Source organism: Dipteris shenzhenensis, chromosome 27 (genome assembly GCF_047967505.1).
Source record: "Dipteris shenzhenensis isolate YYH24624 ecotype China chromosome 27, Dip_SZ_1.0, whole genome shotgun sequence".
Taxonomy (NCBI): Eukaryota; Viridiplantae; Streptophyta; class Polypodiopsida; order Gleicheniales; family Dipteridaceae; genus Dipteris; species Dipteris shenzhenensis.
Window position 1 is genome coordinate 917,358 of NC_141622.1, and position 144,179 is coordinate 1,061,536.

At 41.8% G+C, this 144,179-nt stretch overlaps 3 protein-coding genes across 3 annotated transcripts in view; all 3 read right to left on the reverse strand.

Annotated features, from left to right (window-relative positions):
• Positions 1-7,256: 7,256 nt before the first annotated feature.
• Positions 7,257-61,398, reverse strand: LOC147883708 (phosphoglycerate mutase-like protein 4). Its single transcript, XM_087398452.1, has 6 exons — positions 61,255-61,398; positions 61,129-61,179; positions 60,928-61,041; positions 37,404-37,535; positions 25,606-25,681; positions 7,257-8,297 (listed from the first exon to the last, which is right to left on the reverse strand). Exons 1-6 carry the CDS (start codon positions 61,384-61,386, stop codon positions 8,083-8,085), a joined length of 720 nt encoding a protein of 239 aa, XP_087254578.1. The 5' UTR covers positions 61,387-61,398; the 3' UTR covers positions 7,257-8,082.
• Positions 61,399-86,203: 24,805 nt separating this feature from the next.
• Positions 86,204-87,467, reverse strand: LOC147883709 (cytochrome b561 domain-containing protein At2g30890-like). The gene is made up of 4 exons (XM_087398830.1): positions 87,351-87,467; positions 86,971-87,156; positions 86,695-86,843; positions 86,204-86,525 (listed from the first exon to the last, which is right to left on the reverse strand). Exons 1-4 carry the CDS (start codon positions 87,465-87,467, stop codon positions 86,204-86,206), a joined length of 774 nt encoding a protein of 257 aa, XP_087254956.1.
• A 42,464-nt stretch (positions 87,468-129,931) lies between these two features.
• Positions 129,932-144,179, reverse strand: part of LOC147883710 (endoglucanase 24-like) — a 19,105-nt gene continuing 4,857 nt past the window's right edge. Inside the window, exons 5-7 of the mRNA XM_087398455.1 lie at positions 141,319-141,466; positions 138,807-138,973; positions 129,932-130,753 (exon numbers count right to left, since the gene is read on the reverse strand). Of these exons, the coding sequence (XP_087254581.1) occupies positions 130,415-130,753; positions 138,807-138,973; positions 141,319-141,466 (654 nt within the window). The 3' untranslated portion in view covers positions 129,932-130,414. The remainder of the gene's footprint in view (positions 130,754-138,806; positions 138,974-141,318; positions 141,467-144,179) is intronic.

Here is a 144,179-nt window from a genome sequence, read left to right on the forward strand (position 1 = left end):
AGAACTACCTTCTTGCACCACTTTGTATATCTCCTTCTCCTTTAGTTTCTAGATAGCGACACCTTTTGCCATTTGCAATAGCATACTTCTAAAACTACTATAAACTATAGGGGTCAATGAACCTTCCTCATGACCTATAGATTCACGTTTGAGATGTGCTTGACATATTTCTCAAGCCCCAAACTTGTTCTAATCTCCTCAAGACTTTCTAGGGGGCCACTTTGGCATCCTAAACATTCTTCCTGCTACATTAAACATGCAGTGCATGCATCCTTCTTAGACTTATCCTTGATAATGCACTCCATTTGTTTCGTCTACTAAAAATGTCATTCTAGTCTTGTCCTTGTTTGAAAGGTAAGTAGATCTCCAGTGAAGGTGCAAATTAAAAACATGAGATCACAACCGGCGAGCATTACATTAATGATTACGATTCAATCTATCCCCAATTCCTTATTGGATTTGTCCACCTCAACAAAAATCACGTCTGCTTGCCTGCTACTTCCTTTCTACCATAAGGAGTCAAAAACTTATAAGCATGCACAAGCTTCCTTATCAAATCATTTTATAAAAAACCAAAAGAAGGTTCCCCTTCTAATCCTTATTCTTTTATTTTGCAAAAGTTGCAAAGGCCCAAGGAAACTCATAGACAAAATCGTGCCACAGGCACCTAGGCCATACTACTCCAATAACTGCAATGGAGGTCAATGATGGATTCTATATCTCTTGTAGACAAAGGAAGAAGACTAAAAGAAACCTTCCCTTGTCACTAAAATGGGTACTAGGAAAGATCACAACTCCAAAATCGATTGCTACTATGCCAGTGCACAACTATATTTTATGCTTTCATGATGTGTATCTTGTATGGTCTTCTTCAATTATATGAAATTTATCATGATATTCCTCAATTATATTAAATGTCTAAATGCATAAGTAGCATGTTCTCATGATGTTTACTCCACATTGTATTGTTTTCAAATTATATGCTTTTAAATGTATAAGTGTGACATGTTATTAACTTTTACTATCTCTCATGTTTCTTTAATGTCTCATGATCTTTCTACTTAATCTGTCTCAAATATTTTTAATTATATTAAATGTCTACTTGTCGACATATATAATTTTTAAACATTACATTAAGTATCTCATGATGCTCTTTTAAAAATCTTAGATAGAGAGATTTAAGTAAGAGAACATTTAATTGCCTTATAGGTACTTCATGTTTATAATATGCTTAGATGTAGAGAATATGAAGGCTCTATAAAATGTAATGTCAAATTTCATAATTCAAAATTTATTTTCTTTTAAAAACTTATAAAATTATCTTAATTTTTTGTTTTATTTATCATTGGCTACTTTCAGTTATTGGCGAGAGGTTTGGTGTGGTAGCAAAGATTCCCCCTCTTCCTAGCGAACCCTCTTTGACGGCTGAGGCGGTCAGGATGGATGGGGTACCTAGGGTCAGGGTCATTGTCCAGGACCCCAATATTTCAAATGACCACATCATGCTACAGCGATCCGATGGGTCCTTCTTCCACTAGAGATTTGAGGTTGCAAGTCGGCAAGACCAGTGCAGGATTTGCAGATCCTTGGGGCACTTCGCCAGAGATTGCCCAAAGAAGAAAAAGAGGCCTAGAAAGCAACCAGCTCGTACTAGCTTATGACAAAGAGTTGGAGCAGGACCTACCGCTCCACAGGCACCGCCTCAGACACGGGCTCCACCCCCTCCTAGGGCTAGCCGAGTCCCTCCTGCACCTCGCACCATCTCTGGCCCACGGTGGGTTCTGGCCGCGGTTAGGCCCTCTACTTCAGATCACACATCCACCGCTTCGGAGGCTACCCCCTTGGAGCCTCGGGAGGAGACTAGTGTTTAGGAGCCTTATTCGACCCCATCCATGGATCAGGCTGTACCTTCCTCAGTAGCCCAGGTTGTTGGCACCTCGTCCGCAACACTTCTTGATCAGGATCCACTACACGTGCCTCCTTCTTTGGATAGAGGGAAGGGGGTCTTACATTTTATCCCTGCTTCGGTAGGAATCCTTCGTACACCCTCCCCAGGACTGGCACAGCGGAACTCCTTTTTCGCTTTGGAGGACCTCTCTAAACTCCCAAATGATGATTTTGTACCTTCTACTTTTGGAGAGCCAGTTATCGGCATCCCTTGTGAGAGATCCTTCTCTCTTTCACCTGTGGACTTTCCTCCCCTTGGACCTTGTGTGTATGGCAGGAGGTTAGCTCCGGCGGAGGGTTCTTTTTCCACCACCAGGTCGGGTAAGGTATTCCAACCCGCTTCCTCTCACTGATGAGGACAGCCAGTCGGAATATATAGGGATTAGGTGGCATCCCTCATCGCCGTCACAGACAGCTGATCAGGAATCAGCTCCATTCAGGTGTTTTAGGTGGTTCCCTAGACATTCTTTTTCTTCAAGAACACAAATTGGATGTCAGAGATTGCTCCAAGTCAGGTAAGCTGCTTTCAGGCCGGATTTTTTGGCTTCCTGCCTTGGGAACTAGAGGAGGTACATGCATATCAGTTTCAGATTCTATTCTCCCTTTGATCATTGCACACGGCACCATAACCCCCTCCAAGGCCCAGTGGGTTTTACTTTTGATTGACGGACGTAAGGTTGGTTTCCTCAACCTCTAAGCTCCGAACAACAGAGGGGACCGTGTTCTGTTCTGGAAAGAGTTGCTCTCGTGGGCTGACATTGCAGATTCATGGATTATTGGAGGTGACTTCAACATGGTTGAGGCACCCTCTGATAAGCAAGGGGGCAGAGAAGGTGGTATTCATTCCCTCGAGAGAGCAGCTTGGGATGCCTTCTTATTCAGGTTCAGTGGCAGAGATGTTTGGTCAGATGATGCATTTCATATTCAGTCTCAGTCACTTTTGTTTTCATGGTCAAACCATAGGGTGCATATGCCTATCCATGCTCGGATTGACAGATTCTGTGGATGGCTGGGCTCTTGATAGAGGGGGGACAGTTTGCATTGCACCTGGTGTTTCCACTTCCGAACATTTTCCAGTAGTTCTGTCCATCTCAGAGGCCCATCTGAGAGGACGGTCTCACAGTATCAAGATCCCCGATGCCTTATACATGGATGAGACTCTCACAGAGGCAGTCTTGGAGATCTGGGTCTCTCACATGCAGGGGGGGTGGGCTGGTCCTTCACATGTGGCCACAGCACTTGCCACTATCAGCGACTTTTATCACTCCGTTGCTAGTGCTCGGCGAGGTGAGGTACTCAGGCAGGAGGTTGGTATCCGTCGACAGTTGGCAACCTTGCAGAGGGAGGAGCAGAGACAACCATCAAATGCTTGGATACAGGAGTGCCTTGCTGCGGCAAGGGCTCACTTGCAGACATTGCTTGATCAGAGAGCAGAGTATGCCTTCCATGCACGGGAGTCATTTTGGATACAGATGGGAGGGAGAGTCAATAAACACTTTTTCTCTACACTTGGTCCCAGACATAGTAGAGAGAGTGTCAGGCAGCTTATTGACTGTGACGGCGTTTTGCAGTCTCATCCGAATATCGTCTAGCGACAGCTTTCTATGCCTCCCTCCTTTCCGCTAATCCTAACACACAAGCTAGAGATGTGGCTAGAGAGGAAGTTTGGCAGAGTTTACCTGTGTTGGTCTCACCAGAGATGATATGCTTACTTGATGCACGCTTTACCAACATAGAATTCAAGTCTGCCCTCTCTGCCCTTCAAAAGGGGAAATGCTCTGGTTCCTATGGTATTACTCCTTCTTTCTTTATAGCCTTTTGGGATATGATAGGTGATCCTATTACTTCAGCCTTGCAGGGCATTTGGGACTCGGGTGAGATGCCTGACTCACTAACCGAGGGACGTATACACCTTGTCCCAAAAGGTGGCAACAAGAATTTTGTATCCCATTGGAGACCCATCACTCTGTTGGGCACTTTATACAAAATCCTTGCCAAGGCGATTAGCATCCGATTGCAACCCCTTCTTCCAGACCTCATCCATGATACTCAGACAGGCTTTGTGCATGGCAGGAGCATATTTGACAATATATTTTCCTTTTGGGAAGCCATTGAGTGGACTATGCAGTGAGCGGGCAGAGGCTGACAGTTCTACTCCTGGACTTTGAGAGAGCCTATGACAGAGTAGATTGGGGCTTTCTTGAGGGCACTCTTCTACGTTTTGGTTTTTCAGATGTATGGATTAGAGGGGTGGCCTCCCTTTATAGATCAGCTCACAGCCAGGTTTGGAGGGGTAAGGGGTGACAGATTTCAGATTTCCAGATCAGTTCGTCACGGATGCCCTTTACCCCCTTCCTCTTTCTTTTTGTGGCAGAAGCTATGAGTATCTTCCTTAGATCTCAGGCTGAGCTTTTTGGGTTGAGATTGCCCTTGAGACAGGAGCAGGAGCTTCTTGACTGTGAGTTGGCTGATGACACTGCTATATTTATTGAGGCCTCTTCGCAGTCACTTGATTCTTTCCGGACAGCCTTGAATATTTTTTGCTCAGCTGCAGGGGCACACATTAACTGGCATAAATCCTTCGGCTTTTAGATCAGTGATGAGGAAACTCCAAACTGGGGAGTTAACCTTGGCTTTTCCTGGATTCAGAGGGGTATTCCTGTCAGATATCTGGAATGCCAAGTAGGGTTGGGCATCTCTCCAGCACAACAATTTGCCCAAGTACTAGAAAGTATTTAGCCACCACCTGGTTTGTGTGTTCTTGCTGGTGCCGGTCTAGGGATTGCATCACTCAGCTCATTAGACCAGTCAGGAATTTATTATGGAGTGGACTTGATGGCACAGCAGATGTTGTAGCGAGGGTGGCCTGGGAGACCATTATTCCCCCTACATCTGAAGGGGGCCTTAACATCATTGACCTGGATCTGCAGTGCAAGGCATTGCTTTGTAAGGTGGTAGTGAGGGGATTCATGCCTGGGCAAGAACCTTGGAAGTATTTCTTTTTTGGACGCATTCAGGCTTGCACACCAACCTTGGGAGATGATTGGGCGGATAGCCCAAGATGGACTTTGACTTCAACCCCTCTCAGATCTCCTGCCTCTCCTCTCATGTCTGCCATCCTGAAAGCTTCGGGGAGCTTTAGGAACACTCTTCGAAGGATTCCGCCCTCTACCCTAGAAGAGATTGATAGGCAGCCAATCATTTGGAATGATAGTATACTTGATGAGCATGGCAGACCATTGGGCACTTCCCATTACATGCAGTGGTCTAGATGGGAGAGAGGCCCCGCCTACACAGTAGGTACTTGAAAGGCATTTATCAGGCTACCTGAGGATCAGAGACTGCAATCCGTGAATCACCTCAGAGGGGTAGCATGTAGGGTTCAGCAGATAGATGCAGCCATCCCGATGGAATGGGCAGTTGAGTTGCCTATTACTTCCACCACTTGGATGGGAGCTTTTTCGAGGACAACAGTTTCTCTACAGGTGATCGCTCTTCGAGGTCTCAGAGAAGATGCACTGGTCTTTGATGTTAGGGATGAAGATATACTCTCTAGATCCACGGATGATATTCTTCTAGAGGTTGCCTTTCAGCCTGTCAAGATTGCTGGTTTTGTGGACCATGGAGCGGGCTTAGAGTGGTACTTAGACCCTGACCCTCTGCTTTTAGCCTTGGGATCTTGGAGGTTGTGGTTGTATGGAGGTGCACCTATCAGGTGCTTGCAGTGGGACCCAAGAGAGTGGGAGTGGATAGATCATGGGCACCGAGAGGGGAATTCCCTTTTTTCGTTTCACGGTTGGTAATGCCAGGAGATTTCAATTGAACAGTAGGGATTGGGTTCCCTCTAGAGCCCCCCATTGGAACAGCTTCTTCATCACTGCAGATTTGCATAGAAATTTTTGGAGGAGGCTCTAGAAATCCCTCAGAAATGGAAAGATCACTCTTTTCTTTTGGCTTTCTATTCATGAAAGGATTGCAGTGAACCTGTGGAGATCACGTTTTGGGACTAATCCCACTTGCCCTCGCTGTCATTCTGTAGAGGAGTCAGTGAGACATTGCCTTTAGGATTGCAGTCAGGCGAGGACTATTTGGAAAGGGGTTGCGAGGATACTCAGCATTTTTCATACTTTCCCTTTCTTCATGACTTGGGGCTCGGTCGCATGGTTATCCCTTACTGGGCCCCAGGTGTTTTATGAGGGTGAGCCTTCTTCTTGGACACTCTCAGTCCACCGACAAGTGATAGAGCCCTGCTCTCTTCAGGATGTACCACTTACTTCCTTCAGGGCTTCTCATGCTTCAGTGGACACCTCTTGGGAGATCTTGGCTATCCTCTTGACACATTTGGAGAGCCAGATGTATAGAGGCCTTGGATGGCACCCAGATACACCCTTCACAACAGGTGTTCACAAGTATTTGGATTGACACGGTTCACACTTTGATAGCCATTTGGGCTAGCATGCAGGGCTCTTCACAGGCAGCCTCTTCTAGAAGGACTGTTTTTCTTCAAGTTTGGAAGGGTTCTCCCTTTTTCTCAGAGGTTTCTACTGGATTGAGATGGCACTATCAGCCCCAATTCTTTCTTTTGGCTCTTGATCTTTTCATGCATTGCATGGTGTATCCCGTATGGAGCTTGCTCTAACGGTTTTCTTTAATACTTAATAGAAGTCTCTTTTTGGGAAAAAAAAAAATTTTATGAATATAATGTTCCAGAGATTTGATGAAAACTTATGATAGAGCATTCTTGAGAATGTACTACTTGATCTACAAAAGATGCATTTTTGAAAAAGAAAGCACATTTCTCTTGATATAAGAGAGAAACAATGCATCAAAAGCTATTGATTAAATAATTCATTCATTGAGACATCACGCATTCTTGTTGTCCGTCACCAAAATCTCCATTATCGAGTTTGAGCCATATCACAAAGGCAAAAGACGAAAGTCCGAAAGTAATTGAAAAAATGTGACAGCAGGTTCATTGGAAAGAGGTATAGTCTATAGAGAAAGAAGTTTTGAGATAGTGCCAATTCTGTTGGGCAAGTACAGAAATCTACAACAATGACTATAACTTCAAGGAAAAAGCAAGATTGAAATTAGTACCAATGCTACATTGTATGTGTACAAAAACAGAGTTGCCCATACATCAAAGATCAGTAAAATTTTCCACCAAACACCAAAAGCCAACTAAAGGCTTGCTAAAACAAGGTGAATTGATGTAAAACCATGCCAATGTATGTACATAACAAGAGTAGGAGACTTAGCATGCCAGAAGCAGTGGCTTGAAAGTATTTTTATAATTGTATTTGTCACATAGTTTGAGAAGCCCTTATACAAAGGATGAACTATCAGGAAACTAAACAATCTCTAAGAAAAACAGAACAGTAATACAAATATCCTCCTCTTTGATCAGCAAATGTAAAGGTTTTTTAGAAAACGCATATTAAAAATAATCGTAAAACCGTATCAAACTGTCATCCCTTACACCACCACAATATCGCAATCATAATCGCATCATCATTTGAGCTTATTTTGCTGATGCACAAACACATCCCAAGTAATGTTACAGCCACTACACTGTTCGCTTAACATGAAATTTCCATCAGGGTCACAAGTAATACAGACCAAGAACAAGCTAATAACCTTGGAGTCCATGAAACTATGTAAAATCCCTTTCCTGATATGACCAGCTAATGCTCTGAGAGGTAAGTTCTCAACCATTCTACCATTCGATTTTTCCCTTCTAGGAGATCCAGACCTTCTATGACCTACCATATTAAACAGATTTTCTTGATGTAAGAACATATGGGAACACAAGTAGCCCCTTCTTGCAAATAGTAGACGAAACCTGTGTTGTAGTCAAGATAACGTAAATGCCTTCAGGCATTTTCTTCCATGCCAATTTTATCATATTCCAACTTGAAACTGGGGTGAAAGATAAACCAATTCATTTGACCTTGCCTGGATCTAAAATTTGCAATGATATTCCTCTTCTTTCAAATCCAAAGACAAAATCAAGAAAAAATTCTTTGGTTTTCTGAATACAGGTTGAAAGATAATAATGTTGATCAATGACACAAGGGTCTAGATTATTAATTTAATAATTTCGGGTGACCAGTCTTATGAAATCAGAAATATATCTCAAGCTGAATCCTGATCAGCACCTGATCTGGCTGATATATCCCCAGATAGATGCTTAACATCTCCCCAAGTGCATAAGACCCAATCATTTCCATCTGTTATTCTGAAAACATTTATGGATGTATTCAAAATCCTACCAGCCGGGAAAAATCCCTTTACATGTCGATATAGTGCCCTCAAAACACCTCCATGAGTAACCACTACCACACGCTCTCCTGTTATAAAGAGAGCAGAAGCACTTGTCTGTAATTCTTCGAGATAGAAGAGAAACAATACTTAACATAACTCTCTACAATGAAAAAAGCGTCCCTCCGTTTGCCATGTAGGATGACATAAGATCACACCATCGTTTTGAAACCCAAAGAAAAAAAGTCAGTTAACCATTTTTTTAAAAAGCATGGTTACCACAGGTAAAGACCCATCCATATAAGGCATGCATATGATGAATGTGGAGGATACAAACTGATACCCACACCCAGAGACTCTAAGGAGAATGTCTCTTAGAAATGCAGTCCTTTGATGGTGCATGAGGTCAATAAAACACCATTTGCATTCTGTTTTATATAACAAGAAGTTTCATAATAGATTTCAATTTTGAGTAAGAAAACAGTAGTCTGATCTCGTTAAAAAAATTGGAGCCGAGTTAAAGTGTCGAGATTTTGTAAGGTTTAAAAGCCTACTCGGGGAGACCTCATCATGATAGATATAATGGCTCTTGATATCTTATTCTTTCCTCAAATATAGCAAAGCATGGACCTGTATCTCCAAGTAAAAAGAACACGTCTACACATTTAAGGCTTTAATCATGGACATTAAGATAAGACCTACCCAAACCAACCCTTTTAATAAGCATTTGAACGAGTAGTTCATCTTTAAAAAAAGTAAAAATCATGAGCAAACCCAAGAGTAGAGTCGAATTCTCGCTGTTAAGGAAACCTATGACCATGCATCACATGTGGATAAGGCTTCAGCTCTCCCCTTCACATGACCCATGCATTTTGACAAGCTACTACGAGGCAATGTCTTCTAAATGGGCAATAAAGGTACTCATGATAGCCTCTTTGACAGGATCATGCAATAAGGGGATCGACATGCAGCGAGCCTTCAGCTCTCCCCTTCACATGACCCATGCATTTTGACAAGCTACTACGAGGCAATGTCTTCTAAATGGGCAATAAAGGTACTCATGATAGCCTCTTTGACAGGATCATGCAATAAGGGGATCGACATGCAGCGAACCTATAGGTACAAGTGATTGTTTGGGTTTGCCGTAACATATACCTTGGATGAATCTGAGCACATATGTAAAATAGATACATTCATAGAGGTGAGGATACATCACAAGGCAACAATGCTAGAATAGAATGGGATACTTTGATTCTACTAGCTCAAGAAGGAATCCATACCATCTTCTTCTAGTATATTTGTCATGTTCATTGAGAGGAAACCAGAACTAACCTGATTCTACAGCCTTGGCTGATGGGCAGTGAGACCAGTGGCGCATAGCGTTTTCACTAGAAGAAAGTTGAGTTCCTAGGATGCAGAACTTTAGCACAGTTTGTCCAATTGGATGGTTCCCAACCAGACTTACCATCCAAAGAATGATTACACAAGACTACAGCTAAGTTCGAAACAAGAAATGTCTCTTTGGAAGCCACCTTGTATCCTAAGAGATGTGCCTTGGTAAAGATTAGATTCAAGGTTGGGCATACCCTGATCTTCTTATGCCCTTTAATCATAAACTCTCCTCGGCTTTTGATGCAAGCTAGGAGGACTCAGGAGTGGAAAAAAAAGAACTTACCCTCACAGTTGTGGCTGCTAGATTGACCAAGTTATAACATTGCTGCAAGAAGAAGACTGGCTCCTTTGGCTCCTGTCGCATAGATGCATCATTATACGTGATAATAGATGTAGGAAAAACCTCCTCACAATCGCCAATGTTGCTAGCTTGTGGTTGAGCATGGAAAGCATTACCTACAAGCTTGCACCTGCTCAAGAAATATCTTAAAATAGGGTTGTAGATACCTTGCAACATCACTTGAGAAGATACCCGCACACAAGATATTGTAGGCCCAAACGCTGTTTAAGATGGTTGGGAAAACACTCTTAAATGCCACTTCAAACATGACAACAAACCTATTAAGCACATGTGCACCTACTTCAGAGATATCCATCCATTTCCTTTGTGGAGGGCCTACCTAGAAAGTTTCAAGGATTTGGTGTGCACGTCATACATATTAAAATTGTGGCATGTGCGTGACATTCTGTAATTTGGCCTGAGAGGGCACAATCACCACCACGGGTGGCTAGAAGTCCTAATTTATATGGAAGTAGTTCATATTTCGACATTCCTTATGATTAATTCTTTGTGACACTCCATAGATTCAAGATTTATAGAGTCGAGCAGCTATAACTATGCAACCAGCAACTATGAAGACATATGGCGGTTTTACAACTGAATGAAGCCTCGAGGAGGTGAAGATTTCAACAACTACCTTGACTTAGATCTAAGCAATACTAGACTCACCCAAAGTTGATACAAATTGATACGTCAAGTGGACATACTGTGAAGGTAAGTGGTTCATTCTCATTGAGCATTATGATAGCAATCACTTAGTTCTTCTCGTGCTCTTTTACATAAGCGGCCACTAGATGATACAGACTTCTAGTGCTTACGCTGAAAATAAATCAACCATAAACTCCACACTAGATCAGCTTTTTGTAGCCAACTTGGCATGAGGTAGACATGGAAGGATTTTTCCATCAATAAACAATTACAGGAGAGACATACGGCAAGCAATAGCATAGTTCAGGTTTGCAGGGGAAAGCAGCACCAGCACTAAAGAGATAAGACACTGGATTGTTTTGCCAGCTAGATACACTTGGTATCAGCTGTCCCCCTTTCCTTCCGTACAAAAATGACACTACAAAAAGGCATGTGGAAGGCATGCAATACAGATAATCCTCTTCTTAAAGTGGAGCTTAGGCCCGTTTACGTGGCCATACCAAGCATACTGGTATAATATGTGATCTTAAAAGTTCTGGCTTTATGAAAAAGAAACTATGCTGTTTTTTAAAACACAATTGTAGATCTTTCATGGGAAAATGATGTCAAACCAATCAAAACTCTATGGAATTAAGCTTGGCTTTATAAATTTGCTCATCCCATAGCCTCTTCTTTTCTATGCGGTACATATTAGCACAATTTGCTACCTATGAACCATTCAATACAACATTATCACAAAGGTTTGTAACAAGGCAAACAAATTCATCCATATTTCACTACTACTCACTTATAACAACAATGGGTTCTCACTCAAATTCCCATTCTAGGCCTTAAAGAAGTCAAGTCTATATATTGTTGCTTGTTTGGTGTAACCTGAAACCACGTCTTGGCAAAACACCCCCCTATATAGAGATAAGAGGTACGTGGGAGAGGGGGGGGAGGGGAGGAAAGAGGGAGAGAGAGTTTTTATGTCACGGTAGAAACCGGGACCCAAAATGACTCATCATATGTCATTCAATACCATGTCGATTAGGTATTGAACACAAACACACAACAACATGAACCAGAGCCTCAACCACCAAGACCCACACAGATTTTACAAAACTTGATGGGGCAGGATGGCTTATACATGGAGAAATAGAGAAATTCTATGTCAAGGTACAAACAGGGAGCCAAAACGACTCATTAGATGTCCACTAGGGATCGAACACACACACAACATCATGAACCAGAGCCTCAACCAGCAAGACCCACGCGGGTTTCACAAAACTTGATGGGGAAGTATGGCTTATACATGGAGAGACAGAGCGTTTTTACGTCGGGGTACATACCAGGAGCTGAAACGACTCATCAGACGTGGATCACGGATCAAACACACACATAACAACATGAACCAAAGCCTCACCCACCAAGACCCGTGGGTTTTACATAGAGAGAGAGAGAGAGAGAGAGAGAGAGAGAGAGAGAGAGAGTATATTAATGGCCACGGAGACCAACAAATCTATTGATTAGCAAAAAGCTAATACAGCCGTTCAAGGAGGGCACAAGGCAGCTCTTAAGGAGTGCGTAAAGCAAGTCCGAGTTATTATAAGGTACCTACATTGTGGTAGGAAAAATATGACAATAAATGGCCATACATCAGGTTAAGGATGAGGGTTGCCATATATCAGGTTAAGGATGAGGGTCTTTTGGTTTTAATTTAGACTCCTTGATGAAGGCCGCGCCCTGACGACATAATCCCCATTTCCATCTTTCCTAGTGGCCTTGACCTTGGCTAATTCCTAACTTTTTCGTTCAGCTGTGCTTGTGCGAATTCTTTGGCTATCCATATCTTGCACTCCTTCAGCTTGTAGGATTGGCGAAAGAAGATTGATTCGTATATTCCATGTGCTAAATGTAGCTACAACATGCCCTCCATAGTGGTGAATATTGGTCGTGGAATTTGTTCCGTCTTTGTCTTCTTTTGGCCATTCAATGCTATGGGTGGCTGCCTTGATGTGTGCTATAGTCTCATTGTACTTATCCTCCTTGTTGAAGCAGAGCCTTCAAAAGGCCTCCTATCCTGACCTTCAGTGCAATGTTATGCCTGGCTTCATGCTCCTCCATCTCAGCCTAAATGTTTGTTTTATTTGCCTTTATATCCACCTCTACAATCACTTCCTTCTTTTTCTTTGCACTTCCATGTGAACAAGATCCTTGACTGTAGAGACCAACCATCTTTGTTGGCTACTTGGTAAAATAAACTCTGGGATCCAGTTCGCAAGAAAATGGTTCTTAGACGTTGTCTTCTTTGAAGATACATTTCCAGGTACTAGTAATGCCTCTTCTTTGGATTTCCTTGATGAAGATCCTCCCTGTCGAGCCCTTCCTTACATTGATGAGTTCACTGCCATCCATCTTGTAGGTCTCACGTTTTATCCTTTAGTCTCCTTCTCAAATGATGTAAATCTACCTTCCTCTACCAGCTCACCCTCTATAAATAATTTTGACCCCATTGAGATACACCTCATCTCATGCATCCGCCATTAGATGCCCTTTCCCCTTTTGATCTTTTGTCTTCCCCTTCTTATCACCCCACTGAGAGCTCTAATCGGCCTACTGCTTTGTCCTCACCCCTTACTCGTCCACTTGATCCATCATCCAACTGTGGGGTAGGAGGAGAGGCCTTGCAAGGCTACATTACCTCACGGGTTATAACTTGCTTCCTAGGCCCTTCAAGGTCTTGGATTCAAGGTAACAAAGGTGCTACCCTCAGTAACCGTAGTTCTCACACTTTTTCCTATAGATAGAAAATATATTATTGGGGGCCAACGATGGGCCAGTTGAGCCCCCCCTGCTATATGCCTTTCTGTATAGGGAGAGGCAGCAACTGTAGAGTATAGGATTTTGCGGGCTGGAGTCGAGGTTGCATGAGACTTTGAGGAGCCTATCTACTCCATATTGGCCATGGTATCTAATTCCATACCCTAGCTTAGACTAACCCCCGGGTTGGTGTTACGTCAGCCATAATCTCGGAGTCGACTGTTGCGATTATGGCAAGGCAAGAAACCAAGAGGGCTTGACACTGCAACAGTGGATGTAATTAAGTGTGGCTAGGAACAAGTGGGGCCTAGCATTAGAGAGGGATGCCAAGAAGAGGTAAAGACTAAGGTCCCCTAGAAGGACACTTAGCATCTAGAAGTCCACATAGCATGCAGTGGGCTAGAAGGGAGGATTCTAGAGGGAGCCAAAAAAAGAAAAGGAGGTTTTGGGAAACAGAGGACCTCAGGACGCAGAGAGAGCTCAAGAGGGAATCCGTAGCTGGGTGGACTAGCAAAGAAGAAGCACTCCAGGTTTGGGGACTCGTATCATTGGTATCAGAGCCAGATTCGCAGAATTATAGTCGTGCGGCCCATAGCAGGTTTCAATGGATTACCAGTTCAATGGTACAGTTCAATGGCGCAGCAGCAGTTCAGTGGTGTAGTAGTAGCCTGGGACGATGGATTTTTGAGAACCATGCGAACTGTCATCTAATACTAGTAGGTCACTAGTACTAGCCTACTATTAAACACAGTTGCGCAGCGGGGCTACAAGAGCACTGCTCTTGAAGATTTCCAAGGCTACATCGCCACCGCTAAAGGGGAGCGTTGCTATGAGTCTGTCAAGGAGCCGTGGCTAACGTGCAGCCGTCATCTTGATTGTGAGACACTGCGGGACCAGTGCCGATGTTAGTTGCTTAGCATTTGATTACTCAGTCAGAGGTCCAGACTCCAAGGGCGGCTTAGGGACAGCTTACGGATTTTGGAATTGGCGCGACAGTAGGCTACGCCAAGCTAAGAGCTTATTAATCAAGACTTAGCCTCTTGAATGGTCATCTGACTCATCTGCGAGCCCAGCTTCATAATGCGAGCTTATACTCATAGTCCCACACCCTTCCAAGAGACAAGCTACAGCCTACAGCTACTGTGCACGATACGTAGCTTAGCTATTCCCTTCTACAGGCTTGAGTGATGGCATAGAAGTTCTGTAGAGTTTTGAAGTCAACATGGTCTTCAAGAGGAGACATGTAGGAAACAAAGACGTTCCACATCATCTAAGGTCTTTTGACCTTTAGAAAAGGCCACATCAACACCCTCTTTTTACCCCTCTCATCTCTAAGGTTCTTATTTTCACCACCGAATTTAAAAAAAAAAAAAAGCCATCTCAGCTTTCCTAAAGGCCCCTAACTCTTCCCACCTCCTTAGCCTCACCAAACTCAAAGAAGACGAATAAAGATCACGTCGAGGAGTTCGAGATCGAAGGAAGTGAAAGAGCTGGATTGAAAAGCGAGATGATTTCGAAGATAAATCCATCGCCTCGAACAAATACCAGGAAAGTGGGCATCACATTTTTCTCTCTGATATAAAGCGCTTTGCTTTACAGTTCTGAAAAATATACGTCTTTAAAATGACAACTCCAGAAAGGGATGGTATGATTAGGGAGGCCGAGGAAAGGGCTAGAAAGGGAAAAGCAATAGTTGGAGAGGAAACACATGAGGAGGTACAAACTGAAATGCAAGAGGATAATGTGAAAATGGAGGATATTGATTAAGGTGATTATGGAATTCCGTATGCGGAATTCACTAAACTTGAAACTCGAACACAAAATATAGAAACACAGTTAGGGGTTATCAGTGAAATATTAAAAACCCTAGCTGAAGCTATAACTAAGATAGTTGATTCTCAATCGGTATCTATTACTGAGAAATCACCGATTCCTCCTAATCAAGTTGAGAGAACTACCTCTCGACTTAGAGAAACATCGAATAAGGACTTAAAACCGTCAATTTTCAATGGGGAAGAAAAGGAGCGTAATAAAGATTCGATTAATACGTTCTTGCAAAAGTGGCAAGACTTCCACCGACTCAGGAATACATCTCCTGAAAATCAAGTTATGGAAGTAAGTCTTTCCCTTGGAAATAAAGCCTATAAATGGTGGATGAGCCTCAGGGAGAGCGATAGAATTCCTAGATATTGGACTGAGTTTGAACAAGCCTTCCTAAAAGAGTTTTTACCAGAAAATGAATTAGAAAGAGCGTGGGAGGCTTGGGACAATTGCACTATGGGTAAAAACACAATACATAGCGAATTATAGGGAGGCAGTTCTTAAGCTGAAAGGAATTGATGAATTCCAAAAGATAAGGGGTTTCGTGAGAGGTCTTAAAGACACTTATAAGGTTGGGGTGAAAGAAATTCTCCTAAAACCTTTGAGGAAGCCATTAAGTATGCCCAAATATACGACGATACGACGGGGAAATTCAGAGTTGGAACTTCAGAGCAAATAGGTTTAGTTCCGAAGTTCAATAAATTTTCCAATTTGAAAAGGAAGGAGCACTTTGAGAAGGAGGTTCCTCATGCACCACCTAAGAAACCTCAAACACAAAATTATCCTCTCTTGAAGAAAAAGGATTATGAAAGAGCCAGGCAATAAAATCTTTGTTTCAAATGTTTGGGCAAAGACCATGCTGCTTGGAACTGCCCTAAAAATAAACCAACGAGAACTAAAGCCCCAAATAGACCTCCACAAAGACAAGTGCATGCGGTGCAAGTATTGCCGCTTAATGATACTGAAAAGTACACTGAGGTAGAGGTCTATCATGAAGATAGCACCCACATGTGCTGTCTATCATCGGCAATGTGGCAGCCCACCTTTGGTCCTCATGATTTAATGAGGATGCATGGAAAAATTAAGGGACAAAGAGTAAGAGTGATGGTCAATGATAGTGCAACACATAATTTCTTAAACTACTCGTTAGTTAAGAAATTAAAATTGCCTGAGAGTCCCAGTGCCCATAAATATGTGGTCTCGTTGGCGAAGGGCAGTGATAAAAAAGTTTGGGATACCATGATATATGGTGTAGAGGTGGATATTCAAGGCTATCAAGATGCCTTGGATTTCCAAATCATGCATCTCGACCGAATAGATGTAGTGCGCTTGGTCGAGAATGGCTGTATAGTCTTGGGCATAGCTTACAAAGGAGTTATCTTAATAACTCCATTATGTTTGAAAAAGAGGGTAGAGTCTTCCAGATTCAAGGAGAGCATGATGTCCCTAACTCTTCTCTTATTTGTTCGATGAAATTGGAACGACTACTATACCAAGAAGATGCGAGGTATATTTTTGTGAACTTACTTTTATTAGTGATTTTATGTCTTATGCATCGGAAAGAAGTAATGTTGTTTTAGATAATGTTAAAAAGTTTAAATCTTCTTTCAATGATTTAATGTTTGAATTTAAAGATGTTTTTCTGTCTGATTTACCTGATGGTTTACCTCCTGAGAGAAAAGTAAATCATAAAAATAGATTTAATTCCTGGATCTACCCCTCTTTGTAAACCCCCATATAGGCTTAGTCAAATGGAGGAACGTGAGGTCGAAAGACAGTTAACGGAATATTAGGAAGGGCCAAATCCAAACAAGTAGCTCACCTTGGTCTACACCAGTTTTACTAGTAAAGAAAAAGGATGGTACTATGCGTTTATGCATAGATTACCGAGCACTAAATAAAATCACCATAAAAAATAAGTATCCTATGCCTCGCATTGATGAGCTCTTTGATCAATTGCAAGGGGCAAAATACTTTACTAAAAGTAATTTAAGATCAAGATATCACCAAGTACGAATTAGGGAAGAGGATGTCCCTAAGACATCATTTCGTACTAGGTATGGGCATTATCAATTTAAAGTAATGCCATTTGGATTAACAAATGCTCCATCAACTTTCATGACACTTATGAACAGTGTCTTAAGGCCATATCTAGGAAAATTTGCTGTAGTATTTTTAGATGATATCCTTATTTATAGTAAAACCATGAAAAAGCATATGGAACATTTGCGAAAAGTGTTCCAACTGCTTAGAGATAATTCACTCTTTGCTAAAGAATCCAAATGTGAATTCTTTGCAAAAGAAGTGAAATACTTGGGACATATAATGTCCCGAGAAGGGGTGCATCTGGATCCTGACAAAGTAAGGGCCATATTGAAATGGCCACATCCTACAAATCTAGAAGAATTACAAATATTCTTAGGTTTGTCAGGATTCTATAGGAGAATCATCCAAGTTTACGCTAGGATTGCTGTTCCGATGACGGACTAGCTTAAGGGGAAAGGAAGCACCTTCATATGGGATGAACCTCAAAAGAGAAGTTTTAAAAAATTAAAGGTAGCTATAGCGGCAGCTCCTATCTTAAAAGTAGTGGATCCCAATGAACCATTCGTGGTTGAGACAGATGCCAATGATTTTGCTGTTGGGACAGGGTACTTATACAAAAAGGTCGACCAGTGGCTTTTAAAAGCAAAAAGTTAGATCGTGCCTAACGAAATTACTCGGCATATGAGAAGGAACTATATACTATAGTCTATGCTTTTAAAAAGTGGAGGCACTATTTATATGGTGCAAAATTTGAGATCATCTTTGATCCGGAGAGCATTAAGTGAATTTGTAATCAGCCAGAGCTTAAAGGTAGAAAAGCTAGATGTGCTGAGTTAATGCAAGAATTTGATATACAATTGGCATATAGGAAAGGGAAGTTCAATGTAGTAGCAGACTCTCTTAGCCGAATGCCAATTGTTAATGAATTGAGTTTTACTCAATTTCAGAATGATTTCCTAGAGTCCTTAAAGGGGGAATGTGAGTTTGATCCTCACTTCTCTGAAATATGGAAAGCAATTAAAAATAGGGATCCAACTAATCGAGAGGCTTTCACTGAGGAGTCGCATGGAAATGGCGACACACCACAGGTTGGTGATAAAGGACTCAAGTGGAGAAAATATACTATTGAAGATGGCTACCTGCTCTACAAGGGTGAGTATGTGTCCCGGATGATAATGACATTAGGCACCAAACTCTTTTTGAATGTCATGATAGTCTGAGTGTTGGACACCTGGGAATTCAGAAGACATATGTACTTCTGAAAAGACAATTCTTTTGGCCTGGAATAGGTAAGGATGTCCAAGATTATGTATTGAAGTGCAAAAAATGCCAGGTCAATAAGGCTGAACGCCTTAAGGTAGGAGGTCTCCTACACCCATTGGAGATTCCATCTGGCAAATGGGAAAGCATCTCCATGGATTTCATTGTGGGACTACCTAGGACACAAAGGGGGCACAACTCTGTGTGGGTAATTGTGGGTCGGTTGACCAAGATGGCTCATTTCATTCATGTCAGTGAAGATGTTAAAACTCCAGAATTAGCTAGGCTATTTGTGGAGCATATCTATAGACTGTATGAGCTACCAGCCGGTATTGTTAGTGATCGGGATAGCAAATTTAATAGCCATTTTTGGAGGGCTGTGTTTAAGAGGTTGGAAACTTCATTGAAAATGAGCACCACGGATCATCCACAGAGTGATGGTCAAACTGAAAGAGTCAATCAGATCATTGAGGATATGCTTCGAGCATATGTAAGTAAACGGCAAACTAATTGGAAATAGTATCTGCCCATATTAGAATTTGCATATAACAGTGCCAAACATTCAACTACAGGTTTTAGTCCATTCATGATGATGTATGGATTTCAACCAAGAGCCCCAATGACAGTGGGACTCGAAAAAGAGAAGGTTCAAGCGGCCAAAGACTTTCTTGAGGATATGAATCAAACACTTAAGTTAGCTAAAGATAGTATAAGAAGAGCTCAAGATAGAGCACGAAGTTATGCAAAACCCCACCGTAGAAAGTTGGAGTTTGAAGTAAATGAGAAAGTCTACCTTAAGGTACCTGAATCTTCAGAATCTTAAAATATAGGTAAATGTCCGAAGTTGTCTCCTATGTATTGTGGACCATTCACAATACTTAAGAGGATTGAAGAACTTGCTTACAAAATAGCCTTACCTGAGGGATGTAGAGTACATCCAGTTTTTCATGTTAGTAGGCTAAAAAGAAAATTAGGAGATGATGATAATCTCATTGGAAATGAAGTCCTAGTTGAACTCATTGAACCCACATCTTTACTACATGAACCAGAAAAAATTTTAGATACACAAGAAAAAAGAACGCGACATACTATATGGAAAGAATCTCTGGTTAAGTGGAAAGATAGATCTAAAAAGAGTTCAACATGGGAAAGGGTAAGCAGTCTCCAGAGGAAGTTTCCCAATTTTGTTTTTGAGGACGTAAACCATTCTTAAGGGGAAGGGAATGTTACGTCAGTCATAATCCGGGAGTCAACTGGTGCGATTATGGTGAGGCAGGAAACCAAGAGGGCTTGACATTGCAACGGTGGATGTAATTAAGTGTGGCTAGGAACAAGTGGGGCCTAGCATTAGAGAGGGATGCCAAGAAGAGGTAAAGACTAAGGTCCCCTAGAAGGACACTTGGCATCTAGAAGTCCACATGGCATGCAGTGGGCTAGGAGGGAGGATTCTAGAGGGAGCCAAAAAAAGAAAAGGAGGTTTTGGGAAACAGAGGACCTCAGGACGCAGAGAGAGCTCAAGAGGGAATCCGTGGCTGGGTAGACTAGCAAAGAAGAAGCACTCGAGGTTTGGGGACTCGTATCAGTTGGGCTGAGGGTTCAGCCCAACTCATGGTGGGGGAGACCAAGGGAGGGAAAAAGGCTACCATGCCGCTCTGCGAGCTGCAGAGATGGGAAGGGTGGAGCGGAGAGTGAGAGGAGGATGTCTCGCTGTTGTGCCGATAGGCTCGATAGGTGAGGAGTGTGTGGCATCCGTTCTCTACTTCTTGTGATGGGCGTAGGGTACAAACCCGATCCTCAAGTGGCACATTATTCCATCTTCCATTCTCTCCTTGGAGTTCGGGGAGCTGGTTCATCATTTTAGTTTCATTTTAAAGAGAGAGATGTTCTCATTGAGACAATCTTGCCCCCCATAAGGCAACTTCTCGTTTGTAGAAGGCCATCTTCTTCACTCTCTCCAAACACTTCCATGAGCCTCTGGCAAGCCCTAGAGCCCAGGCCTAGCATCCATAGAGAATGACGGTTTGCACTAGTGTAGTGTATAGAGATTGTATGACTAAATTTCTGATTTCTTCTCCATCTTCTGGGATATTAGCAGCCAATATTCCCCACTATCCCATCTATTTAGCCCCTTCTTTGTGCCACCCTATGGTTTATGTGGCCTCCTTCGCCTTGCGTGGGATCGTGCTTGCATCTATCTTTCCAAGCTTGTTGAGGGAAGCCATGTACTCGCACACCCCCACAAGAGGTATCATCCGTCTCTACAAGTAGGATGGGGTATGGAGTTTGGGTTTCAACCAGCCGCTCACCGATGAGAAAACGTTTTGCGGATGGTCTCTATCCTTTATCAATATGCCTTGGATAGTCCAGGGGCCCAAGTCGGGCAACTGTAGGGCACCACCATTTGTATGAGCATGAATAGAAACTTTCTCATTTCCTAGTCCCACAGATGTGCCTTCTTGCATTTGTTTTAGAAGCTGTAGCTGTATGATGCCTTCAACTCTCCAATGACTCTTGTTCCCACGCACTCATTCCACCTGTTGTTGTGCCTAAACTTACGTCCCAAATATTTGTATAAGGTGGTTGCTTCCAAGGCTGCCCCTTCAAATATGCAGGCCATTTGCTAGTTTTTTGTTCCGATTGTCGTGACTTTTATTGTGGTACTGTTGACTTGCATTCTTGAGTGTTTGCAAAATTTGTGCAATGTATCTAGGTGTGCATGTATATATATATATGTATGTACATGTACATGTACATACACACACACACACACACACACACACACATATATATATATATGTATATACACATGTACATGTACATACACACACACACACACACACACATATATATATATATGTATATACACATGTACATACACACACACACACATATATATATATGTACATATATACATATATATATGTATATATATGTATATATGTACATATATATATATGTGTGTGTGTGTGTATGTACATGTGTATATACATATATATATATATGTGTGTGTGTGTGTGTGTGTGTACATGTACATACATATGTATATGTATATGTATATGTACATGTACATACATATGTATATATGTATATATGTACATGTACATATATACATATACATACATATATATGTATGTATATGTACATGTACATATACATACATATACATATACATATAAATGTATGTATATGTATACATATGCATATACATACATATACATATTATATATATATATATATATGTACATATATGTACATATATGTACATACATACATGTATATATGTATGTATGTATGTATGTATGTATGTATGTATGTATGCAGGAATGCAAGTCATATAAACATCCATGGGAGGCCCCACGGGCCTATGGGACAAAAAGCAATATGTCAAAATGACCTACAGCATCTGGATAGACTAGGAAGTTGAGGAATGCACATGGCATCTCATCTCAAGGTTATTATAACACACATCTAAAATCAGGTCCTATCATAAAATGGCCTTCATTACATCAGTTCAAGACTGACGGTCTTTGGGTTTAGATTTGAAGTCTCTAATTAAAGCCAATCCATCTCGGTAGACTGTCCATTTCATACCCTTGTACCCTTCAACTTATTTGTTCTGTCCAAGAATCTTGACTCTTCCTACCCTCTTGAAATATACTTGTGCGTGTGTACCTGTCTGTGTGATACAGCTAATTCATTTTCATCCCAATCAACTTGTGGTATCTCCTTCTTGAGACATGTGAATTTTTCCACTTGTGTGAACCCCTCTTCATCATTGAGGCAGCTAATGCAATCCTCTGATAGCCCTCTAGTGTGTAGAGTTTTCATGTTACGTGCTATAGCTTCCTGCTCTTTGACTTCTGCGAAAGGTCTACTTTATTGAGTTTGTTGGAAGGCCATGACGGCCACCTCCTTCTTGGCTGAGCTGACTTGGGTGGAGATCATCTTTGTGACCGTACAAACAACTGCTGGCGCTGGTGGAGATGTGCTACACTTTTGTAATACTTCTGCAATGATTTCATTCTTGACATTATTCTCCATGTCCTTCACCTTTCTTCCCAGGGCTGCAAGCTGGAGCCTGAGCTCTCTAACTTCCTGATGTAGAAAACATATCTGTTCTTGTGGGTCTGAGCCAATCCTTTGCTTGCAGTGCAATGTATAGGGGCTGGGTGTTGCTGCGATATCAGAGTAGGAGGTTTACTAATAGGGGTTGTAACAAAGGTCTTCACCTTAGAACTCCTTCGGGAACTCCATGATGGCCTGTGCATGAATTGGAGGCCCCTTTGCTGAAGCTAACACCCCAGATTGAGTCAGGGACTCAGCTCAGCTTGGGGCTGGGTCGGCATGCCAACCTGACGCAGGAGATGGTGACTAGGACTAATGTGCAGTGGCTCCCCTTTGGTGGCGCTGCTCCCTACTAGCAGTGCTGCTGGCTGCTGTCACTACTACTTGTTGCTGGTGACAGACTACGAGGGGCTACTGGACGGGTGGAGAGAGAGAGCCGACGGGCAGAGAGAGAGAGAGAGAGAGAGAGAGAGAGAGAGATCCAAGAACACGCCCAGACTCATCCTCTGAAAACACAATAAAATATAACAGCCCACAATCTAGGTTCGCCCTTCATTGTGGGCTCTCATCCATTCTTATAATTCATCAATGAATAATCCGAATAGAGTTGGTGAGAGAGGGCATCCTTGCTTGACCTATGTCACTGCTTGTGATTACCTTCCCCTGGTTGTAGGGGCCATGAACTATGGTTGTGCTGGTTTGGCTAGCACCTTGTAGTATAGTATAAACGTGGCTTCTTTGAGTGCTTGGAGGACTTGCAACTTTTCTAGCCTTTTCCCACAGTTTTTTGCACGATACTGTGTCAAATGCCTTCCTAAAGTCCACAAAACATTAGTACATGGCTTTTTTCTTATTCTTGATCCTCTCTGTTACAGCCCTTACAGTGACCAAATGGTCAACCATTTGATGTTTGGACTGGAATCCTGCCTAGGATGGTGCCCTTACTCCTTGTTCCTCTCCCCACTCCCTGCTTTTCTGCTCGAGGATGGTGCCATACACTTTAGCCAGCGAACTACTAACCATGACGGTTCTGTAGATCGTTGCTATCTTGCTATCCACAATCCCCTACTCTGTAGATCAGCACTATCTTGTTGACTGGCCACCCTTTGAGGAGGCCCTCTTCCAGTGTTTTGTTTATTAGACTTTGTTTTGTTTTATCCCCTCCCAATCTAAGCATCTCCACAACTAAACCTTGTGGGTCTGGAGTGCTGTTTTTTGTGCTATGCCTCTCGTATAGTTCCCTAACAAATTAGATCATATCATCCCATGCCACTTTTCCATCCTAAGGTTTCATCCCATGTGACTTCTGGAAGGACTTTCTAGGATTTTTCTTGAGCTCTTCGAAGAGCTGAAGCTGTTTATTTTCTAGGAAGTCTCTTCTTTTTCCTGACTATTAGCCTGTAATCTCTTGCTAGAAAAGTGAAATCCAGCCAGAAGGTATCCCACAGCGGAAGACTGATAGATGAGCGGTGAGCCCAAGAATTACATGTAGAATTGTTTCAATACCGAATCAAACTTGTTAACGGTTCACAATCATAGATGTGTGTGTGCAAGCCAGAATAGACAGAGCATCCAAAGACAAATATATAAGCAACAGCTATATATTTCCGTCCGTCCACAAACTGGACACAATACAAAAGGAGATGTGGAGTCCCACCAAACTGTGGTCCTCTGACCTTACCAAAATGTCCTACTATCTGCCTAGCACCTCTAGATCTCTGAGCCCGTGTGCTCCTCTAAGCTTGTGTGGACTCTCTGTCCAGTGATCCCTTCCACTTTGCTGTCTGGAGCCAGCCTAGGTGGGCTGCCATGACCCATCCTATTTCTATGGTCCACCCACACGATTCACTCCTCATATGGGGGCTCACAGGTGGGGAGGTGAACAACATCTCTTGCTTTGGCCCCTTTCCCCTCTGTGTCTGCTGTTTTCAATGCCTTAGTTGTTTTGCACTCTTGATCGTACCATTGAGTGCAGGCCATACCTACAATCCTCTCCTTGCCCTTTGGAAAGAACTTATGAGTGTTTATTGCAGTAATTCTCTTAGACATTTGTCCACCTCTTGGCAGGTGCAAGGCCTCTGGCATCGAGAGATTGCTTTCTCTAATTCCTCCTCGTAAACATAGGCCCTTTTTTATAGTCCATCTTCGATCATGGCGGGGGAGGGGGTCGTGTATTTCTGATTTTCTGCAGTGGGTCTTGTCCCTTTGATCTCAAGGGAGAGGGCCCTATGGTCTAACTCCATAGTCACCCCATCGACCTTGAAGTATTTCAGTGTGTGTCTTGCATCTGGCTGATTACCATGTAGTCTATCACACTTGATCCCTAAGGGTTGTGCATGTGTGAGAGGTGCTCTTGCATATCTGTGAGTAGATCTTTCCCTATTTAAATGAGATCTCCTGTGTCTTCTGATGACCTCCTCCAACCCCTTCTTTCCTCACTGTCTTCTTCCATCAGCAGTGCGTTTTCCCTTCCACTGTTTTTGTGCCCTGCCTTGGCCTTGTTTGTGCATTAAAGCCCCTAATAGAGTATGCAGCTATATCCTCTCACAAATGCATGAAGGGGTCGTCTGACATGATGCTAATGTGTTTGTATATGGAAGATTGGGGGGAGTTAAATAGCATGCTACTATTCAGATATTACCCTCATTTGTTGTTATCTCCAACCACATGTATTGTTTATGTGGGTCTTCCTTGATGGAAGATTGGGGGGAGTAAAATAGCATGGATATTCCCCTCAGTTGTTGATATCTCCAACCACATGTACTATTATATGTGTGCATGCCCCATGTGTGATGCGTGGATGAGAAAAGCACCATGAATATAGTTAAGAAGAAGACATTTCAAAGCCAAAGGTATTTTTCTTCTCCTGCATATAAATGCTTTAATAACAATCCAAAACAAAATGCAACTACAAAAATCTTCCCTCCCCAATAACAACAGCCTCTTGTTTTGGAATTTGAAATATGTTGTAACATCTAATCTCGAAGTCTTTTCATAAGCAGTAAACTGGTGTGAGAAAATACCATAATGTTTCTTTGCAATCATCTCTAATGCTAGCTTTGAACGCTCACACAATTGATTAAGGCTCTCACCGCCACCCTGCGAACACGTTAAATTACAAAAATCCAATCATGTCCATTTCTATTAGATTGGCAGGCTACACAGATATGATGGGTTACTCTAATTTTGCCACATCCAATCAGGGGCTGGAACAAGCTTAGGGAAGAGAATATACATAACGTGAAAGAGACATTCAATTTTTATCCAATCCAAGCTTGAAACAGACTATTCATTAAATCAAGATGAGGTCCTTATACATTAAGCTTGAAGCACTTTGTATTCAAGGGTCTTGTATTGATTTGCCAAGGCCGACAGTAATAAAGATAAAAGTTAGCGTAAACTCTCAGCCTTCTACCATGCAACAATTATGAGTATGATGTAATGAATCTTATGCAATACGATCTATGTACCTTCATAAGATTGGAATATTGTTAGAGAATCTCAACACGAACCACTAGTTCAGAATGATAACTCTGATACCATGTTAGAGAATCCATGCAGCAGAAATATAATAAGTGTATGGTGTATGCAACACAAGACTCTCAAAGGAAGCATAGTTATCCACTTCTAACAATTTTGTGTGCACAAGAAACAACTCACAAGCACTTAGAAGTAAACGGAGTAGAACAGTCAAAATTTCTTTAGATTGCAGATAGCTCCCACATAGATCCGTCACCATGTAGCAGTGTGCTGCCCAGGATGCTATATGTGAGCACATGCTCCTTTATAGAACAAGATTTCCCCATAGGATCAACCAACAGGGGCCCAGATCTAGCTGACCAGGTCTGGAAAACCAATCCCCCCTCACACCAGACCTAATCCTTGCTTGCACCGACCTACTGCCGACCAGCCTTGATCTGTTGACCAGCTTTGATTTGTCGACCAAATGCAACCAATCTGTCACGGGGACGTGAATTTCAATGTGCAACTAAACGCATGGACATTTTGACTGTGACGGACTAGCCTAGAGGAAACGCCAACTTCCTAGAAGTCCCTAGTCCAATTCGAAGTGTACCCACTATGCATGCTAGGTCAAGGAAAGGCTAAGAGGGGTCTAATTATTGGGCCCAAGGAAAACCAATGTTTCATTGGTTAGGACGGTTAAGACTTTAATGTGGGGGGCAAACCAACTTAGAGCATTAATGAGAGGCCATGTGGCAATCCTCCATGCATGTTTCTTTCCCCCTTCACCCTTGTAGATGTTTTTGGAGGCAAAAACCATAGAGTACGGATTATCACGCCTCTATCTATCTCACGTCCTGCGTTTTGGGGTCTCCTTCTCTCTCTAGCTTGGCATGCATCCCAAGGCGCCTCCATGCTACTGTACGGCCTTCATAAACGCTTTACGGATCGCATAAGCTTGCTGTACGGACGGAATTCACGCTTCCCAAGGCTGCTCTCAAGCTTTACGGACGGTCCTTGAACGTATTTTGAGGTACCGGCTGCTTGTACGGCTGCTCCTGCACGTATTTCAAGGTTCTTTCTCTGCTGTTCGGTTCTCCTTCCTGCATTTCGAGGCTGCTCCTCTGCTGATCAGCAATTCACCGCTGCCCTGCGAGCATTCTACGCTGCCTTTCAGCTCCTCTCCTCTTCCTAGTTGCTGATTCTTGCTGCTGCTCTCTTACCCTGTGATTATGCTACCCCTGGAGGTGTTCCGCCTTTAAACAGAGCACTTGGGAGCTGGTTGAAGGCATCTGGAGCTGGTTCCGGTCTATTTGCTTCTGTTTTTTCGACTCCATTGCGATTGAGGGTCATCTCTGCTTGTTGGGATCCTAGAGAGAGGATAGGTGCGAGGGTAGAGCTCGTCCCTCTTCCAAGGACAACGGGTACAGTCGTTCTAACCCTCCTTTTGACTTCATTTGTCATTTTTGAGCTTGTTCTGTCTCTATTGCTTGTTCAAAGTTTCTCCCTTGGCCACTCAGGCTTGACAGACGCCCAGTCACAGAGGGTGTGCCTAGATTGGTGTTAGAGGAACAGTGTTAAGTTTTTCTTCCTGCTTTGACGTCACTTGTGCAGTTTGTTGTTTGAAGTTCTCTCTGGGCCCTTCAGATTGTGAAAAGAAACTCAATTACAGAGGGTGTGCCTGGGAAAGAGCCAGAGGAGTTTTTGTGTTGCATTTTTTATGCCTTGAGGCCATTTGAGCATTTGTTTGGACTTGTGGAATGCAATGCCACTCACAGTTGGACACAAATGGTGGAAATGCCTTAGCCTTGCTTGGCAGTTGGGTGCTAGTGTGCATTGGAATTGGATGCATGTTGTAGCCAATGATTGGCTTGGACAGTGGAAATTGGTAGTGAAACACAGTACAGAGCCCTTGTGGGATAGAATCTCTCTCATGTTTTTCTATGAACCTGAAAGTTGGTTGCTAGCAGTGTAACCAGAAAACGTGTTTCGCCCAGGAGAAATGTTTCGCCGAAACAGCTGAAACGCCAATGCATCGGGCGAAACACCCTGGTGCCAAACTTTCCCTTTTTTTGACTCTTTTGAGAGTGCTCAGTGTGTATCTAAGAGCTCTTTTCACAGAGAGAGAAAGAGAGAGAGAGAGAGAGAGAGAGAGAGAGAGAGAGAGAGAGAGAGAATCTGGAGATAATTATTTATGTTTGCTATATAATTTATAAAAACTACAAATTTTAAACCTGTTTCTAGGCGTTTTTCCTGGCAAAATCTAGAGTCGTTTCTTGTGACACTGGTTGCTAGGTCTAAGGCTGTGTGTCAACTTTGGACAGCAAGGTTTCAATGTATGGAATTCACTACCAGTTTGTACATGGAGGATCTCCTTCCGTATTCTAGTCAGCTAAACTATCCATCGCCGGGCAGCAAAGGATTGGCAAGGGTAATAACTTGGGTAGAGTTGTGTGGCTGAGGCTAGTTGTTGGAAACAGCTCCGGGTTGTGTGCAAACTTTCTGTGCCAAAGGGATTGTTGCTGGACAGTACCTAGTTTGTTTACATGGATTCCTAGAGCAGCTTGCCAGAGAATATCTGCTGATTTGGATGTCAGCTTGCCAGAGAATTTGTTTTGCTTATGGTTGCTAGTTTGGCCATGGATTATGCACTTGGATATGTGCTGGATTTTTGGATGTCTTGTGCTATGGAATTATGCATTGAGGCTGGATGCCTTTGTTTTTTTTGTTTTGCAAAGAAAGGAACCTCCTCTGGATCGCATCGGCCACCCACGAAGCCCAGCCCTCACCAAGTGCCGCCTCTGACTGCTGCCAAATCTCTGCCATAACTTGTTGAATCTCCCAACCTGCAAGAGGTCCTCTGGAATGCGGACCTCCTTGCAGACCACGCGGGGCTGCTCTAAGTGGAGTACTGCTGGAGAGAGGTCTGACATCGTGGTGCTTGCCAGAATCCCAGTAGAGCTGCCTCTGTGAAGTGCCCGGTCCCCATCATGTCTCCTCTGCCCGAAAGAGAAGAGGATGTCGCCAGCTATCCTGCTGAACTTTGTCTCTTGCCACGGGTCTCTTCCACTCATCATGAAGATGAATTGCTCCCAGGTGCTTTGCTCTGCTACTGGCATCTCAGAGAATGAGGCACCGCTCTACTTGTCCTCCCTAAACTCCAAGTTGTTTAAGTCTCCTCCAACAATCCAGGAGTCTACATCCGGAAGACTCTTTGTCGGCCTCCTCCAAAAGGCCGGACGGTGCTATCTGCACCCTGGGGCATACACGTTCAGGATCCCAATGCTAGAATCTCCCATCCTGTCCCCTGTTGTACCCAACCGGCCTGGAAGGAGTGATAGGAGAACTCAGCCCCTTGAATCTCCGTGTCCTGAAGCTCAAGGTGCGCGCTCTCAAACCTGCCACTGAGCCAATGGGATCCTGGGCCCTACACCCTGAGCCTCTCTCTGGAGGCAAGATCTCTCCGTAGTGCCCGCTTGCGCTCCTGAAGAGCCCTCCTCCATCTAAGGACATGGGCCTGTAACTCCTCACTGCTCCTCTGGATCGCATCGGCCACCCACGGAGCCCAACCCTCACCAAGTGCCGCCTCTGACTCCTGCCAAATCTCTGCCATAACTTGCTAAATCTCCCCATCCTATAGGAGGTCCTTTGGAATGCAGACCCCCTTTTGGGAAAGACCACGTGGGGCTGCTCTAAGTGGAGTACTGCTGGAGAGTGGTCTGACATCGTGGTGCAAAATCCCGGTAGAGCCACCTCTGTGCAGTGCCCAGTCCCCAATGTAGAAGCACTCTAGCCTCTCTAGCAGTCCATCGTGTCTCCTCTGCCCGAAAGAGAAGAGGGCGTTGCCAGCTATCTTGCTGAACTCTATCTCTCGCCACGGGTCTCTTCCACTCATCATGAAGATGAACTACTCCCAAGGTTCTTTGCTCTGCTACTAGCATCTCAGAGAATGAGGCACTGCTCTACTTTTCCTCCCTAAACTCCAGGTTGTTTAAGTCTCCTCCAACAATCCAGGAGTCTACATCCGGAAGACTCTCAGTCAGCCTCCTCCAAAAGGCCGGACGGTGCTATCTGCACGTTGGGGCATACACGTTCAGGATCCCAATCCTGGACTCTCCCATCCTGTCCCCTGCTCTACCCACCCGGCCCAGGAGGAGTGACAGGAGAACTCAGCCCGCTGAATCTCCGTGTCCTGAATCTCAAGGCGCGCGCTCTCAAACCTACCACTAAGCCAATGGGATCCTGGGTCCTGCTCCCTGAGCCTCTCTCTAGAGGCAAGGTCTCCCCACAGTGCCCGCTCGTGCTCCTGAAGAGCCCTCCTCCGTCTAAGGGCATGGGCCTGCAACTCCTCACTGCTCCTCTGGATCGCATCGGCCACCCACGAAGCCCAGCACTCACCAGGTGCCGCCTCTGACTGCTACCAAATCCCTGCCATAACCTGCTGAATCTCGCAACCTGTAGGAGGTCCTCTGGAATCTCCTTTTGGGGAAGACCATGCGGGGCTGCTCTAAGTGGAGTACTGCGGGAGAGTGGTCTGACATCGTGGTGCCTACCAGAATCTCGGTAGAGCTGCTTCTGTGAGACTGAGATGCACTGTCTGTGAGACTGAGATGCAGACCCCTCCGCTCCGTCGTACAACAGGGGACCACACCTCCGGGTCTCTCCCTGGGAGGAGGTGGTGTCGCCGTCTAATGTCTGATGTTGAGAACATATGCTCTTGAATCAAAAGGATGTCCATTGCCCGCCCAAACATTGCCCTCTGCAGCTCCTGTCAAGGGATCAGGTACTGCGGTTGACTACGAGCACAATCATGGAGCCTGTGCATGTTCCAACTCACTATGGTCCAACTCATGAGGACAGGGATGCAGAGAACAAGGCTCTCCTATGAGTGGGTACATGTTCCAGAAGAACTGCCTTATGTGACTTTGCCGAGGGTTTGGAGAGCGAGTCGTCCGTGTCTGTACCTTGGCATACTAGGGTGGACACCAGCTCAATGCCAATCTTCCGTGCCCACTTCATCATGAAGGAGACTTCCACCCTGAACAAATCCCCGCACACTTATGGAGTGGCCAGTACTATGCATGATCAATCTTTGTCTCAAGCGGCAATCTGATAACCCCTACCGCCAAACCACACATCGGCTTCTCCCGCATGAAGCACAGCTAAAAATTCACCTCAGCACGATGAGCATGCCAAAGGTCCAATCCCTAAGGCCCCATCCACCCATCCATCATGCGTGAAATCCGATCTCCCAGCATAGCATCAAACACCACTGGGGACCACTTCTCCAACCCTGTGAAGGCGAATTGGAATCTCCAAGCTGAGTGTGTCTGGGAAAACTACGCTAATCGAACCCCCTTTCTGGGACTGCAAGATCACAAGCGTTACCTCCAGGGGTAGAGGGTAAGAGTCTGGAATCTCAAGATAATTCCAAGGCCCAATCTCCAAAATTCCCGCAGTAAGGGACACCCAGGCTGGAAATTGGAAGCTGCTTATTAGGAGGACGAGCCCCTTCCCTCTGTCTCCCCCGTAGAATGAAGAGGGGACGGGATGCTACGACGAGAAAGCGGAAGGGGGCATTGTCTTACTCCTGCCCGCTTGCAAGGTCATCAAGGCAGGTCCTAGGGAGGGAGGGGAAGGGGGGGAAGATAAAGAACCTGCTAAGGAGGTGGAGGGGGGGGGCAGAGGGGGAGGGGGGAAGGCGGAGGGAGGGGGACGGATGGTGAGGATGACCATAGCAGGATCTAAAGGGGTCACCCATGTAGGCCATCTTCTCCTAGTTCTAGTGATGCCCTATAGGCCCTGGTATGTGCCTTGTAGGCATTGGTATAGGCACTTAGTTTATTGTGTGCCTTTTATGCAACATAGGACACTTAGTCCTACGTGACACCTAGGACACTTAGTCCTAGGTCTAGGTACAAGTACTATGTACTTTATGGTTTTGCTATCCCGCGCTCTGCAAATCATGTATATGCAACACTAGTAAGGATAGCATACTGCGGTCACTGCTATCGAGGAGCAGGAAGCCCTACCTGCTAAGAATAAAAAGAACAGGAAGTGGTAAACTGCGGTCATTGCCACATAGTGCATGCTTGTGATGGTCTTTATTGTAAGTTTGCATGTATGCCAAAGGTATCAGTTCACTTTCTGTGATATTCTTGTGGATATGTGTGGTTTGGATTGTGAACTTTTGTGGTATGTTCCTGATGTACCACGAATTGTGGGTCCTTTGGCCATAAGAGAAGTGGATAATGCATCTTGAGTAGTGCTTGTTTTTGCCCTTGGAACTTTTGCTACAAGTTTTGATGGAACCAATCAAAAAGCTGGATGCAAACGGGGACGTTTACAAGGTTTCAAGAGGAGGGTATGTCATGGGGACGTGAATTTCAATGTGCAAAACCCGGACATTTTGGCCGTGAGGGACTAGCCTAGAGGAAGCGCCAACTTCCTAGAAGTCCCTAGTCCAGTTTGAAGTGCACCCACTAGGCCCAAATGCTAGGTCAAGGCAAGGCTAAGTGGGGTCTAATTGTTGGGCCCAAGGAAAACCAACGTTTCATTGGTTGGGAGGGTTAGGACTAACCAACATGGAGCATTAATGAGAGACCATGTAGCAATCCTCAATGCATGCTTCTTTCCCCCTTCACCCTTCTAGACGCTTTTGGAGGCCAAAACCATAGAGTACAGATTATCACGCCTCTCTATCTATCTAACATCACGCGTTTTGGGGTCTCCTTCTCTCTCTAGCTTGGCACACATCCCAAGGCGTCTCCATGTTGTTGTACGGCCTTCATAAACGCTTTATGGATTGCATAAGCTTGCTGTACGGACAGAATTTACACTTCCCAAGGCTGCTCTCAAGCTGTACGGACAGTCCTTGCACGCATTTCAAGGTGCCAACTGCTTGTACGGGCTGCTCCTGTGCTTATTTCGAGGTTCTTTCTCTGCTGTACGGTTCTCCTTCCTACATTTCGAGGCTGCTCCTCTGCTGCTCAGCGCTTCACTGCTGCCCTCCTGCGAACATTCTACGCTGCTTTCAGCTCCTCTCCTCTTCCTAGTTGCCGATTCTTGCTACTGCTCTCTTACCTTGTGATTCTATTGCCCCCTAGAGGTGTTCCACTTTGAACACCTGGGAGCTGGTTGAAGGCATATGGAGCTGATTCGGGTCTATTTGCTGCTGTTTTTTCGACTCCATTGCGATTGAGGGTCATCTGTGCTTGCTAGGAGCCTAGAGAGAGGATAGGTGCAAGGGTAGAGCTCATCCCTCTTCCAAGGACAGCGATTGTGAAGAACCAGCTTTCTCAAGAATGCAAATGTGTGCAATGCATGTAGAATTTGAATGCCGATTCGCCCTCCAATGGGGAAGAGCGCCCTCGTGAGAGTACTTGTTTCTATTTTCGACCTACATGCAAGGTGGGAGAGAGATGGCGGATGAATGCAATGTGAATGAAGAATGCTATGTGAGATTCACAATGAAAGGGTGATACCCTTTCATTAATGTCCCTTGAGATCACTCAAGTTCCATCTTCCCATTTACACCTACCCTTAGCCTATGACCCATGTATGTACCATTCAATACACCTTAATGCACCCTTCCCTTCCTATTGCCCCTAGGACCTAGACACATGTGTGCACATTTTTATTAATAGAATAAGTGTCACATGTCCAAATTCGATGCCGTTTGAAGCAGTGGCTCTAGTTCAACTAGTCCTATCTACTGAGACGATCCACCGCCATAGCAAATCGGTCGGTGTCCATCATAAATACATATACCTGTTACACCATTGGCGTATAATAAATAATAATGTTTTAATGTCTACTAATCACGGATTAGTGATTTCTCTTGTCATGACAACGACTACGATCAATCTCACCCTCCTTTTGTCATTTTTGAGCTTGTTCTTGCTCTTTTGGTTGTTCGAAGTTTCTCCCTCGGCCACTCAAGGTTGATAGACAGCCAGCCACAGAGGGTGTGCCTAGATTGGTGTCAGAGGAACAGTGTTAAGTTTTTCTTCCAGCTTTGATGTCACTTGTGCAGTTTGTTGTTTATAGTTCTCTCTGGGCCCTTTGGGTTGTGAAAACACACTCAGTTACAAAGGGTGTGCCTATGAAGGAGCAAGAGGAGTTTTTGTGTTGCAAGACAAACAATCCTATGGAGATTCAAATTTAAAAAAGAATTAAGAAGTTGCTGATTTTACGAAGTGCATAAGAGACTACAAATTGGGATTCAAGAAAGTAATCCAAAACTGAGAAAGGACCCTCAAAGCAAGAGCCTACAAGTTGGGAGTGCTAAAACCATAAGTCTCCCACCAGTTAATGGGCTCTGCACAATTCTATTTCTTCTTCGCAGTGGCTTTGGAGAAGGTTGGTCCAAACCCATTATATTGTAAGTAATAAGCTCTTCATCTATATGCTCTCGAGTTTTCTCTTGGAATACTCTTGACATATATGAATGCCGAGCATCCACAAGCTGGCTATCCATCAATAGATCATGAGTTTTATGAAGTTGATCGAAAAGAGCAGCCGTGCCATGGATGGGGTGGCTCATAAACATCCAACTTTCTTGCACAATAGCCTTGATCTCAACCAATCTCATTACACAAGCATGTTATGTAAGTAGTAAGTACTAAGCAACAAAGTCTAACCTATCAATTTTAGTTTCAAATTAAGTATTATAGCTTTCGGATTACATCATTAGTAAATATAGTCACCTAGATGTAGAAAGGTGGTAAATTTGTCTAGCTCCATACATACTCTCAAATTAGGTATTGTAGCTTTCGGATTACATCATTAGTAAATATAGTCACCTAGATGTAGAAAGGTGGTACATTTGTCTAGCTCCATACATACCCTCTACGTCAAGTGGTATAAATGACGAAGGGTGCATCCGTCACAAGCAACATCACAATTAGTGGCCTCAAACCAATCATAATGGCCTCCATTTGCTGCCACAATGAGCTATCGAGGATAGAGACTTGCACATGAAGAGCATATGTGTTCCTACATTGATTAGGTACCACTATCTGGCACAAATCATGGTGCACAGCATACACCTGCTCCAAGACAAGGTGAATCGAGTCTTGGAGAGTCATGGGATCTTTGACTTTGAATACTTACATGCAACTGAGGTCAGTTGCAATCCAGGCAAGAGGGATGTTATGGAATTGTATTCCGATATTTCTTGGCTATGGATATTATTTTATCTTTAGCCAAGTATGACTATGGCAAAGTAATCCACAGCGGCAGGGGTCGATGCTTTGCATAGTTTAGTTAGGGATGCCTAACTAGCCTGTGATTTGCCATGCTAGATGGTCAGTATTGTGATTGATTCCATGTTAATACTGATGCCACTAGTGTTATTGGTGTTATGTTTGAATATTGAGATTGATTGATTCGGTGATTCGTTCTGTAATTGGCGGCTTGAGTACACGTGATGGAACTAATGACGAGGATTGGAATTAGTGTGCAAGTACCGATTGAGGTGTCGCGTGGTGCATAGCATATGGCCATGGGCCAATTTTGTATTTCATTGATATTGTAAAAATCTTGGTCAATATTTGTGATAGAAGGCATAAACCATTTTCAGATAAAGCAAGTCCAAAGTGCCTTTGTAAAAAGTGTGGGACGTGAATCATTTTGGATAAAGTGAGCCCAAACTGGCCTTGTAAAAGTAATCCCTTACTTTGGGAAAAAGGGATGCTTTTGCATATACTATTATTGGTTCTTTGTACTTTGATGAAATATTATAAATACTCTAGATGGGAAGCAAGAACCACCATCTAGAGGGGGCAGATTGAACCCCATTAGGCATCACTCTCTCTTTTCTCTCTCCCCTATTCCCATTGTTCATGTTTTTCTTTGTTCTTTCACTTATGGTTTTGTGGCTCATAAATTTGTGGTATGGTTAATCTTTCATTTTCATGACAAAAAGAGAAGAGAGAGAGAGAGAGAGAGAGAGAGAGAGAGAGAGAGAGTTTATTTGTGTTTTTTCATATATGAATGAAAGAAAGAATGACAAAATGGATAAATTAAAAAACTAAAGGAACCATTTACACTTATGTACCGCTTCCTACAATGATGCAATATTAGATTCCTTACTTAGAAAGCACATGCATACTGAATTTAACTCTTTTTCGAAACTAAAAGGAAAACAGACTGTTCAGCTCCCTGCTTTTTGTTTTCAGCTTATGTTCAATCACATTCTAAGCATGCCTAAGGCCAATACACCATAGATAAAAGACTTCATATCTAAGATTGTGAGTACTTTTTCATTATTCTTTTTGGATTATACCTCTTGTGTATTAACAAAGTGATCAAATTACTACATTGAGTGATAAAAGATTCCTTAGTTGTACAAAGGCGGGAAAATCTATGGATTGGGAAGAAATAACTCCATATTTTCCCAAATCATGAGGGGTAGGCTGGACTGCACCTACAAACTGATACAAACCCAAGGCTGGAGCTGCACCTAGGAACACTCCAAACCACGGTAAGAGACTCCACCTCAGTTTCGTCACAACTCCAGGGCTGGGAACTGCACACACAACTGTCCAAGATCTGCTGGAGACTGCACAAAAGACTGCCCCAAGAACTGCTAAAACAACTACAGAGAACTAGGGCTGAATGACCCTATATATAGGGGGTCAACCACCTGTTGATCTGGCCAACAAGGTCTGCTGACCTGGTCGACTGAGCCGACCAGGTCTGGTTGGCTGACCTGATCTGGTCTAGTCAGGTTCAACCTGACCTGGTCAGAAGGGCTGACCCTGGTCAGGTCCCAAACCAACCCCTAACTGGCCTTTGACTGGCCTCAAACCAGGTGCCTCAAAAGAGGCTCTAATTGTGGCCTCTAACCCTGGCATTGTGCCCTGTCTTAACCCCCATCTAAACTGCAGATATACACTGAGAAATGCTGCTCCCTCTTGGTAGACACACCCACATAGAAGCCCTCTTGCCCTCTCTACAGGGAGTGACTAACTCTAACAATATCCCCATACTAAAGACACAAATCCTGCATCCATACAAAGTTCAAACTTCTTTGTGCTTCTTTGTACTACATTGTATCCAAGCTCTAGACAAATCTTACTCCAATGCAAAATGTACGCTCCCCAAATCTTACTCCAATGCAAAATGTGCCCTGCCCTTATCTCCATTAAACTCTGTAAGGTTACCATAATCATCTGACCAAGATGGAGCAATAACTTGGATCATTCCAAAAGCACTGTATTACTTTTGGGGGATTGTCGCCATAAATTCTCTGGCCTTTGGCATTTGAATAGCAGCTGTCCAAATATGTAAAATCATTAAGAGCATTACTAATTCTTTTGAGCTCCTATGGTATGATTTCTGTTTTTATACTTACAGGAATCGGATCATTCATATTAGAGGAACAAAATGCTCGATAGGCCTCTGGCTGAAGGCGATGAGCTTCCTTTCTAGGAAGACCTTGAAGCTGACCCAGGTGCCTCTCACGTAGTGCGGCCATTAAGATTACCTGAAAGTCATTTTTGGCAAGAATCAAAACCTCAAAATTCCATCATTCACAAGTACTGTGTGAAACCTATGCTTTTAAACTTATCATTTCATACATATTCGCATTGACTTATGTGAAACAATATAACGCCCGATGTCCACAATAGTAGACAACGGTACAAATTTGTCCTACTCATGCCAAGAATTGAAAACATCCCACTACCATCAGCCTTTACAAACACAATTTCTAATACGTTTTCAAGAGGAAACCTTATAAATTCCTGGGCAAACATCACACTACCATCAACCTTTCAAACACAATTTGTAAAATATTTTCCAGGAGTGCTTACAAATTCCTTGACCTATCCATATGAAATATGGTGCTCACTCATCTCGTATACTATTCAGCAAGAATTGAGTTTTAATTTCTACTACATAGACAGTACAAAGATTTTGGAAAAATTAAGTCATTGAAAGAAATATCCCTAGTAGAAACCCGCATTTGAGGGTCTCACATGCACGCACCTGAAATATTTATACTATACTCATCCGCCCACAAGCTCAAAGAAAACTTCGCACCACAAAAAGTGTACATGTCATGTTCTACCACATAAAGGAGGATACCATTTAGCCAAAACCTTGGTTGCTCGTGTTGTGTAAGGCGTCCAATACAAAAGTGTCATAAATTCTCAACAAGAAGAACAGGTAGCTACATGACTAAAGAGCTCTCATATCAACAATCCCAGTATATGCAATCCAAAGGCGGACACTAAACTCTGGTTGGGACTTCTCTTCCTTGACATTCACGACAATCATTGGGATATCTAGGTTCCAAAGAGTTGTGACTACATTCAATTTGTGAAGGATCAATTCTATAGGGACTCATCTCCTCCTCAAATTTTAGCAAACGACGACTATCATACATACTACAAATGACATTATCTAGTCTAAAGGGGTTGGCCTCCACACAAAGAGTATGCCCAGTGTCCATTCCCTAAAAAGAAAACCCTATAAAGAAGCACACACTTCTCTATTGTCCCTCCTCCCTACTGGCTTTGATGAGACCTACACAAATGTGCCTCCAAACTCCTAAGGAGACTGTACTATAAAAGGAGCTTCTAGGGCACTTAGCGTGTAGTGAGGCCCATATGATCAACTTAGAGCTTCTAGGGCACTTCGCGCGTAGTGAGGTCCATATGATCAACTTGGCCAAAAGGGCTCTCCTTTGAATTTAAGGATCAATGATGCCCAGTCCCTCCTTAGACTGGAAAGAGTAGTCATCTTCCCGTTCGCATTTGCTTCGCAGTTTGCACACACAAAAACACTTTTCTCACAAACACTCACTTTAAAAAAGCACTCGTGGTTCACAGAAAGCGCACCACACTTTGGGTTTTGCACTTTTTAAGTACACTCCACAGTGCACGTAACTGGCCCTCGAAAATTCCATTTTTTTCATTTTTGACGTCTCTGCAATAGCTAACCTCATGGTGGTTGTGTGTGCCTCCACTGCTGCTCGGGGTTGTCACTATTACAGCTGCAACTTCCTTATGGAGCTGTAATATCTCTTGACTGAGGCTATGTATCAGGCTATCCTCTTGTGCACGGAGACGACGAACCTCCGTTACAAACTACTCACAAGACCCGGATGGGATTGGGTGTCCTAGAGTGACGAATATGGGTAGGGCATGAATGCGGGATGAGTGATGGGGAATAGGGACATAGAGGTAAATGACTGAGAGAGGTGGGAAGACATCTGGAATGTAGCTGAGGCAAGTCTGACTATAGAGGGGAATGGTGGTTGGCTGACGAGATAGGAAGGAGGCGTACTATGAGAGGCATAGAGGGATGCAGTTGCATAAGGGGTATGGTGACTAGGAGGGCACGTCAAGCCGTCAATGATACCAACATTGGTGTCAATGTCGATGTTGAAACTACTGTCAGTGACAATGATGGTGGTGATGATGATGATGATGCTGAAGTTGAGGTGAAGCTGAAACTGCTAAGGCTGAGGCTATGATGGTTAGTGAGGGAGTGCTCTATCTCTATGAGGAATGCAACTAAATATGCCAATTGGTTTGGGCACGTGAGGTTATGCGGTAAGAATCCAATACGGTTTGCCTCTTGCCCCTCTCCAAGCTGGTAAGCAAGCCCTCCACAAGCAAACTCAAAGTCTAGTACCTCCTCCTCTTGTCAAACCTGGAGGCATATCTTTACCAAGCCTACCCTCGATCTCAAAATGTAGCCAAAAGTCTCCGCTACAAACCAAAAGGGCCTTATGGGACATCCCTAAGGATTGATCAAGAGAGCAAGGAAAGCCTCACCAATGTAAGCCCCTATGAGCATCAAATGTGTATATCGTGCCACCTTCATAAAGTGTTGTGAGGCCTATACCTCAGTACTAAAAGGCTTGATCTCATCCCAATCCACCCTATCACCCTTCTCGAAGGATTGCAATAGGTTTAAGCTCCCAATGAACCCAATCAATGGCCTCTTGAAAAGTGAAGATTCTGTATAAGATGGCACAACCTTAAGAAAAACCTGTAGGCATGTTATGGATAAGATCAGGATAGACTCAAGACCTACTAAGATCTTGTACATCCTTGTGTTGGGATTACTGTGGTCAACTCCCCACCTATGAGTCCCAAAATGATGAGGACATGGGGGAGCTATACCAGCAGCATAGTTTGGGTCTGAGGCAAGCCACGTGGGCAGACCAGAGAGAGCAGACAGTCTGCCATGTAAGCAGCACACAAAGCTGCTGCAGTAAGTCCTATAGAGGACATCAAACTAGTACAAATTTGTACGGCTACAAGACTGGCAGTGCAGGTCCATTCACAGGCCTGTATCTGGTCTGCGACAGCAAAGACAGGTGGCTGGAGCTGGTACAAAGCTACAAAATGTGCAACAGATGACTGGAAAAGAAGGGGAGCCAGTAGGGAACTGACAAATGGTCATGCACGTCTGTAGGACAGAAGTAGACTGAACAGAACAAGGCAGCAGACTGCAGGATGCAGTCAGGCCTATGCAGAAAGTATGCATGCCTGCCATGTGGCGATCCAAGACGAAAAGAGTTGTTTGCAGGCCAGCAATCACAGACTGGGTCGGCCCAGTCTGTGGGTTTGGTCACATGTTCCCCACATTGGGTCAGGCAGACAAAGGTACGTCCAACCCTATAAAAGGGCCCCATTGGGGTGCTTGCTCATTCATTCAGGAACCTCATTATTTGCTGCAGTTCCAGAAGCAAGGAGGCCAGGGATCAAGGTCCTGTGAACCTTAGTTTTTGGCTGCAGACAGGAGCAGCAAGGTGGTTGAGGATCCGCACATATACAATGCCTCACCATTGGCTGCATTGCAAAGCAGCAAGGACGTCTAATGGATTGGTATCCCTTGGAGCACGCAGGCTGACAGATGTTTTGAAGGTACCAAGAGGAGTACAAGGCATTTCTTAGGCGCTACGAGTCACATCTAGGCAGTACCCTATCTGCTAGATGGTGGCACAATAAGCACACCTTTTGTATGAGGTTTTGTCCATCTTTGGAGCAATCTGCAATACATGCTTTGCTGGTCTATCCTACTCTGCATTGTTTAAGATCTGTGTCAACTTTATATTTACTCAGAGTATTTACAACTTCGTGACATCCCCTCAGCTTCTAAGCAGTTGACCTCAATTTGAAAAGCCTCTTTGTAAATATCCAAAGCTTATGGGTAGTCAAACAACATGTCTTCATCCATTCACTTCGCATTCAGTGCCGAATAATTCTTGAACTTGACAAGGTACATGTAAATTACCTTGCCTTGGGCACCCTTGCATACCATATAGTACACAATCTGCTAGAGAATCTCATCCACTTCTAGTAGATATTCCAATATGGGTTTTGTAGGCTCCAGCCCTTGATATCTCTTGAGAAAACTCACATGAAATGCATTATAAATCTTCAAATACTTTGGCAATTCCAATTTGTAGGCTACCTCATTGATTTCTTCTGTGACCCGGAAGGGGCCATAGTACTGGTAGATAGCTTGGCATACGCTTTCTCCTTGCCCTTAAGCTTGCGGAGCCTAGCTTTCTCAAACTTTAGAAGCACCCAATTCCCTCGCTTGAGGTCTAACTCTCTTCTGTGCTTATCTGCAGCTTCTTATGTTTCTCCTGAGATCTCTCTATTGCCATCCGCACATGGCTGAATGCTACAAGATTGGTGGCAAAATGACCTTTCAAATGGGGCTTTTCCTGTGGAGCTATGAACTGTATTATTGTATGCAAACTCCACTAGCGGAAGGTACTTTTCCCAATCTGATTTCTGATCAGCCACATAGCATTTCAAAGGTCTAACACAGTTGAATTCACTACCTCACTTTTATCATCAGTCTCGGGGTGGAAAGAAGAAGAAAAATTCAGGTTCATACACATACTGTCGAATGAAGCTCTCCAAAATAGGCTCGTCATTTTGGGAACTCGGTCAATAACAATGGACTTTGGCATACCATGGTGCTTAAAAACCAAGGCCATATGGTCTGCCTTAATGGTTTTGCAAACGGGAATAAAATGGGCCTGTTTGCTGAATTTGTCTATAATAGACAATATCCCATCATTCCCCGTCTTTGATCATGGCAAATCAAAGATAAAGTCCATTGCTATGCTGTCTCATCGTACCTGAGGCACAAGAGGAGGCATCAATAGGGTAGGTGCCTTCCGTCTATCATACTTAACTTTTTGACAAGGCATTCTGCAACAAACCTATGTATACCCTTGCACATGGCTGGCCAGTAAAAATATCTCTCCAATGCTTGAGTAGTAGCTGCAATACCTCTATATCCAGCATACGGGGATGCATGACATTCCTCCAAAATTTTATGTATTTATGGTAATACATAAGCAATCATCAGTCATTAGATACCCATCTTTCATGGAATATTGACTTGTAGACTGCCCCTCCTGCATTTGCTGCATTATTTCTTCAAAGTCTGGGTCACTGGCACATTGCTCTCTCATCTCTTCAAGATCCTTGTGATAAGCAATGGTAGCATTATTGACCTGGGGTCTTTGAGATAGGACATCTTCCACTCTATTCTGAGCTCCTGGTGTATGCACAATCTAAAAATGAAACATGGACAACAAATTTGCCCATTTCATGTGTTTCTATGAGAGCTTCGTTTGTGTTAAGAAATATCTCAGAATTTGATGATTAATTTTAATAGTTAAATGCGTTTATGGCATGTATTAAAGCTCGTAACTCTTTCTCATAGTATCCCATATTCCTTTCAGCACCTCGTAGTCTTCGGCTTTCATAAGCCACTTCATGACCATCCTAATGAAGAGCAGCCCAAACACACTCTCCACAAGCATCACAAGGTGTTGATACGTAGGATTGATGGCGCCTACAAATTTGCAGCCACGTGTGGGAGTTCCCCTTGACCACCAATTAGAATCGCGAGTCTTCCCCTCTGCTTTCTAGTGAATTAAAATTGCTCATTGCCGTCCAATTCGCCTAAGCTCAATTCACCTTGCGTGCAGTGAGACCTTGGGAGTGGAATATGACCCAGGTCCCCCACAGCAAAGCCCAATTCGAAAAGATCACTAGCACCAACACGCGCTCCATTATGGCAAATTATTCACACTAGCGTGAAGCAATGACGCATGAACATGTGTATTTTATTTTCCATCGTCTAGTGCAAGAAAACCCCTTGCAAAACAAATTGCCGTTCGTCAACTGGATCGCTCTTCTACTTGTGCCCTTTAGCTTTCTGCTACTGAACTTGCCTAATAGAAAAACGGATGCTTTCCCTTCACAATCGAATTCGCCAGTCGTTGCACAAAGATGCTTATAAGGTTGTGCAATGTTTAGCAGCTCTCTCCTCAAATATGATAATGGGTCGTGCTGCTTTTCCCTTCATTGATCTCAGCTTCTGCCACGCGTGAGAATGGTAAAGGCGAAATTCTACTTGCAATGAGTCTCTCTCATCGTCATGGTCTAGGATCGCCACTAGCTAAGAAGATAGTGAATCAATGCTCTGAAGATTGATACCAATGAAAACAAACAGCTTGCTAATATCATATCCAATAGCTCGCGCCATCGATTTTCACAGGGAAGTGGGGAGAGAGAGAGAGAGTACAGCAAGACACAGCACCACGGTCCACAACCAATCAGCTGGACCCCCCGAAAGTAGAGAGAGAGTCTATTAATGTCCAATGGATACCAACGGGTCTATGGGACAGCAAAAAACCCTCTAGTACATCTACTTTAGGGAGGGCACATGGCAGCTCCCAAGGAGTGTAAAACCGGCCTTCGATAAACAAAAGGGCAGTGATCTTCTTCTACTTAGTCATAAACTTCATAAATGGCCACAATGCAAGCTTCAGTCACTTCAATCACTTAGCAAAACTTAGAAACAAGCTTCAACAACAACAAAGGTGAGGCTAGATTCAACAACAACAAAGGTGGGAGGATCGTGGTAGTGTTGTAATGAAATCCATGGAAATACTTTCCCACCTTTCAGTTGGAACTGGAAGAGGCTGAAGAAGTCCTACTGGAAGTCGTCGGCTTGCTTTCATTTGTTGACAAGATAAGCAAGATGTAACCATTTTGATGACGTCGCTTTTCATCTGAGGCCAATAGTTTGTTGCACTGAGTAACCTATAAGCTTTGTTGATGCCTGGATGGGCAGCATAAGGAACTACATGATGCTCTTTTAACAAAAGACGTAGAACATCCTTGTCATGTGGTACACAGACGCGATCTTGATAATACAGAAGGTCATCCGTATAAGAATAGGATGAGAAAATCTTCTGTTCGGAAGTCGAAGGTTGATCTTTTGAAAGAATTTGTACTGCTGTGCCGAAGTCTTTATCATTGAAATACGTCCCTTTGAATGAATTCGGAACATCCACAGATAATGTAGAGATTACCATAGCTGATGCTAGAGTTAACCTGCTAAGAGCATCTGCAACTACATTGTGTAGTCCTGGAATGTAAATGGTCATGTGAAAGCTGGCCAGAGACTCAACCCAGCGTGCTTGTCGAGCGTTCATGACTGGCTGAGTAAAGATATACTTTAAAGAGTGATGGTCTGTCTTAACCACCGAGTCGGCTCCCATGAGATAATGTTTCCAAGAGCGATAAGCATGTACAATGGCAAGAAACTCCTTATCATAAACCGGGCATCGGGTTTGGATATCAGAATGCTTATGGCTGTCAAAAGCAATAACTCTGCCTTCTTGCATCAAAACTGCTCCTGTAGCGATGTCAGAAGTGTCGGTCATGACCTCAAATGGAAGGTTTGGGTCAGCAATAGCCATAACTGGTGTGGTAGTAAGTGCTTGCTTGAGTTGTTGGAAACTATACTCTGTTTCGGGAAGCCGTTGAAAAACTGCTGTTCAATAATTCGGACATAGGAGCTGCGATTTCGGAAAATTGATAGACCTTTGTATGGTAGAAGTTTGCCAATCCGAGAAAAGAGCGGACATCATGAACATTCTTAGGAGTAGGCCAGTTTCGGATTACCTCGACCTTCTTGGGATCCACAGAGATGCCTTGAGCTGAAATAACATGTCCCAAATATTCGAGTTGGGTCTTGAAGAACTCACTCTTCTCAATGTTGATGTAGAGAGAATTTGCGCGGAGAACTTCAAAAACTTGGTGAAGATGTTGTTTGTGCTCATGTAGGGATTTGCTGAAAACGAGGATGTCATCGAGGTAATCGATGACGAACTTATCGAGGAAAGGCCTGAAGATGTCGTTCATTAGTGTCATGAATGTGGCCGGGGCATTGTTTAACCCAAAAGGCATGACCAAACATTCATAGTGTCCATACTTTGTTCGAAAAGCTATCTTGTACTCATCGCCTTCTCGTATGCGAATTTGATGATAACCTGAACGAAGATCAATCTTTGAGAATTGTGTTGCGTGTAGAAGTTGATCGAAGAGATCATCGATGCGAGGCAATGGATACTTGTTTTTTGTAGTGAGCTTGTTGAGGGCTCGGTAGTCGATGCAGAGGCGCATTGACTTATTCTTTTTTTCCAGAAGTAGTACAGGAGATCCGAAAGGGCTGCGACTGGGCCGAATGTGACCTTTGTCAAGTAGTTCCGTGACCTGTCTTTGGATTTCTTCATTTTGAGTGTAAGAAACCCGATAAGGAGGTTTCGATAGTGGATTACTGCCGGGAATAAGTTCGATTGGGTGATCCACTGGTCGTCGAGGTGGTAACTGCTTTGGCAATTCCTGTGGAAAAATATCCAGGTAGGGCTGGAAAAAAGGTTGGTTGAGGTATTCAGAAGGATTTGTTGGTGTCTCCTCTACTGTCGTAACCAACAAAAGTGAAGTCTTTACTTGGCGTTTACGAACCCACTTCTTTACTTGTAGGGCAGAGGCAACTGGGGTTGAAGGAGAGTCCCTAGAACCAGTTAGCTCAATCAGTTTTCCAGGTGGACAAACTGGATAGTATGGCTGCGAAAACTAATTGATGGATCATAGTTGTAGAGCCACTGTTGTCCAAGTATGACATCGTACCGAGAAAGAGGCATGATGTCGAAGTTCAACTTGTCCGTATAATGTTGGATGCGAAAAGACAAGTTTTGATTTTGGTGTTGCACAAGAAGGTAGTTCCATTTGCGAGTTCAATCTGATAGTCCATGAGACTAGGACTGGTGGTCAACCGAAGTTTGTCGACCATAGAGCTAGCTAGGAAGTTATGAGAGCAGCCACTGTCGATGAGGATAGTGACCGTTGTTCCACGAATCGATCCTTGAACACAAAGTATTTGAGTGGCTAGGGAAGGTTCGGGGTTGCTGGCAAGGCTCAGGTGGATGGTATTTGCCATTCGAACAGCTTTGCCTTTCTTGTCTTGTGCTGGGGTAGCATCTTCTGTTTGGGAAGTGCTAGGTTCCATATTGGAATTTTGCTTTGGTCGCTTGGGACAATCAAACCATCTATGGTCGCCTGTACAGATGGTACAAAGTCCTTTTGTGCTGGAGTTGTTCTTCTTGTCAGTGGCCGCACCTTTATGTTGGGGATGACGGTAATGACTTTGTGAAGAAGAAGAGGCGCGATCCTTGGAGAAGTGCTTCTGTTGGAATCCAGCATACGATTTCTGAGACTTGTGGGGATCTTGAGACTGTCGCTGACCTTGATTACCTGAGTTTTTTCTAAACCTGGGGTTATCTTGAGGGCAAGCACCTTTGGCCATAGTAGAGTTCTGTGTTCGATTAGCACTCTGCTTTCCTGTGTTTTGGAAGTCTGTTATGCGCTCTGCGTAAGCAATAGCGCCAGCTGTGGTGGTGATGTTTGCTTTAAGGACATCAATGCGTAACGAGAGATGTAGGCCTGAGATGAAAGCATGAAGGTGATCATCATCAGTTAACCCATCAATCTCCAGCACCAATGTGGTGAACTGAGAGATGTAGGAAGACAAGGAGCCTGTTTGCTCCAACTGTCAGAGTTTTGATCATGCTTGGGAGTCTGCATTGGCAGGTATGAACTGCTTACGGAGCACGTGTTCAAAACGTTCCCAGGTTAACACACTTTTGACGTCCTTTAAGCGTCTTTGCCACCAAAGCTGTATCCTTGAGGAGGGCGGCTGCCAAGGCAATCTTTTTGCCTTCAGTGAGGTCAACAGTATCAAAGTACATGCACAATTTTGTGAGCCATTGGTCAACTGTTCGGCGATTTCGTTGGCCAATGTAGGCTTCCGGAAGTTTAATGTCAAGTCTTTTAGTTTTGGAAGCTTGGAGTAAACGGTAGAGGGCACGGAGTTCAGTGTTTTCTACCTCTGGTGGGAATGAGTCCACATAGTCGTTTGGTTGCGTCACGTCATCCTCTGTGTGTGTGGTACTGCGAGAATCTTGGAGTTGTTGGACTTTCTAGACCAAGTCGGAGCTACTGTCCTGAAGCTGGGAAATTTGAAGTTGAAGTAGTGCTTCGCCTTGTAAGTTGACTTCAGGGGTCTTTTTTGGACTTGAGTCGCTTATCTCTGGAGAGGCTGCACGCGAGCGTTGCGACATATCTGAGGTCCCCGTGAGAAAAGCACGAACCTGCGCTCTGGTTTGTACCATTCTTGGAAGAAGATTCGGGCTGCTCCCTGAGGTTGCTCATGTTGTAGGGGGCAGGAGAAGCAAGATGGAACCAGCCGTGGAAATATGGTAAAGGAGGTCCTATCTGAGGTAACACTGGTGATGCCAAAATGGGTGTTACTGCTCGTGAAAGTACAGGGGTAGGTTGCAGAGTCCACGGATCTGAGAAGCGATAAGGAGCTGCTGTCGGAAGTGGAGGATATCTAGGAGAAGGAGTGCCTTCAGAGTGTAAATACTGTCTTGGGGAAGGTACAACCTGTATAGGAGGATATCTGGGAGCTGAAGGAGGTGGAGAGTACCCTGGAGATGCTGAAGCTGAGGGGTAAAAGTCTCTCCAAAGATGGACAGCAAACTCGTGAGGAATATCAGGTTCTGGGTATCTTCGTGTCTCGTGGAACACAACCTGGACTGTGCTGAGGAAGTAATGTAACTGAGGTGCCTCACGCAGAAGGTATAGGATGTGGTCCAAATCACTAGGAGGGCACGTGACACAGAAAACCCACGATGCCAAAGCTCCGAAATGGGCTGGTTGTGCAATCTGAACACGATATTGTGTGGTAGATGATGCCTGAGGTGTCCTTGAAGGGACGGGTGAATTACCAGGGGCTTCCATGCTTTAAGGAAGCAGCTTTCATTTGCTGTAATTTGATAATAAGCATCAAATGACAATATGAAAGCGAATCCTTAGAAGTAGAATGGAAGGAATCCACCTGGCATTGATTTAATCTGCCAATTAGTTGCATAGAAAAAGCCTGCAAATCGCTGTCCGGAGGTCCATACTGCTGTCCTTGCAAATCCACGTGGAAGTGTGAACCAGAAATAGGTGCCGGGTAGACTTTCGAAGTAGACAGTGGCGTTGGCAGAGGCTGGATGCAGAAAAGGCAGATTTCCTGCGTTGATTTCAGAGAACAAGTGCCTGTGGGGTGCGAGGAGCAGATCTCGGCCTGGTTGGACAGGATTGGAAAACAGCAACTCGGCGCTTTTCACAGGCTGTCTGCATCGCGATAGAGGGCTGAACCGCTGCTGGCCAAAAGGCAGGTAAGGTGGCGGAAAAAAAAAGAAGGGGGGGGGGGGGGGGGGGGCAGGCTGCGTATGGCGAAACAGGCTGTTGGCTACCAAGGGCTGATTCGCGGCAGCCTAGGCAGGGATTCTGGTGCTGATCTAGCGCTGCAGGGCTGGCAGGAAACCAGGGCAGCAAACTGGCGCGGGGGGGGGGGCTGCATATGGTGTGGAGACATGGCGGATCCTGCGTGACCAGAATCCGTACGGTCAAGGGAGGCGAGCCTGCATGACAGAAATCCGTACGGGCGTCAAAATGGATCGTCCCTTTTTTGTTTGTGGCTGCCTAGGTTGGGTGGTTGCCAAAAATTAATGTGTGGGTTTAATTAACCCTTGGGTAGTCTAGGGTTAGGCCTAAGGTATGGGGCTGGGTTTTCCTTTTTAGCCCCTCTAGGTACCCTTTTTATAAGGTGCTTGGTGCCAAAAGGTGTGCCTATTCTAAGGGGTGTGACCCTTGGAATAGGTGCACCTTTTCATGAAGGGGTGTGACCCTATTTTTAAAAGGGGTGTCCCCACACGAAGAGGTGTGTCCTTTTTTCCACGATGGGGTGTGTCCCTTGGGTGAGGAGTCAAAACTCTTCATCAAAAGGTGTGTCCGATGGTGGAAAAGGTGCGTCCCTTGGTTTTGGGACAGCCCAAGCACATGAAAAGACACGATTTTTGTCGTGTCCATTCACATCAACTCGTGATGTGTGGGAGATGGAGAGGCCATTGATGACTTTAGGCAGGGTTGGCGCTAAAAATTTTTACGCTCATTCTCTCCATCTCTTCCATGCACAAATGTGCACAGATATCCTTCTAACGGAAAGAGATGTATCAGATAGGCGCTAGAAGGTGGGGGGCATTTCCTACAGGTAGGAGCGAAATTTGCTCTGATACTACTGTAAGAAATCCTAGATTTACTATATTTAGAAATGTGCTAAGGAACAGAAAGGAGACTGAAATAGCAGAGAACAAGGAATAATTGTATTGCTTGAGTGTCTGTAGTGTATCTGTAGTGTGTCATCCATACAATTGGGCCTCTCTTATATAGAGAGTGAAGAGTCACACATGAAAAGGTGTGTACTCCAAAGTGTATGTGCATGAAGAGGTGTGTACCCCTTGTGAAGGGTGTGACCCTTGATGAGAGGGTACATTACAATAGGAATGTCTCTTCAATAGAATATGTCTCTTGTGAAGGGTTGTGCCTCATAGGAAGTGTCCCGTCGAAAGGGCATACCCTTCCACAAGTGTCCATTCATCAAACCATCCATAAGCCTAGATATAGAGAAAGGAATACGTCATAGATTGTGACAGCGGGGTAGGGGGGGAAGCCTTCCAAGATTTTACAGCTTCATCAATTATTGAATGCTTACCAGGCCCTTCTAATACCTAGAGTCGAGCCTTTACCTCTACCAATTCTAGTCGGAACTCTCACTGCTTGCTGCAGATAAAAAATCTGATCCTATTGCCCAAGGATGGGTCGTTTTTAGCCTTCTTGTTGGTAATTACGTGCATACGGAGAGGGTGTCATGGCTGCAACTGTAGAGTACCGAGTCCTGATGGAGGTTAAAGGAGTTGAGGGGGACTTGGGAGGAGAGGGTAGGCCAGTCTATAATTGGTTGTCTATAGAACCCCCTAGCTGAACCTAACCCCCGAGTTGGGTTGGGTTGGGGGTTTAGCCCAACTCGAGGTTAGGGTTAGTTTGCTGTTGATGAAACTGGGGTGTTTGTTGTTGACAAAACTAGAGGGATTGGGGAAGCTGTTGTTGACTCTCGAGGTGGCTGTTGGCGGCTACTAGCGTCTGATGGCTGTTGGTGGCGACTACTGGGGCTTCTGGTGCACCTACTGGGGCTGCTAGTGGCAGCTGCTAGCGGCTATCGGCTGGGTTGAAGGGCTAAGGCGGCATGATGCGATGGGCTGAGGTGACCGGCAAGGGGGGGGCGGGGGAGAGAGAGAGAGAGAGAGAGAGAGAGAGAGAGAGAGAGAGAGAGAGACAGACAGACTCACCTCTCCAAAATTAACGACTGCCACTTGTCATGGTTCTAACTACTTTCTAGTTACATGCCATGGTATGGTAACTTGGGGAGCCTTCCAAGCCCATGGTCACATACTAAGCCTCAAATTCATGAGACATATACTCTCCCCCTCGATCTGTGCGAAGTGTCTGCACCTTGAGTCCTGTCTCATTCTCAACCATAGCCACAAAGTGTTTGAAATGCATAAACACTTCTGATTTTGCCTTGAGACCATAGACCCAAGTATAGTTGGTGAAGTCATCTATGAATGTAACAAAATAGAGATAACCCCCAAAAGCAGGTGTCCTCATGGGACCGCAGACATCACTGTGAATAAGCTGTAATTTCCGTGTAGCTTTCACTGCACCATCCTTCTTGAAAGGAAGTCTATGCATCTTGCCAAGGATGCAACCTTCACATGCATGAGGAGGAGGCGACTCCAAAGGAGGCAATGCATCAACCATATCATGCCTCTGAAGTGTCATTAAGCTGCCATAGCTCATGTGCCCATACCTCGCATGCCATAACTCCGCATTCTGCATCGCAGCAGTGGGAGTGCTAACTGATAATGCAAGATCGTATCTTTTTTCATATAGATCAAGCTGAAAAAGACCCCGATACAAAGTGCCAGACAACATCACAGCATAGTCATTCTCTTTGTCTTTGACTGCGCACTTGTCATCACCAAAACCACCTGAAATCCTCCTCTATTGAGTGAGGACACTGAAATCAAATTCTTCTTTATCCCGGGCACATAGAGAACATCTGAAATTTTGAAATCTCTGCCATCAGTGAATGTGAGAATAATGTCACCCACTCCACACACCGAATAAGAAGAACACCTCATTGGGGTTGTCCTGAGCCATTTTCACCAGATAATCTCAAAAAAGACAGCAAACTGACCAAGTAAAATCCCTTCCTGGGATGTAAAATGCACAAGTAAAATCTGCAAAGAAAATCTGCCCATAGTCACAAATACTGTCACAGCCTATCAAAGGCTCAAAATGCACTTCAATTATCTTGCAAATGCTCTCAATCTGCCAAAACAACACTGCAAAACTTGCCAATGTCTGCAATGTCACTCAAAATGAGTCCAAAATTGCTTGCAACAGTCCCAAAATGCTTGTATACTGCCAAATTGCATCAGAATGCCAAAAGCCACAATTTCTTCAAGGAAATTGCATCCAAAAGAGGGCAAATTGCCTGAAAGCCTAAAAATGCAAGAAATTGCAATGTAAAGCAAAAAGCTTCCAAATTTTTGCAAGAAATTGCACTCAAAAAGGGGCAAATTGACTAAAAGCCCCAATTTGCAATTTATCTGCAAAAGAACCAAATTCTACTGCCAATGTGTGCAAATGAGCACACCCACAATCTCAAAATGCACCTGCTTGAATCCACAGCCATACAATGGCTCAAAATGCACCAAAGTAAAATATCTACAAAAAATTCCCAAATACTCAAATGTGACTCAAACTGAGTCCAAAAAGCCTGCAAAGCTCCCAAATTGCTCTTCCACTGCAAAATTGCAATCCAATTGCAAAAGCCCCAATTTCTTGCCAGAAATTGCAACCAGAAGAGGGCAAATTGACTGAAAGCCCCAACTGTTGCAAAATTGCAATGCAAGTCCAAAAGTCCCAAACTCTTGACAAATCTGTAATCTGCTTGCAATACTTATCCAATCCACAAAATGCAAAGTGCAAACTACACCTGCAAAGTGGCCCTTGCAAAGAATCCTCTGTTGAAAAAGGCCCTGCAAAGAAAACGACTGATGCACGAAGCAAGAAGCAAGTTCAGCGTTGTACGACAGTACGGCATTGATGCTATTGTACGAACCTACTGGTATGGTTTTGACAACCATACGGTTGTACGGACTGGAGCAGATCAAACTTGGTGTAGAGCTGCAAATGTACGGACGCTTGTCCGTACAATGTATGGACGACCATACGTACTGTACGACAACCAGCAGCTAGCCGTGTACGCAGGACTGATAGGCAGCTGTACGGCTATAAGTTGATGCCTGTTGTACGGATGGGCAACTATACGACAAACATTGACACCTATTGTACGGATGGCGACTAAAGCTCGCACAGTACCTGTACTATAGTACGATGTTGATTGCAGGTTTGTACGATCAAGCAGCGGGAGCTGTACGACATGTTGTATGCGCAGGTTGTATGACAAGTTGTATGGCTGGAGCGTCGTTGGGTGTACAACAGAAATGGAGTGTAGTAACGAGAGCTGTACGGACTAGTTCTCCCAAGCTTGGAATGGAGAGAGTCAAGCTCACAAGCAGGGTAACCTGCTCTGATACCAAACGATGGAAATGGAGAGAGAGAGCAAGAAGCAAGAGAGTGTGAGAGCTGAACGCTGAGTATGCAATTAAAGAGTGAACCGAAATACAAAGGGGGGATAAGGTTTTGTCTAAGTGACAAACCTTATCCTTCACTAACCGTAGTTAGTGAACTAACTGTGGTTAGGGGGGAAAACCTCTAAATGAGGGAAAAGTGCCCCTAACCCACTTATTGTCATTACATTGGTCACTACCTAGAATATATCAATAATTCTAACAGTCTCGAGACACAAGCTCTAAGTGAACTCCTCTCAGGTTCAAGTGTTAAGCCCACCAAGGTACAGTAGTACTCCTGTCTCTAGATGCCTCTGGTCCTCCTTGAGAAGTCTTCATCGCCAATATCACTCGAAAGTACCAACTCCATAGAGCTACTGCCTATCGGTCTTTCATGATCCTCAACTCCCCTAGGGTTGTGGCATGCTTGCCTTATCACCATCTATATCATCACCTCAGCCTACTCCAATATGCAGCTATTCTATAATCTTGCATATATGAATTCTTTTATGGCATGCACAATGTAGCCATGGGAACAATAACTTTCAACACCAAAATTGGTTGTGCAAGGATGCTCATTGTCACTAATACTATGCCCATTTATCCAGGCATCATCTTGTATAGTGCCTTATTCTTCAAACTATAATAACAGCCATTTTTATATTTCTGTACACCATTTTCATCGAGGCTAACTTCTAAGGCATTTTGACACCTCATAAGGCAAGCATTGTGATCTTGTAGGTTGGAGATCGTCGTCCCAAAACGGAAAAGCACTTTGAAGATCCCAAAGTATTTGTATTTGGCTGCCATCAATGCAGCATGAATCCTACCCATTCTTGCATTTATGTCACATCCACGTGATATCAGCTCGCTGGAATGCTCAAATATACAAAAAGTATACTGCTGTCATGATATCTCTGCCACAGTTGCAGTCCTAAGACCTTATCGCTTCACATAATTGATTGTACCTCAAACAAGTGGCAAAACCGCCACCTCACTGCCGTCCCATCTGAATGGATCACAACCAAGAGGCTTATATGACAGATATGACAACGAAACAGGAAGACACTATCTCAATTTTGACTGCCGCAATCTAAATTAAATCAGCAGAAAAAATCTCCCAAAAGACAGCCACTTAGAGTTCCTCCTCAAAGCTTGCTAAAATTCAGTTAAGTAAACATGGGCATCCACAGAGCTAGAAAAATCAAAGGGGTATTGGAAGATTGGGAAGCTCTAAATTAAATCCCTCGACAATACAGGAGAGTATATAACAAAAGCGACATCAGAAATCCTGTACAGACATTAAAAAACCTGTATGTCAACCAAAATGGACAGGGAGAAACTGTGAGAAGTGCAGCGATGTGGAGCAACAACGGAGAGAAAACAGCAGACACTCATGAGAGAAAGCAGGAGAACAAGAGAGACTTGCACAGGATCTCAAGAAAAAACTCCTCTACTGCTGGAGAAAAACCCTCCACTGGTGAGCTCCAAGTGTGAGCTGAGATAGAAAACAATGAGGGGAGGGGGCCCTATTTATAGGGTCACCCCCTGCCCAAAAGAGCCGACCAGAGGAGGGGGAAACAGCCGGCCAGGGGGCCAACCTTGGGTCGGGTCAGGCCAACCAGCAGGTCGGGCCTCATGACCCTGGTTAGAGCCTGTGTCCCCACCAAAAGGGGCGCCACCTAGGCGCCATGTGTGCGGCCTGGTGGCAGCCTGGAAAATGTGCTCCCCGCAGCAAGCTCGTGTGGCCCCATGCTGTCCTGCAGCAGACGTGGACTGGTGGCGAGATGGTACGGGCTCTGTAAGCCTATGCTCCTGCTCCGTTTAGTTCGTGTGCAAGGACATCCATCGAAGTGATCCCCCTCTGCCTCTCTTGGGTGGGCAAACCCACAAACAAGGCCCTTACTCTCCCTCACATGGGCGGACAGACCCACAACCAAGGCCCTCACTCAAGGAGACAGGAGATGAACTCTAACACACCCTCTCAGCTCCTGGATCATGAATCATCCAAAGGGAGCTGGAATGATCACCAAGCAGCTGCTGCGCCAAGGGCTTGGTGAAGAGGTCCGCCTTGTTGTCCTCCGTCTTGCAATACGTCAATTGGATCACGTCATCAAGAACCATCTCCCGGACATAGTGGTACTGGATCCCAATATGCTTGGTGTGAGCATGAAACACCGGATCCTTGGCAAGAGCATTACAACTCTGATTGTCACTGTGGATGACTGTCGGAGCTGTCTGTGGAAACCCAATTTATCCAAGCAGGCTACAGAGCCAAACTGCCTCACTAGTGGCAGAACATGCAGCATGATACTTTGCCTCAGTAGAAGAGAGAGCGACTGTCGGTTGCCTCTTACTGCTCCAAGTGATGGCAGCCGAGCCGAGAGTGAAACAGTACCAAGTGGTGGAATTGCGAGTGTCGGAATCTCCTCCCCATTCAGAGTCACTCCAACCTAAAAGCTGGATCCTGGAATGCTGTTTGGACTGATAGAACAAGCCTCAATTGCAAGACCCTTGAAGGTAACGAAGATTTCGTAGACCAGCGTCCCACTGAGTCTTCTTAGGTGTGTGCATGAAGGAGCTGAGAAGACCAACAGAGTAACATAGATCTAGTCTGGCATTGAGGAGCCAAATCAGAGATCCAATCAACTTATGGTACTTGCTTGCATCCACTGGATCACTGGGATCATACTTGGTCAATTTGGTACTGCGGTCCATCGGTGAGGAAATGGCACGACAGTCGGACATATGAAAAGCCTCCAGAAGCTCCTCAGTATAGAGTTTATGGAACACAAAGTAACCCTCCGATCCCTATGAAATCTCCAAACCCAGGAAGAAGTGTAGAAGACCCAGATCTGTCATCTCAAAGGACTGAGAAAGAGTTGCCTTGGTCTCGGCAATATGGGCCGCATGACTTCTTGTAATGAACACATCAGCGACATACAGGATGATGAGGTAAAGAAGCCGTCCTTGACGGTAAATGTACAGATTGGGATCAGCCCGCGATCTGCAGAAGTTCTTGCGAACAAATAAATCATCAATCTTCTAATTCCATGCTCGAGGAGCCTACTTAAGATCATACAAAGCTTTTCGTAGCCTGTAAACCATTCCTGCGGACTTGGAAAACCCAGGCGGTTGCTCCACATAGATCTCTTCCTTCAAATCACCAATCCATCTGATAGATGGGCCACTGCTCATGAGCTGCAACTGCTAGTACTGTTAGAAGAGTGGCCATCCTAGCGGGTAGGAGCAAACGTGTCATCATAATCAATCCCAGGGCGCTCAGAGTATACTTTGCCACAAGTCAAGCTTTGTGCTTATCCACAGTGCCATCAGAGGAATACTTGGTCTTGTAACCCATTTGACACCGATGACGGAACGCCGCTGCGGACGGGGTACTAACTCCCAAGTGCCATTCTGCTCAATGGAATACAACTCCAGTTCCATGGCATGCTTCCAGTGAGTCTGAGAGAGGGCTTCCCGACCATTCAAAAGCTCTGTGCCTTTGAGGATATGGGTCATCAAGGAATAGTTAACTTGAAGTGGAACTACCTCCAGTACCTTTTCCTTATAGCGATGTGATCGTCTAGGTCCATCCTCCTCCCGAAGCCATGAGGAAGGAATATCAGTGACACCTGAGTCACGAAGAGTCTCAATCAACCAACGAGGTACCTTTTGAGAACCTGACCCAGAACTATCCCCCGCAGCCGAGAGAGGTGGGGAATCATCTGGATCATTGTCAGGATCACTCTCGGGAGAAGACTCAAGAATTGCCGGGGCATGGGGTACTAAGGGCACAGATTCATCACTACTGTCATCATCCACCGGTGCTGGAAGAAGGGGTGGGGTATCATCAATGACGGAAGATGGAAGCTGCTCATAAAAAATAACAGCCCTGCTGAGGATAATCTCCTTCTTGGCAAGGTCATACAGTCGATAACCTGTAGACTGGGAATCGTACCCGACAAAGATCGTCTGAGTGGACTTCACATCTAGCTTTCCCCTCTGCTTCTTGGGAATGTGGACAAAGGCATCACATCCAAATACGCAAAAATAGGAAACATCAGGCTTCTTGCTGAAATAGGCTTCAAATAGAGTGGCCTTGGGGACAGGAGACGTCGGCGAGCGATTCAGAATATGAACTGCTGTGGCAATGGCTTCGGCCCAAAGGAACAGAGGAACATCCTGGTGAGTGAGCATGGACCGAGACATCTTTACCACAGTACGATTCTGGTGCTCAACAACACCTGCTTCAAAGGCAGTGCCAGTGTTGGCAAACTCCCGTCGAATGCCTTTCATCACACAAAACTCTTCAAATGGATGAGAACAGAATTCACCACCTTTGTCAAACTGAAGAGCTTTGACATGAAAGTCAAATCCGTTCTCAACTAAGGCACACCATTCCTGGAAGCGAGAGTACGCCATAGATTTTTGAGCCAAGAAGTATATCCACATAAACCTGCTGAAGTCATCTACCAGTAGCATAAAGTAGAGAGCCCAGCCAAGACTGGCAACAGACACAGAGATCAACATGGACTAATTCTAACGGGAAGGAAGCCTGCTTCGGTAACACATCTCGGTGTTGCTTGCCTAGAATACATGACCAGCACAGTCTGTGCTTATTGCCCACATCCGGTCGTCCAAGGACCATTTGTTCTCGAGCAGCACGCTGGAGAGCATCAACATGCAAGTGACCAAACCGAAAATGCCAAAGATCTCCTTGCAAAGACAATGTGATTGTGGAAAGTGCTGACAAGGTGTAAATGCAATGACTAGCTGTACCAGTTGTACCACCTGACCGGTAACCTTATCTCAAACTTCCACAAAGTTTTCATCAAACAATACTGTGGTTTCAAGTCAGAAGTGACAACAAATTGAATCCAAGAGAGGGAACGAACAGAATTCGAGAGGAGTGCATCCCTCCTTTTCCATCGGGAATGATGTTGAGGTTGCCTTCACCACAAACTTTGATGGTTGAGCTATCACCAATGCAAAGATCACCACCGGAGATCACAAAATCCTTCAACACAGCTGAAGAAGGACTTATATTCTGGGATGCCCCGCTATCAATGATCCAGGCCCAGACGTGGAGAGACAAAACCCCCTCTCCAACAGAGAATGCAAGAGAATCAATCATTTCAATATGCACGAAAGCGGGAGTAATAGCAGTAGAGGAAGACCTTGGGCCTTTGGAAGAGCTGGGGCCTTTGTTGTTACCCTGATACAGGCACTTCTGCCAATAATGACCTTTCTTGCCACAGTGATTACACGACCTCTCCGCCTTCAAGGCTTCCTTCTCAATTTCAGTCCTCGTATCATGGGTACAACTTGGAAACTTACCTGACTGCGGGGCTGCTAGAGCATCGGAGCCACCGCCATGGAGAGAACTTTGAAACCGGTCCTCTTGATCCAGAACCATAGGCACCAATTCTTCCCATGTGAGAGTACTCATCCGACCACTAGTAATCAAGGAAGAATAAAAAAAAAAGTACTAGGGAGGGAGATGAGACAACAAAGTAATGGCCATATCTTCATATGAGATCTCCTTTCCTGCCTGGAGTATCTCTTGTTGGAATTCCTGAAGCTTATTGATATGTTCCCTCATGGAAGATGACTCAGCAGAATCTAATAACAGCATCTGAACCCTCTTCATCAGAGTGGTCCGGTTAAAGAGGGAAGCCAATGCTCCCAGATACTCTTTGCCACTGACATGTGCTTTACATGTATAATGATCTGAGGAGTACAATTCAAGAAAATGAACGATTGGACCCTTGCATTGACACGATCCCAGATCTGGGCCAGATTCTCGGCCATCCTCCGATCCAAAACGCCCAAACTTTCATCAAGGGGATTTGGCCTTGTGACACCTGCCAGGATGAAGTCTGCCAGGTCATAAGACTGCAACACTGACTCCATCATAACATGCCACATGCCATAATTGTTCCCGTCCAATTGTCGGTCAACAGGGAACTTGGGTAAAACAGGAATCTTCACCTTGTTGTCTGCCAATTCTTGTAGAGAAGCCATGGGATAGACGTGAAAGAGACGGAGAAGATCGGATAGAGGAAGAGCAATGAAGGAAGAAAGAAGGAAGGGGGAGAGAGGCGAAGAGGTTTGAAGAGGATACTTCTTTCAACCTCCGAGCGAATGGCCTTCACACAAACAACCCCTCGATCTGAAAATACCCTTCAAAGTAGCTATCCTTCTCAATTCCCGTCACAAACACCTTGCTGAATCTCCTCTCCACAGCTCAGGTCCTTTTATCCAGCCTTAGGCTCTAATACCATGTGAGAAGTGCATCGATGCGGAGCAACAATGGAGAGAAAACAGAAACACTCACGAGAGAAAGCAGGAGAACAAGAGAGACTTGCACAGGATCTCAGGAAAAACCTCCTCTCTTGCTGGAGAAAAACCCTCCACTGGTAGCTGCTCCAAGTGTGAGCTGAGATAGAAAACAATGAGGGGAGGGGGCCCTATTTATAGGGTCAACCCCCTGCCCAAAAGAACCGACCAGAGGGGGGGGGAACAGCTGACCAGGGGGGCGACCCTGGGTCGGGTCACGCCGACCAGTAGGTCGGGCCTCATGACCTGGTTAGAGCCTGAGTCCCCGCCTAAAGGGGCGCCACCTAGGCACCATCATGTGTGCGGCCTGGTGGCAGCCTGGAAACAGGCCCAAAGTGGGCTCATGTGCTCCCCGCAGCAAGCCCATGTGGCCCCGTGCTGTCCTGCAGCAGCCATAGACTGGTGGCGAGATGGTATGGGCTCCGTAAGCCTATGCTCCTGCTCCGTACAGTCCATGTGCAAGGACAGCCATCGAAGTGATCCCCCTCTACCTCTCCTGGGCAGGCAAACCCACAAACAAGGCCCTCACTCTCCCTCACATGGGCGGGCAGACCCACAACCAAGGCCCTCACTCAAGGAGATAGGAGATGAACTCTAACAGAAACTCCCAACGTCGGTGGCAATTCTTAAGCTTGCAAAATGCTACCCTTCCACTGTAGATCTTGAAAAAACACAGCAAGAGAAGAACAGAATTCAGTTTCTTGTGGCTGAAGCACCATGCAAAATACCTCATACAAAGCTAGGGAAGTTGCCCCATGACTGGGGTAGAGAGACAATCTTGTGTTTGCTTGCAACGTGTCTTCTTCCTCGTGCTTGGGGCAACTCTTTTTCAGCACCTTACCTTCACAAAGATCAGACATGGCTTCATACCATGTGATACATCACAAGATCGAAACAAAGCATAAGCTAAAACCACGACACGTCACACAATGTATACATAGTACATACACATGCACAAGTATAGACAAGAACTTGCACAAAAGCTGAGCAAAACTGAGCTCAATATAAGTACAAGAGGGAGGCAGATTGCTTCGACACTGCCCTTTCTCGGGGACACAAATGACTTATGGAGAAGCGGGGGCTATACTCTATGTAGCCGCAACAAAGACAATTAGGCTGCCCTAAAGGGCACCAACTAGCCATCTAGATTTGCCGACCTTTCAACCCAAGGCTCGCTTGGCTGACCAAAGCACCACCGTTGATTGGCCACACCAACCAGCATTGGCCCCACACTGAGCCCCCATAGCTTGAGGAAGGCCCTGACAATGGTGCCCACGCTCCCCTACTATGGCTCCGTCCGAAATGCAGACAGGGTCCTAAGACCAATGGAGCCCAGGACCCTCATATGGAGTCATTACATGCGAACAATTAGGACTGACTTATAGACACGATTCTAAACCCGCTCTCAATTCGATTGTCATTGCAAACCCACATGGAGCCCCTGGCTCTAGTTCTTACAGGTTCAATGGATACGAGGTGGAGTATAAGCTTTTAACATGTCTACAAATTCGAATTGTTATGTGAGGATTGACGTTCCAATACCCTGCGAATACAATACATTTGCTTTAAACACCAAAAGAAAGCAAAAAACCAAAACAAAAATCACCTCAGGAGATTGACATTTGCTCGCAATAATTTCTGCAGTTTCTGCTGCACGCTTCAGATCTGACGACAAAATGGCTGCAACCTGAAATTGCTCCGTCGCGATTCGGTTGGCCACCTGATTATGTAAACAGCCGTCAAAAGAATGTACGACAATTTGCCATAGAGCGTGACGATAGGCCCACGTTTGAAGATTTGACCTCACCGCGTACGCCTGATCCCGCCCTACGTCATTTAGATCCGAAATTGCTTGTCCCTGCGGAAAAAATGGCAAACCTTATCTAGTGATACATCGCTAATGCAACATGAAGCGAAGCTCACAAGAATGAACCTGCAGAACGCCTGCCGCGTTCCAAGTCGTTTCTCCATGGCGAACGACAATCAATTCCGATACGTTGAGAGGCAAATCGCCAGCCATGCACCTGCCTCCAGAGCAGAGCTTGGCCTGATTAGCATTCTTCATAATGGCTGTGTCTCTGTTAATGCCAGCAACGTGGGGGAGCCAAGTCAGCAAGTCTTTGGTTGACTTCCTAAGAACGTACTCCTTGAGTTGACCACAGCTATGGACCACCGGTAAAGCCACGGGTGGCTGAGCGTGGGTCGTTGTGTGAAAAAAATAAAATAAAATAAATTAATCGCCTCAAAATAAAAGCACGGGTCGGTGAGCGTTGTGTGAAAAAAAAAAGATTAATAAATTAATCGCCCCAAAATTCAATACCTCCCTATTTTAAATCTGCCCCAAAATTCATTGCCTCCCTATCGCTATGGGATCCAACCACTTCCATAGCTTTCAACTCCATTGATCACCTCCTTTTCTTATAATGAGTGTGATTATATGGAACTAGCACTTATTGAATGACAATGTGACAGAAAATACAAATGCACCAAAATGTAAAAAACATCATAAATTTTGTGGTCCCCCTTATCTTTAAACAACTCTCCTTGTGAGAGAGTGATAGTAAGATCATAAGGGGGGAAAGTGTTGAAAATCATATAAATTTATAAAAAGGCATAAAAAAGGATGAATAAACTCTTAGTGCATAAAAATTATGAGTTTTGATTAATGAATGAACACATAGAGAGATATATATCAATGTATGCTTTTCCAGTTAGGTCATAAACTTAAAAGCAACTATATCTACAAAGAGAATCAAAGGACATATTCACAAATGCATTGAGCAAGAAAATAAGTTGCCTTTGGCAATCAAATATGGATAAACAATCCATATGCTAAAACACTTTAGTTGAAAGAAAATGGACAACATAGCAACAAAAATATTTGAAAGAAACCATGAGATCTTGAATAGCTTAAAATTCAGGGAGGATACAAAATGAGAAACTTGTTTCTCCAACACATGAATGAATAATTAGCATAACTTATCGTCCCCTCATTAGCATTCCACAGAGTGACAAGGGAATTCCAACTCACTACACAAATTTAAATAAATCATTCGTCCTCCTTTGTTGTCTTCACATCTGCCAAGACACACTTCTTAGAGGATGTCTTGCCAATGAACCAATCAGACAATGATGTAGTTGATAAATTGTGCCTTGTAGCCACTTGCCTCAATAAGCATTCTAGCCTCTAACTCCATGAGTTTTGAAATTATTTCCCAAGCCTCATGTTAAGACTTTGAGTTTTGAAACAAGCTTGTATTGTAGCCTCCACATTAGCCTTGTTACACTTTCTTTTAGCCAAAGTTTGTTTCATATAGTGTGTGGGACGTGAAGGGTGCCTTAGTCTCTTGTAGGTGGTTGAGCAATGTCTTTGTTGGGCCTTGGATAGCTCTCGACTATAAGGCCTAACAAAATGACATCAATGGCAAATGGAAAGAAGAGGAAGCTGAGGACAAGTATTTTTACATAACACTAATGGCAAATGGAAAGGAGAGGAACCTGAGGACAAGTATTTTTACACGTAGACATAACACTAATAAAAAGAAAATTGAGAGAATAGATGGGGAGAAGTGGGAATTAGATTAAGACTTATTTAGCAAGGAAGGCCTCTTGTGTTCTCTTACATCTTATTTAGTAAGGAGGGAAACTTGTCTTCTCTTACATCTCTAATGAAGAGCCTTTTGTACAAATAAAGTTCAAAGCAAGGTATCTATCAACTCAAACTGCTTGTGCATTTTGGAGGTGGGGAGGATTAGGGCAACATGGAGAAATGGTGGCATGCTTTGGCTTGGAACAAAGAATGGACTCTTAACATGGGGATGGTCACATTTGAGGTCCACTAGTAGTCAAGATGAAGTAATATGTAAGTGTAAAGGGAGCCCTTGAGTGTGCAAGGTGTCTCGTCAAAACACTTCGTGCATTGACAATCGGTAGATGCCATGGCTCGAAGGATGGAGGTAGAAATGGGGGGAATTGCAAGACACGGTAAGAAGGGAACTGTAGGACACTATAAGAGGAAGCTAGAGGAAGAGATGAATCAAAGCTAGAATACGACTTGTGTAGGAATGGGACATTTGATGTGACACATCTGTGAGGAAAGGGTGATTGGAAGAGCTTAATAAAGGTGGGTCATAACTCACGTGGGTTGAGTTGAGCCGTTAATGGGGAAGATTAAAATCTAGATTGTGACTAGTGTGTTTAGGAGAAAGTGCATCGGACCATCATCTTTCTAGATCTTGTGCTCACAATATCAAAACGGGAGCGCATTGTGTCTATCTTGTGAGGGGTTGCCTTTTCGGTGATAAGGAGGTTGCATGTGCAAGAAGTTGAGTTAGAGTGGTTGCGTCAATGTAGGTTCCAAGTGGAGGAGGTGTGACATTAAGTTTGGTGCGAGTTCCAAGGTAGTTTCGATGTGTAGTGGGCTTATGGAGGTTGATGAGGTCGTGTGTGAAACACTTTCTAAGAATTTGAGCCTGGGGTTTGTGGATCGTCTTGTCCATGTTGTGACATGTGCATAGCATTGATATTTTTATTAAATTATGTGCTTTGGTAATCATGACAATATTTGGCAAGCAATGATGCACATTTATCAGCCTACGGTACAATTTTAAACTCTGCCGCTTTATAAATGAGTTTAAATGCATGTATATTTTACAGTGTAGACGTGCTATTAAACGCATGTACAACCGAACTGATAGACATGTTAATAACTGCTCTAATAAACGCGCTTGTATTTTCATTAAGTTTATCAGCGCTTACAGACACGCCCGCTATTTTGTGTGTCTATCGAGCGCGTCTATGGACGCAGTGTGTTGTTGTGAATAAAAATTCCCATTGTGCTCTTGCTCTAAGGAAAAGCTTTCTCCTCGAGTGTCTCGATTGCTTCTCTATTGCATTTGTAGAAATCCTAGCGAAGTAGATGGTAATTGGTGGTTGTGTGTTAAGGTTGCCTAGACTACTTTAAGGCCATTTTTGCATGAGACCTTATAAGTCACATAAGGATATAGTGGGACCTGTCCTAGATTTCAACAAGTAGATATTATGATATTGAATTGCATATCTCTCATTTTACATATAACATCAATTCCGATTTGATACAAAGACACTTGACTTATTGATATGTTTTTATTTATTAAATTTTAATTAAAACTTTAAGGGGAAAATATGCATTTTTATTGTACACCTAGTCAAGGGCACTAAAATGATCAATCATAACCATTCAAGATTTGATAAGCACCGGGGGCTAGTGGACACATAAGGTTATTTGGCCCAAGTGTTAAACCTATCATCCTTTCCTGGTTCAACATAACCTGCTAGTTGTTGCATGTAGACTTCCTCGTTTAGATAACCATTGAGAAATGCATTCTTGACATCGAGCTGATACACATTCCATTTGTTGAGTGTCACTAGTGATATCAAGAACCGTATGGAATCCATCTTTGCTACTGGAGCATAAGTCTCATCATAATCTTGACCATATTGCTGTGCAAATCCTTTTGCAACTAGTTTGGTTGTGTATCTTTGAATACTTCCATCTGGATTGTACTTCACTTTGTATACCCATTTGTTTGCTATGGCCTTCTTTCCTAGTGGAAGGTTGCATAATTCCCAAGTATTATTCTTATACAAAGCATCCATTTCTTCATTCATAGCAATTTGCCATTCTGGCTTGTCTACTGCATCTTCGAAGTACACTAGCTCTTTTGTAGCCATGATGGTAGTCATAAGAGCATAGTTGGTGGTTTCCACCTGAATTGCTTTGCCTTTTTGAGCATATGCCAATCTGGCTGGTAGTCTGCTTTCCCTACTAGACCGTCTGAGCTGCTGTGCCACTGCTTGGGGTGTTTCTGGCAATTCTTACTCTTCTTCATCAACCCTTTCTGCAGATGACTGTGAAGTCGATGCTTCTATCTCCTGTGTGTTTAAGGTTTTCCACTCTGATTCCTCATCAAAGATTACATCTCTAGAGATAATGACCTTGTGGTTGATGGGATCATACAACTTGTATGCTTTGATTTCTTCACTATAGCCAACCTTGATGCATTTGCGTGACTTCGCATCCAATTTCTTGCGATGCTCATCATGTATGTGGGCATATGCTATGCAACCAAATATGTGGAGATGCCCAATGTGTGGCTTGTGTCCAGTGAATGCTTCATAAGGTGTCATACCCTGAATCGGTTCGGTAGGAAGACAGTTAAGCAAATAGTTTACAGCGGCTATTGCTTCTGCCCAATACTGATTCGGAAGATGCTTCTCACTAAGCATTGCTCTAGCATTGTCTGCTAAAGTACCATTCTTCCTTTTAGCTCTTGCATTCTGTTGAGGAGTATCTGCACATGTGAATTGTCTTCGAATGCCATGACTTTTGCAAAAGTTCATGAATGCTGAAGACATGTATTCACCTCCTCTATTTGATCTCATCCCTTCCTGCATTTGTAGCTCAAATAACCTCTTCATGAGGTAAACTTTATTAGAGGCAGTTTCCTTCTCATGAGTGGCACATAATTTCTTCCACAAATCTTTCGTAGTCTGCTATGAAATAAACTGACTTTGCAAGATGAAGTCTAACAGTAGACTTTGTTAATGCATCCAACTCATTCCAATCATCCTCAGACATAGTTGTAGCTTAGCGACAATCCCTTCCAAGCGTTTAATCTGCTACTTTTGTTTAAGCACATCCCTTATCTATTATTTTCATAGAGAAACGTTTGTCCCATCAAACTTTTTAATGCTGAAAAAATCCTTTTTAGACATGGAAGAGGATGCCACGATGCAAATAAAGCAAAATTCCAAATGCTAGTGCTTACAAGAGAGAAATCACACCAAATACCAGGTGCACCCAAATATTTATGCAACAATGGAAGGTAATATCACCAAACCTCAAAGGCTCAAAGCATTAAGAAATTCAACTGACTCATGTGCATATATATGCATCCATATAAGAAATATTGGCCCAAAAGGATATATCAACCTGCAATGACAAAACAATGGCAAACCCAATGTCAATAAGAGCCAAATGCCTTAAGCATAAACACTGTCCATTGGCATAAGCATCAATAATGCCTCATCTAAGAGAGCATAGCACTATCAATGCATCAATTGCAATGTGTCAAAGCTGTCCCTCAGCATAAAATAGCATCTGTGTGCTAAATGTATATCAGTAAATCATCCCACAAGGCAATCTGGTGCTATTAGCGCAACCAACAAGAATCGTAATGCATCCAAATGGCCTGTAAATCATCCACTACAACCCAATGCAAACCATAAATGGCTCAGACTACAACCAGAGTAATTTGCATAAGGTATGTCCCAAAAACCACAGCCCCATGGTAATGGTTGCTACTAAAAATAAAACTTGAGATGCCTCAAAACCACTATAATCTTTGCATACACGGCATCAATGACATAACATGTGCTTTATGCGACTCAAAGAATACTTCAAAAAATTCACTCTGGATGTAAGTAAACCTAAGTCAAAGCTTGCAATCGACGTGTAAATGAAACCTTAGAAGCCTAAGGTTCAATTTAAAAATGCCACGTGTCAAAAAATCAAGGTTTAAAGCTTTGAATGGATTTTTGATAGAGAAACAAAGGATTTAATGTCTCAGAGAGGTGAAACTTCTCCAAATCTCCATAGAATCATGCAGGAGCTAATAGATAGGGGTTTTCAAGCCTCTAAAATGTAATGGAATAGACGGTTTTAGAAACTGTCACTGGGTCCAACACACAGATTAAAAAATGTTTTAGCAAGTCTATCTATTTGTAAACACTACCAGAGTGTGAATGGTGAGCAACATAGAAGTTTTAGGACCTCCTGAGTCCACTAAAACTGACAGATCTGTGAATGGTTGCTTCAAACTTGAGTTCCAACACATTGGCAGAAAAACGTTGAAGCAGAGACAATGAGTCAAAAATCCAAAAAAATGATCCCAAATTCAAGAATGAAGGGATTTTCAAACTCCCAAAGTGAAATGGATACCAAAAGCAAGCAATGGTTGCCTCTGCAAGTCATTCTAGACTCTCAATCACATTGAAAGGAACAGGGGAATCATTAAAAAATGTCTTTTTGCTCCAAAACCATTGCAGGCTTGTAAAAAACCACTCCAAGACTTCCAAAAACCACTTATAGGCTTCTACAAGGTTCTAATACCACGTGGGCAGCTCAAACAAGCACCCACAGGCTTGCTCTATCCTCCCATAGACCTAAAGCAGCAGACTCCAGGTTTAGGCACATGCATGAGCCCAGCTAGACCACCCACAAGCATTAGATAGACCACATGGGCTATGATACCAGCTGAGAGTGCTATCAACAAAAGCGGAACAGAAGAGGGTGAGAGAGAGGGAAAGCCTCACAAGTTTTGGTGGGTGTAGAGCACCATAATCTTCTATGTCATCCATATATATATGTGTGTGTGTGTATGTGTGTGTGTGTGTGTTTGAGTATTGTACATAACCGTGGTTAAGGCACAGTGGCCTTGAACCCCCACAAGCTCCTCCAACATCACAATACACCCAATCCTTCTCACTAAGGCTCCTAAACTTGTCAATGGCACATCGAGAATATATGTAGGCTACAACAATGCGTGTAAGAGATATTATATTCCTACTTACTTTGGAAATTTCTAAGGAGGGTTCACCCTCGTCTATTTTCACTATCTCTACTCTAGATTGCAAGGAGGTAGCAAGCTAAGGGTCTTCCGGACCACCCGCAGGGAAGTGTGACACCCCCTCGAGTGAAAATACAAAGGTTTTGCTTCAGTGTGCAATACCTTGATCGAGGTATTGTGTCCAATGAAATTGGCACATGTGGACATCCAAACCGAGCTAATACCTCGATCGAGGTCTTGCATTCTAATCAACCGAATCGAGCCTATACCTCAATCGTGGTGTCGTGGCACCACAATTATAGCTCGATCGAGGTATCGTGGCAAGTCCACATACCTCGATCATGGTATGCTGGACCGATGACATGGAGGCGTGTCACATACCACAATTGAGTTATGTGGCATTTGACATGGTATTCAATGTAGTGTGCTAGCAGTTGACATACCACGATCGAGGTATCGTGGCAAGTCCACATACCTCAATCATGGTATGCTGGACCGATGACATGGAGGCATGTCAAATACCATGATCGAGGTATGTGGCATCCTACGTGGCCAGTGGCTAGACTTGACGTGGAACGATTTCCTTACGTGGAGAAACATCTAGGATTATACGTGGCACAAATACCACAATTGTGGTAATGCACGTGGATAGCCATATATGCATATATAGACTTAGTTGCATGGCATGATATGTTCATGTGAAATACCACAATCGTGGTATTTTGAAACCCTAAAATTTCCTATATAAAGAGAGGGACCTCAATTGAGCCCTCATAGTTTAAACCTTGATTGAGCTGCTCCTCATCAAAATCGACGGAATTGCTGGAGTGATGGAGAACAACAGACAGAGATCGACGGAATTGCTGGAGCGACGGAGATCGACGAACAGAGATGGACGGAGCAGGAGATTCCAGGTAAGGTTTATAGAAAAATGTAATTTAATTATAAAATATTTAAAAATTTAAAATGCATTTTAAAGTTTTTTTAAATTATTTTTTTAATTACTAAAGTTTTTATTTAAATGTCAAAATGTATATATTTTGTTTTTAAAAATCATCTATTAAAAAAAAAAGATTAAAGTAGTTTTTATGTTATTTTTCAAATTAGCAAAGTTTTTATTTAAATATAAAAATGTTTAAATTTTGTTTTTAAAAATCATCTTTTAAAAAAAAGAAAACAAGAGTTTAAAGTAGTTTTTATATTATTTTTCAAATTAGTGAAGTTTTTATTTAAAATCTCAAAACGTATATATTTTGTTTTTAAAAATCATCTATAAAAAAAAAAGAGATTAAAGTAGTTTTTATTATTTTTTGAATTAGTAAATTTTTTATTTAAATATATAAATGTTCAAATTTTGTTTTTAAAAATCATCTATAAAAAAAAAGAAAACAAGAGTTTAAAGTAGTTTTTATATTATTTTTCAAGTTAGTGAAGTTTTTATTTAAATGTCAAAACGTATATATATATATTTTAAAAATCATCTATTAAAAAAAAAGATATTAAAGTAGTTTTTATGTTATTTTTTAAATTAGTAAAGTTTTTAATTAAATATAAAAACTTTTAAATTTTATTTTTAAAAATCATCTATAAAAAAAAAGAAAACAAGAGTTTAAAGTAGTTTTTATCTTATTTTTCAAGTTAGTGAAGTTTTAAATTAAATGCCAAAATGTATATATTTTGTATTTAAAAATCATCTTTAAAAAAAAAGAGATTAAAGTAGTTTTTATGTTATTTTTCAAATTAGTGAAGTTTTTATTTAAATATAAAAATGTTTAAATTTTATTTTTAAAAATCGTCTTTAAAAAAAAAAGAAAACTAGAGTTTAAAGTAGCTTTTATATTATTTTTCAAATTAGTAAAGTTTTTATTTAAATGTCAAAACGTATATATTTTGTTTTTAAAAATCATCTATTAAAAATAAGAGAGATTAAAGTAGTTTTTATCTTGAATTAGTGAAGTTTTTATTTAAATATAAAAACGTTTAAATTTTGTTTTTAAAAATCATCTTAAGAAAAAAAAGAAAACAAGAGTTTAAAGTAGTTTTTATATTATTTTTCAAGTTAGTGAAGTTTTAAATTAAATGTCAAAACGTATATATTTTGTATTTTAAAACCATCTATTTTTTAATTTTAAAAAAGAGATTAAAGTAGTTTTTTTATTATTTTCCAAATTAGGGAAGTTTTCATTTAATTGTAAAAACATATATAGTTTGTTTTTAAAAATCATTAAAAAAAAAAAAAGAGAAAACAAGAGTTGAATGTAGTTTTTATATTATTTTTCAAAGGGTGAGGTTTTAGACTCTATACTTAAAAGATGTAGTCTACAACCATCATGCGATCGATCATATAGAAATTCATCGCATGTAGTCTACAACCATCATGCGAACGAGATCGATCGATGTGTAGGGTTGTAAGAGAACCAAGCAATAGGTGATTGAAATTCATATAGAAGCTAGTACCTTAAAGGGCTATTACTAAGCCATGGAACTTTAAATGTATTGATGGGAAACTCAACGTGAATAATTATTGAGTTGCCAACAAATGCATCACTTGTGTTCTTTTTGTGTCAACAAAATCAAAATTGTAGATGAAGTGTTCAACTTCAGAGAACATAGCTCTACTAAACTTGTCCTTCTAGTGTATTTGCCAAAATGGTTGTTCTCTTAGCATATATTATCACCATGTACATGACCACTAACTATACAATAGAAAGTGTAGCATCTTTAACACAAAGTTTGAAATTTTTTTGAAAATGAAATAGGATCAAGGATGTACATCTAAATCCCTTTGTCAATAACACCATTCAATAACTATCATATGTGCATCTTCCATTGAAGAGTGGAGCAACTTGGAGCATGCAAGAGTGCATCTGTTGCATTTGCAACATAGCACTGTGTACATAGGCACACATTTGGCCCATCTACTGTTAGGTGCATAGGATGATCCCAACGACATCCTACCTCATCAAGGAGTACTTGACTAAGTGTAATAAATCAAACAAATAGGATGATTTGAACAACACATTCGCCTACACATCATTTTCCAATCATATGGTGCGAGAGGTTGATGCAAGGAGAGGGTAGAGCATGTGGCTAGCAATCCCTTTAAGTGGCACGTGAAACTCCAGAAATACGAAACTAGGGAAGGTTGTAGATCTATGTATGGATATAGTTACATAGACAAATACAAAGACTTATGTGATTCCATGAAACCTTGTCATGAGCTTTTGTAAAAATTCAATCAAAATTGGCTAGCTAAAAGTTTTCATTACCCAAATAGAATATTAAGTCCCATTGAATAGAATATTAAATTTCATTACCCAAATTTCATTACCCAAATAGAATATTAATTTCCATGTGTTTTTTTGTGCATGCGCCAGCCAGCGTGTAGGTTCTGGCACCACTGTTCATAAGCAGATAGCAATTTGAGAGCTGAGATGAGGGCATTGTAGGATGTTGGGGCACCCCCTCACTTGGTCATGAGTCTCATTCAGTCATCAATGCTCTGGGTCAATTAGACACATTTGAGGATGTTTTGGATACCTTTCAGGCACAAGTTGAGGCAGAGATCGATGGTCATGGCTTGGGTTAGAGAGCCATTCGAGAGTTGTTTGAGCATGAGTCACCTCACAGGCAGGCCTAAGAGGATATGTTTTGGGATAGTCACACTGAGGCAATGCGACCACGATCAGGGCAACCCTTTTATATTTTACGTTGTAGGCACCCCGTCATGGCAGTGCACATTTATCCGAGATATCTTGTTGCGAATGGTGGTCGATTGCCTCACAACTGTTAGATAGCTAGGTCATTTACCATGCAGCTATACGTCGAGTTTATGCTTGGTCATGGGGTAGACTACCTTAGTACCCATCTAGGATCAGAAGCTGGACATGATAGGATGGGGCGTCTGGAGCGTTAGACTACAGGTGTTTGGCGTCGACGCGAGGTATCACAGCTGCACACTATCCCTGCACCGACATTGTGAACTGTTGGAGGACATATTAGGGGGGATGTTCATTCAGTGGCCTCATCCTTGCATGACATGGTCTCTGCCCTATCGAGATCACTTTCGATTCCACCTGCTCCACCTCCCATGTCTACGGAGCCTCCCACATCTACACCACCTCCCACATGTGCACCACCTCCCAAATCTACACCGCCTCAGCATGAGTTGGATACTCGAGATACACGGATTGCAGAGTTGGAGGCATTGTTGGCTAAGTCTCGAGGTTAGTTATTCTGATTATTTTAGTTTATTTTTTTGTTGCGTGTTTTGAACTGAAGTTTTTTGGTCCATTCTCACCATGTACGTGACATGTTTGCTTGGCAGGCACATCTATTGCGATAGGATATGGAGTCTCGTGTATGATAGTTGGAGGCAGATATGGAGTCTTGTGTATGATAGTTGGAGGCAGATTTGGAGGAGCAGAGGATTCGGACACACATAGCCTACCATCGAGCAGAGCACTATATTTTGCAGTTGAGACATATTAGCCGTGATCCATCTCACCATAGGATCCACCCCAGTGTGGCCCTGTACCCCGCCCCTCCTGTAGATGTGCCAACTAGGACACCAATAGACACACCAATCATAGCCAGGCTTCCTATGGCCACTTGCATCCTTTGCCATGAGGATTTTGACACCGTAGGGTGGTATGTGGCCACATACAGAGGGCTAGGCATGGACGATCTGTATCCTGGTCATCGTCAGGCCATTGATCCATTTGCCCACGTGGTCTTGATAGAGCACTACAGGGAGGAGGCACAAAGAGCTTTGTTGCAGCAGGAGGGTGCTGATACTTCAGTGGTTGCAGCATGTGTTCTGCGATGCTTCTCGTATGGTGATTTCATGCCAGGTAACGAGGCATGAGTAGAGGAGGCACGTCGTATTGAGTGAGAGGCAGAGCTTCTAATATCATTGCACGAATGGATGGAGCAGTAGCTTGGGCAGGGCCGAGACCAACGTCTTCTACATGTAGAGACGATTACTTGAGCTGAATTTGAGGCATGGGTATTTGCAGATTCATGACTTTGGGAGCTGAGGAGTGCATACATAGAGGAGGCGATGGAGGTAGAGATGGCAGCGGTGGCTCGTGCAGCATGCCCTCCTCGTCATCAGGATGAGGCTGGCCCATCTAATCCAGGAGATGAGGCTTTGCCCGAGGGTACACAACGGATGGTTGGGCAGCTGGTCATATAGGAGCCATGTTAGAGGACGACTAGAGGACCATATGTGGAGTTATCAGATTTTGATTCAGGATGATTGTTCATGCTTCACACATATCTTGTTTAGGGATGCACTTCTGCACGATGATGATGATGATGATATACACATTCATTTTGGTACTTTCATAATGTTGCTCTTACTTTTCTGATGTATGAGCATTTTGATACTTTCATGATGTTGTTCTTACTTTGTTTATCTCAGTTTATAGTTTGTTCAAATCTAACATAAACATTTAAAATTAGGAGTATCATTTTGAATTTCAGATATCTCAATTCACACATCTAATACATAAGGTATTTTAAAAATAATACCGTGTGAAGTAATTCTAAACATTAAGCATTGAAAAGGTGTTCAAGTATAAGATCTCTCTCTCTCTCTCTCTCTCTCTCTCTCTCTCTCTCTCTCTCTCTCTCGATCTCTCTCTTGTGCTATGAACTTTATCATTTTGAATATCATATTGAATTTCGTATATATCAATGCTTGCAATTATTACATTGATATTGTCACTAATTTTTATAAATTGTAGATTAAGAAAAAAATGTCAATGTTTAGCATGGAATGGTGCTCAATGGTAGTAACATGTGTCAAACATTAATACATGATTATGTACAATTGGTCCAAAATCATATAATACGTATATAATTTTTCATAGGTAGTCACTAATAGTAAGTGCATGAAAAAATGTACACATTATACCTTCTACCTGGCACATATCAAATCGATTGGCAACAGAATCTTGCATGGATGTAGGTCTAGGGTATCCTAAGAGTTGTACAAAGTTTCATGCCCAATAGATAAGTCCACATGCGTATTTGGTTAGTATGTTCGCCATTTTTCATACGTAGTCACTAGTAGTGAGTGCTTGGAAAAATGTACGCATTATACCTTCCACGCAGCACATACGAAATTGATTGGCAACCAAATATTGCATGGATGTAGGTCTAGGGTAGACTAAGAGCTGTGCAAAGTTTCATGCCCAACAGATAAGTCCACATGCATATTTGGTTAGTACGTGCACCATTTTTCATACGTAGTCACTAGTAGGGAGTGCATGCAAAAATGTACGCATTATACCTTCCATGTGGCACATACCAAATCAGTTGGAGACCAAATCTTGTAGATATGTATGTCTATGGTAGCCTAAGAGCCATGCAAAGTTTCATCCCCAACAGATAAGTCCACATGCGTATTTGGTTAGTACGTGTGCCATTTTTCATACGTAGTAACTAGTAGGGAGTGCATGCAAAAATGTATGCATTATACCTTCCACGTGGCACATACCAAATCAGTTGGAGACCAAATCTTACAGATATGTATGTTTAGGGTAGCCTAAGAGCCGTGCAAAGTTCATCCCCAACAGATAAGTCCACATGTGTATTTGGTTAATACGTGTGCCATTTTTCATACGTAGTCACTAGTAGGGAGTGCATGCAAAAATGTATGCATTATACCTTCCACATGGCACATACCAAATTAGTTGGAGACCAAATCTTGTAGATATATATGTCTAAGGTAGCCTAAGAGCTGTGCAAAGTTTCATCCCCAATAGATAAGTCCACATGCATATTTGATTAGTACGTGTGCCATTTTTCATATGTAGTCACTAGTAGGGAGTGCATGTAAAAATGTACGCATTATACCTTCCATGTGGCACATACCAAATCAGTTGGAGACCAAATCTTGTAGATATGTATGTCTATGTTAGCCCAAGAGCCGTGCAAAGTTTCATCCCCAATAGATAAGTCCACATGCATATTTGGTTAGTACGTGCGTCATTTTTCATACGTAGTCATTAGTAGGGAGTGCATGAAAAAATGTACGCATTATACCTTCCACGTGGCACATACCAAATCAGTTGGAGACCAAATCTTGTAGATATGTATGTCTAAGGTAGCCTAAGAGCCGTGCAAAGTTTCATCCCCAACAGATAAGTCCACATGCGTATTTGGTTAGTACGTGCACTATTTTTCATACGTAGTAACTAGTAGGGAGTGCATGCAAAAATGTACACATTACACGTTCCATGTGGCACATACCAAATCAGTTGGAGACCAAATCTTGCAGAGCCGTGCAAAGTTTCATCCCCAACAGATTAGTCCACATGCTTATTTGGTTAGTACGTGTGCCATTTTTCATACGTAGTCACTAGTAGGGAGTGCATACAAAAATGTACGCATTATACCTTCCACGTGGCACATATCAAATCAGTTGGAGACCAAATCTTGCAGATATGTATGTCTAGGGAGCCTAAGAGCCATGCAAAGTTTCATCCCCAACAAATAAGTCCACATGCATATTTGGTTAGTACGTGCGCCATTTTTCATACGTAGTCACTAGTAGGGAGTGCATGAAAAAATGTACGCATTATACCTTCCATGCGGCACATACCAAATCGATTGGCAACCAAATCTTGCATGGATATAGGTCTAGGATAGCCTAAGAGCTGTGCAAAGTTTCATGCCCAACAGATAAGTCCACATGCGTCGGTGGTTAGTACGTGCACCATTTTTCATACGTAGTCACTAGTAGGGAGTGCATGCAAAAATGTATGCATTATACCTTCCACGCGGCACATACCAAATCAATTGGCAACCAAATATTGCATGGATGTAGGTCTAGGGTAGCCTAAGAGTCGTGCAAAGTTTCATCCCCAACAGATAAGTCCACATGCGTATTTGGTTAGTACGTTCGCCATTTTTCATACATAGTCACTAGTAGGGATTGCAAAAATGTACGCATTATACCTTCCACGTGGCACATACCAAACGAGTTGGAGACCAAATCTTGCAGGGATGTATATCTAAGGTAGCCTAAGGGCCATGCAAAGTTTCATCCCTAACAAATAAGTCCACATGCATATTTGGTTAGTACATGTACCATTTTTCATACGTAGTCACTAGTAGGGATTGCAAAAATGTATGCATTAGACCTTCCACGTGGGACATACCAAATTAGTTGGAGACCAACTCTTGTAGGGATGTATATCTAGGGTAGCCTAAGGGCCGTGCAAAGTTTCATCCCCAACAGATAAGTCCACATGCTTATTTGGTTAGTATGTGCGCCATTTTTCATACGTAGTCACTAGTAGGGATTTAAAAAATGTACGCATTATACCTTCCACATGGCACATACCAAATCATTTGGAGACCAAATCTTATAGGGATGTAGTTCTAGGGAGCCTAAGGGCCGTGCAAAGTTTCATCCCCAACAGATAAGTCCACATGCCTATTTGGTTAGTACGTGCTCCATTTTTCATATGTAATCACTAGTAGGGATTGCAAAAATGTACACATTATATCTTCCACACGGCATATACCAAATCAATTGGAGACCAAATCTTGTAGGGATGTAGGTCTAAGGTAGCTTAAGGGCGGTGCAAAGTTTCATCCCCAATAGATAAGTCCACATTCCTATTTGGTTAGTATGTGCACCATTTTTCATATATAGTCACTCCTAGGAATTACAAAAATGTACACATTATACCTTCCACATGGCACATACCAAATCAATTGGAGACCAATTCTTGTAGGGATCTAGATCTAGGGTAGCCTAAGGGCCATGCAAAGTTTCATCCCCAACAGATAAGTCCACTTGCCTATTTGTTCAGTATGTGCTCCATTTTTCATATGTAGTCACTAGTAGGGAGTGCTTGAAAAAATGTACGCATTATACCTTCCACGTGGCACATACCAAATCAATTGGAAACCAAATCTTGCATGGATGTAGGTCTAAGGTAACCTAAGATTTGTGCAAAGTTTCATCCCCAACAGATAAGTCCACATGCATATTTGGTTAGTACGTGTACCATTTTTAATATGTAGTCACTAGTAGTGAGTGCTTGCAAAAATGTATGCATTGCACCTTCCACACGGCACATACAAAATCATTTGGCAATGAAATCTTGCATGGATATATATCTAGGGTAGCCTAAGGGCCGTGCAAAGTTTCATCCCCAACAGATAAGTCCACATGCGTATTTGGTTAGTATATGCGTAAATTTTCTTAGTCACATTTTAAAAATGTCCTAAAGCACAAAACACAATTACAACATAACTACTAATAAACAATTTTTTGTTTTATAGAAACAACAAATCCCATTGAGAAGACAACGGACATCATGTATAAAATATAATCTAATACAATGATGTGTATGAACATGTATAAAACCATCATAGTGAAATACAAAATATGAGTCCATGAAAATTACAATGGTACGCTCACACAGTGAGCCTATACATATTGAATACAAAATATGTAATCAACTAGTGATACCCAATAAAAATCTATTTGATCAACTGATGATCCCCAAAACTATGATATGTAATGTGCTACTCCTCAGGATCCGCTCTCATGCCAATAGTCACAAGTATGCTCTCGTGATCCTCCACTGCAAGGTGCCATCGTGGAGTGGACATTGCCTTGCGAGTGTGAATACGACTCAAAGTAATCTTGATCGCAACAATAAGATGAGAATACATGTATGCCTCCTGATCTGCCATGTACTCCTAGAACTCAATATAATGACCACACCTCTGTATATGCTGAAAATAGTAGCTAGCTATGATCATGCTATGAGCATCAAAGTGCATCCCATGCCCATCCACTGTATCCTCATTCAGCACACTCTTCGCCATAGAGCATCGCAACAAGTAATAATCCACACCCTCCTCATTGCCCTTCGAAGCAATGATTGCGAAGATATCACCAATACGCAACATATCTATAAGCTGGTTGTAATCTCTAGAGGAATTGAATCCCGCACATCATGTGCATCCTTGAAGTTATCGGCACTGTGACGCAACTGGTATCGAGGCAAAGCACGCTTCACGCAAGCACCTGTACCATCGTGCTCTCGCTTACTGTGCCCTGTCTCAAAGTAGCTCCATGCGATCGAAATGCCTATCTCATGGTGCCATCTGTAGAACCAATAAAACTGTATGGCAAATTTGAAGTGACCACCACAACCATTTGACCAGATCCAGTGCCACCACAATCCCTCAAGAGACTATCATGCAAAGTGAAGCCGTGCTGCACAAAATGGGCATCATGCGATTGATCATTGCTGACGTAGAAGTGATACTCTTGCACAATGATGCGTGAGTCCATGGTGCTATCACCATCCACATGAGCCTGTGCATGACAATAGCTAATGTGCACAAATATAGCAACTTGCAATATGGCATTGAAAAAAAAAAGACTATTGAAATAATTAAATATAACGAGGCCATAAAAAAACCAATAACTCAATCACACATCACCTATTTGTAGAAATAATACTCTGATTGGATCTCATGTTGTGGTGCAAAGGTATAATTCTCTGCAAAGTTCACCACTAAGACAACCACCCCTATAGGAAATGTGCTCAAACATGCATGGAACTAACGATCCTCCCACTTCGCAGTGTGCGAGTGGTGTATGTAGCGGTATAGCTTCCCTCAAAAACTGTCAATGAATACAACATGTGGAGTCTCCTTCCCCACAAGCTGCAACCTCCTCGACTGTGCACCACCAGTCAGGGTACTGTACTCATACTGTTGCCAACGAACCATCTGCATGTCATAAGTATCTAGTGCAACTTGTGGCACTCTAGCAAAGTCACCACACAAAGTACACCTGCCTTCCACACAATCAAGGGAGTGGAATTAAGCATCACCATCTTGTGTACACAATATGGAATGAATGAAGTCACAAGGGCTAGTAGGAACCACTCTACTATGACCATCAAGGGAACGGAATAAATCATACATCAATCCAAAATCCACATGGTAGCCACAACAGCATGTGTCACGCTCCTGAGAGCATCACACAAACCATGGCCTGCTTCGCTCAAATGACCTTTTCCCAATCCTAAACTCTGGGTGTACCTCTACAAACTGAGTGTACAACTCAGTCTGGGTACACTCCAAAAAACATGCACCATGCTCAATGTACACACCGTGTGACACCCTCTTCTGCAATGCATTCTTGAACACCGAGGATGCTCTGCAATGCTCCTCCCAGAACTACTGTATGAAGGACCTAGTGGAATCATGCAACAATCGATCACTGCGAGGTGCACGACCACTTGAAGCCCAAAGAGCATCAGTCTCACTATCCTCTAGACTCTACCTCCTAATTATGCCTACTCACGCAATGTGTGTAGTGCAATCTGAAGAAGACGTGAAGTGGTATGCACATGGCTTGTCATCTTAGGTCTACTAATGGCAGCCACAATAACACGACGTGCCGCTAAGGCATCACTGGAGTTCCTATGCTTAATAGAAGCATAAGAACGTTGAACACTACTAAGAACCTCGCTACATACAACCCTATCTCTACGTGCACCAAGACTAACAAGCCTCCTACACTCTACCAAGTTAGGGTGATCAATCAGGGGCATGAGAAGAGCAAACTACAAAGCTGGCATAAGGTCACTAAAAAAAGACTGCATAATCTTGCTAGTACGACGACGGATAGTGGACTTCGGCAAGTCGCATCGTGAAGCAACACTGCTGTTGCAAGGTGGGGCAAGGGGATCAATGGGAGATGGTAGGGTGGAGGGGGGAAGGGAGGCGCCAAGGGGAAGGGGGGGAGGGGGAGGGGGGAGGATGGAGGGGGAAGAGGTAGAGGTGGATGGCAAAATGTCGGTGGCTAGGGGAAGGGCGGAGGCTGGAGGTAGGGGAGCAGATGAGGATGTGGAGGGGCGGACAATGTAGGTGGGGGTGGGGGTGGAGGTGGAGGTGGGATGTAGAGGTGGAGGTGGATCGGTGGTGGTAGCGCGAGCTTTGGCTCTAGAGACTCTCTTGCGCTCACGAGCCTTTCGCTTGCGCTCCTCGTCTCACGAGATTTGGAGGGGGGGTTCCTACATCTTTCACGTCTACTAGCTCTACGGCTTTGAGAACCCATTCTCAATGAAAGTAGGATGGAAGGTGTGACAAAGTGATGGGGAGGCAAGAATGGCTAAGAATGGGGGTAAAATGAACCAAAACATGGTGTCTTATAGAAAGCTTGAACTCATCCACTAGATTGCTCTTGATTATTATTAGTGGAGAGAAAATAATTGGCTACTAAAATTCCGTTTGACTTTGTTTTGAAACTAATTTTTGTGGTCTACTCAAATAAGTTGATTTTAATCATATTATATATACATGGAATCCAATGTTAATTTTGGATATTTTCATCGTTTGATTTTATTTCCGTTTAATATTCACATAACATATGTGCCTATCTTGATGAATATTTTCGTTAATGCAATTTGAGAATAACCTATGTGATAAACCATGATAATTTGATTATTTTTCCACTTCCAAATACCTCGATCGTGGTCATAAACCATGACAATATGATTATTTTGCCACTTCCAAATACCTCCAAATACCTCGATCATGGTCATAAACCATGACAATTTGATTATTTTGCCACTTCCAAATACCTCCAAATACCTCGATCGTGTGGTCATAAACCTCGATCGTGGCTATGCTTAAAATTCAAAAAGCTTCACGCACTCAAATCACATGCATGTATAACTTACCATGCATGTTGATGATGTGGCTCGCCATCATCATGATATGTATACATGTGGCTGATGTGGCACCATGCATGGTGATGATGTGGCAATATGGTGTGGAATATATGAGGCTCTTCTATGACATGGAAATGTGATGTGGCATGATGAGTTGGCATTCATGAGGTGGTAGATTGACATGGAAAACTGAGGTGGAGGGATTGGTGATGTGGTAATGTTGACGAGGTATGCCAAGGTGGCAAGGTGTGATGACATAGCTCCAAGAGTTCTTATGATGTGGAATGATGAGGTGGCATATGTGGATGGTGTGGTAGCACGTGTGGAAATCTAAGGTGACATGGCAACGAGTGATGTCACATCTCCTTGATGACATGGCACCATGTGGTCTAACAATGTGGCATGCTGGTAAGGCAAAAATAGATGACTCAGCCTTCCACATGGGTAGCATGCACACTCCAAAGGCTTGCCACTAGGGTCGGTGATGCTCTTAACCTACCTCACCAATTAGGCTTGGGTGGCCCTTTTTCCCCCACAAAAGGGCTTGTGGAGGCCATAATGTACCCTTCCCTTACTGAAATTTAACCAAAATTTTTTCCTCTTATACATCACATGGAGGATTAAAAATATTGACATTTTTAAAATGTTTGGTCATGTGTAAGAATTACTAGATTTATTTTTAATATTCTTTGTTGATCCTCTAAGGAGTAAAAGTAAAAATTAAACTTCAATCTCCCTAAATCTAATCATTGGATTTGGGATTTGATGATTGAACCACACACCCTTATGTGCCGACTAACCTTCCATCAAATTGGATTTGCTTAATTATTCAAAATACTAAAAAAATGTGGTGTGCTACTAAAATGCATGTATTTTATGACTTTATTTATTGTAAATAATTATTTATAATTAGATTTAAATCATTCAAATAATTACCAATAAATCAAGTTAAGCTCTACATAATGTAAAGAGACCACCTACAAAGTTTCAATAACATTTAATCTAAAATGAGTGAGAAATTTAGAATTTAATATGACACTCTATTTGTGACAAAGGTGTGACTGCCCTGGAACCATGCCATGTGACACAAAGAAATTTTTTGTGCGTACATCAAATTTTTGATTAGACCATACCATTGTATGCACAATAGCATGTGTGATGTTGTGTCTGAAGACTTCAAAGACTAGATCCATAGGGAAGTATGTGAGATTTGCATTTTTTTGTGCCAAAAAGCTTGTTTTTCCACCTCCAAGGATTGGGGAGTGAACAAAAAGTGGACACCCTTAGCTTGCTACCTCCTTGCATTGGAGGGTTTTCATCAACAATTGGAAAAGGAGTCCTCCTAGATGACCCAACCTCGTCTATGCTTGCTGTCTATGGTGGCCTTGAAGAAGATCCACACCCAATTATTGTGGTCCCTTTACCTCCGGGCAATTTCTAAATATTTATTGGCATGTGGGGGGAGGACTCTCATATTGTGGATTTCCAATCCAGTGTGGATTGCATGTTGTCATCCTCAACCACCTAAATATTTTCAAAATCTAAGTATTCGGTCGCTGTCTCTATCATCCTCTACATAGATGGTGTCTGGACAACATTTACCCTTGGCTAGTGAGGATGGGCGCCTCTCTATCATGCAAAAATACTAAATAAATCTCACATCATGTATCACAAACGTTTCCTTCAAAAGAGGGTAGTATAAAAATGAATATAAGATGGCTAAGATATGGCTATGTACAAGATGGAAAAAAAACCGAAGGATGGCTAGGTACAAGATCATAGGATATATCTAAGCTAATAAATCTACCACTCATCCTCATCATCCTCATCCTCATCCTTTGGATCTCTGCCATCACATCCTCCCTCACTAAAACTCTCATCTACAGCTCTAAACCTTGATCCCTTGCTTATGTCCTCACTCATCCCACTCGTGCCCTAAGAATGTTGCATGTAAAAGTTTAGAAATTATTACTAAATCTTAATGTGAAAAATAAAAAGGAAGCATACATGCCATTGCCACATGCAAAGCTCAATTCATCTTTGTTAGAGCCCCCCACTTTTAAATTTCTTGTGAAACCAAATAAAAAACATTAGATAAAGTGGTACGAGTACAAGAACGATTCAAAACAAACTAAAAATAACAAAAGAAGTAAGTACGTAGCACAAATAGTTATAATCCACACTGTATGACTTTGGACCTCCCACTGCCTCTTGAGGTACAAAGCATCTCTCTTTCACATGCAGTTTTGTGCCACTTTTTTCTACTTTTCCCAATTTCTTGGGTCATCTTCCAAATCTTGGATTGCTCACTCCCAATCATTTGCATGTACATGTTCAAGATTTTCCTTGCCTTCCCTCAGTGCATCCCATACCTCCGATTGATGATGTTTTAATACTTTGTTCATGCATTGTTTCATCCACTTGGTAGAGAACTCATGATAAGAAGGTATAGGGTACTCCTTCATAAGTTTGGCTATGACATAATCTTTCTTCTAGGAAGACTTCTTTGGCAAGTATCTTGGTCAAAGACGATGCTCATTATTTGCTTGATCCGATTCATGACTCCATCACCTTTATCATCCATGATGATCTCTTATACCTCATCCACATCATATTTTAATGGAACATCTGAGGAATGTAGAAGGGTGTGGATGGACTTGCGATACCAGATGGTGTCTGGGTGGCTCCTATATCTAATGGCGTGGTAGTGGCTCATGTAGTGGCAAGGGTACTAGATGGAGGTGGATTGTTGAGGCGGGCTCGTGTGTGCAAACTCTACTAAACATGACCCTGATATATGATGATAATATCATGCCCCCAGCTGGATGGATGCTTGACTATGAGCTAGCAACTCTTGGCCACTACATAGGGATTCACCAGAGATAGTCGAGTGGACATCTACTAGCAAGAGTAGATGGCCTGCTGGAGTACATCTACTTGATCTGGGCTCATGCTAGCTACAGAATCGTTTAGGTAGCTATCACTCACCTATGCGATTTGTGAATAGATGGATATCTGGCTACTCTCTGATCTAGACAACCTATGACTGGACATAGCTATTACATTGATGGGACACAAACAAAAAGAAAAAAGAAGAAATTGAATCGATGTATGAGATTAATTACATGACAAGATTGAATTAACAAAACTTTAGTAGATGGAAAGAGAGAAGAGAAAAGAAGAAAGACTAGAGGGAAAGAGAAGAGGAAATAGTAGGGGGAAAGAGAGGGAAATAGTAGAGGGAGTGGGAATCACATGAAAGGGAAGAAAGGGGAAAAGAGAAAGGGAAAGAAAAGAGAGGGGAAAGAAAATGGAAAGGGAAGGAAAGGTGAAGAGAGTGAAAGAGAGGAGAACAAAGAAGGGGGGGAAATGACAAGAGAGAAGAAGAGAGGGAACGAGTAAAGGAAAAAGAAGAGGAAAAGTGGGAGAGAGAAGATAAAGAGTACTTAGGGAAACCAGAGAATAATGGTACGATCTACTATGATATCATTGAGACAAGCAGCATCTTGCAAGATGCACGGGGGAAGGACATCATGTCCTTCATGCACTCTGTAGTTCATAACAACTATAGTCTACAAAGATTTCTTTATTCCATTCAAAGAGTAGAAAGAAAGTTTAGTTGAGGATACCATCAAGACTTTACGTAGGGGGTATCCCAATCCAGAACATCATGAGTTCAGTGACAAATGGGCAAAGACAAAGATTACCACTATCCTTGCCAATAAGAGGTCTTTGCTAAAGAGGCAGGCACTTGCCAGGAGAGAGGGAGGACAACCACCAAGGGGCCAACCACACACCACTCATAAGCGCGAGTGGAAGAAAGCGATGAAGGCAACGAAAGCAGACCCCAGTCTAAAGCACGTGGAGCACGACGGATCCAGATGGAGCGATATGAAAATGTGCATTTTGGACCAGGGGATATTGCATCATGGGAGGCTCAATTTCTAAGTATCGATCTCAAATTATATTGTGTTTATGTGGTTTATTGGGAGGTTGTTTCTTTGTGCTAACCCCTCTGCAAATTGTGTCATCTTGCAGCTTGATATCATGGACAGATATCCTACTCTTATCGAGACAGCCTACCATCGTGGACATTGCAGGTGACATACTTAGAGGCACTTCTATGACGAGGGGTTGATTACTGAGGAGCAATATAGCTGGGCTATTGGAATGCCCTTGCAGGTATTTAAAAGTACTTAAAAAATGTTAATGTTGTAAATAAAGATTTGAATTTTCATACATTGATACATGTTTTTCCTCATTTATAGGCTCCTGGGGATATTAAGGAGGAAGAAGGTGAGGATACTAGGGAAGAAGGCAATGAAGAATGCTCTGATGATGGGAGTGAGGATGAGGATGCCTTCGATTAGTCCTCGATTAGTCATAGAAGTAGTGCTAGCTATTCTTTTTGGTACTTGAAGCCACAAGTGGCTTGGCTTCATGCTATATGTATATACAAGCACTTTTTGGGCTATGAATTAATATACACTCCTCTCATTTTTTGTACTTGAAGCCATAGGTGGCTTGGCTTCGTGCTATATGTGTATACAAGCACTTTTTGGGCTATGAATTAATATACACTCATCTTATTTTTTTGGCATTCAATTTCCTTGTGCAATGTTTTATCACTGAATGCTTTGTGATGTAAAAGTTTTGGAGTTGTAATGTTTTATTTGAAATTGTAATCGTCAGGTTTTGGAGTTGTAATGTTTTATTCGAAATTGTAATCGTCAGCTTTTATATGCTCGTTTAATAATATATGGACTTCTTCCAGGACTTCATCCCTTAACTCGTTTAATAATATATAATGAATTACCAATAGCTATAGATGTGCGTGGAATCGTGCAAATTAAAATATTGTTGGCTGTAGGAATTGCATTGCACACTTTAGAAATGGGATTCGTGCAACCACACAACATTATGTTCAACCACATAGCCTTAAAAAATAAAGCATCTATTAGTGTGTCTTTCTGTTTTTATTTTTATTTTTGTAGAACATCTATATGTACGTCTTATATAGACCTGCCTTTAGACGCGGGTCTGTAGACGCGAGCTAATAGACATGCCTGTCACTTTTTTAAAATTTTTGTAAAACACGTCTATGGATGCATTGTGTTGTTGTGATTTTACAAGAGCTTTGCACTAGCTTGGGATGAAATACTCAAGTTTTGAAATACTCAAGTTTTCACATCCCTGTCTGAGAACAAGCTAGAACTAATGAGCAGCACCGTGGTTGTGATTCTTGTGAATTGCGTAATTTATTTGGGCTCCACGACCGGGAAGAGTGCACCTGCGTGCTTGTAGAGGCAGAAAGCTTCGCTTTTCTGTCATGTCTTGTACTTGTGTGTTAATTCGGTTTAGTGCAAATGTAAGCGATTAGTTCTCTTCGACCTGCGCGAGTTGTAGTCCTGCTATTCTTGCCTAGTGAAGGTCCACAAGGAACACGAGACCGTAGACGGCTTTTAGGTGAAAACCATTTGGCATCAAATGTTAGATTAATGTCTGAGAGCGGATTAAGCGTCTCGAACTACCACCAGTGGATCTGAATTTAATACGGCCAGTAATGCCGCATCTGATATTCCATGTTACTGGGAACTTGCGTGTAAATAGTCTGGGATACGGGAGGAGCTACTGGTTTCATGAGGCCCCGCCCCTGTTCGACGAGGTAGTCCCAACGATCTTGTACAAGATACATGAGGGCCATCACTGACAATTGCACCGAGAAGGCGATGTTGAGGGGTCGGATGCTTTCTTGGGTTATAAGCTCCCAGATCTTCATCCCTATATAGAGATTCAGAAATCCTAATATCGTTGCTCCCGTTCCAAGTAGCCAGTGAATCGCATACCAGATAGGCCTTGTAGTGACCCCGCTGCATATAAAAGATAAAAGCGACCATGTTAGCAGGATCAGATGTGCAAGCCCAAATCGCGCAGACCCAATTGTACATGCTTCTGCTTACGAAATATTCAACTTCTCAGACATATCAGGAAGCAATCTCGTTGAGTAATTAAAGTCTAAAGGACCGAAAGAAACATTACTGTTTAGGTCGCAACAATCCAAGTATTGGTTGAGCCCACATTAGAGCCCATAGAGCTAATCCAAGCATCTGATGCGTATGAGCGAAGTCGTAACCAAACTTTCTGAAGGAATATACAGCTCCTCCCGTCATCACAGCAATGCTTGCGGTCTGCAACTAGAAATAATTCTGCATTAGGTGTTATCTGAGGAGGATGACGGGGGACTTTGCTGGTTAAAAATTCGGACTGGCCACATAGAAGGGACTGTAGGCGAGTCGTGACTGATCAGTAGCGAACCTGAATGACAAGATGCAAGTAATAAAGCATCTGTACAGTCTTGGAGGATGTTGCGCCGCCTTTTCTTGCCCATTTCATCAGGCGCACTAGAAGAATTCCAACAGGCAGAAGGAAACCGAAGGAAGTGTACATTAGGAAGCCGTGAATCTTCACGGGGTCCATAGAACTGCTAGATGGCGTCGGCCTCTACACAAGTCATTGAAAGCAAGGTAGAAACTTAGACAGCGGACTAGTGCTGAGATTCTAATAATTACGAAACGTAGAGATTGCCTTGCAAACTGCATCTCATGGGTACTGTGTGTGTGTGTGTGTGTGTGAGAGAGAGAGAGAGAGAGAGAGAGAGAGAGAGAGAGAGAGGGGGGGGCCGGGATTGCTCATACCTGTTGAGGAACTGCTTGTGCAGCTCGAACTACATCTAGTATGCCGCAGACACCTGCTACGGTAGCGAAAAAGCGACGTGAACTGTATCCGCTGATGTCTGCTTTGTGGCGTCCCATCTTGGCTTCAGATCTGCAATACCTGAAGTCGATGAGCGTTGAGCAATATCTTGTTGGCGGCAGTGTGAGGCAAAGTCGGAAGGGGTTGAGATGAGGCATGGCATGCATTTTCACGTTCACGTCGTGCTGGGGCGTTACTGTCACGTAAAGTGGAAAGAAAACGCAGCATTTAGGGCCTGCGCTTCAGACGTGCAACAACAAAGCCGACGCACGTGGTACTGCACGTTAGCACTTCATTGGATGGGACGAATAATACACACACTCAAGGAGGCTACCCTCCCTAATTTTATAATTCTGTTTAGTATCGTATGGAAACCCACAAGTTACATAATAACACTCACACACTCTATTACTCTTCAAGGCCTTATTAGTCTTAAGGGGGAGTGTAGGAACTAAGACCAATTAAGGTCTTGTACACACACACACACACACACACACACACACACACACACACGGGTGATGCCAATCGGCACACCTCTTCGTAACCATCACCTCCTTGCTCCTACAAGATGTAATCGAATCCGATCAATACAAAAAGTTCTATTCTACCAGTACGTGCATACTCTCTTTTTCCACAGTGAAGCTGAGGGAAAATGGGCACAAGTATCCCCTCTTTGCTCGCTCTGCAAAATTTAAGTACAATCACACTCGACTTGAATTGTCACCTTTGGAGGCAACTCATTAGGTGACTAGAAGGCAAAGAGCTACCATTGGGTCTCACATGGAAGCAAGCTCTCTTACGAGACCATATAATGCATGCAAAATGATTCCTTTTATTGGGTTTGTCCAGAATAGTATTGTGTTTGGCAAATGTAAAGCTATTCCTCCAAATGTGGATGTGGCTAAAGAAGAAATACTCAGAACCTTGAGTATTATGGCAAGTTAGACACTAACTTTAACCTAGTACAACAAACTTTATGTAATCCATAGCCTTTTGGAGAATCTGATCCTCTTAAGGCCGTTTTGTATTTTTATTTCTTCCCTACCTTACAATATAATTTTCTTGTTTCACAAAAAAGGAAAAATATGGGAGGGGAGCTTGGAAGGGCCAATAACAAATAGTTCGTTGTTGTTTTTCATAACTTCCTGTTGTCCTTGATGTTCCAAGCATGTGGTATATTGGGATCCATGGATGCAAGAAACTCTATGAGGTATACTAATGACTCTTGCACAAGCCATCCCTCCGCCATGCTTGCTTTGGGTCTAGCTCTTTGTCTTACAAATCTCTCAAAGTTTTCATAAACCATTCAAGGAAAAACATCCAATGACTATGAATGGTTCCTAAAATGGTAACCTCATCAAGTACGTGTACAAGCAAGTGCACCAAAGTCATCATTATGCTTGAGGGAAATTGCTTCTCAAGCAAGCACACAACTTCAATGGAGTCCACCTTAGCCCTCTTGATGCTTGATACAAATATCTCTTTTTTTGAGATCCACCTATTCCACATGCGCCCGTAAGATTCAATATTTTCTACCAATCATTTAAAATTGTATGAAATATAATGAAGGTGATATGAAAAGTAAGCATATTTGACAATGCCACTAATCTTGTAGATAGCTTTTCTAACATCCTCTGATAAGCATCCTCTCACTGTAATTGGGAGGATAAACTACCCAAGAAACAATGGAGTTATTTGACAATGTGTCACAATCATATAAGTAACATGAAAGCATCACAATCTTAGTTCTTTTCTTCTTTCAAGCTAACATGTAGAATACGTGTAAGACCTTGTGCCAATAATGGGACTTGAGGCCACTAAGCTTATTGTCCTTTGTAAACGCTCCCCTCAAGCAAAGCATGTGCCCCGTGGGTGTCTGAAAAGATGCAATATCTGCCTTCAGGAGAACAATTCAAGGAGGATGCTCTTGGGTTCTTGAACCACCCTCTTGAGTTCTATGCACATGCTCTTTGGGCCACAAGTGATGCATCCTACCCATCTTGTGCAAGTCTTCTCCCACTCCCCTTGTGTCTTTGTCACCCACAAGGACCTCTACTTGTTCACCATATAGGAAAAAATAGGACTTTTTCTAGTTCCAAATGAGAAGAACTAGGAAAAGTTCTAACTAGAGAAAATGGGCCACTTCCTAGATACTCTTCCTAGGAAAAGGAAGGAGACTTTTCCACATCCAATTTCCTATATAGGAGTTTTATTCTATATAGGATTTTTTTCCTATATAGCAATTTATTCCTACATATGGGTTTTTTCCTATATAGTTGATTTTTCCTAGATAGGAGTCTTTTTCTATATCAACTTTAGAATATAGAGAAAACTTGGAAAATAAAAGTAAAACAAAGTATTTTTTTCTTTATAGTAACTTTTCATTTACATAAAACTATTTATTTTACTTCAATCTTGGAAAAAATTATTTCAACAAAGTTTAATCTATAAAATATATAAGTTATATGTATTACTTTTTTTTTTCAAAGAAGTTATATGGGTTTACTTGAAAATCATTGTCAATGAAAGAATAATTTTTCTCATCAACTTTACTACATAGAGAGAACTTGGAAAAGAAAAGTAAAACAAAGTAGTTTTTTCTTTATAGTAACTTCTTATTTAAACAAAAGTAATATTTTTATTTCAATATTGAAAAAATATTATTTCAACAAAGTTTAATCTACAAAACATATAACTTGAATGAGTTTAATTAAAAATTACTATCAATGAAAAATAATTGTTTAAAATGTTATAATTATACCAATTCTACATCATCAAGATGCAAAGTTGGTGCTCCATGATTTTTAATGGCCTATAAAATCCATTCTAGTGCTTCCTCTCTGATGAAATGATAATCCTTGTCACTTCCAATGGCATTTGAACCTTTGACCTACTCTTTATGCAATTCCAAACAAGTTTTAATAGGCTATACATCTCATCTACAGCTCTAGCTCCACTGAATTTCATGACTATCGTTTCTTGATTAACTACACTCCATCCTGCACCTTGCTACAAATGACAAAGTAAAGTAAACCAAAATTTAATGCAAGTCTAAATATCTTAATTTATAACTTCATCCTACAAATGAATTAACAAAGTTATAAATTAATGAATGTAAGAAGCTCTTTTAACACAATCTTGGAAAGACGAAAACATGCAATGAAAATACACATTCAAAATTGCTTAGATTTTGGACTTGAAAAACATAATTAAAATTTAAAATTTTAACATGACATAAGTTACTAAGTACCTCATTCACAAAAGATCTATCCACATCACTCTTGTGATCCATATGGGTAAGTGGCTTATCATCCTATGAAAATTTAAGTCCATCCAACTCAAAATAATGAAACTATAATTCTTTAAAATCATCATGAAAACTCAAATGGATTTTTTAAGAAATTAAATGACTATGAGATTTATCCTATTAAACTAGAAGAAAATATGAGATTATAGCTTTCTTTGCCACTTTTTAATTCATAGTATAAGACTAGATGGCAATACCTTATCCATGTAAAAAGAGTCCACAACTCAAATGTTGTCATGATCCTCCATGTGAATTGATTCATTATGCACCACCTTCACAAAGATAAATACAAATATGATGACTAAAATAAATAGGAGCAAACACAATAGAATATTAAAAACTCAAAGATTCAACATGATAAAAGCTACTAGTAGGTAGCACATATATGAAGAATGCAAAAATTCAACACCAAACATTGAAGATATCTTACATACTAGAACACTTCTAAAAATTATACTATATTATATAATACATGCAATGGAATAAAACTAAGCATGTTTAATAATTAAATCAAGCTTATTACAAAACCATAGGATATGAAAAGCACAATCATTAAGGCTAATGGAAGACATGATGCATTGGAGAGATTGAAGACATCTTATATACTAGAACAATTCTCAAGATGATAATCAATTGTATGATCCATATAGTAAAATAAAACTAAGCATATTTGATAAAAACCTAATGCCACAAAGATTGAACACAAAACATTGAAGACATCGTATGCACATTAAATCATGCTTATTAGAAAACCATAGGATATGAAAAGTACAATCAAGGCTCATGGAAGACATGATGCAATGGAGAGATCAAAGACATCTTATACACTAGAACACTTCGGAAGATGATAGTCAATCATATAGTCCATGTAGTGGAATACAGCTAGGCATATTTGATAAAAATTGAATTGCCACAGACATTCAACCCCAAACATTGAAGACATCATATGCACATTAAATCATGCTTATTACAAAACTATAGGATATGAAAAGCACGATGAAGGCGGAAGACATGATGCAATGGAGAGATTGAAGACATCTTATACACTAGAACACTTCCGAAGATGATAATTAATGTATGATCCATATAGTGGAATAAAACTGAGCATATTTGATAAAAAATTAATTGCCACAAAGATTCAATACCAAACATTGAAGACATCATATGCACATTAAATAATGCTTATTACAAAACCATAAGATATAAAAAGTACAACCAAGGCTAATGGAAGACATGAGCCATGGTTTTTATGTTAGCTTTTTTTTTTTTTTTTTTTAAATTTTATTTTTAAAAATCATCTTTAAGAAAGTTGTGTTGATCTAGCTTCATGAGCCATAGGTGGAGATCTGCCTTGCATGCTAGTGTCCACACAAGTAGAGCCAGGAAAGTCTCCTACTTTCTTTGGCTCACTATTCATAGGGGTATACTCCCAGTTTTTAGGCCCCATATCATGGGCCACAAAATGGAGAGATTGAAGATATCTTACACACTAGAAAACTTTCGAAGATGATAATCAATCATACAATCCATGTCGTGGAATAAAAACCTGAGCATATATGATAAAAAATTAAATGCCACAAACATTCAACACCAACATTGAAGACATAGTATGCACATTAAATAATGCCTATTACAAAATCATAGGATATGAAAAGCACAATCAAGACTAATGGAACTCATGACACAATGAAGACATTGAAGTTATCTTATAGACTAGAACACTTCCAAAGATCATAATCAATCTTACAATCCATGTAATGGAATAGAACTGAGCATATTTAACAAAAAGTCAATTGCCACAAACATCCAACACCAAATATTGAAGACATTGTATGCACTATAACACTTCTAAAAATGATAGTCAATTGTATAATACATGTAATGAAATAAAACTGAACATTATTGATAAAAATTTAATTATCACAAAAGCTTCAAGCTATGTCACAAATTGATTTATATGCCACTTTTATATTCATAGCATAGATTACTAGATAGTACCTTCTCCATGTCTCATGGGGCCATAGATAAGTGCATAGCATAGCATAACATAACATATGTGCATACCATAAGCATAGCATGAGATAAGTACACAACATAAGCATAGCATAATTGCATAATATAAGCATAGGATCATGTAAATGCATATCATAGCATAAGAGTCATTGCATAAACATAGCTTAAGTGCATAAGAATAAGAATAGGAAAGGTAATTGCATAGCATAACGTAAGAATCAAGAGATAAGTACATAACATGAGCATAGTATAAGCATAGAAAGGTAAGTTCATATCATAACATAAGAGTCATTGCATAAGCATAGGATCATGTAAATGCATATCATAGCGTAAGAGTCATTGCATAAACATAGCTTAAGTGCATAAGAATAAGCATAGGAAAGGTAATTGCATGTAGCATAACATAAGAATCAAGAGATAAGTACATAACATAAGCATAGTATAAGCATATAAACGTAAGTTCATATCATAACATAAGAGTCATTGCATATGCATAGCATGAGTGCATAGAAAGCTAAATGCATATATCAATAAGACTAAACACATATTATAAACATAGATAATAGAAAAGGAACATCATTGAGATACAACAATTGAGATTTACCCCAATATTACAATCTATCGAATATTGGCCATCTACAAGGGCCTCATAAGTTAAATTATAAGCACATCTAAGTCAAGAAGGAAAAAATTGTATGTCCAAAGGTATTATTACCATGTTGATGTTGTTTATGTCGAAGAGGGAAATGGAAATTGACATTACAATATGTAAATATCCACACCATGAAATCAATCAAAATCATTCCAAAGTATAAAATTTGATTTTCCATTTGTTTCAAAATGTCAAGGATATCATATAGTATCCCACAATCATATAATCAAATGTATACTGTAATAATTAGAAATGAGAAAGATTACGCATACTATGATCATCCTTTTTTTCCACATTTGTCATTGTAATTTAAAGGCTACTTCACAACAACACAAAGCAACTATAGACGCACTTGGTAGACCCACAAAATAGCAAGCGCGTCTATAGGCGTTGCTTGAATAGAGAAATTACAGGCACATCTAATCGCACGTCTAACAACTCATCTATTTGCGCGTATATTAACACGTCTATTTGCACGTCTACACTGAGAAAATACGGGCCCGTCTAACATTGCGTTTATCAGCGTGTCTATTTGCGCATGTATTAGCGCATCTATTAGCACGTTTACATTGGGAATTAGATGTGTATTTAGATGCAAAATAGAGAATACAAAAAGTGAGATTTTGGTGTACATCATTGCTATCCAAACATTGCCCATGATTACCAAAGCACATAATTTTAACAAAAACATCAATTCTTTTTTGCAAGCCCACATATACAAGAATTAAGTAAGGTGAGGAGAATGAGACAATATGTAAAATAGTTTTGCCAATATCAATGATGGGCTACGGTTCAATCTCATCCTCAATGAGATCAACCCTTGCCAAACTATCTACTTCAAAATCCAAACAAGTGTTTAGATCTACAAATACATTCAACCCACTACTACTTGTGCTACTCATGTGCTCATTGAAATCAGCATCACCAATGGTAGGCTCGTCCTCACGGGTAATGGCCTCACTATTTATATCTCCTATCTCATGATCATCCTCCTCTCTCGTATCACGGTCATCATCATGTCCATGGCCATGATCATCCTCCGGCATATGCTCCATATTAGTAAATGTACTATACATCACTTTGGAACGTGGCATAATAGGTATGACATGCCACCATCTATTATTATCCACCATTGGTTGATAGACAACCTAATTCAAACACAAATACAATCATGTTATTATCCTTGCATCAAATATTTAAAAGCGAGTATTTTTATATGTGTGCACAGTACCTGTTCACATTGTTGTGGTAGTACTAGTGTGTCCTTCCTACTTTGCCAAAACTTTGTGGAGTCAATAGCTACAAAGCCACATGCATGGCATTTGATTGTTGCATTAGGGCCTCTTTCCACCACGTCCTTAAACCACTTTACATCCAAAACATACACAAAGAAGCGTCGAAAGTCAAGCTTAATAATATCTTGGATTATGCCACAATAATCATCCATGGCTCCATTGGCTCCCTCAAAGCTAGCAATGACGCCGCAATCTTGTGTGTTTCTCTTATCATCAATCCGTTGTGTTCGAAAATGCTTGCCCTCACACCATATAGCATTGAACATAGTGCACTACACCAAGAAAAAATCAATTAAATAAGCAATCTAAATTATTGAAAACTCCTAACTTATGCATAACATTCTATATACCGACCTTGCTCATGCATCCCCTAGCATACTCCCATTCTTCCATTGTGATATGCATCCCCTCGTCTTTCTCTGCTTTCTCCATTTCATCAAGTAGCCAATCCACATGAATATCCTTTGGAAGTGCTCTTAAATACTGAGGGTATGGCACACGAGATCCATGGTGTGTACGAAAGAGGGCCCTTTCTTCTTGTCTTCTTACCTTTGCATCCTCATATCTTGTCACCCATCTTTTCATCACATCACTATTAAGCATGCAATAGAGGTTGATACTATTATGCAACTCCGTGTCTATTACTTTGTCACGTCCTTTCCCTTGCGGCACAATAGAGGTCATCCTTATGTCTTCATCATCTCTCCATAGTCGTAGGAGAGAGCTATCCACATCAACAAGAAACTCAGAAATATATACAAGTGACTTTTATACCAACCAACCCTCGGCCATGCTACCTTCGGGTCTTGCATTTTGTCTCACGAAGCCCTTCAAGGCCTTCATGAAGTGCTCGAGGAAGAACAACCATCGTGCATGTATAGTACTGCATATAGCAATCTCATCCACCAAATGCACTATAAGATGTAGTTGGCTTGTGAGAATAGAACGTGGAAATGTCTCCTCCACTAAATAAACCACCTCCACTGACATAACTCGAGCATTCTCAAGCGTAGTGGGATCTAAATTTTCCTTTGAGCTCACATACCTAGAAATGAAAAAGTACACCATATTAGCAATATGAACACCTTGCATGGAGCATTGATACGCATCATATTTTGTATCATGTAAAGTACCTCACAAGCTCACCCATCTTGTAAATACAATCTTTCACGTCCTTCGATGCACTGTGTGAAATGCTAGTATGTAGTATGAACTAAACCCACAAGGAGGTGGTTGATTAGTTGCTTATAATTATTTACTCACAAATTTGAAAGGAAAAAGATATTATGTACATAAAATACTTACTTGGAGCATCTTGTGCCAATCATGAGATTTCAAGCCATATATTTGCTCTACACCTCTTTTCTTACTCTTTGTAAAGGCTCCCTTCACCTCATGCATCCAGTGGGAGTACGAATTGTAGTAATAGGGTGCTTCACCGCCGGCATCTCTAGCTTTGATAACCTCCCAGTGCACGAGGTAAAAAAACATGCCCATTTGGTCTCTCTTGTGGCCAAGCTTCATGCATCCTCCCTGTGGTACGTAGATCCTCCCTTATGCCTACGGAATCTCGTGTCCCATTCAAATGCTCCCAAATGGTAGATGCCACATTCTTGAAGATATGCATGGGATCAAGCAGGTGATTGATCTTGAGGTGGGACCAATATGATAAACGATAAAAGGTGGAGTATCTAAACAAAATAAAGTGTTAGCAGGAAATCTTTATTTCCAGCCAATATAGCACACAATAGTTACAAACCCTTACCAGCTCATGCCAAGTGGTGGAGGAGTCATGGAACCGTCCCAAATTCTCATCCAATCTCCCACGGTGAGTGATTGTGGGAGGACTTCATTCCAAGGGGCAACATATCTTGGATGATCAGGTGGGAGAAATCGATGGTGATTCTCATAGATGAGCTTATTCAATGCGTCTGCCCGTGAGGCGACTAGCGAAGGACCACAAACATGACATGCATGGTAACCCGATGTAGTGAGACCTGCCTCAAACAGTGGAGTCGATGCTGCAGTAAAAAGATCATCTTGCTCCATGCTATCATCCCTCCCTTGATGGACATATAAATCCCACACCATATCATCAAACACCTCCTCCTCCATGGCTTCATGAGGTAATGGTGGAGGGCTACTATCACCATCACTCCATGCATTCGTAACGGTCCCTCCTAAAGATCCCACCTCATATCGCTGATGCTTCGCCTCCTCGCGGCGAGCATAGGGCAGCATATGCGGGTGTGGCACTGCATCATGTATCAAATTAAAACGAGATCATAACTCAAACATATGAACACCCATAGGTATCTCAATCAACCTTAACTCTTTAACACTTACCATGTTTACGGTCGCATCCCATTCTCCATACTTTGAGATGTGATTGAGTGTAATCCTGTGTGCACGATATATGTTTCCTCGACATTGATCACACATACATTTGATTTTTTGCTCCAACCACATTTTGCGATGGTGGATACGGAGGGATTCATCCTCACTAGAGCTACTTGTTGAAGATGAAGACATCCTACAAACAAACAACCCAAAAAATTTTGCTTTTCTTCAAATATTTAATTTTAAACTCTATGGCACGTCTAAAACCACCTCTGTCTATTCTGTGGTGCGCGTCTAAGCACGTCTAAAATCACGTCTGTTATTCTGTGGTGCACGTCTACAAGCGCATCTAAAACCACGTCTGCTCTATGTATTTAGATGCGTGTATAGATGTGCTATTAGATGCGCCTATAGATGTGGCTTTTAAATCTGTTTTAAGCGTGCTCGCTTTGCTTTTCTTCACATTACTTATACTTCGCGCGGCTTGCTTGCTTTGCTATTAGTAGATCCACAGTTTCAATGCTTAAGAGGAAGGTACCCACACTTACTTCCAAGCTTATACTTAAGAGGAAGGCACCCACACTTACTTCTAAGCTTAAAGGAGAAGAGGGTGAACAAGGAAGAGAAGCAACTTTGAAAAAGGAGAAGAACCTTCCATACCTCTATCCAAGGTAAGTCTTTTTGCAGTTGATCTTTTTTGGAAGTTTGCTCTCTTTGGATTTATACTTTCTCGTATCCAAGAAACGCATAATTTTGGTATCAGTGTTACGTTTTTGTGTCGGGCGCATGTCCTTTTCTACTTTTTAGAAAAGTCCATCTGTCGGAGCATGTCTATAGGTGTGTCTCAGAGCGCATCTAAAACCGTGTCTACAGGCACGTCTAGACGTGCGTCTAGCCTATGTGCAGACATAGACAGCCGCGTCTATAGACGCGTTGCTAGATGCAAAAATAGACGCGCTTCTCAGACGCATCTATAGATGCGCTCCGATAGTAATTTTTTCTTCCCTTCCCCTTTCTTCTCAGCTCATCAGTAATCATCTTTTTTTCTTTTTTCCAGTTCATCATGTGGCTAGGAAGCTCTTCGGGCTCACCTGATCTCTGGGAGTCTATTTTTAGGGACTTATATAATCTTTTAGGACACCCTCCTAGTCCTGCGGAGTTATACGGGTATATGACGGGTACTCTAAACACCCCCCAGGAGTCGGCACTACAAACTCCAAACCACCCCACACCAGTTGAGATTACCCCAGCAGAGTCAGCACAGCCCAGTCGGCTACACAGCATGGGCCCATCTCCCATGCCCTCTTATGCCCCTTCCCCCATGCCGTCTTATGCCCCTTTCGCCATGCTGTCTTATGCCCCTTTCCCCATGCCGTCAGGAGGTCCTTCTATCTCGCAAAGCCATCAGTGTACTCCTATGCAGTCAAGACTCGGTTCTCCAACTACGAGTGGTCCACGTAGTCCTGTGCAGTCTCCAGCTACGAGTGGCTAGTGTACTAGCTCGACACGATACGGTAGCAGGCATAGTAGTAGGGAGAGCGGTGGGGGATGCATGGCACATTGCTTTGGGAGGGGTGGTGGCAAGGACGATGATGATTCAGATGATTTAGACGTGCCTCCGGGTGATGGTACGATATTCTATGACATCATTCAGATAGGAGGCATCTTGATGGATGCACGGGGGAAGAACATCATGGCCTTCATGCGCTCTGTAATTGCTAACAATTACAGAGATTGCTTTATCCACTATAAAGACCAGCCAAAGAGGTTGGTTGATGAGACCCTCATTGCTGTTCGCTCTAGCTATCCTAACCCCCCCAATCGTCAGTTCACAGATAAATGGGCCAAGTCAAAGATTGTTACGATACTTGGTAATAAAAGATCTTCGCTTAAGAGGCAGGCACTAGCGGAGCTTGCCAGGCTCGAGGAGGTCAAGTGTCATTGGTGGACCGGTATGTAGCATGCTAGGTCATTAGTTGCGCAATGGACTTGCATCTGAACATGTGCTGTATTCTAGGGATGATGGGAAAATGTCTCAAGACCTTCACTGGGATCGTCTCCTGCTCTTTCTGTCTTTTCTCCTCTCTTTTCCTCTCTTTCTCTCTGTTTTTCTCTCTTTCCCTCGTTTCCTTTTCCTTCTTTCTCCCCTCCCCTCTCCTCTCCTCTTCTTTCTTTTCCATCTACTCTTTTTCTCTCCTCTCTTTTCCTCTTTCTTCTTTTTTCTTTTCCTGTCTCTTTCCCTCCTCTCTTTTCCTCTTCTCTTTCCCCTCTTTTCCCCCTCTCTTTTCCTCTCTTTCTCTCTTCCCTCCTCTCTTCCTCTTTTTCCCTCCTCTCTTTTCCTACTCTTCTTTCTCCTACTCTCCGGTCTCTTTTCCAAGCTTCTTTCCCTCCTCTCTTTTCTACTCTTCTCTCCCCTACTCTTCTTTCTTTTCCTCTCCCCTCTCTTTTTTGTCTCTTGTCTCCCCTCCTCTTCTCTCTTTTCCTCTCTTTCTCTCCTCTCTTTCTCTCTTTTCTCCTCTCCTTTCCTTCTCTCCTCTCAGTTTCCTCTCTTTTCCTCTTTCTCTCCTCTCTTTTCTCTCTTTCTCTCCTCTCTTTCCCTCTCTTTTCCTACTCTTATTTCTCTTTTCCTCTCTTATTTTCACTCCTATCTCTTCCTCCCTTTCTATTGGGATATGTGTGATCAAGGGCTTGCTAGCAGCATGTGTGCATCCACTAGCAATCATATGGTTGTGTGTGTGTGTGTAGAAGAGGCACACTTAGTGCCATAGGCCATGACACAAGTGATGATGTAATGCAAAGGCCCCCACATGGGGTGGTTCCTATCATTGTGGAGTTCCTATGATTTAGGAGTTACAATGAATAGAACACCCATTTGAATATCTCATGTGTTCTCACTCACCTCCATGATGAAGCACTCCTCTCTCCCCAAGTTCCAACATTTGGTATCAGAGCCACTCTAACCTCCATGAGCATCTAGAGCTTCCAAAACTACCATGTCATCATCTTCCCCATCTCTCTCCTTCTTCATGCTTTCTTCCACCTCTTTCCCCAATTTTCCCAAGTGCTTGTTCTCCCTCTGTAGGAGATCATTTCGTGAGCCCTTTGAGCTGTAGCTTCCTTAGGTTAGGGAAAATATTCAATTCCAAGCACCTAAGGAAATACTGCTCTAGTCGCGCATGCTGACAGCTTCTCTATCTGACAAACTTTTGCATAATTCAGCCTATAGTCCTAGCCATTGCTCAAATTCTCTTAGCAAAAGATGGGTGATAGTATAAGGATTTTGGTGATCAAGTTTGAGCTCATATAGAGCTATATGCGAGCTGCACTTGTCAGTTTTACAATCAGAATCTCTCTTCTTCTAATCGGTGTCATGGCGACTTATGGCGCAATTCCTTCCTGGAGGAGGTTCAAGGGTATATAAGCTTTGTTTCTATTGTAAAATCCCTCTCTTACTCGCTTTCTACAACCTGAATTTCAGCCTCCACTAGAGCACTATTCACTATTTCAGATCCTAAATTTTTTAAAGTTTGGTGGTTAAAGGGTTGACCAAGTTAACTACAAATTGGGGGTTTGACTCTTCTAAGCTTTTTCTCAATCAGGTTTAATGTTTCAAATTCATAGCTAACTGTTTTGATTACTTTTCGTTCACATTGAAATCAGTTCTTTGGATAGGAAGTTCATTTTATGAGCATAAAGTGATATGACTAGCTCATGTTGGCCATGGATGAATTGATTTGTGAAGGAGTAGACACTACCCTCAAGTGGTAAGACCCTCTTCAAATCTGGTTTCTTTGAAGGTATATGGTATGCATTTGAGGCTTCTATTCTAGAGGCATATCTCATGGAGACTAAGGAGAGTGATCAAGGTGATTACAACATCTTGGCAATCTATGCAGATAGCATGGTGATTTTAAAGACTAGAGACCAAGAAGATGAGTACATTAGAAAGGAGCCTTGCAAATTTTATGGTTTAATTGTACACACTATGGAGAGCTGTCACTTAAGAAAGCTATCCCTTGATATGCTTGCCAAGAGGCAAGCCCAAGAAGAGGAGAGGAATGACTCCCACTACAACTCCAAAGAGAAAGAACGATATCATGTGAAGAAGGGCTACATCAACAACAAGCAAATATGGCTGAAGGAAGAACTCCATCAGCAAATGAAGAATCAAATTTTGTGGTAGATGCAGATTGGGCTTTCTAGAGTCCAATATTTTGAACTTTGGTCATCACTTGGTCATGTAGTCAATTTTGAGGTTCTCTGCCTAGATTAGTACTCCAAAAAGAATGTTATGGTTTTGCTTTAGTCCATATAGTCTTTGTAAATCACCTCTGGTCACCATATGATGTAGGCCATGTGATATGTGTTTGCTCCCATGGTACCTCTTATAGACATGAGAAACTAGGTCCACACAAAGGCCTAAGATTCATCCTTGTACATGCAAGGGAGATAACCATTTGGGGGGGGTCTATCCCATTTTTGTAAACCTTGAACCTTGGGCACCTTTGCTAGCATGAGATCCTAGCCATAGATTTATCCTCGACCACCATGCGATGGCATGAGAAACTATGAGACTAGATGTATCCTTGACATAGCATGAGGCAGACCCTTGAGGGCGGGTATGTTGGGATATGTGTGATCAAGGGCTTGCTAGGAGCATGTGTGCATCCACTAGCAGTCATATGATTGTGTGTGTGTGTGTGTAGAAGAGGCACACTTAGTGCCATAGGCCATGACATAGGTGATGATGTAATGCAAAGGCCCCCACATGGGGTGGTGCCTATGATGGTGGAGTTCCTATGATTTAGGAGTTACCTCCATTGATGTAGGAGAGGTGCCATTGATTTAGGACACCCTCTCTCCATTTCTATAAAAGAGGGACTTCCCTTTCACAATGAATAGAACACCCATTTGAATATCTCATGTGTTCCCACTCACCTCCATGATGAAGCTCTCCTCTCTCCCCAAGTTCCAACACTTTCCCTCCTCTCTTTTCCTCTTCTCTTTTCCCTCTTTTCCCCCTCTCTTTTCTCCTCTCCTTTCCTTCTCTCCTCTCTTCTCCTCTCTTTCCCTCCTCTCTTTCCCTCTTCTCTTTCCCCTCTTTCCCCCCTCTCTTTGCCTCTCTTTCTCTCTTTTTTCCTCTCCTCTCCTTCTCTCCTCTCTTTTTGTCTCTTTTCCTCTTTCTCTCCTCTCCTCTCCTTCTCTCCTCTCTTTTCCTCTCTTTTCCTTTCCTTCTCTCCTCTCTTTTCCTATCTTTTCCTCTCTTTTCTTGCTCTTCTTTCTCCTACTCTACTTTCTCTTTTCCTCTCTTATTTTCACTCCTCTCTATTCCTCCCTTTCCCTCCTCTCTTAATTTCTTTCCATCTCCTCTTTTTCTCTCCCCTCTTAATTTCTCTCCTCTCTTTTCCTCTTTCTTTTTTACATATTATAAATGGACTGCCCTCCTCCCCGATAGTCTTCCATAAATCCAAACCCTCTTCTCCATGTTGCCACCATTCAGCATATGGATAGCTTGCTATCCCATGTAGCAGAGAAAATTTTACATGATCAAGAATGGGTAAATCTTAATGTCAAAGTGCACGCGCATGTGTGGGGTCGAGACCCTAATAATCAAGGGAGTAACATTTCTTGAGGGTCGCAAGAACCAACCTAAGGGATCTCCGCAAAGTTTGGAGGGACCGCTTCGAGCCAAAAATCAATGAGGAGGAGATTATGAAAGGCATTATGGGTCGTGTTCAACTCTTCTTGGTCCGTGAGTGAAAGATGTGCAAGATGTGGTCCCGAGTGACTTGTCTAGCCATGAGGAGGAGGACAGTACGATCGATAGCAATGCAGAGCAATAGACCTCCTCTTTCTTTAACATATGCATGAGAATGTCTCTTTTGGAGATAAATTTCCTTTATGAATACTCTTTTGGAGATAAATTTTATTTATGAATACTATTTTGGAGACAAATTTTGTTTATGAATTCTCTTTTTGAATACATATGGTAATGTCTTTTATGGATATATATGATAAAGTCTTTTTATGGAGACCAATGTTGTTATCAGTACAAAATTTTCATAGTTTTAGTAAATTGAACTCACTTGGACATCAGCATCATAGGTCTAGGAAAAGTAGTAAGGGTCGAGGCTACTATCATGGCATGGGAGATGTAGATGAGTTTGCACACTCCCACCGCCCTAGGTCCCCCCTTGTTCATGAGACACAGTACTAGCATGGTCCCTTGCCCTCCCCACTCACAGGTTGCAACACCCTAGAGACCACTCACTCCCCTACTCCTTGCTCCTTAAGCACTCGCCCCACCCCTCACTCTAGCTTTGCTACTCCATCCACCGAACATCCTTCAGACTTTGTTTTACCCGAGGACCTATCCTACATAGTGAACAGTGTTGGGGAAGTTATACAGGATGATGACAAGAAGAAGGTCACAAGATACGTGAGGAGGTTGATGAGCATCCACTTCCCCAAGGATAACAACAGGACAATAGATCCAAAGAGCCCATCATAGATGCCCTCAGAGACAATTTCCCAATCCTAGAGGGTATGAGTTCAAAATGTCATGCTTACATGGATGGGGGAGCTCCTTAAGTCCCATAGAGACTAAGCAATCGTTCAAATGTTTTGTCATTCATATCTAACTAATTGAATTTGGATCCACAGGAATCTGTGATTGGAAGGTCTCTAGACACGATGAGGAGTATAGAATGGCATTTAGGATTAGAGCCAAGCCTTGGTTTAAGGAGAAGGAGAAAGAAGGAGTTGATATCAATTGAGAAAGGGTGGTGGTGTGTCATGTAAGTATACCCTATTCCTCATCGTTATCATTTGACTATCACCGTTGTCTTACAATCAATGCTCTTAGTTTTGCTAGCTTGTTTCATGCTTAGGGAGGCATGTTTGACCCATCCAAAGATTTGGACAGAGATCTGAGCTTAGAGACTAGATCTAAAGAAGAAGTGGTTGGGCTCACAGAACACAAAGAGACCGAGGGTGAGGAGGACAAGGAGGGCAAGGAGGGTGAGGACAATGAGGAGGAGCAATAGTAGGATATGACATTTAGTCATTTAGTATTTTGGCACTTCTGCCATTTTGTAGCGCATTACATCGACAAATAGATTTGCCATTTTCAAGTTCAGCACTTTTGCCATTTTGTAGCACATTACTTCTGCAAATTTGCCATTTTGGAGTTTGGCACTTCTGCCATTTTGTAGCGCATTACTTCGGCAGATTTACCATTACTTTCTAGACTTTTTTTGCAAAATTGTAACATATACACCTCATTTGTAACATTTAATCATGATTCTAATGAAAAAAAATATGTGGGGCAGGATGGGATTAAAACAAGCCCCATCCTGCCCCACAAATGTTTTTCTCGCTTCTGTAAAAGCATCGGTATTTACCTACACCTATACCGACGCTGCACTGAAGGTATATACCGATGACTACAGTGACTCCCACACCGACACTAGTGGCCATATGTTACCGACGGTGATACTGACTCTTGCACTGATGGTTTCTTTGTGACGTCCACAACGACAGACATTCTGACACTTTTTACTTTTTTTTTAAAAAAAAATTGTATTTAGCATCGATATTGGTGTTGGAAAGCGGCCCGTGCCTTGTATTGCCACTGGCGCTCTCTCCACTATCATCACCCACTCATGCCCTCTCCACGTGCTATAGCATCCACCAGCCAACACATGATTTGCATGGTTAGTATATATATCTTTGAGAGCATTTCTATTAAAAAAATGTAATAAGGGCTCACATTGAGGAATGGTACAAATTCTCCTCTCTATGAGTAGGTTCATTAGAGCTTTCGTGTTGTTGTTGTATGCATACCTATACTCCTCATCCGTGCATTCTCTGCCCATTTTCATAAATTAACATCATAAGAATACACATTAATTTTAGTGATTGACATGCTACACAAAATTGCACACCAAAAGAGTGAAAGAAGGGATACTTACAAAAAAAAATTCGAATGCGGCCCTACTACAAGAGCCCAAGTGGGATTGGCCCACTTTACTCTTCCTCATCGCCACTATCTTCTTTTGTTGAGCGTATTTTGGTGGGTCTTTTAATTCCTTTTTAATAATTTTCAAATCTTTCGAGTGGACCCAAGTAGGCTTGGATTCCCTGGCCTTAGTCTTCCCGGGGATTTGATCTTTTCGCAACTTTAGCACTTAAGCCATTTTATTCAGTATCCAACAGTTGTCAAACTCAAGCTCTTTGGATGGCACCAGGAACTCTGCCTTTAATGTATTAAGGATATAATCCTTTTTCTTTTGGTATTGCTTGTGGAAATCCATCACCACCCTCTTGAATTTAGAGGATACAAGCCATGCATTTGATTTATAACCCGGGTACCTCTGGAATCCATTATTATTTTAAACTCCCTATTAGCCTCATAGGGGAGGGTGGTGGAAGTTTGGGAGTTGGCTTGACTCCCCCCAACGGCACTACCTATACCAGAGCTCGATCGTCTGTGCCAATTATGGCTCTCATTCTCCCTAGGTCCACCTTCCATGGTGACTTGGGAGATCTCTATGGTGGCTAGTGGACCCAACACTCATTGTCTATCCTCCTCCCACTCATGTAGGAGTCTTTCCCTAGTATTGGGATCTAGCTTCGCAAAGTAATTTGCAAGCCCCTTCTCTGTACTACTACCCGAGGTAGTACTATTTGAGGAAGTCACTTTTAACCCTTACCACTTGATCCTTTGCTTGGTATCCTTCACGAAATGAAATGGGAGGAGGTCACTTTTAACCCTTACCACTTGTTTGCTTGGTATCCTTCACGAAATGAAATGGGATAGTAGGGTTCAAGTAGTTACGTAATCACGGGCCTTTTTAACGGTAATAACGTGTGTTAATAACAACTTCACATCATCATGTTATTAAGAGCTTGGCTGGTGTGTAGTGACCTAATAACCTACAAAAACCCCGATGCCGAGAGGATGCCGAGGCTTGTCGGGAAATATGCTTTTCCCATTGGGCCCAGTGGGAAAACTCAAAAGCCCACCTGGATAATTAAAAATCCCGACGGGCTATTTATTATACATGGCGGCGGGCTCCCTCACATTCATCTCCCTATAACCTACTTGTCCTATAGCCTTCAGCCTTCAGCCTTTAGGTAAATTTTAAACCCTTATCATTATGTTATTTTGAATTTTAATTTCGTAGTTTTGATTCGGCTCTGTGTCGTTGATTCAGCATAATGAGTGGTCTCACTAGTTTAGGTAGTTAATGTAAAAATGTTCGGCCTAATGTCATACTTTTGACATATCAGGTCATTCAAAAATACTATAACTAGTAAAATAGTAGGCCATATATACGGTACCTAGCTATCGGCCCTTTGTCGTTCATTCGACAAGATGGGTCGTTCGCATAGGTATGTTACTCTCCTCAGCACTTGGTCATCTTTTCAGCCGTGTGTGTCATTGAGACGTAACACCTTCCTTTCCAACCAATATCTAGGTATAGTTTGGCACTTAGTCATTTATTCGACTGTGTGTGTCGTTCTTAGATTTGTGCACTACTGGTAGAAGTGGACTCGGCACTTGGTCGTTTAGTTGGCCGTGTGTCATTTCTGGGCAGTGGGGAGTTATGTAGGGTTTGTTTAAGTTATGTAGGATTTTGACACTTGGCCGTTTATTCGGCTGTCTGTGTTGTTACACTAGATTCGTCTCTACATGAGAGCTCAGCACTTTGTCATTTGTTCGACATTTATGTCATCTCTTCTTGCATTCTCACTCTCGTGCTTGCACTGTAGTGACGCCAGACAATGCACGTTCCATCTACAATCTACATCTACACGAGCAATTTGTGCTTGATGCTCATGGGCTTGCAAAATGAACTTACTTATGTTTTCTTATTTAAATAATGATGTGACCAACTAACTTTCTCTCTCTGCATGATTTGTACTAGGTACATGTTTATATAGTGTATGTGTACATGTTTACTATGCTTATGTTTTAACATCCTTGTTTTCTCACCTACAATAATCATGTTATCAAGAAGCATGCTCTTTGTCTCATTGTCAATTGCTCTTGTATGCAGAATGGGTGATGTCAATTACGAAAGAGATGAAAGAAGGGATGTGATGAGAGCTCTTAGGTTGGAGCTAGTCAATGAGATTAGTCGCATGTTGCCGACTACCATCGAGAGCACCATTTAGAATGTCGCATCACTTGATGACTTCACTCACGAAATACTGAGTGCAGCAAAGATGCGACTTCAAGGAGAGGGATTCAAAGGAAATTTGACAAAGGCAAGAGTATGGCACCCGGAAGTGGTCAAACACATGTGTCTTAGTGTCATTGGAAATGTCACTAAGTGTGTCATTGACTTAGGACTACAACGATCAACTGAAGATATGGAAAGAATATCTTTATGGGATGCTCAATGGGAAGAGGAGAAGTGTAGGAGCAAGAGAGAAAAGGACATTGAGTCGCAGTTGTTGCTGAGCAAAGGACATTGAGTCATAGTTGTCATAGTTGTGGATATTGCAACCAGTAGTATATATATGTGGGTAAATCCTATGAATTTCTTTACCTGCAGCTTGATAATTTTTTGCATTTTCCATCACCACTTGTACCACATTTGCTGCTCCCACACTATTAATAACATCAGCAATAACCTGTGCTATGTAAGTGCCTATCTTAATTTGACCAGAGCTATCAACAGCTCTTAATAAGTGTTTGCCACAAGGTGAGACAACCATTACATTGATGAGAGGGCGATGTTGTACATTTGACCAACTATCACTCACAATTGTACATCCTAAAAGATCAAGATTATTTAAGACTACTCGGTTGACTCTCTCTTTCACCTCTTCATAGCATTTATCTACTAGCAAAGAATGCCTGGTATTATGATAAGATGGAGGAGTGAAACCAGGACTGAATTCACCAATCTTCTTCCATGCATGTTTCCATAATTGCTTGTCTACCATTGACAATGACGATCCTGTGAAGAATATTTCCTCTACAAGTGCATACTGCGCATCTTCCAACAAAGGCCCTCGAAAGCTTTCATGGATGTTTGCCTCATCATTGAAGGTGTTTGAGATGAACTCGGATTTTTATTTTCATGCATCCTTTCAGTGACATGTATATTGGCATGTGAAACATTTGATTCGGTCTCTATTTCCAGATCAAGCACTAGGCAACTTTTGTTTTACATTTTTTGACTAGGATTAGACTCCGTAACCATTGCTTATGGTCTAGAGTCTTGTGACGAGCATGGCTGACTGACTTGCACTAAACTAGGATCTGTACCATCTTCCATTGACTCCTTTGTTCTAGTATAAGGCCTAATTATCACAAATCCCTCACAAGATTCAATAACTTTTAACTTGTACAATAATGACTAAGAATTCTACATCTTTTACATCAACCTTTATCACATAATTTTCCATGAACACATTTAAGCAATTAACTCATATTTCATAGAGTTTATAGTATGAACATGCAACAATGAAATACTAAACTAACATTTTACAAAACCAATAGGCAATAGCACTTACATATACTCTAAATAATTAAAACATTGCAAAATAAAAAAAACATAAGCTTTTGCATACCTGAGACCTAGTAGCAATCAATAATCTTCTCTCTAGAGTTACCAATGTATAATTTGAAAGCCTCTCTATTGTCTTCACATGTGGTCCTATATAAAAATTATTATTGAAAAATACATGCACGTAGACTGCAACACAAGCCTAATACAAGATACACATGATATGAAAAATAATAACACAATAGTGAGCTTTTCTTTAGGCCCAAAATTCAACCACACAACAAAAAACAAATGCAACTAAGACGAATGGCCTCCTCAGGGATTAGTTTTGCCCAACTCACTATAGGACAACTAACCCAAGATTCATCCACTGCACAATACCTATGTTAGAAATGTCACACAAGGACTACTACTATCCAAATAATAGGACTAGTAGCCCACAATACACAACAAATAGCATACAATCACAAGCAACACATGAGAATAGATATTAGGACTACTCTTTCCCAAAGAAGGACAAATGTCCCAAATACCTAAACACAAACTCTACAATTAACAAACAAAGTGTCGAAGGTCCTTGCAATGATACATATCATGGACTACCCTTGCTAAACAAAGGACAAATAGCCCAATCCACGTAACAAGGTAGGTCTCATCAACACTCTAAAGAAATGTCTGTATCCAGGACCAACACAGCCCGAGTAGGAAAAATGGCCCAATCAACAAATCATTTCAGAGCTTAGTTCTAAGAACAGTGAACAACCAAGCCTTAGTAAGGGTGTGCTGCCCAAGGAGCTGTCTCTACACGCTTCTCCAAATCTGAGGATAACATGAGTCCTAAACATGTGAGCTTGCAATGTGAAGTAAGAACCATGTTGTATGAAGGGTCAAGCCATTCTCATCTTGCCTCCATTATTTTGATCTTAAATTTACAAGAAACTTATGGATGGTCAGACACTAGCATTACGTCCCTCCTTTGATAAGAGTTTTAGTGTAGTCTAAACTATAGTTTCATGCATGTACTTCCAAATTGTGCTTCAAATTCATTGAATGGGACAATGTCCCAAGTTACTCCAAACACTACTTCCAAAAGCACGTGGTGTTACTTCCAAACAGTACTTCCAAATGGGTCAATGTCCCAGGTTACTCCAAACATTACTTCCAAAAGGAAGTACAATGCCCTACTCAAGAAAGGATGCACAAGAGATGTTGGGATCATTAGTAATGGAGTACAAATCAATTCATGCATGTCCTAATGATTGCATCCTTTACAGAGGAACAAACGAGCACTCTACAAGCTGTCCACAATGTGGTGCATTTTGATACCGATAAGACACACAAGGAGTCTCAGACAGCTTCCGAGAAAGGTACTCCAACACATGCCAATCCTAGCATGCATCATGCATGCACTTGTTTTGTTGTGGATCGTTAGCTGGACTTATGGATTGGCATTCTCACTACCGCTCATCAACAGATGGAATATTGAGGATCCCTCGGATTGAAAGGCTTGGAGACACGCAAAGAAGAGGTGGCTAGAGTTTGTGCTTGAGCCTCATCATTTGCATCTTGGGCTAACTATGGAGGGTGTTAATCCCTTTTGACATCAGTCCACATTGTGGTCCACATGGCTAACAATAGTCACAATATACAATATTGTTCCTTGGATGACCATAAAGAAGGGGCATTTGATGTTGGCACTCATTGTGCTGGGGCAAGCACAAGGTGAAAAACATGGATGTGTATCTAGCCCCTTTGGTGGATGAGTTGCAAATATTATGGAATGGCATGCAAGTTTATGACATTTCAAAGCCTTTGGGTCAGCATCAGTTTCGAGTGAAAGGCATTCTACTGTGGACCATGCATGATTATCTAGGTTGCATTAGGTGCGAAATTTCTATTCCTCTCAATTCCTTCTACCTATTAAAATGCAAGATGGAACTTCTGCTAATGCTCTTTAATGCCTCGGTGGTCTTTCACTTCTATAAGATGTAACTTGTGTCCTTGCATTTTAATAGGTCTCCAAGTGTCCAGATACTTTGCGTGTCCAAATTGTGGAGATAGTTTGTGCACTCAGCACTCAAAAGATCTAAACAAGGTGGTGTATGAGAAGCACAAGTAGTTTCCTCCTTGTCATTGTCCTCAGAATCCTCTCTAGCCAGTTTTTTTAGTGCACACCTTTGCCTTTGCCATGTCACCCCTGAGAAGAGGGTGTGCTCACACTTTCTTTATGCTCCCTAAAGGAACTATCCCTATTTTCCTCCTCCTCTTCTTCAACTGAACTCTCTTACATCACAAGTTTCCTCTTTCCTTTGGAATCCCACTTAGAAGTACTAGTGCTAGTCCCAGTAGATGTCGCCAAGGCTCCATGGAGTTTCAAGGATAGGCCTCCCACGGATGATGCACCGATAAGAGCCTACACGTCTAAGGGATTGAGCCGAATTATCCTTCTTTGCCTACCTACCCCTTACGTTGAAGTAGCACCCCTGGGACCATGCAGTCTTCCTCTCAAAAAAGTTGCACCCCCCATCGGAGACATGTCGCTAGGCTATATCATCAACTCTCTATTCATAGAAATTGGTAAAATGGGTTCAGGAAAATCCAACAAAGCCCACTCTAAGCTAATGCAAAGAAATAAGGACATGATAGAAGAGCTTGCCACTTGTTCAATAGGCCACACAAGTAACGTGTTCTCTTTGAGGTCCACTTCATCCCATCCTTGTTGATTCCTTTCAATGGGGCCTTCTCATACATGCACGAAATGATGACACGAACGTTGCTAGATCGAATGCCTTCCAACTCATATGTCTAACAGATGCGCGCTTGAGCCATGGGATTGTATTTGTCATCATACAAGATGACGATGTCATCTCACTTGAATACGGGTGATGCCATTCTTGCTAGGATGTAGATTGAGGATACGGTACAAAGTTAGGGCTTGCAAGAACTACAGTCATAGCATAAAAACCCTCATTACAAGACAAAAAAGGGAAAGATAGGGGGGGAAAGATAGAGGCCTTTAAGAGGCAACGGAGAGAGAGAGAGCGAGAGAGAGAGAGAGAGACAGAGACAGAGACAAAGAGAGACAGAGAGAGAGAGAGAGAGATGGGAGTGTGTGTATACAATTCAGTATCCCATCACAACAATGAACCATACATTAATTTCAAAGTAGTGTAATAAATAAATTATATAAAAAATGAGAAAGATAAAGTTTCATTTATTTATTTGATGAAAAAAGTAACACTTGGAGTAACATATGAATAGTCATGTTGTAACATATGAAACTTTATGTTGTAGCCATGGTAATTGTGTCCTTGATAACAATCATTTGAGGAGGAAGGAACTATACTTTCCAACCAACCAAACAATATCAAAAGTTAGAACTTTACTGGTTATTGAATGGGTGACAGATATCCAAGCATTCTTCCTTCACTTGTTATTGCTGTCGTCACCATGAATAATACTCATCAAACATACAAGAACCAAGGCTAATAAATATCATATATCAGGAAATAGTTTAAAAAGGGGGCTTAAAAAGAAAGGGTTAGAACCTATTGTTATTTGGAGAAATAAATTAATCTCCTAGCCTTCCATAAAGGGGCAAGATAAAAGTAAGAGAAAATAATTTAATTTTAAAAAGTTAAAAGCCTACCATATAGGAGGCACAGTAAATTATAGGTTAGTGAAATAATTTCCTAGCCTATCATAAAGGAGGCATTTAAAGATTAAGATAAATAATGTAATTACTAAGCCTTCCATAGAGGAGGCACAATAATTGCTAGAAAGGGTAGAGAAATTGATATTAGCCTTCCATTAAGGAGGCACAATAAAAAATAGATAAATAGTCTTTTGTATGGGGGACAAAAAGAATTCAAAATTAAATGATGTAGCATTACTAAGATAATGGGGTTAGTATATTAATATATATGTTATAGATGATGTGTATGTGTGATAGACTATAGTGTGTGAATGCAATATAATAAAGAAAAAATATGTAATTTTTTGGAAACACTTGGACAAAATTGTGTGTGTGTGTGTATAAAACAAGAAAATAATCAAACTTAGCATTTCATTGCATGGGTGAGAAGTGCCTAAACATTGCCCCATGCATGTTATTAATGTTACTAACAAACTAGTATATAGTTGTCCAAAACTTGCATAGAGAAGAGCTTATAGCTACACAACCATCATTATTTAAAAAGTGTCTTAGCATTTCTAGGGAGGTAAGGACTAGTTCTAATAGTATCTCCACTTTTCTCATATTCTTTTCAAGCATTCTCCATCTTTTGGTTGATGAGGGATATTTTGACTGGGTCCAGGATCACTGAGATTCTAGTGGTTCTTTTATATGTGAGGATCTTTGGTCCCAACTTTGGCTATCAATAATCATAAAAAACAAAGGTTACAACAATAATTTTTTATTAAAAAGAAAATGACCTATATCAAACTAAAGGAACCAAAGAAATAAGACATCTTTTTTATAAGATCTTGACGTAGTATACTATGATTGAACATTATTACAAGAAGGGCATTTTAGTAAGGTAACAATGGACAAGGATGCATACTAGCATTTAAAAATATAAAGATCACAAGAAATTACAAGGAATACATAAGGGTTCTAATAAGTGGGGTGTATGATGCATGAAGGGTTAATCAATGAGGAAAAAAGGTTAGCATAGGGTTGGTGGGTATAGTTAGTCGAAACATAAGTAAATAAAGTAGGGATAGTATGCAATCTTAATGCATGCATGCAATATATAGAGACATGTAGTGCAAGCTCACGGAGCAAGGGAACCAAGAAACTGCAAGGTAAGGGATGTGAATCTTCAACAACCTCACCAAGCAATGCAAGAATAACTGCTGCCAATATCATCGACGATCTATACATAGCTAAGCTAGCTCGACTACGAAACCTCCACGTGAAGTTCGAGAGCAACTATGCCAGTACAGGGAGACAGGAACCAAGTGGCAGATGGTAAGGAACACAAACTACACTCATCTATGCTATTCATCATTAAGAAATGATCGAATATAGGTACGTAAGTCTTCATGCAAGTATAAAACTTAGCCATGCACTACTATAAAGTTGCATGCAAATGCTTATAGCCAGAAGCAAAACTAGCAATCAAAGTCGACACAGTCGAGAACCCGAAGAGGAACTGCCTTCGAATAAAACTCCTGCTAATAAACGATATAGAGCAGAAATGCTTGCAAGGGACTATGCCAACTTCAAATAGTGAGATGTAACTGTGTGATGTAACTGTGTGGGAGAAAGAGCATGGGGATATCACGGGTGACCAAAACAAGAGAGCAAAGGCCATGCACCTAAGTCGATGCCATCGCGTAGACGTAGCCTAAGTTATTAGTTGAGCTTAGAGGGGGATGGAGTAGAGGCAAAGCTTAGGAAGATAGGGAATAAAAGTAGAGCATAGAGGTAGATAAAGTAGTCATGGCGGCAGAGGAGGATAGAGGCCGAGTAGGGAGTAGCTAAATAGTTAGCCATATAGCATAAAATAGTAAGGGCACTGCAAAGTAGGTAGATCAAACCTTATCCCATAATAGAATAGAGAAGCATCTATCGGTAGATCATTTTGAGGGCCCATGATGGGGTTAAAAAGTCAATTGCATAATACATAAGTTCTTGCATTTTCAAAAATTTTACAAGGCACCATATGTAAAGTATTAGGGTTGAAAAATTAACGGTAATTACAAAAAGGATCCAACCAACAGAAGCTGCTAGTTGCATTGACATTTGAATATGGCACCATTCTCAATACCAAGAAATGCTGATACCATATCCTCTAGGTAAGCTACATCATATTGGCACAAGGTGCTAATAAAATGTGTATTGTATTAGGGGTGACAGTGTGTACATGTGTACATGAAAACATATAATAAGTGTGTGTCTATGTGCGTGTGTGTGTGCGCGTGTGTGTGAGTATATATGTGCATGTGTTTACGTATGTAAGAGTATGTAGCATGTGTGTGTGTGTGTGTGTGTGTGTTGTGTGTGTGTGTGTGTGTGTGTGTGTGTGTGTGCATGCATGTGTGCATGTGCCCACCCCCATCCTAGAGGGGAGGTCCACATGGTGGGAGGTAAGTCCACCATGTGGAACTAACCCCCCACCTAAAAGTTTGATAAGGTAATTAATATCATATTAATGTAATTCAGGGGAAATATTATTTTCCAAAAAAAACATATTATTTTTTGTGATGATACTTGTTTTGAAACCATTTTTCTCAAAAAGGTAAATAAGTCTTACCAGATCAGTGTAGGCAAAAGTGCAATGTGATGCATTATAAAGAAGTGGTAGGACTTGAGAGACACATACTTTATAGGTGCAATTCTTGGATCGATTTGCTATCAACATGAATAAAAGAGATATAAGGGCAAGGTAATTTATCTTTTTTCCAACAAGTATGTGTTTCAAAGTCACCAATAAAAGGTCTAATAAGTGAAATAGACAGATTGAGATAAGTGGTGGAAAAAGTGTCATAAGTGGGTTTAATATTTATAATGTCGAGAGGATAAATACAAAATGGGTCATTGTTGTCAATGGGTTTATCATGAGAAATGTATTTAACTATAAAGTCATTGTTAATAAATGCAAGGTCATCCATGTAATGAAACGAAAGATAAAAAGATTGTAGCATAGTACTTAGTTTTAGTTTACAAAGTTTCTGAATAAAGTGAACTTCAAACCATGCAAGATATAAGTTACACCACAAGGGTGAATAGGAATATCCCATAGGGATCCTTTTAGTTTGAATAAATATTTTGTTACTATGTGATGTCCACATTCGAGAGTGTCATGTGGAAGAAGTAATCTACACCCTTTTTTGATGGTTCTCTTATGTCAAAGTTATGGGCTTGCCTTTCAATCCTAAATTTGCAAGCAACATATGGTTGGTCAAACATTAGTGTCTTGACTATATTGAGGTAACTACATTTATATCCAGTGATGTTTGGATCTTATTTTAACAATTATTCATATCCTAATGTGTGGATCTTATCTTAACAATTATTCATATCTTATGAATTGCAATAAGTTGCTCCAAAATATGTTGCCTATACCAAACACAATGCCTCCATCAAGGAATGATGTGAAAAAGACATTGACAAATGTGGGGATGGATTATAACACTATCCACACTTGTCCTAATGATTGTACTCTCTTTTGTCATCATGAACATGAGATGGATGTTAGTTGTCCAAAGTGTGGGGCACTTTGTTATAAATAGGACTTGCAAGAAGAGAAACTCTTAGTAAAGGTTTTGAGACACTTTTTAATCATTGGTTTAGGTGCAAGTCCATAGCAGAATTGATGATATGGCATGCTACACATCACTCCACCGATGATCTTTTGAGGATTCCTCCTGATTGTGTTGCTTGGAAGCACATAGATATGTGGCTAAATTTTACAAAGGAGCCTCGTAACTTACATCTTGGGCTTGCAATGGATGGTGTAAATCCTTTTGGGTTACACTCAACGTCTTGGTCATGGCCTATAGTCTTGGTGAATTACAACATCCCACCATGACTCACAATAAAGAAGGGATACCTTATGATTGCCCTCCTTGTTCCGGAGAAGTACAAGGAAAAGGATATGGGGACATGTACATGGCACCATTAATAGAGGAGCTCCAGACACTATGGAGAGGCACACACGTCTTTGATATTTGTTGAGCTCCGAGGCATAAAAATGACATTCTGATTAAGTGAATTTTGATGTGTACCATGCATGACTTTCTAGGATTTGGAGAGTTTATGGGTACGTGCTTGATAAATCTACACATGCCTAACAACCCTTTTATGCATGCCTTATGAATTTTATGATTTGTGATGTGATCTATACATGCAGGTCTTCAAAAAAGTGGGTACCATCCTTGCCCTATTTATGGTGATCATTTGGATGCAAAAAATTCTAAACATTTGAATAATGAAGGTCTTACTCGATACCTTCCGCAATCATCCTGTGCATGAAGATCAACTTGGTTTGTAAACCACTATCTTTGAAGGTAGGTGATTAGATTCAAGCTTGGGGAGTGAATGAGGAGATGCTTCCACAAGGTATGAAGAGGCTATCCATCATTCATGAGATTCCTTATTGGGACCAGTTACAAATCAATCATCTATTGGATCTTCAAGAATGTGTGGGATTCTATCAAGGCATATTTGGTTAGTGTGACAAAGACACAAGGGGAGTATGAAAAGATTTGAAAGTAATGAATAGGTTGTATGAGTTGTGGCCCCAAACCCATGATGGTCGTGTTATTCCCCCAAAAGCACCATGGATCTTTACCAAGAGAGAAGAGGCAATGGTAAAGAAGGACATTTCCTATTTTTAGACACCAACGGGACATAGGAATTGCTTGAAAGGAGCATTTGCAAAAGGCTCATAGGATTGTGATGCATTTCTTTGATTTATTTCTTGGATAGTTTATCCTCCCAAATTTGGTGAAGGAATCTTATCAAAAGATATTAGAAAAGCTATCTACATGATCAATGGCATTGTAAGGTATTCTTACTATCACGTCATCTTATAACCTATTTAACTTTTCTTGACTAGCGAATTTTGAATCTTATTTTGACAAGTGAAAATAGATGGATATCTCAAAAATAAATCTCTTTAGCAAGCAACAAAAAGACTAGCGTGGAATCCATCAAAGCTGTGTGTTTGCTTGAAAAGGACTTTTCCTTAACCATTATGACAACTCAAGTGCATTTGCTTGTACACATAGTAGAGAAGGTCACCACTGTGAGAACCATTCACAATCGTTGGATGTTTTTCCTTGAACAGTTTATGAAAACTTGAGGGATTTGTAAGGCAAAAAACAAGACCCAAAAGAAGCATCGCAAAGGGTGAGCTTGTGCAAGAGTCATTGGTATATATCATTGATTTTCTTGCATCCATGATCCTGATATGCCACTCCATTGGCATAACAACGACGATGATCATATCGTATCAAAGTTTCCTCAAGGAAAGGGGATTCAAAAAAAGATGGGTGAAGTATCGAGGGAGAAAATCATCCAGTTATGTATCCTCAATAGCAACAACATGCAAAAGTAGATTCAGATGTATGAAGAGGCCAAAACAAAATAGTAAGTGCAAGGAAGAGATTTAGAACACAAGTAGGAGTCAACAATATCCATGGGACCTTGCTCTTGTCCCCAAAGGCATGTCACATGATTGGCTACAAGAAGCTCTTTGTAAAACCAAAGATAATAGAGAGATAGTATCCGATGAGAGTGGGAGTTTGCATGAGGATGTGATCTACATGTAAGTTTCTTACTTTTTGATTTGCTTAAGTTAATCATGCTCACAATCACTATAGAATGCATCCTCATGTTTTAATCATTTTCTTTTGTCATACAAAAAGTATAGTGCAATATCAGCATATGGTTGACATTCTCATGCGGAATGCATCGATTCAAAGACAGCCAGATTTGATTGTGGAGTCATGGCTAACTTCATACAAGATAGTCAAGCAAGTGCATCTCATACCAATCTTCTTTCCTCATTAGATTATTGTGGAACCATACGAGAAATCGATGAGTATAGCAATAAATATTGCGACAAACATACCAACGAATTCATTGACTTAAAAAAATGTAACCTGCACATGCAAAATAAATTCTAAGGCATGGAAATATTTGGGGGGAGGTGTAAAAAATGAGCCATCATGTTGTAGTGGAAAATAATAAAATTATCTCTCTTGGATGCTTGATGAGAGTAAATAGAAAATCACTCTAAGAAGAAACTAGTAATATAATTATGCAAAATTTTGGAAATTTATTCTTGTACAAATTTCTTTTTTAGTAGAGAAATACAATATTTAAACTCAAATATAAGGCTTCTTAAATTTAAATCATTAATATGTAGTATCTTAGTACTATTATATAGCATTGAAATAAAATCCAACATACTAAGGTAAGATAACAAAAACTACCAATACTTAATGCAAACAAATACATGATGCTAGCATCATATATTTGTTTGAAAGTTAAGAAAAAAATTGCCATGTTGAAGAGTAACCACTATGTTAAGGAAATAAATTGTCTAGTTTCTTGACCTCATCTAGGCAATGCATCACATAAAGATTTAACTAGGTGGATTCATATAGGTAGTTCTATCATCATGTGAACACTTGCAATAGCACTAAGACCCCATTGAATTTATAGGTGGCACATCATGTGGACAAATAGGTAGAATCATGTATGCAAATATGTAGAATCACGCAAGTGATTCTATGATCTATGATTGCATGTGTCATTGTGATGAGTAGGTAAATCAAGAATTAGAGCTACCAAACTATGAATTGAATTGACAGAATCACGTAGGCAATTCCATCATCATATGAAACATGAGGCAACCATGGGTATGGATGGCAACTATAGTAGACCAACATGATTCAACCATGGGAATGGATGGCACTTGATCGGACCCTATTAGCTCTAAGCCCCCCTTCACTGGTTGAACAGTAATAGAAAAGGGTGAGGCCTCCTTTTAACGTCCTTCATCAAAGTAGCTAGTATAGGGTGGCTTACAACCAACTTCTTGTTACTTGTATCATATCGAGTTTGAATTCGTACCTTAGGTGCTTTTTTCAAGAGGCAGAATATTGGGTGAAGGCTATTTCAAGAACTTGGGAAGTGGCTCGCTCAGAAGCTAGGCTTAAGACTTCTTTGGACGACACTTGTAGTGCGTCTAGTTTGCATCTCTCTTGTAGGCTGGTGATGCTAGCATTGCATGTGTGATTAAGGATGAGAAAGATTGGCAAGAGTTAGACAACTAGACTATGGAAGGTATTAGAAGCGCTGACATGGCAATGATAGCCAAGGAAAAAAAATCAACATAATCTTTTGATTGATGTTTGTATCTCCTAGAAACAAATCTATACAAAATCTTGTGTCGATTTCCTACATGCGCAATATATTAGGTGATGCTAGCTTTTCCTTATCTCTTGCAAACAAGAAGAATTGGATAATGGAGCCACACATAGCTCCCAACCAAAATTCTAAAGCAAGCAAATTCACCCACACAAGGCTAGCATTGCCTAGACTTGTATAAATGTGTGGTGACAATCATAATCGGAGGTGTGCACAAGTACCTAGGATTCATCTTCAACCCCCGAGTCTTGCAACAAATTAGCTCAACGCAATCAATAGTTTGGTGCTAGCATTGACCAACCACTTGCTCACATCATCACCTAAGCAATTATAGAATATAGATAAAATGCATGCACGAGCATCCAATATTCAGGTTCAACACTATCCTGCTACAAATTAGCTTGTCACAGCTAGTAGGTTGTTGCTAGCATCAACTCACCACTTTATCATGCCATCACAAGGGTGATGCTTGCATCACAACCTAAGAAATCATAGAGTACAAATATAGCATGCACATGTTAATGTTGCAAGTACCACTTTGATGATAGCATCAACTCACCACTTTATCATGCCATCACGAGGGTGATGCTTGCATCACAACGTAAGAAATCATAGAGTACAAATATAGCATGCACATGTTAATGTTGCAAGTACCACTTTGATGATAGCATCAACTAGACACATGCCTTAGGGCTCACATAATTTTTGCATAATTGTAAGAGACGTGTATAGCAAGAAAATGGTATTCTTGGTCAATTTTCACTTTGACTTAGCACTTCTTCACAATCCATATTGCTTGCAAAATCTCATCTAAACTAAGCATCTTGATGCTAGCATCAAGTCTTTCTTGAATTAGTTATGACTCATGTATGAATGCCTATAAAATCTATAGCATGATGCTAGCATAACCTTTTAGAAGGGAATAAATAAAAAGGAATGCCTTTCAAAATCTCTGTCTTTGTGGGGTTTTGTGCTGAGGCTAGTGGTGGAAGGGGATCATCATCCACAAGGACCTACATGCTAGCTTTTGCAGATAAGATTTTGATGGTGTGGATGTCAATCCTTGAGGAACTTGAGAAAGAGGATGGGTTTTTCCACTTCCACATCAAATAGCATTACAAGTAAGGATTCTCAAAGTGTTGTTTCCTTTGATGAGGACATAAATTATGAGAGATAACCTTGTATGCTCAATGTTGTCATAAATTCCATAACTATGAGCAAGTTCAATGTACCATTGCAATTTTTTCCCAAAAAAGTGGACCGTGACTCTTTTGGTGACTTTTTTACATGTTATTTCAAAATCTGTGTACATTACAATACATTGTCTTTAAATCTAAGTGGTTTTGGCATCTTATTACAAGAAAATTAAGTTCGTGTGCAAAATAGCTTAGCTTTAGGGAATATCCTAAAATAATTCCTTTGAGTTGGATGGTTTCAATGTGATATTTTCATTTCAAATGTAACATTGTACCTTCTTTTCATTGCGATTGACATTTCGCATTCTAGACCAAAAATGATGTACATTTTAAACACAACTGAGTGAAAGAATTTACTTTCCATTGAAGGTTTACACATTGAGGCAATGTATTTGAAATGATTTGATGGAGCATATTCCTATCATGGGGAAACTACACCCTCATCGTGCTCATACTATCTTGGTTATGAATTTTTTCCTCTTTCTCTTTATATCGCGCATTAGCCAAGCATCTTTCTTTCATTTGGTTGAGGCGTTCACCTATTGACCACCATTATGACCCATTATTTTTCCATGTCCTCGAAGTTCCTTAAATATTAATCCATGTCTGAGTGATGCTCATGGCTCTCTAAGGGATAACCACTATGAGAATAGTTCTCCCAAATGGAGAGAAGAGAATATAGTGCTTTGAGCGCAGTTATGTTGGGATCGGTTGATTCGGTGATTCGTTCAATCGGTTGTTAATAACTAATGTAATTGGCGGTTTGAGTACAGGTGATGGAACTCATAGCGAGGATTGGAGTTAGTGCGAGGGTACTGATCGAGGTGTCGCACAGCGCATTATATATGGCCATGGGCCAATTTTGTATTTGTTTTATTATTGCAAGTTTGAGCAATATATTTTGTAGTGGACATAATTCATTTTTGGGCCCTAAGATGGCTATGTAAATCAAATCCCTCATTTTGGAAGAGAGGGATAATTTTGGCTCCTTGGTGCTTTTTATGAAATATCATAAATACTCTAGATGAGGAAGCGTGAGCCACTATCTAGGGGGGGGAGGCCTCTCACTCCCGATGGCAGCTCATACAACACTCAAAGAGAGATAGAGACATAGAGACAAAACTCAGATGTATTCCTCCACTAATAGTGGGATGACCAAAGCTCAAAAGGTAGGCACCAAACAACAAAGAGATGCTGATACAAAAGGCTGAGTATTCTCCTCTTCCTACACGCTTGCATAGGCGCAAGGCTATCACTGCTGGTGATGAGGAATGAGGGGGAGTGGGGGGTTTTCTTAAGAGGGCTAGGGCCTCTCAAAGTGGTCGACCAGGGAGTCGGCTCCCTGATCTAGGCACCGACCTAGTAGGGCCCCTAACTGACCTGATCTGGTCGGTTATAAGGGGTTGTAGGTGGCCGACCAAACCTAGCTGGTCTGGCCTATAAATAGGTCCCTTTGTGGGCCTTGTGGGCTATTTTGCTGCCACGCCCGAAACTGCCCTGCATCCCTTCTCCAACCTCCCTTGTTTGCGAGCACATTTTACCACACAAGGTGCTGCCTCAAATCCAGTACAGTTCTGCCTCCAAAACAGCCATGTATGAACCTCCCTTCCCCCTATTGTCTTCTTCCCTCTTGTCCCCTCAAATCGAGGACTCACAGGTGGGAACAGTAACATTCTAACACCCCCTCTCAATGACACAACTATGGGACGATCCTCATGTGCTGAATGAGGTGTTCCATCTGCTCCGTGCTCGAAAGCGCCTTCGTGAAGACATCGGTCAGACAGTACATCAACTCTATGACACCTTTGTTGAGGGGTTCATGAACAAAGTGGTAGTGGACCTCGATGTGCTTCGTCCGTGCATGAAACACACAGTTGTTGGTGATTGCTATGCAACTCTGGTTGTTGGGTGGTTGTTGCACATAATCACCGTCGCATCTTCTTGGGCCAAGTTCATGTCCTCCAAGATCCACCTAAGCCACAATGTTTTGCATGCTGCTGTACAAGCAGCCTTGATCTCTGTCTCTATAGATGAAAGGGTGATATACTAGGTTGTTTCTTACTCAGCCATGACACAGCTCCTGATGATAAGAGTAAGAAACAGTATCTAGAAGTCGATCTCCCGGTTTCACTATCACCTACCCAATCACTATTGCCAAAACCTCCCAACTCAATGTAAGTGATGCCATAGGTGCAAGTACCTCTTAAGTACCTCACCACCCTCATACATGCGTCCCAATGGGCCATCTTGGTTTGGTAGAGAACTGATAGAGCAATCCAACTGAGAAAGAAATATCCGGTCTGGTATTGGTGAGGTAAACCAAACTCCCCACCATGCGTCGATACAGTGATGAATCAGGATCATGTACACTCAGCTTCAGACCAGCTTCCATGGGAGTCACCGCTGCTTTGCAATCTTTCATCTGAAAGCATTTGAGTGGCTCCCTATAATATTTCTCCTGTGAGATAAAGACACGTCTCTTTTCCTACTTCACCTCAATCCCAAGAAAGTAATGAAGTATGCCCAAGTCCGTCATCTCAAACTCCTCCATGAGAAGTCTCTTGACCTGAGCAATCTTCTTTGTATGATCCCATGTAATGATGAGGTCATCCACATACAAGATCTTATTTTTTAATTTGCCTAAGGTTCATTTTTGGAAGTAAATGCAAGCGTTGGCTGGAACTTACTCCATCCTCGGATGAGATTTTGGGGAGTTGTGGCAGAAGAGATATTTGAAGATTCTCTTACTAAGTCCAAATATGCAGTGACGTCCGTATTCAGAGGCATCTCAGATTTTGCTTTGTAGTATCGGCCATTGTCTTGAGGTCATGATTTTTTGGGCGTACTCTTTGCATATCACTCTTGTGGCAGTTTGAGCTGTGTGCGCTCATTCATGGTTTGCATTAGGTTACAGTGGATGCTTTATTGGCCATTTGGATTTGATGAGATCTTCTCTCAGGTTGTGAAGATGACCACACTTAGATGCATACTTGGACTTGTGGCAGCAGAGAATATGGAGTTTATGCAGATGGATGTCAAGACCGCTTTCTTACATGGGGATCTGCATGAGGAAATTTAAATAGTACAGCCATAAGGATTTGAAGAAAAGGGCAAAGAGCATTTGGTTTGCAAGCTGACAAAGAGTCTCTATGGCCTTAAGCAAGCACCTAGAGAATGGTATCAGAAGTTTGATGCTTTCATTCGGTCCCATGGTTTCAAAAGAAGTGAGATTGACCACTTCCTCTACACTAAAAGGACTAAAGATAATAGCCTGATACTCCTTGCACTTTATGTGAATGATATGCTATTAGCTAGCAAGAACACTTATGAGCTGGATGCATTGAAGGCCAAGGTGCATGAGGTCTTTTGAGATGAAGGATTTGGGAGCTGCAGGTCAAATTCTTGGTATGTGCATCACGTGTGACCGGAATAGAAAACTCCTTTGACTTTCACATAAGGAGTATGTTACAAAAGTATTACACCATTTTAATATGGAGGAGGGAAGGCTGTAAGTACTCCATTGCAACATTTTAATATGGAGGGAGGGGGGAAAGGCGGTACGTAGTCCATGCCTACATATGTGAAATTGAGTCAGGAAGATAGTTCCAAATCAGATGAGGAGAGGGCCATGATGGCCAAGGTTCCTTATGCATTAATGGTTGGGAGTCTTATGTATGCTATGATAGCTACTAGACTGAACATTGCATTTGCAGTGGGAGTTGTTAGCCGGTATATGGCTAATCCAGAAAGAGGCATTGGGAGGCAGTTAAGTGCATCGTGAGGTATATGAAGGGTACCACGGAGATGTGCATTTGCTTTGGTAGAGGAGAGATGTGTGCACTTGGGTACACAAATTCAGATGATGCAAGGCATGTGAATAGAAGCAGATCCACTTCTGGTTATGCGTTCATCTTTGCAGGTGGTGTAGTGTCGTGGATGTCTCGCACACAAAAGTGTGTTGCTTTGTCTACCACAGAGGCCGAGTATGTTGCAACCACAGAGGGTTGCAAGGAGGCTCTATGGCTTGATCGACAAGTGGGAGATTTGTGGATTCGTATAGGTGTACCGACATTGCATAGTAATTCCATGAGTGCTATTCAGCTAGCACGAAATCCGATCTTTCAGGCAAAGACCAAACACATTGAGGTTAGGTACCATTTCATCAGGGAGGTATTTGAGCTTGTCAAGGTTCATACAGATGATAACCCTGCAAACATGCTGACGAAGAGTCTACCTAGTCAGCGGTTTGAGTATTGTTGTGTATTGATGGCCATTGGATAGTATGCTCACTAGTTATTCTCCCTTAAAGGCACATTGGCCTTTAAGTGGGAGGTTGTGGGGTTAAAGACCCTAATCTTTAGTATATCCATATATATATAGTTTGAGTATACATAACCGGGGTTAGGCACATGGGACCCTAATCTTCAGTATATCTATTTATATATAGTTTGAGTATACATAACCGAGGTTAGGCACATGGGTCTTGAAGCACCCACCAAAACTTGTGTCTCTTGGGCTTCCTCTCCTTCTTAGCTTTTGTTGTGTAGTGACACCTTCCCCCTCCAATTCAGTCGTTCTGCTTCTTGTAGACTCTTATTTCTCTTGGTGAACTGCCAAACTACAGAGTAGTGGAAGAGATCTTACGTTTTTATGTTCAAGGCTAGAATTCTCTGCTTTTGGTGTTAACGGTAGATCGGCTTCTGTTATCACTTCTCTTTAGAAATATGTGTGCCAGGATTACTTTGTTTGCCTTGCTAGGTTGATCCTACTGCGAATGGAAAGGTTTCTGCTCAGCTTAGTCGATGACCGCGAACAGAAAGTCAACCTTGTATTCTACAAACAAGACTCCGCATGGCCTCCCCCTCGAGATAATGTATCGAGTTGCTATTATACAAGGGCACATGCATGATAATAATCAGCCATGGTGTCTTCATCCTATCAACTTTCCACAGCTCCGCTACAAGCCAATCATAATGTGGACTGTATTTCACAACTGCATGAAGGGATGTGAGAATATAAGCCCGCTGCAAACTCGTGAACAATTGTATACTAATGGACAGTTGAAACTAGTATTCCAGTGGTCTTACCAAATGCTGAGTAAGAAGACAACACAATGATGTAGGCAGGCCCCCGTTGGATTGAATACCAGAGAGGAGAGGTGCCCTTGCAAGCTACATAAGGGGTCCAAAAATGATGCCTGAAAGCTTTAAATGTATAGACCTCTCCCTGCAGCAAATCCAATGGCAGGCCTCAGTGCTTAAAGTTTCTTCTCAGCTGTGCTCATCCAAGCCATATTTGCCAGTGTTTCAAAAGAGTCCATTCGGTAGCCTCCTATTTGAATATTATGGTTCCTGTTGTCGCTTGAAGCCTGTGGACTCGTGAATTCTCTACTTGTATTGTCAGTCTAGCTTTCATCTCCCATGTGGCCACCTCGTTGTCAATAAGTCTACTCTTGGAAACTTTGTGGCCGCCCTCCTTCGTTAGGCCGGATTTCTGAAAAGTCTTTATTCAACTTTGCCATAATAGTGCTCTAAAATGTCAAAGAGCAATTCGTAGTGGTTGACTGGCAGAAGAAAACATGTTAGTGTGCAAGTTGGTGAGTTGGAGGAAGCAACATCAACAACGGTGATCAGTTCATAGCTCAAGAACCAGGGAGATAGGAATGGTGGCTACATTATGAAGAATAGTTAGTCATCAAGAGAGGACGAGTGGATAGCACCATAGAAAAATGTAAAGGTCTACAGTCAGCGGAGATTTGATCTCTGCCATCATTGATTCTTACTGTTGTTAGACCAATCTTCGATATGTGTAGCAAACCCTCTGTGTACCTTGATTGTCTCGCTTTCGGTGAGTGGTTCAAGCTTGGCTTTAATGCTTGCATTGATTTGTTTTGTTGTGTGCACGGATGAACTTATCGCCACAGCCAAGTACATTGCGACTCCTGGGAAGGGAATTTTGGTAGCAGATGAGATAGAGGAACCATTGGCAAGAAACTTGTGAGAATCAACGTTGAGAATGTAGAGTCGATTAACAGGCAAGCACTTCGGGAGTTGCTTTTTACTAGCCTTTGTGCCTTGCAGTATTTAAGTGGCATCATATTGTTCGAGGAAGCTGTTGACCAAAAGACTACCAGTAGCCAACCTTTCGTGGAGGTGCTTCGGTGCTGCGATCCAAACCTAACCAAGGTTTGGATGGGCTGGCCCAACAATACCGGTAGTATTACAATGCTAGTGCACGTTTTGCCAAGTGGACGGTTGTCCTTAAGATTGGTCCTACAGAGCCATCGTCCCTTCCTATTTTGGAAAATGCCAATGTTCTTGCCCACTATGGCATCATCTGAACATTGCCCACTATGTTGTCACGAGCGTTCGGGCTCTCCAAAGGGCAATGAATTCGAAATAATGAGCAAATCACTTAATTACAGCCACTTAGAAATTCAAGAGAGCAAACAAATAAACTTCCAACACACAATCCAAGAGCTCGAATGCCCCTAGTCCGCACCAGACACCAAATTGGTCCCAAAATCGTTGGCGCCCCTTGCGCTATTTCTTTAATTATATACAATGAGATCAAAATACAACAAAGTTTTGACTTTGCACAACACCCGAGAGATCAATCAATTGAATACTCAAGCAGCCTTACCAGAGCCGGTAAAGGCCTTTGCTCCTTGCTGCCATAAATTAATTTCATTAGTGTTCCCTCTATTGTAGAGTCTACACGCTTAGTTAGTGCTCGACTCAAAAGGGAAAACTTTGGGATAAAAACGTGCCCAGTTTTGGGCAACTTTTTGGGAGACCTTTCTAGAAAACATACTACCCTACTTGCAAAAATAAATATGGGAGCTTAGGGAGAGAGAGAGAGAGAGAGAGACAGAGAGACAGAGAGATGCAACAAGGTGATAGGGCGGGTTTCATGTGAACTATCATTCAAGTATGTGGTGCATTATGAGGACTCTAAAAGATAGGCTCAAATAACTTCGCATGTAATAAGAGAAACTAAGACACAAGCTTCACAACCATGAGTACACACACACACACACACACGCAAACATTTTTTTTTTGGGGTGAAAACACACACACACACACATACATATATATGTGTATGTATGTATGTTTACATAGATAGAGAAGGTAGATGGAATTGACATACTCAAGTGCATGGGTGCAGATATTCCACCCATGTGCATTCACAGGTGCACATACATATCCTTCCATGCATATGATGCACATTTGCATGCACATAGACACTTTTTTTTGGGGGTGAAATTCTTAATATGCACCTAGACACACACACTTGTAGGGACACGTGTATATGAGCACACAATCATATCTAAGTGTACATAAACACACATATACATACATGCTCTTGCACTTGCCCACACATAAACGTACATGCACTCATCCACAATGCATATACAAAGCCCACACACACTCCTAAGTGCATGTACAATCATTATCATGATACACACACATGGTCAACATACACACATTGAGCACAATAGTACTGTGAGCCATCTTTATTAAGACGTGCATTCACACGAGAAAGCAAGGTTCTCTTCCAAAATTGTCACACACACACACACACACACATCACACACACACACACACACACATTCTCAAGAATTTTCATTTGAACAATAAATAAAATGCCTTTAACTAAAGCAAACTTATAAAATTGAGAACTAGAGAGAGAGAGAGAGAGAGAGTATTTATACTTCAAATGAAAAATAAATTTAAGTTAATTAATGTAATGATTGATTACACTTGATGACTTTAATTCAATTAATATAGATCACATTCTGAATAAAGGAATTGTTAGGCCTCATTATAAAATGTATTTAAAAGCATACAACTGTTAAGACTTGTAAATATAGCCAGTTGCAAGAGAGAGAGAGAGAGAGAGAGAGAGAGAGAGAGAGAGAGAGAGAGAGAGAGAGAGAAGAGAAAAAACATTTTCCCCATGTAAATGCTCTTAATAGATATTCAATTGGAAAATTCTTAAAATTTCTCAAAGTTTTAGATTCATAAATAAAATCTTATATTTTATTCATCAAAATTAAAGACGACATATGATCCCAACCTTGAGACCTAGTGGAGCGGGTCTCTAACTCAATGTAGACGGGTCACCCTACTCGTGGGCTTCAATAGTAAGAGTTTCAAGTATAAACATTGAAAAGGATATTGTTGAAGCCTTCACCATTAAGCAAAAAAACATGGTTGGGTATAGTAGGGAGGCAATGTCATCATTGGACAAAACAATCTGTTGAACATGTCCGACTACTGAGAAGATAGATAGATAGATCATGAAGGAACAGATCTACGTAGCAATAAGATCAAGTTGAATCCTCAAAAGCCCGTAAAACCTTAAGGAGACACTGGAGATCATAGTGTCTAGGAATAAGTGATAACTACATGATAAAGCCACTCTAGAGTACTAATGTATTTTTCCATGCATACTTACGAAAAGCTCTATTGTACTACTATTGCATGATACAACAACTATTCCGTCCATAATGATGGAAAGTTCTACTATACTTCCATTGCATGATACAACCACCTCAAAAATTACAAGTCAATTAAAAGTGGCCAATTGAGAATTAATTTATATCCTTAAGCGCTGCGAAATGAATATATGGTAAAGGTCCAAACAGGGAATCTTACAAATTCTTGGAACTTCATTTATGCAAAGAATTGTGATACAAAAACCTTAGCCAATTTAAAGTATGACCACTTACCCATGAATATGAATTATTGACATGGGTGGAATACAAACACTCAATCAAAAAATGATTGACTTTGACTTTCAATTGTACTGTACAAGCATAGATGAAACCATTTAGGTGAATTGCATTAATATTTAGAATGAATACAAAATTGTTTATTTTAATTTGGTTAAAACTTGTCCTTGGAAATTTAGGAGCATATAATTCTTGTGCCAAGTTTTGTTTCCCATGACATGAGGAAAACTTGTTAAATATAGAATGTTATACATGGAAAATTTCCTAGTCACGGCTCTCTCTTTCGAGATGTGTCCATTGAGACTTACATTTACCCCTGTGAAAACCACAAGATAAGAGAGTTCTATTCCATGGAAAAATATCCTTATTGACTACAGATTCCACGAGTGCTGAAATTATATAGATCTTTCAAGTAGGATTTCCCATCTTTGTCTCCGGGGATTCAAGATTATACGGTTACATTTTATGGAATTTGCATAGAATGAATTGGGTGTAAACGATCCTTATGACAAAAATCAGTATTCATGAGAAGTTTTAGGAATCAATTTGTTTCAAATACTGATGGATTATTTAGAAGTATGAAGTGAAACTGTTGTATCAGGTATACGACGGAACACATGTTCCAGATAGCCATGTCTATGGGCATAAATTAGCATTCACGAAACTTACATCAATAGCAAATCCAGTCAGATCCACGATGTCAATACAATCAGGCAAATTTACCACACCATGTTGAGGAATTCGCCACATAGAGCTTCAGATGCATTGCTTGGACCACATCCTACAACATCTGTACTGTCATCAGAGCCCATGAAAAAATGGTCGCATATATCAAGATCTAATGCTGTAGCATCCACGCTGTACAAAACAATAGGGTGAACTTGTCTCCTTCAAACATAAGGGCAGAATTCCTCTGTAGCTATAGAGCTGAGCTCACAGATTTGAAATCTCTTAACTGAACTTAGGTAGATAGTCAGCGAAGATCATCACTAGATATGAGCATGGTTAACAATGATGATGGATTGCCGGAGTTGGAACTTGCAACTGTAAGAATTATGTCCAACTGGAAAGTGTAACTTGAGAAGTGGATGCCAAACCAGCCAGTAATCCAACTGCAGCTGCACTGTTGTATGTTGTGGGTTCATTCTGCATGGAGTTGTTGCGACTGTCAATGAAGCTATCATTCTGGAAAGGGCCACCAACGAGTCCACCTATTGCAATGTTTGGGTTTGGACCAGGAGCAGACAGCCACTCAAAACCTTCCTTGCAGCCATACACAATTGAGTCCATAGGTATGGATGCCCCACGATGGTGCACTTGCTGTGGATATTTTGAAGAATACCCTACAAGGTAGCTCATACTCAAAGGATTCTTTCCCAGTATGTAGTTTGCCTGGACATATCCAGATCAAATCAGAGGATCAGTCTCTTGACAGCTGTGATTTGCTAAATTTCCTTTTAGAGTACTCCTGTTAGCCAAAGAAACAAATATCTTTATCACCGTTCCTGTATCACCAATCCAACGGCAATCCGAAACAGAGTATGCATTTTCAGCATTAAGCCGAACAAAGAGAAAGACTGCATCATTTAGCAGTGATGGAGTTAATGACCGCTTAAGCCTATTAGCTGACAGAAGGTTGTCAAAAGCACAAGTAATATCCTGAGCTATACCATACAGACATGCCTCTTGTGCTGCTTGAGCACCATAGCTTTTCGATGATGAGCAATTGATTCTAACAGAATATGGCAATCCATGAAAGTGACCATCTGTTACGTTGGGATTGGATGTTGAGTTAACAGAATAAAGCAGTCTTCAAATACAGACATGCCTCTTGTGCTGCTTGAGCACCATAGCTTTTCGATGATGAGCAACTAATTCTAACAGAATATGGAAATCCATGAAAGTGACCATCTGTTAAGTTGGGAATGGATGTTGAGTTAACAGAATATAGCAGTCTTCAAATACTTCTTATTGAAAGGACATACTCGTAAGCCTGTCAAAAGCACAAGCAATATCCCGAGCTAATACCAATACACACATGCATCTTCTGCTGCTTGAGCACCATAGCTTTTCGATGATGAGCAATTAATTCTAACAGAATATGGCAATCCATGAAAGTGACCATCTGTTAAGTTGGGATTGGATGTTGAGTTAATAGAATAAAGCAGTCTTCAAACAAGTTTTATTGGCAAGCTTAAAAGGACAGACTCCTTGCTTGCAATATGTTTACAAAAATCGTATGCTATAATCTATTATTAAAAATTGGTGTGCATCAACATGTACTTTTTTAAGGCGTGATAACCACTCTCTTCCAAATTGACACCTCACAAGACATATTCCCAAGTTTTTTTATTTAAAGACACCAAAAGCTTATTAAATACAATCAATAGAAAAGAGAGACTCAAGGGGAAGCAATGGCAGCCCTCATAAAGCGGAGACACTAGACAAATTTGAGAGACTTATATTACATCAAAACGGTGTAGGGAAGCAAGCTACAAGCCCAGCTGAGCACTTGAATGATGGATGGCTAGCAATGGAATTTGCTACTCTTGTATAAGGTTAGCGAAAGTGCAGTGGGCTTAGCAACCTCTGTATTCAAGCACTCAGAGAGACATGCCGGTGGAGATGTGTGTTGGTGGCACATGGCAATCTTTTTAATGCATGTCAAGTCAGTTTGAGGCCCGCCTAAGCAAAATAGGCTGTCTAACTATGGTGGCTCCTTAACTAACTCCAAAGATTATGGCTCTTCGGTTGGGCCTCCATTAACCAACTCCAGAGACTCCAACTATTCCATTTACCCAAAAAGAGGTCTCTGGTACTCAGATCCACTCAGCCACGAGCTCCTTAGAGAGAACCAGCTTACTTGATGAGAGAGAGTCCTTCATTATTCTCCGCTCTCCTACTTGGTGTTCTCTCTAGAGCTCTCCCCCTAGCCCAGTGCTTGCCAAATGGCCTTATCTCTTGGTGCCATGTCTCCCGTAAGGGACCCCTTCCATTAAGCCCTCTCTTAGGCTACCCTATACACCTCATAAATTCCTAGGCCTAGGTGTGACCCTAGGCCCAAGCCCTCTAGGCCCAGCCCTCTGGTTTCCCGCCTCGCCATAACCAAGCCATGGGCTTCTGCGATTATTAACGTAACATTGCCTTCCCCTTAAGAATAGTTTATGTCCTCGAAAATAAAATTGGAAAACTTCCTCTAAAGATTGCTTACCATTTTCCATGTTGAACTCTCTTCAGGTCTATCTTTCCACTTAACCAGACATTCTTGATATACTGTATGTCTAGTTCTTTTTTCTTGTCTACCTAAAATTCTTTTTGGTTCATGTTGTAAAGTAGCAAGCTCAATGAGTTCTACTAGGACTTTATTTCCAATGAGATTATCATCATCTGCTAATTTTCTTTTTAGCCTACTCACATGAAAAACTGTACATGAAAAGAAAAACTGTACGTACTCTGCATCCCTTTGGTAAGGCTAATTTGTAAGCAAGTTCTCCAATTCTCTTAAGTAGTATGAATGGTCCACAATACCTAGGAGATAATTTAGGATAGTTACCTATCCTAAGGGATTCTAAAGTACCTTAAGATAGACTCTCATTTTCTTCAATCTCCAACCTTAAACGGTGGGGGTTTGCATAGCTTCTTGCTCTATCTTGAGCACTTCTAATGCTATCTTTAGCCAATTTAAGCATTTGTTTCATATCCTCGAGAAAGTCTTTGACTGCTTGAATCTTCTCTTTTTCGAGTCCCACCGCAATTGGGGCTGTAGGTTGAAATCCATACATCATCAATGGATGAATCTCCAATGGATGTAGGAGACCTCCTACCTTAAGGCGTTTAGTCTCTTTTGACCTAGCATTTTTGGCACTTCAATACATAATCTCAGACGTCCTTATCTATTCCAACACAAAAGAATTGCCTCTTCAAAAGAAAATACGTCTTCTGAATTCTCAAGTATCCAGCACTTGGACTATCATGACACTCCAAAAGAATTTGGCACCTAATGTCATTATTATCTGGGACACATACTCTACCCTAGTAGAGCAGGTGGCCATCTTCAACATTATATATTTTTTACTTGAGTCCTTTATCACCAACCTGTGGTGTATCACCATTTCCATATGACTCCTCACTGAAAGCCTCTCGATTTGTTGGATCCCTCCTTATAACTGCTTTCCATTTTTCAGAAAAGTGAGGTTCAAACTCTCATTTATTTTTTAAGGACTCTTAGGAAAATCATTTTGGAATTGAGTGAAACTCAATTCATTAACCATTAGCATTCGGCTTAGTAAATCTGTTGCCACATTAAAGTGCCCCTTTAGATATGTCAATTGGATATCAAACTTTTGCATTATTTCAACCCATCTAGCTTTTCTTCCTTTACGTCTGGCTACTTGCAAATCCACTTAATGCTTTCTTGATAAAAAATTATCACAAATTTGGCACCATACAAATATTACTTTCATAAACTATTGCATACAGTTGCTTCTCATATGCTACTATAGATAATGAAATCATCTAAGAATACTACAACAAATTTTTCAAAATATGACCTCAAGACACTATTCATACGTGTTATAAAAGTTGTTGAAGCATTAGTTAAACCAAATGGCATTCTCTAAACTGATAATACTCGTATCTAAGTATGAAACGAGATCTTGGGGACATCCCCTTCTCTAATTTGCACTTGGTAATATCCTGATCTTAAATCTATTTTCGTAAAATATTTTGTCCCTTGCAATTGATGAAAGAGCTCATCAATGCATGACATAGGATACTTACTTTTATTGTGATTTTATTTAAAGACCGGTAATCTATGCATAACCCCATAGTACCATCCTTTTTCTTTACCAATAAAACTAGTGAAGACCAAGGTGAGCTACTTGGCTCAATTTGACTCGTCCTAAGATATTCAATTAATTGTCTTTTAACCTCATGTTCTTTCATTTGACTCAGTCTATATAGTGGTTTATAAATAGGGATGGATCCAAGAATTATGTCTATCTTATGTTCTACCTCTATTTCAAGGGGTAAACCATGAGGCAAATCACACAAAAAGCATCTGTAAATTCAACCATTAAATCGTTGAAAGAAAATTTATGTATACCTTTGTAAAGACTAGAATATATCAAATCATTCAAATTTAGATTTATACTTTTTATCAACATCAAGAGAAATTTTACTTTTTTCAAACGCAGTAGAAATAAAATCACCAATAAAAGTAAGTTCACAAACACATACCTCGCATTCTTGTTGTTGTAGAAGTCGTTCCAATTCCATCGAACAAATAAGGGGAGAGTTGGGTACATCATGTTCTCCCTGAATCTAGAAGTCTAGAAGACTCTACCATCTTTTTCAAAAATGATGGAGTTATTTAAATAGCTCCACTGTAAGCTATGACTAAGACTATAGATGCATAATTAAAAATCCAAGGCATCTTGATAGCCTTGAATGTCCACCTCTTCACCATGAATCATGGTGTCCCAAACCTTTTTATAGTTGTCCTTTGCCAGAGAGACCACATATTTATGGACACTAGGACTCTCAGGCAACTTCAATTTCTTAACTAATTAATAGTTAAGAAATTGTGTGTGGCACTATCATCGACCATAATTTTGACTTTTGTTTCTTAATTTTCCATGCATCCTCATTAAATCATGAGGACCAAAAGTTAAGTGCCACGTTGCCGATGATAGGTAACACATCTGGGTGCTATCCTCATGATTAACCTCTACCTCGGTGTACTTGTCAGCAGAACTTACACCACGTATATCTATTTGTGTGGAGATATATTTGGCTTTAGCTCTCACCTGTTTGTCTCTAGGGCAATTTCAAGCAACATGATCTTTGCTAAACATTTAAAGACAAGATTTTCTCGCTTGGCCTTCTTATAATCCTCTCTTTTCAGATTAGGATATCTTTGCTATTAAGGTTTCTTGGGCAATGCCTGAGAAACCTCCTTCTTAAAGTGCTCCTTCCTTTTAAGATTGAAAAATTTACTAAACCTAGGAACAAAACCAGTTTGTTCTGAAGTTCCAACTCTACTTTTCTCCATGGTATCGTCATATATTTGGGCATACTTCATGGCCTCCTTAAAGGTTTTGGGAGAACGTCTTCTCACCTCAACCTTATAGGTGTATTTTAAACCCCTCATGAAACCTCTTATCTTTTGGAATTCATCAATTCCCTTCAACTTTTTTTTCCCATTTTTTAAAGAAAGGAGCCTTCTATTAATGCTTGAAAGATTTCATACAAAACAACAGCCCCGAAGATGCTGAGTATGGGAAAAACTAGGAAAAGGCTGTAAGAAAAACCGGCCTGTTCCAAAGAAACCTAGCTCACTGCCTAGGGGATCTCTGGTACTGGGGCTAACAGCCAAGTGGGGGAACTATACAACCAATGAATCCCTCGTGGAGTGAAAATGTAAAAAACCCCTGCAAGCCAAGCCCTGCAGAATCGACCACGCCTCGCAACGGTCGCCCTAGAGCCTAGGGTCCCACGCTCCTAGGTGGAGTAGAGGGCGTAGATGATATCCTGCCAAATGGTGACCAAGGTAGCCGAGGGTAGAACCGGATGGTCACCCATCACCAGACTGTAGCGAGCTACCCAAATGTTCCACACAGTGATCCTGGCTACTACCTCTCATACGTTGTCCTCTGAAGGAGGAGGAGGAGGAGCTGAGTATGGAAAAAACTAGGAAAAGGCTGTAAGAAAAACCGGCCTGTTCTAGAGAAACCTAGCTCACTGCCTAGGGGATCTTTGGTACTCGGGCTAACAGCCAAGTGGGGAGACTATACAACCAATGAATCCCTCGTGGAGTGAAAATGTAAAAAACCCCTGCAGGCCAAGCCTTGCAGAATCGACCACGCCTCGCAATGGTCGCCCTAGAGCCTAGGGTCCCACGCTCCTAGGTGGAGCGGAGGGTGTAGATGATATCTTGCCAGATGGTGACCAAGGTAGCCGAGGGTGGAACCGGATGCTCACCCATCACCAGACTGCAGCGAGCCACCCAAATGTTCCACGTAGTGATACTGGCTACTACCTCCCATATGCTATCCTGAGGAGGAGGAGGAGGAGGAGCTAGGCTATCGAGAGGGATTGCCTCATGGAGCTCTATCCTCTGAATGCTCTGACCCTGTATCCGGTAAGCTAGGGAGACCTCATCAATCTGGAACGCGTGTCCTCCCTCAGTCAACCAAGCCACCATTCCCTAAGTGTAGTCCCTCTGAAGACTCTGCATACAGATCACGATCCTGAGAACTCCCCGATTCCCTTCAACTTAAGAACTGTCTCCTTATAATTCACCATGTACTGGACTAAAATGTTCTGCCCGTATTATCATTATCCCATGCTCTTTCTACCTCATTCTCAGGTAACAATTCTTTTACGAAATCTTGCTCAAACTCAACCCAATGCTTTGGGATCCTATTGGTTTCCCTGAGGCTCCTCGACCATTTAAATGTCATGTTTCTAAGTGAAAGTCTTGCTTCCATGACTTGATTTCCAAGAGGGGTATTCCTCAGTTGGTGAAAGTCTTGCCACTTTTGCAAAAACGTATTTATGGCATCCTTGTTTCTTTCTTTATCTTCCCCATTGAATATTGATGATTTTAAGTCCTTAAGAATATTCAAGCTTTGAGAGGTACTTGCCTCAATGTGACTTGGAGGAGTTAGTGATTTACTACAGAAGTTACCTTTAATAAACGATTAATAGACTCTAGCTATATTTCTATGTTTTGCATTCGATTTTCTAGTTTTGTTCAAGTCAAGTCGTTCTTTTGCTTCACAATCTCGCCTTTAGTCCCACCAATGAAGGGCTAGCTGTTTGACACATTAAAGAGACCGATAGCCATGTATGCAACAGCCTTATATTAGCGATTGAGTGATGGTGTTTTGAGAGGTTACAAGTGATAATGGGATCCAAGATGATTAGGGAGTAAGTATTAACTTTTAGAAAGAAAAAAATGTGTTTATTCACTTATTCAATAATCATTGTCACCTAAGGGCATTACCCTACTGAATTCCCTTGAGCACCTCTGTAAGGGTAGCTTTTTTATCATTTGAGTACGAGCCTTGATCACATAGCATTTGAGATTACACATGGCTTCCAAGGAAAGGTGTACATAAGCATTAGGGAAGAATTGGGGTCTCAAAAGGGCCTCCAATTAGTGTTTCCTAATTTCAAGGGATTAGAGAGTGATTTGAGGTGTACCAATGAGAGTGCTAGAAGGTGTGGGGCAATGGTATGTTGAGGTGGAGGGTGGGACTTCTAGGGTTTTTGGCCCTCCAATCTAGGCGACGGCCCAGCCTATATAAGGCATGCCACTGCCCACTGTGGTACAGCTTGGATGCTCCTAATACCTTGGTATCACAAGATGAGATCAATTGTATTATACAATTGGACCTACTCCAGCTCCATTCGTCACAGACTTGGAGAGGGACTCGGAGTCCCCTACCTAGATCCAGTTCTACCACGACCACTTGAGAGTATTGAAAGATGGAGTGCTTTTTAGATCCTAGTTTCTAGAGGACAGACGAGTCTCACAGTTTCGGGCCGCTCTCCCAATTGATTCACTTCCAAGATCAAGTCTGTGTTGGCCTCTATCTGATAGAGATGCAACATTTGCAAGAGGAGACAGTATCTTGGAAGACAGGGATGGACGGAGCTCAATGACACGTTACAGATTTCTATGCATTCAAGTCTGCCCCGGGACATGACAGAGTAGAAGAGGAGGAGATAGACTATATGAGGGCAGTATGGGTCAATGGGATGAGACGGCGACGAGGGGATACGCAACCAGAGATGCACATGCCACCCATTATGCAGAGACGGATCAGAGTACACATGATGGAGGTTCATTCCATCACAGCTCTACTCGGAGGGGATCACCCGAACAGAGGCATCACTCTCAATATGGCCCGTCGGATATAGAGATCACAGAGACCCCCCCCACCGCAATGGAGACGCCCCAACAAACACGGATACGAGATATTTTGCAGCTCATAGGAGAGCCACCATGGCACCTGGATATGTGTCTTGATTCTGAGATTGAGCATTGAGTTTTTTTGCTTAGCTTAGTATACTACTCAGCTAAGGGCCTTAGTGAGCCCTTTGCCTCAGCCCACAGAGGCTTGTATGAGTTACTTTGATATTGTACTTTGTCTCATAGGCCCGCAAAGGCCTCCTGTAGATGGTAATACACATCTCTCTCTCTCTCTCTCTCTCTCTCTCTCTCATGCACAAGCAATGCGTACGTGTGAGCACATGAGAGAGAGAGAGAGACAATTGTGTGCACGCATAGACCTATGCTTGCATGCGCTGCAGGGGGGGTGGGACGGGGCACAAACACACACACACATACATACATACATACATACATACATACATGCATGCATGCATGCATGCATGCATATATATATATATATATATAGAGAGAGAGAGAGAGCACCTGAGACATGGAAAAGCTACGGAGATCTTGTGAGGAGAATGTTTGTCCTGAACAGCTCAAATCGTTTGCTTTGGCTGTGAATAGGTAATCGCTGTATATAAGGGCAAGAAGAGCAGAATTCACAGCATGCTGCAATGAATTCCATTGTATAACCCAAATAAGCCCACCTGCATAGTACCACATACATCCAAAAGGTCAACATTCTATAATATGCCTGTTTATTTTCAGATTCTGTCTATAACCAATTAGCAACATGGATGACGACAAACAACCATGAAATGAACAAGATTATGCAGAGAAACGATAAGCAAGAGAGCTACAGACCATGAATGTTCTTATAAGCTGTGAGGCATCAATGGCTGCCTTTAAAAGCCACTCATTTGGCAACGTTTTTACACTAACTATTTTTAAAAAGTGCAACCAAATCGTCCCAACTAAAAAGTTCAAATGACTATTAAATTTTCCCTTCTTCACTAACCAAAGTTAATATCTTGAGACCATGTGTAGAAACAACATTCCCTTGTAAATAGCACTTTACGAAGTTTAGTTCAAGATTTTCTATTGGGAACAACTGTCACATCATGAAAATGCATGTCCTATGTAAATTGGAAAATGCATTGTCATGCAAGATTGAGAAAATAGCGGTGTCATGCCATCTTTGAGCTGGGACTTAATCAAGCCAACCTCCCAAATGACACTCACCTGTGAACTATCACAACCCAAACCATTGATTTGTGAATCAATCCTCTGGGATCTGCAAGGGCGCAGACACTCTAGAGGTCACGAATGGTGAAATGCTGAAAGCTGCTAAAGACCTCCCAAGCATATCCCAAGTTGGATGCCTGCCAAGGCAAGCTGTCTCTAGAGCCATGAGAGTGGTACCATTGTAGTGAATCTTTATCATATTCACCAACCCTCTTTGGGCTCTATCTTGACGAGATCACATCCTTCAGCGGCTGTCTTGGCGGTGAGGGATCACTAGTGTCCGAGTTGATGATTCACATAGTGCTATAGGCTGATAACATAGTCCTTCTATCATCTTCGGCAAAAGGGCTACAGAAGCACCTGTAGGTGCTAGAGGTATTTTGCAGGGAGAGAGACTTGACAGTCAACCTTATGAAAATCAAGGTCACAATCTTCAACACCTCACGGGCTATACTACACCGACATAGCTTCACTTACTAGGGTGAGCCAGTAGAGATAGTACAGTCCTACACATACTTAGGGGTAGTTTTCACAAAGCCCGTGTGCAGGATGACGTGTGTTTTCAGGCGCACTTTCAGGACCCTCAGACGAAGGATTGGCTTTTTGACACTCTAGTGAGGCCAGCTGCCATGTACGCCACACCTTTTTGAGGGAGCGACATTTTGGCAACAGAGTGGAAGATATTTGAGCGGCTACAGGTGATCATGGGTTCTAGGATGATTCAGAGTAAGCCCTTAGTCCCACATCACATAGTCCAGGCAGAGTTCGCAATGACACTTCTCCAAGTCGATGCCATCATCCAGACAGTGACTTTCTTGCACATAGTGTGGGCCTTACCTCACCGGAGACTACCGAGACGGGCACTAGAGGTTTCCGTACGATGAGCAGAGAGTGCGGCTTGACTCGTGGTATGCACAAGTATCTACATGGTTTGCCAATCATGTATCCAGATGGACCGCCTGCCCCCTTTTCAGTACAGCATGGACGTACCACCAGAGTCATACCTTGAGATGAGATTAACCGCATCATACAGTTAGACTTCCTTCAAGGACTTGGGGGTGGGACCAAGGCCTCCCCACCAAGACCCAATTCTGTCCTCATCACATTCTGAGAGTATCCGAGAATGGACTCATCACCAGAGACCAATATCTTGAGGATAGAGGAGTCTCACATGCACTGAGGATTGCCATAAACATAAGCTGGTCTTCACATCAGTTGGGGATCAACGCTGGGAGGGCTGCAGGCATACCCAGAGAGCAGCGGATCCATAGGTTATGCACACTGGAGGTAGTTGAGACAGAGGAACATTTCTTATGTGTCTGCCCAGCCTATTATGAGATCCGGGGATGCGATCACTGCCTCTTTCAGCAGGGACAGGGTTTTGGTCCACTCTCCCTTTCGATCCACTGCCATGACCAGGTCTGTATTGGGCTCTACTTGATCAAGATGCGACCACTTAGAGAGATGCTACTAGGACAGATCAGGCAGCAGCAAGCCCTGACAGCACCACAGGACACCAAGACGGACAGATTGCAGCAACATGTCACAGATTTTTGTGCTTTCGTGTCGGCTCCGGGCAGCATAGGAGTGGAGGAGTTAGGAGATATGCGAGCAGCATGGGTTAGTAGAGAGATGCAGAGTTCACGCACGGCATGGAGGGCGACCAAAGCACGTACTCAGCTGCTTGTAGCACCCAGGAAAAAGAATGTTTTTTGGTTATCAAGAAATTCATATGCATCCATGGGACCTAAGCAGTAAGGCCATCCTTGATAGAACAACACAAAAAAGCAAAAACAAACAAACTCACCATCTGTGCGGCTGTTAGTTGCAGTGGGAGAATCAGGAAGAAGAGCACACATCAAATCGTCTGCTGTACTCCTGTATTTATTAAGTCCAGTTGCCATTGCATTGGAGCCCACTTGTGGTTGGAGAAGCTGGTACCTGGATAAAAGCACCTAAAATCACACCACAAAATTAGAGGGCTCCTTGTAGTGATCCATGTTTTTGTCATAAACTTTATATATTATATGCATTATACATTTGTTTTTAATTACCCTGAATAATAAGAAACAATAAGCTTTTATCATTACTAACAATTGTCTGTATAATTTGAAGTCAGAAGCTGATTTTTTTCCCTTCTTTTTGCCACCAAAATTACCATTATCAGGCTAAAAAAGACCATAACAAATAGAAAGCTTTTGCCTATCATAACATAATTTAAAAGGAGAAGGTTTCTTTGCAGATGAAAATTTCTCACTTTCCAGAATTGTTGAGGCATACAGCCGACAGATTTTGCATAGAAAGCAAAAGCCTGTCTGACACAAGCACATATCATCCAAACACTGGCATCATCTGTCTCCACTTGTAGTAAACAAGAGTCAAGATGAGCTTATGCTATCACATGACCACACCTACTTAAAAAATCTAGCATGGTCTCTCTGCAGTCATAGTAAATAGAAAAATTCTGAATTTCCAGTATCGTCGAGGCATAAAGCTGACAGATTTTGCATAGAAAGCAGAAGCCTGACTGACACAAGCACACCTCCATCCAAACTGGTATCGTTTGTCTCCACTCGTAGTAAAAAGAATAGAGATGAGCTAATGCTATAGCATGAGCATACCTACTTCAAGAAACTAGCATGGTCTCACTGCAGTCATAGTAAATAGACGAGCTTCTATCGCAGCATGACCCTCTATGACTCCTGGAACATCCTCCTAGTACACTCCATTTTAGCACTATATTAGTGCAGCTAATGTGACATATGCATTTAGAAAAGAGAAGTTTATAGCTCAACCTTTTCAATCATAACCAGAATGCAGTAGATGCAGTTTGTGTGGTAGCTTCAGGTATTGTCCTCTCAGCAGTGCTCTCACATGCAGCATGCTACCTTTTGCACACATCCTGCCAATAATCAACCACTAAATGCCCAGTACACTCTCAGCAAGACTCCATTGCAACACTTTGAAAAAAGCTCAGATCACTACTTTTTGACCCTGATTATGCCGCTTTCAATTTTTACCATGACTGCAAACAACATGAAGGTGGAGTTTAATGACAAGCACGTCTTTGTAAAAATTTGAAAGAGCAATGAAATAGTGACTCAAAGGATCAAGCACAGTGTTTTGTACCAAATTAATACATTCTTTGCTCATGATCAAGATCCAGCAAGTACATTGTGGCATAAGCAGTCTCACCGAGTACGACTCACCACATTGGCAGAGATGCATCTGAAGAATATGATGATCGGAATTCCCAAGATTCAGCGACATTCTTCTATTTGCACAGCTTGCCTTTGGGGGTAAGCAACATCGGGAGCCCTTTCCACAAAATGGAGCAATGCACTTTGTGAGCTAGTTCACTCTAACTTGTGTGGGGATATGAATGCGAGATACTTTGGTAGTATCTCTATTTTCTTACATTTATAGATGACTATAGTCGGAAGGTATTTCCTAAAGGAGAAGTCAGATGCCTTTGGAAAAATCAAAGAGTGGCTATTTCTTAAAGGAGAAGTGAAATGCCTTTGGGAAATTCAAAGAGTGGCAGAGGTGGAGTGGGAAAGCAGGCAATACCTCGAGGCTCTTTGCACTCACAGAGCTGGAGAATTGTTGGCAAGAATTTCTTGGCGTTTTTCAAGCGAAGGGGTTTAAGAGACAGATCACAATATCTCTAATCCGTCTATAGAATGGAGTAGTGGAGTGCAAGGACATAGTCATTATAAAAATGGCAAGAAGTGTGATGTGAGGAAAAGAACCTTACAAGAATTTATTGAGCTGAGGCCGTTCATACTGCGATCCACATCATCAATACGACACCGACAAGCACACTCATAAAGTCATGTCAAAGGACACTTATCCAAGTAAAAGCCTTCTGTTGAGCATTTTTGTGTTTTTGGTTCTAAAGTCCATGTCCATATCCCAGATAATGAGGAAGAAGCTGGATTCAACATCGAAAGTATCTTAAGGCAATTTGGACAGGGTGCAGAGCAGCTGCAATTAGCAAGGGCCCTTCCTTGTGCCAACATTGCCTCAGAGCTCCTGAAGACATAACCGATTATTTCTTAATTGCAGATTTTCTAAAGCTGTGCGGCAAAAAGAGTGTCAGTTGTGTAGATGTTTGCCTTTCAATTAAACAATGGCTTTTTAAGGATGCTCAACCTAGATGGTAAGGGAAACCGTGAAGAGTCAAGTATCACACTTCATCTGGTTGCAAAGGAAAGCCATGGTTTATGATAAAGTTTTCTTGATGCTGTGCTTCTGGCCTCACACTAGTGGATGTCTACAGGTTCGAGAGAAAATGAAGGAATGTGATGGATTCATTGGAAATTTTACTGAAAATCTTAAGACAGACGTGGCCCTGGCATGTGAGCATATCCTGGTGGCAAAGGACATTTGGAATTCGCTTGGTGACATCCATGAAACTTTCCAGCATCACCAACAGCTAGATGCTATCCATGAAGCTCTTCAGAAGCAAAGACAAAGTTGGTCTTTGGTTCCAAGTTGCCATCTCTGTAATCCCCAGTTTATGTTGTTGTACTAGTTACATCTTTTGCTTTGGGTTTTATGGACTCTTTGGAGACAGGCCTTCAGAGCCTTTGAAAGTACTGTTATGAAAGTTTTATAAGTAATCAATAAAAATACCCTCTTTTCTTCGCCCCTCCCCAAAAAAAA

Excerpts from the sequence above, each read along its gene's own strand:
- LOC147883708 (XM_087398452.1), bottom strand. The coding sequence starts at position 61,386 with ATGAAGAATGCTAATCAGGCCAAGCTCTGCTCTGGAGGCAGGTGCATG. Across the intron at positions 61,180-61,254 it reads ACGCGGCAGGCGTTCTGCAG|GGACAAGCAATTTCGGATCT; the intron begins GTTCATTCTTGT and ends TTTTTTCCGCAG. Across the intron at positions 37,536-60,927 it reads GCAAATGTCAATCTCCTGAG|GTAATCTTAATGGCCGCACT; the intron begins GTGATTTTTGTT and ends AATGACTTTCAG.
- LOC147883709 (XM_087398830.1), bottom strand. The coding sequence starts at position 87,467 with ATGGGACGCCACAAAGCAGACATCAGCGGATACAGTTCACGTCGCTTT. Across the intron at positions 87,157-87,350 it reads CACAAGCAGTTCCTCAACAG|AGGCCGACGCCATCTAGCAG; the intron begins GTATGAGCAATC and ends TGACTTGTGTAG. Across the intron at positions 86,844-86,970 it reads ACTTGCATCTTGTCATTCAG|ACCGCAAGCATTGCTGTGAT; the intron begins GTTCGCTACTGA and ends TTCTAGTTGCAG.